The 144,179-nt window shown below is 36.8% G+C and overlaps 3 protein-coding genes across 4 annotated transcripts; 1 reads left to right on the forward strand and 2 right to left on the reverse strand.

Annotated features, from left to right (window-relative positions):
• Positions 1-295: 295 nt before the first annotated feature.
• Phb2 (prohibitin 2) lies at positions 296-8,849 on the reverse strand. The gene is made up of 6 exons (XM_067775900.1): positions 8,696-8,849; positions 8,481-8,628; positions 7,795-8,141; positions 7,416-7,727; positions 1,293-1,392; positions 296-638 (listed from the first exon to the last, which is right to left on the reverse strand). Exons 2-6 carry the CDS (start codon positions 8,611-8,613, stop codon positions 535-537), a joined length of 996 nt encoding a protein of 331 aa, XP_067632001.1. The 5' UTR covers positions 8,614-8,628; positions 8,696-8,849; the 3' UTR covers positions 296-534.
• Positions 8,850-10,819: 1,970 nt separating this feature from the next.
• On the forward strand, positions 10,820-18,205 carry LOC137245363 (zinc finger protein 431-like). Its single transcript, XM_067775903.1, has 3 exons — positions 10,820-11,128; positions 11,222-12,083; positions 14,528-18,205. The coding sequence occupies exons 1-3, from the start codon at positions 11,011-11,013 to the stop codon at positions 15,204-15,206; spliced, it is 1,659 nt and encodes a 552-aa protein (XP_067632004.1). The 5' UTR covers positions 10,820-11,010; the 3' UTR covers positions 15,207-18,205.
• On the reverse strand, positions 17,815-61,445 carry LOC137245361 (spatacsin). 2 transcript variants are annotated; one of them, XM_067775901.1, is made up of 8 exons: positions 59,755-61,441; positions 56,448-57,488; positions 44,722-45,216; positions 41,622-42,828; positions 41,107-41,429; positions 33,896-35,058; positions 24,725-24,886; positions 17,815-20,459 (listed from the first exon to the last, which is right to left on the reverse strand). In XM_067775901.1, the coding sequence occupies exons 1-8, from the start codon at positions 60,829-60,831 to the stop codon at positions 20,240-20,242; spliced, it is 5,688 nt and encodes a 1,895-aa protein (XP_067632002.1). In that variant the 5' UTR covers positions 60,832-61,441; the 3' UTR covers positions 17,815-20,239. The 2 variants fall into 2 exon arrangements, with proteins under 2 accessions (XP_067632002.1, XP_067632003.1); XM_067775902.1 differs by lacking the exons at positions 17,815-20,459; positions 24,725-24,886 and adding an exon at positions 33,585-33,724 and having other exon boundaries at positions 59,755-61,445.
• Positions 61,446-144,179: the final 82,734 nt, after the last annotated feature.

Below are 144,179 nucleotides of genomic sequence, written 5' to 3' on the forward strand. Positions count from 1 at the left end.
CAGCTTCTGCTGAAACTCTCCTATGCTGCTGCAGGGTGTTAGATAACAGCATATTAGCACTAGGTGCTGGAGCAGACACAGCCGGAACCATGTTCTCTCCTTTCCACAAGAGCTGTCTATATATAAAGGAATCTTTTACCAATAAAGGACCGTCGAACCAAGCGCGGCGTTGTTGTCTAGGCAAACTACAAAAGCTATCAGTAAGAACTCCGCTTTTCGTACAATAATGTGTCGTGGAAAAGATTGGCTCATCCCCTTAAAAACTATCATTTTTTTGGTTGTTCGCTTTTTATTTTGCAAATTGTTTTAAGCTTTACAGCTGAGGCACACAAAATTCCTATTTTTTTTAATTTTAAGTTAACCTATTCACTGCTACAACAAAGTGCAGCTATTATAAAAAATTCTTTTAAAAGCATTAAAAGAAAACAACTGTTAAAAAGTATATTCCACTGGTTATTCTGAAATAGTATTAAGGTACGCATAGTCATCAAATTAAATGATCTTTCAGTAGTCTCTTTAGTCCCCGTTTTCATTTTAGAGCAGCCGATCTGCTGTACGCTGCGCAACAATGCCAACAGTTGCGGCCGATTTATCGTATTTCTTGTGCTTATTTGTTCTATCAAACCAACCCGATTCCACTGTAAAAATTGCAAAAAAAATGTTAAAGATTAGCAAAAAAATTTAGACTTTGTACAATGTTTTTTTGCTAATTTTTCACAAATTTTTGCAGCAGTATGGAATGATTGGAACATGCGTGGGATGACATTTTTTCAAACTAAGAATAAAAACGAACGAATTAGTTTTGGAGTTCTTGGTTAGTTAATTCATAGACTCCTTAAGGGTGAAGCTTTAAGAAGGGAAAAAAGATTTCAAAAAGAAAGAAAAAAAAAGCAATAAACATTCCAGTCCTTTTACGTTGAATCGGTGAAAAACTAACAAAATAAATAATATTCAGAAATAAATTTATATATATAACGTAATTTTTCGTATATTTTTTGTTCTGTTCTAAAAATTTAAAGACATACATTTTGGAAAATTTTAAAGCTTATTAACTAATTACGATAAGTTTGAATTTAACTCAAATGTTTCAGAAGTGATAGAATCAACAAATAATAAGCCATATATATCAAAACTATACTTTTAGCAACGTAAAACATATTTGCCAATTTCATTGCAGATAGGAACTAATAATATGTTTCCCAACAAAGTAGCTTTCAACATTTTTTGTTAATTCATAGATGATTTTTTGCTTTCAATTTAATGGTGTTTTATAAAGTTGCAAAATTATTTACTTTTATAAACTTTCTCAGTCATATCGTCGAAACCGGCATCTTGAATGTTCAACATTAAGCTATCTGCCGAGAGGTAGACCTTGTTTTGTGAGTTAGCAATCTGTAAGAGAAAAAATGGTAATTAGCATAATTTAGACAAGACAATATAAAAAGATCAAAAGTTAACCAAACTCGACAACGCCATTTCAAATTCAATGATAATCGAAGGCCGACAACAAATTTTAGTAATCGGGAAAAGGAAAAAATTTATAATAATCACGACTATATACAGAATGTATTCAGAACTAATTTAAATTGATCAGACCACGAAAATTGGCTTAAATTGGAAAAAATTTTAACAAAAAAGACAAAAACCTATATGATATATATATATAAAAATCAAATTCTGTGTGTGTGTGTTCGCTATGGAAACGTATTTCCCACACTTCAATCATCACCAAATTTAGGTTATGGGTTACTTCGATCAAAGGGAAGGTTTTAGGTTAAAAATAATTTCGATATATAAAAGGGGCGTGGCACCTCCCATACAAATGGAATCTTTGGTACTGCATAACTTTGAAGGTATACATGCCAGAACATCGAAATTCAGTAAGGAGTTATATGAGGTCAATCCCTAACACCACCAAGAAAATGCGGAATTGGGAAAAAGGGGGCGTGGCACCACCCATACAAATGGAATCTTTGGTACTGCATAACTTTGAAGGTATACATGCCAGAACATTGAAATTCAGTAAGGAGTTATATGAGGTCAATCCCTAACACCAACAAGAAAATGCGGAATTGGGAAAAAGGGGGCGTGGCACCACCCATACAAATGGAATCTTTGGTACTGCATAACTTTGAAGGTATACATGCCAGAACATTGAAATTCAGTAAGGATTTATATGAGGTCAATCCCTAACACCACCAAGAAAATGCGGAATTGGGAAAAAGGGGGCGTGGCACCACCCATACAAATGGAATCTTTGGTACTGCATAACTTTGAAGGTATACATGCCAGAACATTGAAATTCAGTAAGGAGTTATTTGAGGTCAATCCTTAACACCACCAAGAAAATATGGAATTGGGAAAAAGGGGGCGTGGCACCTCCCATACAAATGGAATATATTATACTACATATATCTGGATGTCGTAATGGTAGGATAATGAAAATTAGTAAGGAGCTATGTGACGGTAAGTCCTAACACCTCCAGTAAAACGTGGAATGGGGGAAAAACTATGGCTGCCGTACAAACTTCAGTTATTTTAACACCTAAAGTTTGACAGCATTGTTGAGTTTGGCTATTATGCCTTTTGGACGTTTAGTAATCTGCCGCAGTTAAAAATATTGTTAGCTTCATCTTCTATAAAAATCAAATTCTGTGTGTGTGCTCCCTATGAAAACGTGTTTGCCATACTTCGATTATCACCAAATTTTGGCTCTAGATTCCTTCGATCAAGCCGAAAGTTTTTCATATTTCACAATTAAGTATTTTAAATTTAAATGTTTTTGTTTTTTGGATATGCGAACGAACTATCTTAGCTCCTGTTAGATCATGTTAACAAAATCAATGATCGCATTCAAAACCATTTTCCTGGTGAAGTGACGAAATATAAATCGATCGACACAGTTACAGAGGAAGATAAAATTGTGAATTATCCAAATGAATTTCTATACTCCTTAGAACCAAAAGGAATGCCTGCGCATATATCAACTTTGAAAATTGGCTCACCAATCATGCTTCTTCGGAATTTAAACCCACCAAAATTGTGCAATGGAACCAGACTATGCGTTTACAAATTAATGCCGAATGTAATCAAAGCAACAATCATCAGCGGTAAAAGCAAATGTGAAGATGTGCTCATACCACGAATCCCAATGATTCCTACATTTGCCATTCAATTTTAAGCGCTTACAGTTTCCTGTACGCCTTGCTTTTGCAATTACAATCAACAAAGCACAAGGACAATCGCTTACTGTTGCAGGCTTAAATTTAGAGAGTCCGTGCTTTTCCCATGGCCAGCTATATGTTGCTTGCTATAGAGTTGGAACACCAAAAAATTTGTTGATATTTGCACCGAACGAATAAACCAAAACTATTGTGTACCCACATGCATTACAATAAGATACAAGAATAAAATGTTTTAACAGAAAATTTCACCAAATATGCGTACAAAATTGAATTCAATTTAGAGAACAATAAATTAAATTATCAACAAACAAAACAGAAAATATAACGCAACATCCATTCGATCTCGGGCGTTGCAACGTACGCCGGGTAAAGCTAGTACTAAATAAAAAAAAATAAATGAAGGCGAGTTACCCTCCGAGGATATTTTAGGCTGAGCTTCTCTTCCAATTTGCGTCGTGCTCCTTTTAAATTGTCCTACAAATTGGCGGCACGGGACCTACATGTTTTATGCCGACTCAGAACCGCATCTGCAAGGCATATAAGTTTTCACTGAGAAGTTTTTCATAGCAGAAATGCACTCGGAGTTCTTGCCAAACGTGGCTCTTCTAATATTCCCACTTGCATGCACTTTAATGGCAAGTGCGCGCAGTCTCTGGATGATTCTGTTGAACTCTTTGCTGAATTCTTTAAATCTAATTTTGAAGGTGATGTTGCTGTTCCGAATCTGCTCTCTGCTGTCAATGAACGATTGGATTTTGGATCGCTCACGATCTCCAATACTGACGTTGGCAATGCTATGTTAACACTAAAGCCCTCACTGAAATGCGACAGTGATGGCGTCTGCGCGTATGTTCTGAAGCACTGCAGTGTATCTTTATGTTCCCCTCTTTGCTACATCTTTAATTTGTCTCTCCCATCTGGCATTTTTATAGATAGATGGAAATGTGCTTCGATAACACCAATTTTCAAAACCGGGAAAAAAACGATGTTTCAAACTATAGGCCTATTGCTAAACTTACTGTTTGTTCGAAACTTTTCGAAAATATAATAAAAGATAAACTATCCTTTATAGTCAAACGCATTGTTGAACCCAATCAACATGGTTTTACTGCCGGACGCTCTACTGTCACTAACTTGGCGTCTTTCTCGGATTTTTGTATATCCGCATTTAAAGATGGATCTCAAATTGATGTTATATACACGGACTTCTCGAAGGCCTTCGACAAGGTCTCTCACCAGATTCTTTTATATAAACTTGAGTGTATTGGCTTTCACTCTGTGTTTTTAAGCTGGTTGAAATCCTACCTGACGAATAGACTCTTGTGTGTTAAGATCGAAAATCTTAAGTCCCACTCATTTGTCGCAACATCTGGAGTGCCTCAGGGAAGTATTCTCGGTCCACTCCTATTTGTGCTTTTCATAAATGATATTGGTTTCTGCTTCAAAAACTCCAGTTTTCTGCTATTTGCTGATGATCTTAAATTTTTCCGTAGAATTAATGCCCCTTCGGATTCCTGCCTTCTGCAAAGTGACCTTAATAATGTGGATGATTGGTGTCGCGCCAATAATCTTTTCTTAAATGTTAAAAAATGCTTCAGTATGTCTTTCTCAAATACCCTGAGTTACTATTCTTCGTTGTACTCTATTTCAGGCATCCAGTTGGCGTCAATTAACGAACATGTTGATCTAGGCGTTGCCTCAAAATTCACATTCACCAATCACACATGTTATGTGCTCCCAATGGCCTACAGGAACCTTGCTTTTCTTCGCAGATATGCAAGGGACTTTAAAGATCCGTATACTAAGAAAGCCCTATATATATCGTTAGTGCGCTCCAAAATTGAATATGCTTCCAATATCTGGAACCCCATCTACAGTAATCATTCGGCCAGAATAGAAAGAGTTCAAAGAAAGTTTGTCCGTTTTGCTTTGAACTCCATACCTTTTTATAACCCGCTGCCTTCTTATTCTTCTCGTTGTCAACTGATCAATCTGCAATCACTTGAAGCGAGGAGAACGGTGCACTTGGTTATGTTTGTGTATGACTTAATTGTGGGCTCTTTGGACTATGCGACTCTTCTTGAGAAAATATCGTTTAATGTGCCGCAAAAGAATTTGCGCGCATTCCTGCCTTTTTACTTGAGTTCTTGTAGAGCAAATTACTTTTATTTTAGCCCAATTTTCCGCGCCTTTACTGAATTAAATAAAATCTCTACTAGACTAAATATTGATTTTTCTGCGTTCAGAGATACATTCAAGGCTTCCTTTGTCTTACTCTTTACATAATGTTGTACCTAATGTATATGTTTAATACCTATATTTATTTTTTTTTTAAATATGTTATTGTATCTAGTCTGTAAGATTCTTGATCATAGACTGAATTAATAAACTATACTAAATCACTGCCGAGGGGCGACCCCTCCTATAAAACTTTCTTCTAATTGAAATAACTTCTTTCTTAAATTTTGATGTGGCTTTGCACGGGGCGTGAAGCCAGAACCTTCGTTGTGGTAGGCGGAGCACGCTACCACCACGGCGGCCGCCGATAAAAATCTTTAAAAATGTATTCCAACTGAATTTGAGAGAGGAACAAATACAATAAGAAACCCGCAAATGTATTTCGGAAATGGAGAAATTTATTTAAGAAAAAGGTAACTATTTTGCGAAAAGGCAAAAAATTTGATAATAGGCAAATGTATTTCAACAGATCAAAAAAGGGAATGAAACATTTTTTGGAAATACATTTGCCCTTTCCCGAATACATTTCACCATTTCTCAAATATATTTGTACTTTTGTTGAATACATTTTTTCATTTCTTAATTACATTGTCTATTTCTCAAATAGAGTTAGCAAAGGTGTAGATTAGTTAAAATCGATGTCTGAATCGCGTCCATGGTTCAATTACCAGAGCTTTGATCTCTAATAATGACAGAGCTTTGGCACTCTCAAATTTAAAAATTAGGACGGGTTGCTTTACGAAGTTCGGAAAACGGGGAATAATTCAATCGCCTTCTCCTGTTTTAGAAAACTACCTTTAGTAGTGCTACTAATTTTGTAAATGCTAACAGGTTTTGGGGAAAATATTAATTTTTTAATAAATATTTTGAAAAATGCTAAAAAGTTATATTGCATTGATCGTTCTTTCAGAATTTGCTTGAAGAACGCTCAGCTTCAGAATTTTATTCAAAATCACACTATCTCAAAATTTGTTTCACGAACTCTTTACCTGGGCATAGTTTCAAAATATTTTGAATTAAGACAGGACGTTTATGAAAAACATTTTAAGATGCGTCGTTATTCAACATAATTCTGATATAGAGCGCTTTTAAGACAAATCCCAAAATGGGGAATTTTCGAAAAACATTTTGAGATAGGGCGATTTTGAGCCGGCAGCCGACATAGGATACTTCAGCCATCGCAATGAACCGAACATATGGAATGAATAAGTTAACACGCCCAATGAGTAAAACATTTTGCTATGGCATTTATAATATTTCTAATGCTATTTTGAATGAGTCGATTTTGTGGTTCAGCTTTTGACGTACAACCATGAATTTAAATTTCGATTTAGGTTTTGTATCTTCCAAGGTTTAGTTTTCATATAAATTTCCTTTCTTCAGCCCCACGCATAGGTCCAGGTTTATTTAATAAAATTACCATAGAATCGAAAAAAAGTAGAAGGAACTATGCAGTTCAGCTCTTATCGGAAAATTGTATTTGAATTGGAGATCGGTTCATATATTTCAGGATCTTCTCTAACAATAAACCTAAAACTTTAAACTACATTTATGCACGCTCATGTCAAGCCATGGTTCAAAGAATGCAACCTATCTGCTCGACAAATTAAAATGCCTTATAGAATAATTGTAGGTTATACCTATGATGCTGCCTATCTCCATAAAATTAAAGTTCGCAATCATAGTACATGCATTTGCGGCCAAACAGATAATTTTTTTCACAAAGTTTTTTTATAATAACTCTACTTTTAAGGAAATATTTCAAAACATTAATATCAGCAAAATAACACAACTATCAGATTTCTTAATTAAAATTGAAGCAAAATTTTTAAATTCAATTCTATTATGATTTGGTGCGGTTTTATACCGTCCACCGCGCTAAATTTTCGTTTTAAGTCAATCGTAATAAAAACACATGCAAAAGCACACGGCAATATTTGTTAAATAAATAAATAAAATACTAGTTATGTATGTAAAAATAAATATACTCACAGTTCTTGCTATGCTTTGAGCGGCACGTATCTTACGCAATTTTAAGTAGGCTGGATTCTGTTTTACAGCAAGACCCAACATTTTAGCTGCTTCAGCCTCACCCTCAGCTTGTACAATTTTCTGTTGTTTCTCTTGCTTGGCACGTTCAACAAAGAAGACAGCGCGCTGTGCCTCCTGCTGTGCCACTTGTTTGGCTTCAACCGCAGCTGTATATTCTTTTCCAAAACTCAGCTCAGTGAGTGAAACATCATCTAAAATTATATTGAAGTCACGTGCGCGCTCTACCAGTTCTCGGCGTATAAGCAGTGAAACCTATTGAAGACAAAGAAAAAGGGTTAAGATAAATTTAAGTTAATAGTTGTGCCTTAATATTCTATACCTGCTGACGTTGTGTGATTAATTGTGATGCGTTGAATTTCGCCACAACACTTTTTAGCACTTCGTTGCAAATTGATGGCAATACTTTTTCATCATAGTCGACACCTAGTTGGCGATGTAAGACTGGTAAACGCATGGAGTCAGGGCGAGATAGCACACGTAACGAAATATTGATCATCTGTAAATCCTTTGAACCTGTTGGAGACGATATTTTGCGGGGACGAGAGCGAATATCATATACGATTGGATATTGGAACCACGGAATGCGGAAATGTAAACCTTCTGAATAGATATCGTTTTGTATACCACCAAGGCGGCTAAATATGATGGCACGATGTCCGCCATCAACTGAAAATGTAACATGTATTGAAGATTTCATACAATAATACAGCACTGTAAATGTTGTAAATAAACGTTTGGTTATGTAACTAGTGATGAGCCCCAGCCGAAGCAAAACCAATCCTTAGATTTGTTTCATTAATAAGAAATGTGTTATTTGTAACGTTAGATGTCAGTACATATTCAAAAATCATGACCTTTTTATTGAACTGCAATTGTGTAGCAATGTTATGAAATTTATTGGTGTAGCCGGGCAGAACTAACATACAATGGCCGACGACATTGAGGTTATGTCATTAACATGTTTTCTTTTGCTTATCAATTTTTCATATTATTGCAATATTTTACCTGTATATAGTGATTGACTAACTCCATAAACAGCAGCACCAACCGCTGCCAACAGCTTAATACCTACGCCTAGTCCTGGTGGTCCACCTTTTCCAAATTTACCAGCCAAATCATTTAGTTTGCTCTGTGCCATTGTCGAAGTCGATTGCTAAGAAAGATAAAACAAATACGTTATAAATGTTTGAAACTCAATTATTTATATAACTTGTCCTTACAATTAAATGCAATCAAAATGAATGTATAAGATTTTATTGGAAAAATCTGACTGCAAAATATTTTACACCGGGTCTGTTGGTTTTATTTCGCTTAGTGATAAACCAACGTGTAGATTGAACCAACGAGTGGTACCCAAGGTTGTATTTAGCAAAATTTTTTTGTAAGAAAAAATTCGGAGTTTCACCCCGTGATGAATAATTTCAGGCAAACAGCAGCGCGCAATCAAAGTTGCCATGACATTGTGGGAATATCAGAAGCAATTTTATGCAAGGTTGTGTTGTATATATTTTACCTACTATATTTATGGATATGCAACGGCAAAGCACTGTAAATACGCAACATTAATATCCAGAGAATATTTTTTCCACACGAAATTATAAATCAGTAGCTGTCAATACAAAACAATATATGAAAAGAAAAAATATGGGTGCATGCACTTATGTACGCGTCAGGCATTTGACAGATAAGATATCACCCTTAGTTTCATTCACAATGATACTGAGTATGCATAAAAGGCTGATTAAACTTCCTTAACCCTAACGCCATAGTCGTAACCATACCCATATCCATATCCATCTCCAATGTGATCGGTTAATGGTGCCTTAACCTAAGAATCGTGATAATTTCGTAAAAATGAAGAAAACTCAAAAAATTACAGACATATTCCAAAAAAAAAATAACTCGCTTAGTCATAACGTATCCAAAACAATGAACAAAATCTACAAAAGTTATTAAATTCACTAACTCATCTATTTGTAGATTATGGATATGGCGAGAAACCAAGAACCAAATGGTTGGCTATGATATGGTTATGGCATTAGCGTTATGGTATGGCACCATTAATCGATTACATTGATTTCCATAAGGTAGGTTCGATCAGCTGTTTTATCTGGTTATGGTTTTATGGTTACAAGTCACCATTAATTCGCCCTTTAATAAACATTAACTGTACTTTCGGAAGGTGGGCTACTTTTGCTTGTTGCATCCCTACAAGAACACTGACTATCATATGACTATCATCTGATTGTCAGCAATGTCAACCTAACGATCAGCGCCTCATACAAACTTTCTATCACAAACTTAAGGGGACTTGCGCAAATGTGATGTAAACAACTGTGTACGTGTGAGTTTTTGTCTCCTTCTTATACACCAACATCGCCTACTGATTAAGTATATAGCCGTACTGCTCACTCTCATTTCTTTTCCTGGATCAGTGCTGACACTCTAACTATCAAAAAGTGTCATAAATGATAGTTTACTATAGATATCAGGTTTGACTGTTATACTATCATAAATGACCATTGTTATATTCCGCAAAAAATGAAACAATGATTTTTGCTTTTTATTTACTTTATTTCATTACGTTTTTAATGTTGTACGTGATAAAAGCATACGTGTTTCTTATTTGTTTAAAATAAATAGTTTTATACGAATTCGAGTTCAAAATGTTCAATTTAAATTCAGAAAATAACAAAACAACAGAAGAGCGCTTTCCTCATGCGGAAACACATTTAAAAATGAATCAACACTAACCACTATTATTTTTCGCGTATCAATTTTTTGAGTGCGCCCCATACATTCCGCCAGCTTTTGGTATTTTTTAATATTATTTTCGATTTTTTTTTCTTTTAGCATGGAGCTTTGAAATGCTCTCTTTTTCATTTTTTAAACTTATTTTTTATATGGTTTTCGTCGGTTGAAAATGGCGGAATTTAAAAAATAACAAAACAACCGTGATAATCATTTGAATGTCATATGACAGTCAGTAGTGACAACATGATTAAATCGGATAATCTGTTCTCGCATACATAAAATTCCGTTGAGAATTATGTATCTGTCTCACATGCATTATGGTATCTGCTGTATGTTCTTTCTGTACCAGGTGTCCGAAGCCTTCCCAGTTTCAGTCCTTTTTCATGATTATAGGCTGACGTTGGGAACATGCGGACATGCGTGAGCGAACAAAGGAACATACATAAATTTGAGTATCAATGTTTACGTCATCGCAGGATCAGCATTGTCAATTACAAGTGTGAGTGTATTAGTAAAACTATCAGCGTTTCTTGTAGGGATGTTGAATACATAAACTGTTGAATACAAGAATATGGCAGCCTGCTTAAATAACAAGCAACTCTGTTCTTTTCGGAATTGGCAAAGATTTATGTTTTTTATAATCAAAATTATTGTGATGTTTCTATTTTCTTGCAAAAGGATTTTTGCAAAGAGTTTGGTATATATTGAAGCTATCACCAATAAATTTTAGAGCCGATAATAGTGTTTAACTAGTTTTATTGCCACATTGCTTGTATACAAAATGGAAAATATGCATTCAACAACGCCTGTGTCTAGCGAACCGGACACAAATGGCGGAGCTGCTACTGATACGACGTTTAGATTTTATTCATTTTTGCCATGCACTCAACCAAAAAAATGTGAGTAAAATATATTTTTCTTCCAAAATACAAATTTAGCATAATATAACAATGTTTTTACCCATATATGCTCGCATGAAATTATAAATGTAGCGTCATGGAATCCCAGTCCTAAAACAAGTGGTTATTGTACAGATACCAGCGGCGTACTCGTTATCAATGACAGCGATGATGAAGGCTCATCTACTATATCGGCGGCGTCGGAACCACAATTTGAGTTTCTTTGTGAAATTGATGTTGATAAAAATGTGGCGTTACCACGACCCATAGAACTTAAGGTTGAATTAAAAAAAGAACCTTCAGACGATCCGATTGGGGTACAACAAATTGACAAAGAATTAGCCCAAAAACAACAAGAATCTATTCACACTGCAGCGACAGCAGATTATAGCGATTGTGAGGATGAACTATTGGCACTTTGCAAAATAGAACCAGTTTGTGATCTTAGCGAAGTGATACCACGTAACTCTTCAGAACAAGAAAATAATCATTATATATATTTTACATGCCCACAATGTGGTGAACGTTACGATTCACATCCATTATGGCGCCGGCACATTGTTTCCATACATCAATTAGGCGATCAAACAAATTGGAATTTTAAACGACGTATTAATAATGAATTTGAATGCTTTACTTGCCATAAAACGTTTACTCGCTGTACGTTGAAAACATTACAACAGCATCACTTTACACATTTGCCACATAAAGTCTACCACTGTAAATTGTGTCCATACGAAGAACATAGCATGTTCTTAATGATATCGCACATAATGTTGCACAAGGAAAGAGATGCTAGTATTCATGGTAATCAAAAAAAGGATGAAAATGCAATAACAGCACGTGAAATTGCATTGTGGGAGCATGAGAGTCGTGCATTAATGGCATATATTTGCCCAGCATGCGGTCTAACGTTCGATTCGGAAGATGCTTGGCAGGCGCATATTAATTTTAGGTAAGCTGTTATTTACATGCACATTATATTGTCGACATATTTTATATTATTGCATAATATTTAAATGGTATTATGAGTTGTGTGCAGATATTTGCACTGTTTTTGTCGAATCAACCCCCTAAACTGGCGGCTAGACTATGGTGCTTGCTTTACACTGCGAATGTAGTCGGTCTCACTTTATGTTAACAGTGACTTAAACGTACACATACATATGTTCCAGGTAGAAAAGGGCGATAATTATGGAACTTGGGGGTGGGGAGGGAGGTATGGCCTGAAGGTTTAATGTGGCCACATAAATCGTTCCCGAGATAGTCGGGCTGGCACCTTATTGGTGCTCTGTTACCGGAGCGTACCGGATCTATATCCGGCAAAGGACCATCACATCGATAACACTCCCCAAAGCCTTCGGGGAGCAACCTTATCGCTACAACGACAACGACATGTATAACTTTTGATGTATTATGGAGAACCAAAATTGGATATATAAATGCCACAGATTGATAAAGATAATGAGATGAGTTGATAAGCGCAATACAAAGCTTTATAGCTTCAGAAATTCTGCAACCCAATTTCAACCTCACCTACGCGAGGGGAATGTATCATACACATATTTAGCAGACGAGGCTTTGGCGATGGCAAATTCTTCAAGGAACTAGGGGGTGGAATGACCTAGAAGGTTTAATGTGGTTGTTGTTGTTGTTGTTGTAGCGATTAGTTACTCCCCGAAGGTTTTGGGGAGTGTTATCGATGTGATGGTCCTTTGTCGGATACAGATCCGATACGCTCCGGTAACACACCACCATTAAGGTGCTGGCCCGACCATCTCGGGAACGATTTATATGGCCACATTAAACCTTCAGGCCATCCCTCCCTCCCCACCCCCAAGTTCCATGAGGAGCTTGGGGTCGCCAGAGCCTCGTCTGTTAGTGAAACGGGATTCGCCGCTCGAAGGTGAGGTTGACAATTGGGTTGAAGAAGCTATATATTGCGCTACACAACCCCTTGAATCCCCCCCCCCCCCCCCCCCCCCCCCCCTTGAATGTGGTCATATAAATCGTTCCCGAAATGGTTGGGCTAGTACCCTGTTGTTGTTGTTGTTGTAGCTAGTACCCTAGTGGTGCTTTCTTACCGGAACGTACCGAATCTATATCCGGCAAACGACCATCAACATCGATACACTCCCCAAAGTCTTTAAGGAGTGGCTTTACCATTAATATATCAACAAGAACAAAACCAGAAAAGATGGGATTTCGGGAAGGAAGGAAAGAAAGAGTAAGATAAAGAGACAAAGAAATAAGTAAAAGATAATTAGGAAGAGAGATTCAGTATATTGAACCTGACATTGTCACCAATCACATCGTCGACGACCTTATTTAAAGATTGGTCATTGCAAATGACCATATTGGACATCCACGTGGATGACATTACACTACCGACTGTCTGACACCCAAAAATACTGGGTGTGACGTTCGGGCAGGATCTACATTTTGGCGATCATACCAAAATCCAGAACTGTAATAAAATCCCCAAATCTCTTGGCTGTAGCACTTGAGGTAAAGACGCTCATTACTACTTACAAAGCAATTGGTCGTCCGTATGCATGCTACGCATCTCCGATATGGTTGCCAAACCTAAAAGTTACTCACTGGAAGAAAATACAAGCCTGCCGAAACAATGCACTCAAAACCGCTACGGGCTGTCTTCTTATGTCCCCAAAACACCACTACACAGTGAGGCGAGAGTACTCCCCATTAGGGCGAGAAATGATATGCTGAGCAAACAGTTTCTGTTAAATACCCAGAAACCTGGGCATCCCAACAGACATACGGTTGAAAGGCCCAGCCTTCCAGGAGCTTAAGAAGTCATCTCCGCAATCATTATAAGGTAATACGGCACCTGAAAACACAGCCGTATGTAGAAGAAAAACACAAACATGTCCTCAGTGATATCCACAAAAAGTCGTCCGACTTCAATGCCAGGAATTGTCCGGCAAACCCCATTCTTAAAGATTAAAACCCTGAACTCTCAGAAGAGGAGCGCATTCTCCCCAAGGAGACGCGCGTCAATCTAGCTCGACTTCGATCTGGATGCTGTAACAGGTTAAACTCTTACCTATCCAGAATTAACGCTGGCAAGCATAATGTATTTCCTGCTTGCAACGTGTCCCCCCATGACACCAACCATCTTTTTAATTGTAATGTGGAACCGATTCCTCTAACACCCCTCTCCACTTTGGTTACCCCTGTTGAAACTGCAAGTTTCCTACGACACCCATTAGAGGATATTGATGACAATTTCTGAGTGGTCGCACATATTGGTTGTGGCGAAGCACTGATAAAACAACAAAAAAAAAGGGGAGATTCACAACTCCCTATCCACATACACCACATACACCACATTCGCATAAACAAATACTTACCTATTATCTCCTTTTAAATTTATAGCCACAACTTTTTGGAGAAGACAGCAGAAAATCGTTATGGTGATCATTTCAAATGTTCGGAATGTGCTGTAGAAATATTCTCTCAACATATTACCGATCTACAACAACATCTTTTTACACATTTGCCATATAAATCCTACTTGAAATGCAAAATATGTAGTTTCAACATTTCACGACGAAATTTTATGTTATCGCATATATTAAATTTACATAGAAATCAATTAAGTGCTGGATCAATGCAAAAATGTGATAGCATATTAACAAAAGCCACATCGACAACAGCCGCACCGCCAACAGCAACAACTGGAGCATCACCTGCGCCTGTAACAACAACAACACGATCACCAAGAGATGAGAGATTAAATACTAATAATATGCGATTATCGTCGTCAATTGATATGATGGAAAGAGGAGGAGGAGATGAAGGGGTAGGAAGAGACGATGAACAAGTGGTACATTCAGAGGCACTATTACAACGAATTTCGATTGCAAGAAATAATTTTATATCCGAGCGACGTACACCATCGCCGCCATATATGAATAACAACAATTCATTGAATCTTAGTAAACGCAAAGGATCATTCTCATGTGAGAAATGTAATAAACGTTATATGTATAGCAAAAGTTTTAGCAAACATATACGTGTATGTAACTTCAGTTATAATAATACAACGATTTAAGTAATGCAATAACAATTATCATGCCGTTACACACACATACCGAAAAGGCGTTTAAACACATTTTAAAAATAAATATAGAATCAACCAACATTTCAATACAAATTTGTTTAAAAATATTTTGGCGCTACTATTCTTATCGTGCTTATTTTTTTAATTAAATTTTTGTTGAAGGAATGTAATCTGGAACTGAATTTAAGTACATATTTGATGAAAAAACCATTACGTTGTTATTAAGACCTCTACAAAGAGAAGGTATGATAAGCAATTTGATATTTGGTAGTTTGCATAGCTTTAAAATCGAGTTCTCTAGATCTAACTTGATAACCCATATGTACAATAGCTCAAACTCCGAAAACCCTTTTAAATAGCAAATTCTTAAATAGCTAAGATTTTAATTATCGCTTCTTTAGGATAAAATGATTCATTATTTTAGAGTTTCCGTGCTCTATAGTTTCACATTTTCTGTGATCGAAAGTCATTTATGGAGTCACATTATAAAACCCGTTACAATCGTTTTAAACATTTTTCTGTAGTTTGATTTAAAAAATGATTTTCGATTGCAGAATCTGAAAAATAGAACGTGGTCAAAAAACTACTAACCATCAGTAATTGTTATTTTGATACGTAAATTGTATTTATTTTATTTCATGTCGACAAAAAAACAACTTTTTCCTTAATGAAAAATAATGTAATAAAAAATGTAAACGTGAGAAAAAGAACCACATATTTTAATTAAGTTTGAAACGAAATTTCGCGTTCCTCGTGTATGAGTTATTTTGCTCTTGGAAATAAAAGGAATGGAGTGCTTAGAACATAGCACTTGTCAAGCTGTTATCGAAACCGGGCCGGAATCGTGTTTTATGATCTGTGATAGAATACGTTTTTTAAATCACAATAGCTCTGAAATGGTGAATCGGTTTAATGAAATATGTCGAACCTGTTGTAGGTATCCCCGAAGAGTTTGACTCTTTCTTATTTATAAAGAAGGTGGTTTTTAATCGGTGATCGTGACAGTTATTAGAAATTCATTATCATACTCCTTTCATTATATCTTTAATATCTTTCTTGCCGTCTAATACCTGTATAGTTTTCGAACTAGTTTAAAGAACCGCTTCACTTTAATTATTTTTCGTTTACGCCTTAGAGTTTTGAATGTGCCTAATTTCGCCTTTTTACTTATATGATTTTTCTTTTTTAATAATTGAGCAAATAATTGCAATGATAGTTAAACATATAAAAACTTTACGAGGGTTACATAAAAGGGCTGTTCTAAATAGTTGACCATTACTGTAAATGTATTGAAACGTCGTAAATTTTGTGCGTATTCGCTTCATAGGCATAAAGACATAGATAACAAATTTAAATAAAAATAATATTACTATAAACATAAGTTTAAGCGATAATACATACATATATGTATATGAATATTGCATTATATGACTATGACGCCGTCCTAATAAAGAATGTGCTATTATTATTTTTAATTGCAAATAGACAAACTTGTAATGGTATTAAATTCACACTTTTGCAGTATCTACATATAACAAATCCTAATGAAAAATGTGGGTATCTATAAAATGACAGTATCTACATTTTTTGTATGAAATCAAGTGAAATTACAACATGTGCCCTAATCAAAAACACCGTATCTACGTAGATACGACTTTTTCAAAAGTATTCCCAGCTTTTTTTTTTGGCGACTACTTTCTTTTCATAGAAAGCCGTATCTACAAAAATTTACATACACAATAGTAGATACTGCTCCTGAATAAATTTTATAACAAATCTTGCGTTAAGCGAGAACAGCATCTACAGTTTCGCGTATAAGGATGGGTATCGATTAGGGCTGGGACTATCCGCATATTCGAATATCCGGATATCCATACGGATATCCGTTGGCACGGATAAAATCCGGACGGCATGGATATCCGGTTAATATTCGTTTATGAAACTATCCGGATATCCGGATTTATAAAGATCCGGTTAATAACAGTATTTTTGGATATCCAGTGAAAGCAACAAATTGATGTACCATATATGTTTATTTAACATTAATAACAATAAATTCGTGGGGCATTTAAATCAAAAAACGTTGGCGGTAACAGTTTTTCAAAAAAAAAAATATTTTTTGGGTTTTGGGGAGTGTTTTGGTCGAAAAATTGACCCTTTCTCCATTTTTTTCGCAAGCTCGAAAATTATTTTTTTGGGTATGCGTGGTGGAACTTTTTTTCCTGAGCCCAAATCCTATCGAAAAATCGATGGCGCGATATCGGTTAATAAATTGACGCAGTCTAACCCACATCCTTTATTAGGACGGTAGTATGTATGTTCGTATTTACATTCCATTTTCTACATTTAAAATCATATAACTGTTTTATTATATAAAACTTAGAAATTATATTGAAATTATATTTACATATATACATAATTGCTTTAAGTTACATTCTTATTCATTTACGTTATTGTTCTAACAGAAATAAGCTAAGCAAAACGATGTTTACAATAATCACACAAATTCTATTGTTTTTCTATTATACTGCGCAACAATCGAAATCAGCCGGACTTTGTTAATTTTAGTTTATATGAACTTCTAGTCTTTTTTCGCAGCTTATTTTGGTAAAAAACTAGCAAAGACATTGAAATAACAATAACGATATAAAACAAACGAGCGACTGTTCTGGTAAAATATAAAAAATTAATTTAAAAAGCTGTACTAATTGTCGCACAATACTAATCTAGAGTATTGATAATTGATAAAGTTCGTGCTAATTTCTCTTTTTGCGCAATGTTATTATTATGTATTCTAAATTTTTAAAGCATTTTATTATTCATATCCTAATATTTTTGTTCATCTTGCGCAAACATACATACATGCATAAGCTCTGAACACTAGTTAAGTCGAGTTAAGTACAAAAACTGGAAATTTTTTTAAAAATACTTATAAAACAACAACGATTTACGGAATAAAACGCAAGTTACTTGAATTTACAAGTGGAAAATTAATTTATATTTTATTCTTATGTACAATGTATTAAATATATAATATTTATGTATGTATGTAATACAATACATTTGTTCATTTGTATGCAATTATACTACAAATTTCATAAATATCTAAATGTAGTATGTTTATTTGTATATGATAATAAAATAATTGTATCACTATGAATATGTATGATTAAAAAAGAAATGAAAACTAAAATAAAAATAAAAATAAAATAAATATATGTATATGTGACCCGGCCTATGAAAATGTGGCTTATGACTCAAAAAAGAAATTGCGAGAAACAGCTGTTAAAGATAAACAATGTATTCTTCAGTTACTTCTTTTGCATTAGTAGTTTTTCTTTTGCAGTCATGCCACCAAAAAAGGCAAAAGAGCATAAATGAGATAAGTTCGTGTGTGTATATAAAGAGCGATGTTTTTTTCAATGCAAAGCATAAACCAGTTTCTGACCGAAAAAAAATCGTGTGAGTGCCACTGATGACATGATACGAAACTTTTATTCTCTCTCAATTCGTTTCCAGGAATGGGTCTTGAAGTTCATTCGATTGTAAACAAAAGTTCGTTCGTTTCCAAGAATGGGTCTTGAACATCATATGGCTATAGAGTTGCCTAAGCTACCCAAAAAAAAAACTCCAAGAAATCCGTTCGGTTTCATTATTTTCAAAAAATCAGCAAGTAAGGTGATAAAAACTTATTAAAATTTATAAAAAAGGCAAAGTTTTGTAGAAATATTTTGTGGTAGATAAGTGAAAAAATATGAAATAATATATTTCGATTGCGCTGCTTTGCTTTGTTGCGCTGGCACCGCCATAAGATAACAATGAACGGCTAGCCCCTTTTTCACTTTGATGCGACCAAAATGTTTATTTACATACATATGTATATCCACATACAATAAAAAACACAAAAAATTTATAAGAAATTACGAAATTAGATCACTTGGTGAAGTATCTGCGTTGTGGTCCGCAAAAGGCTGTTAATTATACATGTTGCGTTAACCTATACGTATACCTACAATTTATCTCAGCTGTCAAAAGTGGAATGTTGCAACGCTCCACAAAAACCTGGCCTTTATGCATCCATTTACATCAATGCGAAGACTAAGAAGCTGACTTTTTCTCCAATCGAAAGCTGCTATCAAAACCCGTTTCGTGTGCAGCCCTTCGATGAAAGGTGTTGTCACTGATAAATTTTCCACGGGGAAAAATAGTTATTTTTTCTTCGGATTTGTAATCCTGACAAGAATTCGAGTTTTTTGATATCCCATTTGACAATCTTGAGTAAGTTTTCAGTGAAAATTATAAATTAAACCTTTACCATGTAAAATACCCCAAAGTTATTCTGAAATGCCCAAATTTGATTTTGAGTATGATGGTATCTATGGCCAATATTATAAAAAATGCACATTTTCACGCGCTCTCGGAGAGCGAGAAGTTTCATATCATGTCATCTGTGGTGAGTAAAAAAAAAAAAAAAAAAAGCACTGTGGTGAGTGCTCAGATTTAAAAGCAATGGTGAACGAGTAGGACGTGTGTCGCTTGTGAATAATGTCTGTCGAAGAAGAATTTAGCGAGGTTTTTCAAACATATTTCTGTGAAAACGAAGACAATGATGATGATTCTTTCGATGATGTTGGTATCAATTACGAGGACGAACTACAAACATTGTTTCAAGCTGAAGGTCAAATGGAAGTGGATGAAAATATCATCTCCAGAACACTTCTAAGCAAGTTAGGACTTTCTAGTTCTCACCACGTTAAAGAGAGTCTCAAAAACTATCGAAACCATAAAAAGGGGAAACTTTTTTTTATTGAGTCATAAGCCACCTTTTTATAGGCCGAGTCACATATAATGAATCACACTAAAAAAATTTGAGTAATTTAAAAAGCAACCGCCAATAAGTTCGCCAATCGAACAATAGTATTACAGTACATAATTATATGATTAAATTTAATAAAAATTAAATAACAAATAGTTATAATATACATACGGAATATATGTATATATATTTGGTTCTTGTCAAAATGTCACATATCGCGTAAATTCTGATTCTCATTACGTCCGAAATTTGTATCGCGCAAATAATATGCCGTATGTTCATTTATCAATGACATTATAATCGGTTTAAGGCTGAGTAATGACGCTAATTTATACTTCAGCGTAACAGATTTGACTAATTTAACCAATTGTGCCAAATGCTCTTCCATTTGTTGTGTTATACGATGATGTTGCGCATACAATTGAAAGCTAACAAAGACAAAGAGAAATTTTCGAGATAATAGAGTAAAGAAATGAATATACGAGAAAAGTAAATCGATAACAAACAATTTTTGATACAATTAAAAAGAAAAAAATAGAACAATTCTCTCAGCATATGAAATGTAGTGAACGTAAAAAATATTCCACGTTCCCCAATTAGAGTACGCACCACTTACACAAGTAATATCCTTTCGCACTGAGCTGGCATTTAGAAACTTTATAATTTTTTAACATGCACGCAACCATATTAATACATTTGTAAAACATTTTCTACTCTACGCTTTCGAGGCTGAGAAAATTGCAATATTATGTAGAATTTGTTTACAAAAGCTTGAGGTAACATCGTGGGGTGACAGTTAAAACTCCGATTAGCGGTGAATAAATTCAACACATCTTAGCGTTGTCGTCTGGCCAGACGAAATTTTATACTTTGAACTTTATCCACAAATATTGGAATTTTTATTTAAATTTTGAAGAAAACTCGTCGCACACTGTGAGAAGTTTGAATTTGTATTGATAAATTCATCATACAAAAAATGGAGGTAGTTCCATTTAGTTGAGGTTAGCCACTTGACTTTTACGGGGACAATGACAATTTCACCAAAAACAAGTTACCAGATTGAAAAATATTACGAATTTTTCTAATTTTGATGGATTTCATATTAACGAATACGACTAAATTACTTTCATAGTTATTTTAAATAAAACAGAAAAAATATGCACCATGCCTTGGAAATATCTTAATACGAAATTCCAGCCTAGAAAAGAAGGCTTTTAATAAGTTTTTCGAGCTCCCGAAAATTGTTTTGATGGAAGAAACATGGATCGAAGTATGCAAAGCAAGGGAATATAACCTAAGTGTCCGTACGTTTGCTCAGAACATTTTGACAAAACATACACGTGTGTCAACTGCTTGTTCAAAGGAGGTCGTTAGAAACCCACACCGCAATTTCTTGATAAATTAGCTACAAGTCTACATTTTTTTTCTTTATTGAAAAATTCAAGTGTTGCGCTTTAGGAGGGAATTGTTAAACCATTTATAGGGGGAACATTAACCTGCAGGTTAGCCACTGGTTATGAGAGTGTTTTTGCCCGTTGTACCAGGGGTCACCTTGGGGCAGCCCGGCCTATACACATTCTGTGCCCTTTTAGTACTGACATATATGTGCAGACTTTGGAGGTACACGTTTTTTCAACATGACCTGAGAAATATCCACTTTAGGGGCATGATAATAGGGCCAAGCTAGAACAACAGGATTTTTCGTGTATTTTTTTTTCTGTCGGGGTCAAACTGCCATGAAGATATGAATCATTAACCAATGTATGAGTCATTATCCACTATTTTTTAATAAAATTTCATGTTTTACTGTATTCTCAATCGATATATATGCACATAAATCGTGCTAAAGCTTATTATTATTGTCTCAGATGACCACTGCGTTTTCATCCTAAAGGAAATTTCCATCTCGAAAACCACAATTTCGCCTTAAACAGTAACGGTATGGTAACGCTTCTGGCAAAACAACAAACATTATGAAACTTCAAAAATCCCCAAATACGTCAAAAAAATTTTGAGTGGAACTACTTTTTTTTGTATCATGGATAAATTTTGAAATGAATTCCATCTATGAGGTTTTATAGGCTTAAAAATATGTTCGTCTAGCCAGACGACAACGCTAAAATGTGACATAATCAACTTTGGTACAAAAAAAAACAGAAAAATAAATAGAAAAGAATATCGATTTCGGAATTATTATACAGACCGCCTCTAAACTTAAAAAGTCACTAAAGTTTTTCATGATCGGCTGAGTACCAGTAAAGTTATTCACGAAAATAAAGCCCTCTCGTCTGGCCAGACGACACAATCTATCGGAGGGTTAAGTATATTCAGAATGCATTTGAGGTATTACGGATTAAACATTTTTTTACAATTAATTACATTTGTTGAGCTGAAAGGCCGCGGTATTGAATAAAACTTCCCTTTGGTTTGTTTTATATTCATAAATTTAAATTTTGGTCGATATTTCGACTTTCTGAAGTCATCATCAGGGCTGAAGACAAAACAATAACAATAGTTAATTACACAGAACATACATATGAACACATGAATAACGAAATATGACTTACACATATGGACATGTATGATCGACTGATTGGGAATATAGTCGATCATACATGTCCATATGTGTAAGTCATATTTTGTTTTTCATGTGAATATAAAACAAACCAAAAGGAAGTTTGATTCAATACCGCGGCCTTTCGGCTCAACAAATCTAGTTAATTGCAACATTAAGGCTATTAAATTTTATAAAAAAAAAAAAATTTTTTACAAACTTGTAGTTTCAATAAAGTTTTCTTTCAATTTGTGCCCTTTTAACTTATTTTTTTTTTTTATAAGAGCGATGAAAAATAATAATTTTTTATGCAGCAAAGAGGGTTTTCCAATAAATTTACTTAACGAGTTTTACCTGTCACCTTATTGAACAACACACTATTGTCCCTGATTAAGTGTATCTAAGTGCTCATACCAGAATGTTATTGGAGGAAAACATATATGTGACCCGGTCTATGAAAAGGTGGCTTATGACTAAAAAAAAACCGCTGTTGACAGCTGTTTCTCACAAGAAAACAGCTGTTAACAGCTGTTTCTCGCAATTTCTTTTTTGAGTCATAAGCCACCTTTTCATAGCCCGGGTCACATATATTCATAACGAAAGTTGGCAAGCGTAGAAAGAAAAGTGCGAAAATTTAGTTAAAGCCACTAAAAGCGCAGTCGAAAGAGCATGTTCGAGCTGCCAAATAATAACAGCAGTAATGCTAAAGTACTAGTTAATGATGGAATGTTGCTGATTCTCAAGGTGATAATGTGCTGCAATAGCGCAGTGAAAATGTGTATGTTGCGTTTGATTTGCTAATGATGAGCAATAGACTGACAACATTTCGTTCAACGAATGCGCGACGTGGCCACAGCCGCTCAAAATTGGCCGCCAAACGTGATTCTCTGACATTTAAAGTAATACTGCAGCAAGAACTGCGGCTCGAACACATCTACTCTTATGCCACTATTTGCTCTGACAGATGGATGCAATGTACGGTTTAGAAACTGTCTTACCATAAAGATACTGTGTAGAATAAAGCGACGCGATAAATTAAGAAATTGGTCCCTGTCGTAGATTTCAGCCCAATGTTGGGCGCTACTATTATCAATGAAAGCAAAACATACAACCACTTGGAAACATTTTAGCCCGTTGCGGCGACACATGCGTCAAACCATATGACTTTCTAGAAGCCCTTAACTAAACTTTTGCCACGAATGTAAATATTATGAAAAATGTGGCAAGACCGGAAACACCGGTACCTGGCTGATTAAAAGCAGCGGGATTCCCATGCGAAATTCAGGAGTTTCATTAATAAAAGTACAAACAAGATACTCCTAAAGAGTTTGGTCAAGGCTTAGCCTTCTTGGCTGTTCCAGAACCGAAGAAAATGTAGAAAACAGGTAGTATTCCACTAAATTATTTTTCAAACATACATCCGGATCCGGGTATGCTGGATGGCCAACAAGAAAACTACAAATGTCAAAGTGCCACAACTAGCTTGTCTCCTGACAAGAAATGATATAAAATCGTTTTAAAATAATTTTTTCTAATACAAAGCCATACATTCACAACGGGCCTACTCTTACTGGTCTATGTGACTGTATATATCTAAACTTTCACAATTCCAACACTTAACCCTTAGTTTTAGATTAAGTTAGTTTTGGTGCCAGTATTACATATCAAATTTCTTAATTAACACATTTTAGAAAAGCTATCGATGTTTTCGAAAACACGAAACACTTTTTTTTTGTTAGTGCAGGGAAAGAGGTTCCCGATTCCTCTAGTCCATTACTTTCTCAAATTTGTAGCTGGGGGTCGAATCGTCACATACGAAACTGGATAGTCAACAATACGAAAGAAAGTTAGGCGATACATCTGTATCATAGTATTGGTTAAATGGGATTTTAACATATGATAGCAAAGAAATCATATTTATTTAATATTAATAATGGTTTTTAAGAACAAAAATAGGTAGTATTGTATTTTTAAGTTATAGTAGATGCGAACAAGTCACATTGTTAAAGAAATGTCAACACATTATCATCATCTGAAATACGGAGAAAAATCTATTCGTGTATTACGAATCGACCCTTTATAACAATTAACGTGCCAATTAAAAGAGAAGACAAATCTTACTATTAAAATACTACTTACCCCTTAACTGTATTATCAATAATATTATCGGTGATTTGTAAATGCTGTAAATATTCCTGCAGGTAATTTGCATGTTCGAGTATAATGTAGTGCGAGAGCAGCACTTCAGACCAATTTATGTCGTAGCCATAAGCACGACTCATAATAAGCGATTGTGGTACACTGGGAAATAAACAAATATGATATATATATGAAAAATCATAATTGAATGTAGATACTAATTTTCAAAGTGGAAGAAAAGGAAACTAACAAAAAAATATCCTCTTGTTTAATATGTATGTCTTGTCAATCTAATGTCACTTTTAAATATAAGGATTTCGTATATATATTTTTTTTAATTTTAAGGATTTATTATAATAAATAAGCTGAATAATAAAAACATCTCTAGATAAAAAAAAACCATTTAGTTAAATAACAAGAATGATTTATTTGAAAGCTGCATTTAAGTTCCAGCCATAAGTTGTAATCGAGATCATATTGTAACGAATTTAGGGAAACTCCGCTTATTTTACACCTTCTACTAACGTTCGTATCGCTAAACTGTTGAATAAATAACTTCAACATTAAATAATGCTAAATGGTCTTTATTAGACTACTTTGAAAGTACTTCACAATAACTCTTACTTCGCAACCAATAGCGTGCTTATCAAACTGAGTGCTGACTACTCAGCTTTCGCTGCTTTTATACTCTGTGCCCAAATGTCTAGACGTTTCTTCTGCTAGACTTTCTACTTGGTTACCAACTATACGCGTCGCGTGTGTATCTGTAGTTTATAGCCTCTCGCATAACCATATGCGCGTGTACATATATGTATGTGAGTACTACTTCAACTGATGACTGTGTGTGAGTTATCTCTTCGTTGCCTTGTATGTATGTGGGTAAATGATGATTAAGGTCAAACGTAGGCAGATTTGTAAATGCAAGTGTAGGTAAGTGAGTGCGCATTGATCGCGCGAACTAATTGGTTTTCGTGTTAGTCACTTGTTATAGCTCCGACCAGGGGCGTAGCTACGAGGGGGGTGGTTTAAACCCGCCCCCCTTGCTTGAGGATCATTTGATTTTTTTTGATCGATACAATTCAAATATTTGATGTTTTTATGTCTATGTTAATAAATTTCTTTATAATATCGCTACGTATTTACTTTGTTGGTGATATTATATTTTTAATATGCAAGGATATGTATGTACGAAGTGAACACTTATATATTTTAGTCATATTCTGTTTCATATTAATTCTGCAATTTATTAAATATACAAATGTACATGTTAACTTTTACTATAATTTCATAAAGAAGTTTCCTTGTAAATTTGCCTAACGACCAGCTACATACATATCAGAGAACAGCATACATCGAACAGAACAACGTTCGATTACATTCGGCAACATGATCGTGTTCAATGATCCAATTTGCTTAAACGAACATAATCGATATTTGCCGTCTTTCAGTGAGTTTTACAGCTCCGGCTCACGCTCAATTCTCACGGGAATGCTCTGGATCATTGAGAGACTTGAGAAGCAGATGTCGTAAAATTTTCGCACACGTGAAATGTGATAGGCAGATGTCGCCGCTGTTTTTCATTTAACTCATACGGCGAAAGGCTGAGCAGCGACATTTATTTCTAAAAAAGGTAGGTATATTAAAGGCCGCGTTGCCAACCTAAAAAGAAGTAATTAACAAATTATCTGGCTCACAAATTGAACCAGACTTCTATTTGGATTTATCTGGCTCAAATCGTTGTTGTTGCATTTACATGCAAAATTATTTATCTGGCTCAGGATTTTGCCACCGGATGATAGCTATTGATTTAAAATCAACCAACTTATTGCATGCGTGAATATAATCAATTCAGGCGTTTGCTCGTTTGCCTCAACAGCGATTACATTCATCGGAGTGAAAAGGCAAATATTTTTAACATTTAAATAATGTTAAATTTACAGCATTTTTTTGAAGTACACATTTCCTATTTTGAAATATAATGCAAATTTGACATTATTTTCCATGTGGAAAACACATTATTATAATGTAATATCTACATTTTTTTTTATGTCAAAAACACATTTCAAAAATGTAAAATTAAAATTATTTGATAAATGAAAAAATAATGTGTTTTCACATTTTAAAATGTAAAAAACATATTCGTGTTTTTTCCGTGTATATATGACTTTTAAATAAAATTTTTTTCTATTCGATCAGTTTCTTTCTTTTGAATTTTATATACGTATACGTTAGATCTCATGAATAGGCTCAAAAAGCATGAATACTACTTATTCCTGAAGGAGGTACTTCGGTTTTTTTTTATCACTTTATCTATGATTAATATTACAGGAATGCGATTCTGTGGCTTTTCCTAATGTTCACATGTTGTTAAAAATCTTGTATACGCTTCCAGTAACAACGGCAAGGAACGAGAGATATTTTTCAACTCTTAGGCTGATTAAAAACTATTTGAGCAACACGATGAGTGAAAATCGATTGAATGGCTGTGCATCACTAAACATCCACCGTGATCAAGTTGTTACCGTTGATGAAGTTTTAGATGAAATGGCAAAGAAAAGACAACGCATGCGCTTTAGTCTTTAATGTAACCTTTTTTATATCATATTCTAAATACACGTACTTTAATGTTAAAGCTAAAGACAACATTTTTTTTATTTATTTAACTGAAAAAAAAAATTTTTTTTTTTGAAGCATAAGCAGTGTTTCATATAGATGAGTTTAACACAAGCTTATGCATTACGAGTAGATTGCACGTATTTTTACGGAGAACGGTAGAATTAGCGACACTGGCGCCATTTGATATTGAAAAGTACCCATCTCCCAAATTTTGTTCCAAGCAAATCATAAGAAGAAGAATTTGACATTTTCTTTGGCTATGGGCATTGTACAGGTCTACAAGTACGATATGTAGCAGCACGCACATACACAGCCACGCTCACCTGATAAAATGCTTGTTCTTGTTCGTTTTTTTTGTGGATGCTATTTGGCACTGTTGTACTTCTTAGGACAAAAAAAGTTTAGTAGCTGCTATCGAAAACTGCTTAAATTTTTTCTTTTCTTATATTACAAAGAAATATACTTATTTACTTCCAAACGAGCACTTAATTACATCTCTCTTTAATAACCATATATTTTGGACAATTTTAATTAACAAATTGTGATACTTTATTACCGGGGACGATTGCTAAAACACAACCAAAACCGGTGGGGGAGTTATTAATAGACGCGTTTTGGCCTCGCTTCCAATAATTCGAATACTTTTTCTCTTCGGACTATTGACAACAGGACAAAACGCGTCTATTCATTTTTCTTTCCGTTTTTTGGACGGGTTATTGCAGTCGACCTCGGTTTCAAACTGTTTTTCGCGGAGAACTTTTGAACGGGTAGAAAAACTTAACTCACGTGTTTGTATTCTTAATTCTGAAATAACTACGCGTCCTCAGATACCCCAATTGAAGACTTTTTTATATTTTCTGAAGGACCCACATGGGTGCACTTAAAATTTCCTACTAAATTCGTTCAAAAAAATTTACCATCACAGCAACCCATATCTGATATTCCGATCCCTTTCTTGCTTCCCTGTGTCGCTTTCGACGAAGCAACCCCGGTAATTTTGACACTTCGTTCAGTGTCAAAACTCATGTTCCACGCAGGTTCCACGCTAGTTTGACACTGACCGAAGTGTCAAACTGCCGTGTGTTAGAAAGGGAAAGAAATTGTTTCCCTCTCATACATATCATACTTGTAAACCTGAACAATGGCTATGGGTGTTGGCACACTTTGTAAGTGAAATTATTTTTCCCACTGGTTGGTAAAATTTCTATCATTTTTAACAATTGAAAACTCCAATATAACAATCGAATACGACATAAAATATTTTGACGTATATTAGTGACACTAAGTGATACTCACATCCCTAGTCTGATGCTAAGTAAACGAAGGCACAACAACAATAAAGCAGACACTCACTTGTATCTACATAAACGAATCAATCATTATGTCTACACATATGTACGTACACGCAGCGGAGAAGCAACGCACAACCACATGCATATATCTGAAATACTCCCGAAAGTATGCAATGAGAGAATCTATAAAATCGTGCATCTGTAGTTACAGCTGAGAAATTTGATAGCTGATGGCCAACTAGTAGATTCTGGAAATGGAAGCGCCTAGAAGATGCGAACGAGGAAATCAGAGAGTATAAAAGGCAGCAACAGTAGAGGCTCGATAATCAGTTGGATTTAAGACGCTATCTACCGAGCAATAGCAGTATTATTTTGAAAATCATTTGTAGTGTTATTGTAAAAAACTTTAATAAAGGTCATTTTGCATTATTGAATAGTGGAGTTATTTATTCAACACTTAATAATTCGAACTTAGCAGAAGGTTGCAAATAAGAGGATTTGCAGTAAATTCGTTACAATATGTTAGCAAGTATTTTTGTTGTATAGGGAGAATGTTTGCGACAGTGCTTCGCGAAATTTTGTATGTGAATGGGCAAGGCGTAATAAACTTCAATTGCCAAGTCTGAAGTGCCTTCATATTTACAAACGCAACATCTTGGTTGATTGTGGCGATGTAATTGGAATGCAAAAACTTGTGTTAAACGCATCTATATGAAAAATGTCATTGTACCGCGGCCTTTAGAAAGCAACTAACAAAGACTTCTATTTTTTTTTGATGTGCAATATACAAAGCGAGCAATTTTTTATGCTAACCAAAAAAATTATACGTACATTCATGCATATTTTTAACATTCGCTGCGCAAACATGCGATAGCAACGCACGATGTTGCTACGCCACTTGTTCCATATCACAGGTTTACAAGTATGATATGTATGAGAAGGAAACACTTCCTTTCTCTTTCTAACACACTGCCATTTGACACTTCAGTCAGTGTCAAACTATTGTGGAACTCAGTGGAACCTGCGTGGAACATGCGTTTGACACTGAACGAAGTGTCAAAATTACTGGGGTTGCTGTCGTGGAAAGCGACGCAGGGGGAAAAAAGCAGCGCAATATCAGATATGGGATGCTGTGATGGTAAATTTTGTTGAACGAATTTAGTGTGAAAATGTAGTGCACCTATATGGGTCCTACAGAAATTTATACAAAAGTCTTGAATTGGGGTATCTGAGGACGCGTAGTTATTCCAGTATTAAGAATACAAACACGGGTGCTAAGTTTTTCTACCCGTTCAAAGGTTCTCCGCGAAAAACAGTTTCAAACCGAGGTCGACTGAAATAATCCGTCCAAAAATGTGGAAAGAGAAATGAAAAAGACCCGTTTCGTCTGTTACCAATAGTCCAAAGGCGAAAAAGTATTCGAATTATTGGAAACGAGGCAAAAACGCGTCTATTAATACCTCCCCCGACGGTTTTGGTCGTGTTTTAGCAATCGTGCCCGGTAATAAAGTATCACAATTTGTTAATTAAAATAGTCCAAAACGTATGGATTTTAAAGAGAGATGTAATTAAGTGCTCGTTTGAAAGTAAATAAGGATATTTCTTTGTAATTTTACAATAAAAATTTTACGCAGTTTTCGTTAGCAACTACTACACTTTTTTTGGACCTAAGAAGTACAACATGGCCAAATAGCATCCACAAAAAAAACGAACAAGAACAAGCATTTTATCAGGTGAACGTGGCTGTGTATGTGCATGCTGCTACATATCCTACTTGTAGGCCTTTACAATGACTTGTTCAGCGACGACTAAATCATTCGGTAAGCAAAGAGCGCAACCTGACTGTGTGAAGAGCGTTATAGCTCCGACACATAAGCAGTTTTTCATATAGATGAGTTTAACACAAGCTTATGCATTATGAGTAGATTGCACGTATTTTTATGGACAACGGTAGAATGAGCGACACTGGCGCCATCTGATATTGAAAAGTAGCCAACTCCCCAATTTTTTTCCAAGCAAATCATAAGAAGAAGAATTTGACATTTGCTTTGGCTAAGGGTGTTGGCACCCTTTGCAAGTGAAATTATTTTTCCCACTGGATGGTACATTTTCTAACATTTTTCGCAATTAAAAACTGCAATATAACAATCGATTACGACACAAAATATGTTAGCAAGTATTTTTGTTGTATAGGGAGAATGTTTATAACAGTGCTTTGCGAAATTTTGTATGTGAATGGGCTAGGCGTAATAAACTTCAATTGCCACGTCTCAAGTTCCTTCATATTTACAAACGCAACATCTTGGTTGATTGTGGCGATGTTATTGGAATGCATAAGCATGAGTTAAACGCATCTATATGAAAAATATCATTTTGTCACCTTGATTGTGGCGATGTTATTGGAATGCATAAGCTTGTGTTAAACGCATCTATATGAAAAATGTTATTGTGTCACCGCCTTAACTTGTTTGTCTGATCAATTGATCTAGGAAACGCTGATGTCTGATTAAAGCTGTAGTTATTGGTGCCTTAAGCTGGAGACATTGGTGCTTTATCGGTAACCGTATCGGTAACCTTTTAACAGCTGATTCGACCAACCTTATGAAAATCAATGCAATCGATTATTGGTGCCGCTAAGGTCGTAACCGTATCGTAGCCAACCAATTGGGTTTTGGTTTACCGTCGTAACGATAAACAGCTGATTACGTTAGGGATACGGATACAGCGATATGACATACGGCACCAATGACTCCAGCTTTACGTCGTATCGCTGTAGTCGTATCTCTAACGTAATCAGCTGTTTATCGTTACGACGGTTAACCAAAAACCAATTGGTTGGCTACGATACGGTTACAACCTTATCGGCACCAATAATCGATTGCATTGATTCCCATAAGGTTGGTCGAATCAGCTGTTATAAGGTTACCTATACGGTTACCGATAAAGCAGCAACGTCTGCAGCTTAAGGTGTTTATGTAGCTTGCTTTAATGTTTTTGTTGTTGTGCATTTACTTAGTACCAGCTTAGAGATGGTAATATTCGTCACATTATAATGGGAGAAAAGAAAAGTTTTACTGTAAAGTGTCAGTCGGGTCTACGATCAGCTATGGAATCGTAACATACGATCACGGATCAAAAACTTTTTTCATTCAAGCGAAAAAATTAGGCTATCGAACTATTTAAAAAACGAATAGTATATTATGGATCTAGTGAGTACGCGTTGTCCCTAGTTCACATATTTCATTAATCCCATACACCGTTTAGGAGCAATTGTGATTTAAAAAACGGCATTCGATCGCGGATCGTATGTTACGATTCGGCCCCAGGATATAACTTTTAAACACTTTCTATGATCGGTACAAGAAGAACGACTGAGGTTTCAAAATGGAAGAATCAACAGATCCGCAGTGAGATTTTCCATTGTAGCCTTAACTTGCTATTGCACATTTCAATAACGATTATCTACCTCATTCTCGTGTTTCGGTTGTAAAATCATTAAAGCTTTTAATTTTGAAGCACAATCAATTTCCCAACATTTATGGTAATCAGAGTCACTTTTTATACTGAGCGTGCTTTGCACACAGAGTATATTAACTTTGATTGGATAACGGTTGGTTGTACAGGTATAAAGAAATCGAGATAGATATAGACTTCCATATATCAAAATCATCAGTATCGAAAAAAATGTGATTGAGCCATGTCCGTCCGTCCGTACGTTAACACGATAACTTGAGTAAATATTGAGATATATTCACCAAATTTGGTACACGAGCTTATCTATAACCAGAATAGATTAGTATTGAAAATGAGCGAAATCGGATGATAACCACGCCCACTTTATATATATATATAACATTTTGGAAAACAGAAGAAACTTGATTATTTAGTAAATAATACACCTAGAAGGTTGAAATTTGACATGTGGACTGATTATGAGACTCTTGATAAAAATTTTAAAAAGTTTTTAAAAATGGGCGTGCCACCGCCCATTTGTGATAAAATAAATTTTACAAATATTGATCATAAATCAAAAATCGTTAAACCTATCGTAACCAAATTCGGCAGAGAGGTTGCCTTTACTATAAGGAATGCTTTGAGGAAAAATTAACGAAATCGGTTAAGGACCACGCCCACTTTTATATTAAATATTTTTAAAAGGGTCGTGGACGAATAAAATAAGCTATATCTTTGCAAAAAGAGCTTTATATCAAAGGTATTTCATTTCCCAAGTGTATTTATAAAAATAAATAGGAAAAACTTCAAATTTTAAAAAATGGGCGTGGCGCCGCCCCTTTTATGACTAAGCAATTTTCTATGTTCCGGGAGCCATAATTCGAAGAAAAATTAACGGATCGTAATAAGTCCACAAATTTCGTAAGTACACAAAAGTCGTAATGAGTACACAAATTTTTTCTATAGCAGGAAATATTTCTAGGAAAAATGGACGGGATCGGTTAAAGACCACGGCAACTTAGATATAAAACATGTTTAAAAGGTTCGTGGACTAGAATAATAACCTATAACTTAGCAAAAAATAGTTTTGAATCAATGATATTTCACTTACGAAGTTTTATTGTAAGAGAAAATGGGGAGACATTTTTTTTAAACGGGCGGTGCCACGTGTTATGTAGAAAAGTAATTTATCTGAAATGAAATGTACAATTGAAGCCCACGCTGAGTATATAATGTTCGGTTACACCCGAACTTAGACACCTTTACTTGTTAATTTTAAAAATTGTTAAATTAACCACATTACCAAATAAGACTGATAGCATCCTTATATTTTTCAATGTTTTATTATTGAAAATTTATAAAAACTTACAAATTTTTTTAAGTTTTTCTTCTTTTCGTGATTATTTAAATTTTCAGTTCTTTGAGTTGTTCAAGAATTCAATTTGTGTTGTTATGTCTCAGTCAGTTTTTAAGTTTTTCAGTGAAATAAACAAAAGCAACATTCCGTTCTAGTCAGTTCGTCGGAGTGGTCGTGCAGTGTCATCCTCGGCTCAACTGCAATTTGTCGGGCTTTTTTGGTTGAGATGAAAATTTATATAGGCCTCATTAATAAAAGTGCAAATATTGAATAACGGAGATACTGTGAAAAAAAAGAAAAGGCTAAGTAATTTTGTTTAAAGTCATATTTTTGATTTCCATGCAAAGCAAAAAGAAAAAATTGACAATGTGCTAAAATGTCTTAACTTTACTACTTGGTGAATTACCCAGGTCAAATTAGAAGCGACTGTGAGCCACCTTAGTACTTACTCACCTCAGTTCGGCATTGATAAGTTCACGAAATTCCTCACAAGTCTGCACGTTTACCACACAAACACATAAATATGGATCAATATTACGATCCAAGGCTTTGCTGGCCAAATCAATCTGCATGGCTACCATTTCAGCCAGCGATGCAACACGTTGAGCTAAGAGTAATTTGTTATCGAGTAAATAATTTTCGGTGGCATGTGTATAATATTCCATTGCCTGCTGCAATAAAGTGATTAATTCTGGCGTACAACGAAGTTTTGGAATGAATATTTTTGTAGAATTAGCGCTCGTCAAATTTGCCATGGAAAATTGTTCAGGCAATTGTTGGTTGCCAACCGCCGCCAAATTGAGTACTTTTGCTATCACTGCTTGAGCGTCTTGTTCCCACATTTCGGCTAATTCTTGGTACATAAGAAAATGCAATGCGGTCAATTTTAAATATTCTCTACCATTATTAGGGCAATATTCGCGTAAATATGTAATTATGGCCTGCCGCAGACCAATTGTCTTTTCTTCATCGAATTGGCCGAGTAAGGATTCAAATTGTTCATTCTTCAACAACGAATCGAAACAATAGAACATTTCACGAAACCTTCCAATACCACTGAGCATGCGTACAATTAGAGACCAAGATTTAGCTTGCGTCAAAACAGAATTTAAAGCTTTGGCGCGATTCAATACATTTGCTATTCCTTCCATCGAGCATTCGTGCACATAACATTGATGAGCTTTTATCAGTAATTCAACATAAATTATGTTTTGTTTTTTATGTGATAATACTTGCGCCGGCGGTAACAATGAACCTGAGTTGGAGGCAGTGGTTATGGGTGGAATGGATGTTGACATTTGGTTACCAGTATTAGCCGGTAATCCATAACGCCTTATAATTTCAGCGAGACGCTCAAATACGGTATTACGTTCGAATGGTTTGTTGTCCTGATATTTGCGATAAGATTTTAGGGCATCACAATACTCCAATAAGCAATTGCCTAGTTTTGTTGTATTCGGCACCAGTTCCAAAAACAAATGTAAATCACGATCAATGTTATAGCCCCAGACTTGTGCATTTTTTATAGCGTTTTTCGATTGCTGATCAGCGGTAAATATATAAAAACGTGGACGTACAATGGCAGTTGTCAGTTCTAATGCCAAGAGTTCCGCGATCTGGAGTAAAAAAAGGGAACTTGATTAGATAATTTGTTTTATAAAGGAACAACTGTTACACTGGATCACAAATTGCAATTTTTTTTTCTGCACCAGAGACGCTATTATGAAATTCCTATGTAAAATCACCCCCTGATTCCGAAAATCAAGGTTATTTTTAATTATATGGTACCGTTTTTAAGATATTTACGAATTACCGTTTTTCAAAAAAAAAAAAAATAATAATAAATAAAAAAATTGGGTCCACCATCTAATCATATATATCTCAAGAACTAATTGAGGAATTCCAAAATGGGTTGAAACTTTTAAAACACTTTTTGCTAGGCCCTGCAGATTCAAAGATAACGAACAATCATTACGGCTTTTTTCAATTTTTTTTGAACTACACGCCTCTCGTATGCAACAATTTAAATTTGTTTCATCCGATGTTAAGAACTTAACATATTATAGAGCTCGTCACGAACAACTTTCCAAGTACAATACGAAGGAGGCCAGTGTTTGTTACTGCAAATACATTGCTGGTCTATTCAAACAGTTTCGTGAACCATATGATTCAAAAGAGTGGCGATTGTTCATAGACGGCAATAAATTAAGTTTAAAGACCGTATTATTGCATATTGGCAACCAAAAGCCATCTATCCCGATCGCGCATGCAGTAAATACGAAGGAAACGTATGAGATAATGCAAAAATTGCTCAAATTAATCAAATACGAAGAATATGATTTGAAGATATGTGCCGATCTTAAAGTCGTTGGAATGCTATGTGGTCTGCAAAGTGGATACACAAAATACTGTTGCTTTCTATGCAAATGGGATAGCCGAACTCGTCAAGACCACTACATAATAAAGGATTGGCCAGAACGAATCGAGTTTCAAGTTGGGGTGGATAACATAAAACACTCCCCACTTATAAAGAAGGAAAAAATAATTCTACCAAGGCTTTGGACAAGGAAGGCGAAGCTTTTCATCATTTGAAGACAATCTTTCCAGAGATTTCAGCAGCAAAAATAAAGGAAGAGATTTTTGTGGAACGCAAATAAGGAAAATGATGACCAATAACCATTTCAAAGAACTATTGTCACCAGTGGAGGCAGCAGCGTCGGATTCTTTTGAAAAGGTCCTTACTTCTTTTTCAGGCAAACACAAAAGTCCTAACTACGGGATGATAGTGAACGACTTAATCAAAAGCTATGCGGAAATGGGTAAATAGAAAAACATATTTAAGACCGTTTTCTCAGTTAACTTTAAAACCTATCTGCCCGATAAACAAAAAATGTGTATGAAAATTTTTAAATTTACATGAGAATATATAGCCCTAAATCTGAATTCATCGTCCAGTTCCGAACAAACAAGAACGAGAAAATTGTAAACAAAAAATTTGTTCTGAATTGAAAGATAAATCCACCCTAAGAAAATTATATACTGATGTGTCACTTACGTATTTATCTAATATACTTTTTTATTTTCTTTTAGGAGTAAATATTTCTTTAAAAATTTATTTTCTACAGCCCCATTTAAATTTTTTCCCGCAAAATCTTGGCGACGAAAGTGACGAGCATGGCGAAAGGTTTCACCAGCAAATGAAAATGATTGAAAGTCGAAATCAAGGATTCTGGGATGTCGCTATGATGGGTGACTACTGTTGGTTTCTCATAAGAGAAACTGATCCTAATCTAAATAAGCGTCAAAACAAGACACAACTTTTTCAATTATAAAATAAGATCATAGAGTTAAGACAGAATCATAAGTACATATGCTATTATTTGTAGGGTACTTAAGTTTTACTATATGGATATATTTATTTGAATGCTTATAACTTTTGATTTTGTTGAATAAAACATTTTTATACTCAGTTGAGCAGAGCTCATAGAGTATATTAACTGTGATTGGAAAACGGTTGGTTGTACAGCTATGAAGGAATCGAGATAGATATAGACTTCCATATATCAAAATCATCAGTATCGAAAAAAAATGTCCATCCGTCCGTCCGTCCGTCCGTTAACACGATAACTTGAGTAAATTTTGAGGTATCTTGATGAAATTTGGTATGTAGGTTCCCGGGCACTCATCTCAGATCGCTATTTTAAATGAACGATATCGGACTATAACCACGCCCACTTTTTCGATATCGAAAATTTCGAAAAATCGAAAAAGTGCGATAATTCATTACCAAAGGCGGATAAAGCGATGAAACTTGGTAGGTGAGTTCAACTCAAATTTGGACAATGGGCGTGGCACCGCCCACTTTTAAAAGAAGGTAATTTAGAAGTTTTGCAAGCTGAAATTTGGCAGTCCGTTGAAGATATCATGATGAAATTTGGCAGGAACGCTACTACTATTACTATATGTATGCTATAAAAATTGGCAAAATCGGGCAACGACCACGCCCACTTTTAAAAAAATTTTTTTTTTAAAGTCAAATTAAAAAAAGAAGTTAACATCTTTACAGTATATAAGTAAATTATGTCAACCTTCAACTCCAGTAATGATATGGTGAAACAAAATACAAAAATAAAAGAAAATTTCAAAATGGGCGTGGCTTCGCCCTTTTTGATTTAATTTGTCTAGGATACTTTTCTTGCCATAAGTCGAACAAAAATTTACCAATCCTTGTGAAATTCGGTAGGGGCTTAGATCCTAGGACGATAACTGTTTTCTTTGAAAAAGAGCGAAACCGGTTGAACACACGCCCAGTTTTTATACACAGCCGACCGTATGTCCTTCCGCTCGGCCGTTAACACGATAACTTGAACAAAAATCGATATATCTTTACTAAACTCAGTTCATGTAATTATCTGAACTCACTTTGTATTGGTATGAAAAATGGCCGAAATCCGACTATGACCACGCCCACTTTTTCGATATCGAAAATTGCGAAAAATTTAAAAAAATACCATAATTGTATACCAAATACGAAAAAAGGGATGAAACATGGTAATTGGATTGGTTTATTGACGCAAAATATAACTTTTGAAAAAAACTTTGTAAAATGGGTGTGACACCTACCATATTAAGTAGAAGAAAATGAAAAAGTTCTGCAGGGCGATATCAAAAGTCCTTGGAATGATGATGGTCTGGGTCACCCTGGTGCACATTTTGGTCGATATCTCGAAAACGCCTTCACATATACAACTACCACCACTACCTTTTAAAACCCTCATTAATACCTTTAATTTGATACCCATATCGTACAAACACATTATAGTCACCCCTGGTCCACCTTTATGGCGATATCTCGAAAAGGCGTGCACCCATAGAACTAAGGCCCACTCCCTTTTAAAATACTCATTAACACCTTTCATTTGATACCCATATCGTACAAAAAAATTCTACAATCACCCCTGGTCCACCTTTATGGCGATATCTCGAAAAGGCGTCAACCTTTAGAACTAAGGACCACGCCCTTTTAAAAAACTCATTAACACCTTTCATTTGATACCCATATCGTACAAACAAATTCTAGAGTCACCCCTGGCTCACCTTTATGGCGATATCTCGAAAACGCGTCCACCTATAGAACTAAGGCCCCCTCCTTTTTAAAATACTCATTAACACCTTTCATTTGATACCCATATCGTACAAACAAATTCTAGAGTCAGCCCTGGTCCACCTTTATGGCGATATCCCTAAATGGCGTCCACCTATAGAACTATGGCTCACTCCCTCTTAAAATACTCTTTAATACCTTCCATTTGATACACATGTCATACAAACACATTCCAGGGTTACCCTAGGTTCATTTTCCTACATGGTGATTTTCCCTTATCTTGTCTCCATAGCTCTCAACTGAGTATCTAATGTTCGGTTACACCCGAACTTAGCCTTCCTTACTTGTTTTGTAATAAAACAGAGCTTATACTATGTTCAAACAGAAAAATAAATTGAGGCAATTTCAATTTAAATTGAGTGGTGTTCATACAACTCAATTTAGCTTGCACAATAGTAATTTGATAGCCGGTTGGCTCATCTCTACAGCAACAACATACCTTTGTTCAGAATGCCAAAATGTGCGTGTTGGAATTAGGCGAATGGAATGGAATGGAAAACATACAACTTTGAAATTTTTGTGTGTTGTAAGAAAATGTATTCAATATTTTGGTTTTATTTTGAGTTTGCCATCCTCTTTTGACAATTCCTACTCCGGTGAAATGAAAAAATTAATATCAGCTGATGAGATGAGCCAACCATATAGTTGAGCCATGCGCAACTGACGTTTAAATCTACTAAATAAACACACTTTGCAAGGTTGTATTTGCAGTTTGAAACAATTTATTACGCATTTTTTTTTTTAATTGGCAATTTGTTATTACAATTTATTACATGATATATTGCAAAATAAATTGCCCAAATGGTATAAATTGCTAATTTGGTGTGTTTCGGAATCAGGGGGTGATTTTACATAGGATTTTCATAATGGCGTCTCTGGTGCACTTTGGCTGTAAACCAGTGTTATTAGTCAAATGAGTACTATTTGGGATTATTCCGTAAATTTCCAACAGTAGTGGTATAGTCACCAGGACTTCTTATGAAATAAGAATTCATGTACCAGCCTTACGGAAAAGGAATTCTTCTTATATGTGAACGTTTCACTAATGATCGACGAACCTGTAGCCGATCTTACTTAAAATAGGTGCAGATGTTTAGTTTTCACCCCATATATTGCTACTCAAAAACTATGATCTTCCCCTAGACTCCTAAGGGGGTCAATGCCGTACGTTTATTTTCGGAGGTGATTCTACACCGCAATTCTCTGCGCACCTCTGTCAAAACCATGCGATCACAATTCTGAGTGGTCTTGTCTACAGTCCTGGATACTTTCACAGCAAAGTCAAGAGAAAGCTGGGTCATGATAAGTAATTAAATGGGGTTACATCTAAATCCTTTACGACTAAATCCTCCGCGACCTTATTTACAACATGGACGTCCCAAATGTCGACCATTTTGAACATCCACATCGATGGCACTACGCTACCGACTGCCTACTCCCCAAAATCTTGGGTGTGACGTTTGATCAGGATCTACATTTTGGTGAGCATGCAGCCGCAATTGTACCGAGAAATACAAAGAAATGCTCATTACCACATACAAAGCAATTGGCCAGCCGATTGCATGCTACGCGTCCCCTATATGGTCGCCAAGCCTAAAAACTACTCACTGGAAGAAGCTACAGGCCTGCCAAAATACTGCTCTCAGAACCGCCACGGGCTGTCTTCTTATGTCCCCAGAACACCACCTACATAATGAGGCGCGAATATTCCCCATCAGGGAGAGAAATTATATGCTAACCAAACAGTTCCTGTTGAATACCCAGAAACCTGGGCATCCCAACAGACATCTGATTGATGAGCCACCACCGCCCAGGGGCTTAAGGAGTAATCTCCGTAAGCATTATGAGGAAATACGGCACCTGAGAATTCAGCCGTATGAAGCCAAAAACACAAGCAGGTCCTCAGCGAACTCCACAAACAGGCGTTGGACCTTTATGCCAGGAATTGCCCGGTGAATCCAGTATTCAAAGAACAGTACCCAAAACTAGCGAAAGAGGAACGCATACTCCCCAGGGAAACACGAGTCACTCTAGCTCAACTTCGATCTGGATACTGTAACAGGTTAAACTCTTACCTATCCAGAATCAACCCCGACATACAAAATGTATGCCCCGCTTGCAATGTGCCCCACATGACACCAACCATCTCTTTAATTGTAATGTGGAATCAACGGCTCTAACACCCCTCTCATTATGGTCCACCCCCGTTGAAACTGCAAGTTTCCTTGGACTCCCGTTAGAGGATAGTGATGACAATTTGTGACCGGTCGCACCTATTGGGTGGGGCGAAGCACTGCTACAACAACAACAAAAACATGATAACAAATTTTTTTTTATAATAAAGGGCGAGAGAGGGAAGGGAGAATTGCGCTGAAAAGAGCGGTAATTGGAGGAGTGAGGCAGGGTAGAGAAGAGATAGAGTGATGGCGGCGAGGTTAACGGCGATAACCGTGCTGTTATCTTAAGGGAAATCGTTCTAGTTAATTTTTGAAGATTTTACCTCCTGCTGTGTCATATGCGTCGAAGTGAGTATGTCGCTGACTACCAATAAACGGCGCAAACATCCATCCTCAGCAACACTTTGCAGTAAAACTGTTGAATCTTTGGTACGCAATACATCTAAATACTCCTTGTCCAAGTACATTGCGGCACGATAAGCCATTACAATGCGACGACCAATATTAATACCATACGTTAGCTTCGACGCAATACCTTGTATAGTTTCCAAAGTTTCACGTTTCTCTTTTGAAGGAATCTCTTCAAATTCACAAGTCGAGCAGCTATCTGAGAGATCGCTGCTTAATTTTGTTGGTGATTGTTGACCTGAAAGAAATCAAATTTATAGTAAACTACATCAACGAGATTGTTATGGTACATCATTCCGTGAGGGGAGGGAATTAAGCCTATATTTAGACATTTTGACACATTATATTTCTAGGTCTCAATTCAATATGCAGCATAAAAGGGTTTCTTAACAACCGCTATATTTTATAAGATAATTGTTTTACCACATACCATCTCTTGCCAACAAGCCACTATCCAATGTACGTTTATTGAATTTGGCAAATGAACTTATCTCAATATCGCGCAGCATTTGCCTCTCCTCCGGTGACATACTGAATATTGTCGTTACACCTTCGGCAAGCGCCATGCAAAAGACCACAAAACGTAAATCGATTGGACGGCATTCGAAAAGCTCTTGCAAACGCAACGCCTCTACAACGTCACCCTTTTCAAGTAGCAAATTGAGCAGATCCTCAAGTCGTGCTTCTATTTGACGCGTGAAAGGTTGCTTCAAACTTACATTAAGATCTTCAATGCCGGCAAGTTCCTTCAGTTCAAGAAATGATTTATACAGCACACAACGCTCATTCAGCATTATCTGTTCATAATACTCAGAATGGTAAATACCCATTTCCGATGCTAAATTATCATCTAATTGTAAATAACAAATAATCATTTCATATTCAATTTGATCACGATCGAATGACTCATTAGGAAAGAGATGATGTTGTTTGATAACTGTAAGTGCACGTTTTAGCAATTGATATTTGCGTGCGCATGAGTCTAAAAATCGTCCAGCTGCATAGAGATAAAAGTTTACGAGCAGTTCGGGTGGCAAAGAATGTTCTGAAATTTCATCTTCATACGACTGAAAAGTGACATCCGTATATGGCCCATCCTCGCCCACTGCTAATTCAGTTTCCTCCAGTTTGCTTACCCATTTCGAATAGACAATATCACTGATAGGCTGTTCTAGTAGATTTGCCAAACGCACAGCAACATCAAATTCACGATTTTCACGCAATGCATCCAATATTTGTTCATAAATTTGTTTATCATCATTGTCTACAAGTTTTTCGAAATCTATGGCATATGATTGAGCCCAGCCGGGGCGTGTCTGCAGCGTCTCAAAAACTTTATGAAGCAGACAAAAGTTCATTACACCACTTATGTCACTCATGTCCGAACGACACAGGCAACCTATGAACTTTTGTTGCTCTAGCGTGGAATCAAAATTATTCTGCAAATGTATTAGAAGCAAACGAATGCTATGTTGCATAAACTCATTGCGCGCCAGTGAAGTACAGAAAGGCATCTCTACAGAATCGTTACTCCACGCAAGTAGGAAGAGGCGCAAAGAATGTACATCCTCGTCGTCGAATAGACGTTTTTGTTGAGTGCGTTGCAGGAAGTGATATAAATGTGTGCAGGCATTGTCCTGTGGGCGTTAAAATCATGAAAGAATAGTAAGTAAAGTTAAGTTGGCTTAAAGCATTATTTGTGGAGCAATAACTTCACATTCATTATTGCACTGATTACTTAACCCAGATATGCCGAGCGTACTACATCTAGTACACATGTTATTTTCAAAATATTTCGTAAACAGTAATTTAAACTAAGTAACCAATTTTTAATATCAAAAATGCGAGTTTTGTGAAATTGTCCAAAGTGTGAAGATGTCGCGTAATCCGTAAGAAAAAAATATTAAAGCCCATTTTGTTTTGTTCTGTTTTTTGTATATTTTTATTAAAAATAGTTGTAGAAATTGAGATACACTAGTAGTGGAGGTATAAAACCCAACTATATGTGATTTTTGTTGATTTATTTACTGGCGTACTACATGTAGTAAGCTCGGCACTAGAATACAAAAAAAAAAAATTAAAAAAAAAAAAATTTCTTTTTTCAGTTTTTAACTTCAAATGAAATAATAAGTACTAGACTGGGTTAGTTCCCATACAAAAAAAAAGTTGCTAATGTTCGCCCCCAAATTTAAAGATTATGTTGAGAGGGTTTTGGATAAAAAAATTTTCTTTTTTGATCATTCGAAATGCAGCCGAAATAGTGAACCCAATTATTTCAGCAGACCTCCTGCCATCCACTTTCGGCCAGAAAGATCTTGCTACCCTGCAAGACGTAGTGTCCGCCCAACGTTTGCTGAGCTGACTCGAGGCCCAGCTATGGAAGAGCAATCCACAGGTGGCTAGCGGAATCCCGAAATCTCTACAGCCATCTTCATCCGGTTCAGTTGTGCCGATTCGGGCTAAGAGATCCGCTTGACAGTTACCCGGAATATCACTATGGCCCGGGACCCAGATAATCTTAATTGTAAAATAATTCGATGCAATCGCAAGTGAAGTCAGGCACTTCCAGACCACCCTCGATCGCACTGTAGTTGAGCTCAAGGCCTTTATAGCCGCTTGGCTATCAGAGTAGATGTTAAATTCCCTAACCGCAGTAGCATTTCATCCACCGCATCCTTAATCGCAGCAACTTCCGCTTGGAATACACTGCAGTGATCAGCCAACTTAAACTTGCGGCTTACATTTAGCTCTTGACAAAAGACCCCCCCCCCCTCCCGCCAACCTTCCCGTCGAACTTCGACCCATCCGTGAACAAGTTAGCCGGTCCCATGCCCCAGATGATTTCTCTTCGCCACTCCTCCCTCGGGGGAATGACTGGGGTGAAGGTTGCATAGGGAGCGGTCATCGGCATGCAATAGTCCGTCCTGTCCGGGATAAAGTCGAAACTAGTAAGAAGGCTAGAGTCTACGAAATCAGAAAGCATATAACCCATATGACGAAGCCTGACCAACGACCGGGCCGCGGCTGTCTTTCCCGCAATATCTACTGGATGTATATTCAGCATGACATTGAGTGCCAAGGCAGGTGTTGTTCTCAGAGCGCCACTGATACCAATCAGCGCCGTCCGTTGCACTGGCACTAATATTTTGGGGGTGCTCGCCGTGTCCAGTGATTTCCACCAGACCAGCACCCCATAGAGCAGAACCGGTTTGACCACCATCTCATAAAGCCAGTGTACTACTCCTGGCGAGAGCCCCCATCTCTTTCCGATAGCCCCCTGCAGCAGTACAAGGCAACCGCGGCCTTCCTTGCCCTATCTTCCACATTGGGCCTCCAGGACAGCTTCTTGTCCAGAACAATCCCCAAATATTTAACCCTGTCAGTAAGTACCAACGGTACCCCTCCAATCTTAATCTTGATTTTTGTAATATTTTATATTAAAAGAACGGTATTAAAAAAAAATTGAGGAAATTTCTTCACCAGGAGGTTCGTCGGTATATCTGGGTTAATTATAATAATAGTGCACCTACCTTAAAGAAAATACGAAAACTTCGGAGCAACAACGTCACATCACCTTGACGCACTACAGTCTCCGCCAACAACCATGTAACTTTACGTATATCCAGAGTCGTAAGTTTGAGTACTATAGACCATTGATTTGCGGCCACAGCCAACCATACTAACCACTGCCAATCGGAATTCGTTGGATTGACAGTAGCAGCTAATATAGCTAAAATTGGTAAACGATATTTCACACTGTTCTTGAGTAAATTCCATGACGTTGCATGCATATGCTGATCTTGCATAAGCTCGATAAATTTATTTGCACTGTTTATACGATCCCCATTAGACGATGGACTACTACATAATAGAACAAGAGCAAAAATATCTAAGCGTCCGCAAGCGTCCGGTAGAAAATGTAAACGTTGTTGACTGGGAGCTGTGCGAAAGACTGCATTATTTGGATCATTACAATTAGCCGAACTAATGGATGAGGTAATTGTTTCAACCGAGGTTGTCGTTGGCTGCAAGAAGACGAGAATTTTTAGTAATTTATTAAATAATGTAACGAATTTGCTGCAAATCCTCTTATTTGCCCTTTTGCTAGGTTCGTATCGCTAAACTGTTGAATAAATAACTCCAATATTGAATAATGGAAAAATGGCCTTTATTAAAATAATTCACAATAACAATCAAACTGTGCAACGAATAGCTTAATAACCAAACTGATAGCTTAAATGAAACTGACTTTCAAAATAATACTGCTATTGCTCGCTAGATATCGTCTTAGTCGTAACTGCTTGATAACTCAAATCAAACTGAATTCCAGCGCCTCTACATCTGCGGCCTTTTATACTCTCTGGTTTTCTCGTTCGCATCTTCTAGAATCTACTAGCATTGTCCATGAGCTCTCAAACTTCTCAGCTATAACTAAAATTGCACGATTTTATAGCTTCTCTCATACCCCATGCTTGTATGTGTGAGCGACACTTCCACAATTATAATTGCCTACATTTAGGAGCATCTCAAATAAGATGTCTGCATATGGTTGTGCCTTGCTTCTCAGCTGCGTGTACCTACATATGTGTGGACATAATGATTGAATTATTGATGTGAATGTTTGTAGTTTACAGTCTCTCGCGCTCACATAGGCGTATAAGTAAATGCATCTGTGTGTGACATCTCTCGGCTGCCTTATATATGTGTATACATGATTTGATTATTGACGTAAATATCGCTTAGCATGGCCTTAGCATCGCCTTAGTGATGGTATAGCTTAGTGATGCTAATATCCGTGACAATAAGTATAAATGAATCTTATTAATAAAATAATGTGAAATTTTGGTTGTTTGAAAGTCCAGACATTTGTCTTTGTGGCACAATCTTGCCAGAACTGCTGGATGATTTTACATGAAATTTGGCACGAAGCCAGCCAATAGTGCTGAACGATTCCTACGCTCCAGGTATAGGCTGGATGTACTATGTTTTTTTTTTTTGAGGTCCTACGCCCACTAGGAGCAGTCATTTACAAATATCTTTTTTTTAATGGCCATAACTACAAGTATGTCGACTTAGATGTTGTTGTTGTAGCAGTGATGTCGACTTAGATCAATGATATTGATCACATAAGGACCATTTGGATCGGGTTCTAAGGAATTCCAGAAAAGTTGGCTGTGCTACCCCATCCCCCTGTGGAATTTTTTTTTTAAATGGCTAAAAACTATATGACTAAGACCACCAGTGCTGCTCAAAATTTTTTATATGGAAGTGCGAATCACAATGCATGTACAAAATTGTATGTGCACTGAAACTTTTTTCGTATTTAAAAAAATATACATATTTATAAAATTATAATTGTTTGAGGTCGTAAAAAGTTGAATATTTGGTTTAATGTTACAAAATATTTGCTTAAAATATTACGTCAATAGTTATATCACCAACATACAAGAACCAATAAATTTAATTCTGAAAGTAGCGAGAAATTACATTGACCTCTAGCCTCAAGTTTTGTGGGAGCATATTCTACATACATACATACATCTTCGGAATTTGGGTTTCAATAATCATACTAAAAGTGAATGTAGAAATTTCCGCGAATGTTGCATTGGAAATAAAATTTAAAAACTTTTGAAATGCTTAATTAGAGGGCTCCGTGTGATTTGTTTTAAATTTTGGGTTCAAATTTACATATATATATTAGCAACAGAGATTACTGAGGTGCTGAAATACCATTTGAATTTAATAAAATGTTTAACAAGTAAATAATAAGCATGGTTACTTTACGGTTCCTCCCACTTCCAGTCAAAAAATGTCTCATAAACAAGAAAAATAATATACCGCATTGAAATAAAAAGTCACAGAAAGTACCCCGTAAGGAGAATATCTAGTTCAAAATATGTGCATTTCTACTGCATTCTGAACCACTAATAGTTCGCCATCTATCTCGTTTAGATCTTTTCAACTGGCGAATTTAACATGGCGATGTTCTAGGCGGTGGAAATTGTACCCGTTGCTTTATCTTTTCACTAGTTCCTAACTATATTAAAATTTCTGACTTCCCTTGAGGGTAATTAACTAATATCATATGAAGTTAGAATAGGCTCCTCTTGTTTTGGTACAGTTTTGCTTACATTCTTTGGTCATATGCCCCATATATTTCAGCTCCGCGTAAAATTATCTATTTTAGTTTTATTTATGAATCAATTTTGATTACAAATTTTTTCAGTGCTATAATGTTTTTTAATAATTTTTAGTTGTCAAATTGTTAGCATAAATTTTTTTATCATACACAAGTACACGAGCTTCATACGGGAGAGATTTTCTTGGCACTTTCATAAGAAATTCAAGCATTTTCGTATGATTCGTAATTATGTATAATATGTGAGGGCATATGGGAGTGCTCTGAAAATTTTTTTTATATTCAAAGTGTGAATTTTAATCTGTACCTATGATTCAGGGCAAGGCAAAAACAAATGTGCTACAAGTGTATAGGGGTTGATCAGCTCTGAAGACCACAATTATAATTTTAAAATCGTTTTCGGGATGATCTTAGGACTGTTTCGGGACTGTTTTCGGATCATTTTGGAATCGTCTAGGGTTCACTTCGGGATCGTTTCATGGCACTTCCCGGAATGTCTTCGGGATAGTTTTAATGCCATTTCGGGATCACTTCAGTACTGCCGCACTTATCTGCCATAGACAGTAAGAATACCAAATTAGGGCAATTACCCACCCTGTCAGCGCAAGATAGGGCTGAAAATGGCGTTTTTACAATTTTGAAATGCTTCTCTTTATGAATCGAACACATATCGTCCCGTTTTTTCGTCAATGAAGTATCTACAATTGAAAAGGTGTTTGGAAATCAAAGAAAACTAGCTTAACAACCTACGGTTTGCATAGAGGAAATGTAGATATGTGGTAAATGAAGGAGCTTAAACAATGACGGTAGTATTTTTTGACAAACTGACCACCGCCTCGTGTTTGTCGATGTCTTATAAATATTTTCATATAGAAACCCGACTTTCTCAAAAAGTGTAGTGACAATATTTAGTTTGACTTTTTGCCTTTGTCTTGCAAAAGAACACGAAAAAAGGAGAGGAATACATATGCGTCTATTTTAGTTGAAGTGAAATCACAAATAATTTTGGTCGGATAAACTTGAGACCACTTTGGGACTATGTCCTAACGATTTCGACACCATTTTTATACTCAGCTGAGCAGAGCTCACAGAGTATATTAATTTTGTTCGCATAACGGTACCCGGCACGGCATAAACTAATCGAGATATATATAGACTTCTATATATCAAAATGATCGGGGCGAAAAAAGAAATTCATTTAGCCATGTCCGTCCGTTCATCTGTCCGTTAACACTATAACTTGAGTAAATTTTGAGGTATCTTAATGAAATTTGGTATGTAAGTTCCTGGGCACTCCTCTCAGATCGCTATTTAAAATGAACGAAATCGAACTATAAACACGTCCACTTTTTCGATATCGAAAATTTCGAAAAACCGAAAAAGTGCGATAATTCATTACCAAAGTCGGATAAAGCAATGAAACTTGGTAGGTGACAGAGAATAGAAAATTTGTAAAATTTTGGACAATAGGCGTGGCATCGCCCACATTTGAAAGAAGGTAATTTAAAAGTTTTGCAAGCTGTATTTTGGCAGTCGTTGAAGACATCATTATGAAATTTGGCAGGAACGTTACTCCTATTATATGTGTTCTTAATAAAAATTAGCAAACAAATTTTTAAGTCAAATTTTAACAACAAATTTAATATCTTTACAGTATATAAGTAAATTATGTGAACATTTAACTCCAGTAATGATATGGTGGAACAAAATACAAAACTAAAACAAACATTCAAAATGGGCGTGGCTACGCCCTTTTTCATTTAATTTGTCTAGAATACTTTTAATGCCATATGTGGAAGAAAAATTTACACATCTTTGTGAAACTTGGTAAGGGCATAGCTTCTATGACGATAACTGTTTTCTGTGAAAATGGGCGAAATCGCTTAAAGCCACGCCCAGTTTTTATATACAGTCGACCGTCTGTCCTTCCGCTCGGCCGTTAACACGATAACTTGAGCAAAAATCGATATATCTCTACTAAACTTAGTTCACGTTGTAAAACTTGACCAATATATTTACTTGTTTTAGCGAAGATGCAATTGAGTTAATAAAACACACTTTTCGTCGTCCACAATCAATCTATATTTCACAACCGGAAGTCGACCATCTTCTTCTTCTTCTCTTTTTGTATTCTCCTTTTACAGAGTTGCTTTAATCTTAAATATCGTACATTTCTTAATATAATACCTAATCTAATACAATTCGCTATTTGTGTTCAGAGTTACAGCTCGACCAATCTGAGACTGTAATCGACCACGATGCAGTATAACTTAATTTCTAACAAATATTATTCTGTTTCCTCCACATCTCTATCAGGTGTTTGAGTGCACCATGATCGAGTGTGCTTTTGGAATCAGCTACAATTTGGTGAACTTTAAAAATATTTAATTTGTTTTTATGTCTCAAATCCAAAAATTTCCTACATTTATGTCTTAACCCTCGTCAACTTAATATTAAACGTAGTAAGAAAATCACGGCCCAAAATAACTGGAACGACCATGTCATTATCTCGTATGATATTCAATTCAATTTGACTTCTTTGTTTATCAAGGTTTACACAACAAATATGCCTTTAAATTTTGTGGAATATCTTGCGACTTGATTTTCCAGCAGTTGCTTTGGACAGGGGCTGAAACTGTTATTCCTTTTAATATAATTCCTTGCAAACCTATTAATTTTGGACTTTAAATATATGTATTTGGATCAAGATAAAAATTATTTTCGGATTTTTATTTTTTGAGTCCGATTGAACTAGTTAAACTCGGACTTTTAAAAATAAATTTGTTTTATTTCGGGTAAGCCATTTCTTTGTTATCAAGCGGGACTTTTATTTTGGCCTTAAAAAATAAAAGACCGGATTTAACTTTTATTTCCCGACTTTTATTTTTAAAACTCCGAGTTTAACTAGTTCTATCGGACTCAAAAAATAAAAATACAGATTTTCCTTTTATATGTGGGACTTTTATGGAAAAAGTTCGAAAAATAAAAAGGATGCAGGATTCGACAAGATATTGCTATAGGGATACCTGGGAACTTAAACATTTTCACCTAGGACAATTTTTTTGACCAGGACTTTTTCGACTCCGAAAGAAAAAATATTTTCCGTCCCTGGTTTTGGAACATATGTTTCCCGAATAAAACTAACCGGACTACCGGTATCAGCCAGAGAAAAAAAATTATCGGACATAAACTTGTTATCTATCCTGAAGGTGATACTAAATTTAATGCCTTTATTGCATCGCTACATCATCATTATCACCATCATTATCATTATCATCATCGTCGCCGTTATCTTCATTGTCATGGTCGTTATCATCATCATCACTATCTTCCTCACCATCACCATCTTCGTCGTTTTCACCATTAACATTATTTTTTTGCTGTTTTTGCTTTTGTAATTGCAACAGCTGTTTGGCCATCGCCTGCATCGAAAGAACATAGCAGTGCAGGAATTCCCTCTTTTTATTCCTTTTATGGTTACGTTTATTTACGGCTGAAGCAGCAGCATTAAAAACGGCGGCGGAACTTGTATGAGTGGCAACCGAAACATTTAATTCTGTGAAATCATCGGCAGATATATTAATAAAGTTAGCTAGAACGGCAGTGTCGGCAGTAGAGGCAACATGAACGGCAGTGGAGGCGGCAGAATAAATGACTGCGTGGCAGCATGAGCAGCAGGAGTGATAACCGAAACATTTAATTCTTTGAAATCATCAGCGGCGGTATTAACAAAGGTAGCCAGAACGGCAGCGTCGGCAGTAGAGGCAACATGAACGGCAGGGGCGGCGGCAGCAGAAATGACTGCGGCGGCAGTATGAGCAGCAGGAACGGCAGTGGAGGTTACCTTGTTGGATGCAGCAGAAAAACTGTCAATAGAATTGCCTGCACCTCCTATATTCGAATTATTGTCGTCTTTTATGCCCAATATATTCATCATTAGGCGGCGTACTTGTGCTGTTATGGCAGTAGTAGGGAACTCCACGTTGTTTTCCATTAAAATTTTGATTATATGTTCTATGGCATCGGCCATTGCAAAATAACAATAGTAGTTTGTTCGCTGGGTTCTTACACACCTAAGATGTAAAACTTGACCAATATATTTACTTATTTTAGCGGAGATGCAATTGAGTTAATAAAACACACTATTCGTCGTCCAAACTCAATCTATATTTCACAACCGGAAGTCGACCATCTTCTTCTTCTCTTTTTGTATTCTCCTTTTACAGAGTTGCCTTAATCTTCAATATCGTACATTTCTTGATCTAGTACCTAATGTAATACAATTCGCTATTTGTTCAGAGTTACTATCTTACAACGTACTTATCTGAACTCACTTTATCTTGGAATTAAAAATAGGCGAAATCCGACTATGACCACGCCCACTTTTTCGATATCAAAAATTTCGAAAAATGAAAAAAAATTACATAATTGTATACCAAAAACGAAAAAAGGGTTCAAACATGGTGATTGGATTCGTTTTTTGACGCAAAATACAACTTTAGAAAAAATTTTGTAAAATAGGTGTGACACCTACCATATTAAGTAGAAGAAAATGAAAAAGTTCTGCAGGGTGAAATCAAAAGCCCTTGGAATCATGGCAGGAATACTGTTCGTGGTATTACATATATATGTAAATAAATTAACCGCACATAGATAGATAGATAGATAGATTGATACCCATGTCATACAAACACATTCCAGGGTTACCCTAGGTTCATTTTCCTACATGGTGATTTTCCCGTATTTGATAAAGGATGAAGGAATATCGTTCCAAAAAACGTCACCCTTGGTCTACAATTTGGTCGATACTTCCCAAACGTATGTTTTTTTTTTTTTATGTGATATGGGATTAAAAACCGCTTATAACCCATCTACGAAACCAACGCAGCTAAGCTCTCAGCTGGGTATGTAATGTTCGGTTACACCAGAACTTAGCCTTCCTTACTTGTTGAATTAATTGTTGGTGCCGATAAAGCAGTGCTTCGCGTCATCCAATAGGTGCGACTACTCATAAATTTTCATCAATATGCTCTAACGGGAGTACAAGGAAATTTGCAGTTATAACAGGGGTGGACCAAAAAGATATGGGTGTTCGAGGTGTTGATTCCACATTGCAATTTAATATATGGTTGGTGTCATGTGGATACACGTTACAAGCAGGACATATATTACGCATGTCGGGGTTGATTCTGGATGGGTAAGAGTATAGTCGATACAGCATCCAGCCCCCAGCGGGTAAGGGGTTCAGAATATACCCGCGGTAGATATGCCTGTCATAAGAGGCGACTAAAATACCAGATTCAAGGGGTGTGTAGCGCAACCCTTCAGATTGCCAACGCAATATATAGCTTCTCCAAAACCAATTGTCAACCTCACCTATCCGCGGCGAATCCTGTTTCACTAACAGACGAGGCTCTGGCGACCCCAAGCTCCTCATGGAACTTGGGGGTGGGGAGGGAGGGGATGGCCTGAAGGTTTAATGCGGCCACATAAATCGCTCCCGAGATGGTCGGGATAGCACCTTAATGGTGCTGTGGTACCAGAGCGTACTGGATCTGTATCCGGCAAAGGACCATCACATCGATAACACTCCCCAAAGCCTTCGGGGAGCAACCTTATCGCTACAACAACAACAACAACATACAGCATCCAGATCAAAGTTAAGCTAGAGTGACGCGCCTCTCCCTATGTAAATGGTGTTCTGCGACCCGTTGCAGTCCTGGCATCGGTGTTTTGATAGGCCTTTAGTTTCCTCCAGTGAGTAACCCTTAGGCTCGGCGACCATATCGGGAACGCGTAGCATGCGAGCGGCCAGTCAATAGATTTGTAAATGGTAATGAGCATATCTTTATCTTTACCCCAAACTCTGTGGATTTTGGGGTCAATTGCGGATGCATGCTCGCCAAATGTAGATACTGATCGAACGCGACAGCCAATATTTTTTGATGTAAGACAGTTGATAGCGTAATGCCATCAACGTGGATGTCCAATATGCTCGACATTTCTTTTGTGTATGTTGTGAATAAGGTTGCCAATGATTTGGCCGCTCACAATGTCAGGTTTAGTAAAGCGAAGAAACTAGAGAGATAGTCTTTTATTTTATTACATAGCTCATCAATGGTGGGCCAGGATGTGTAGCCATTATAGTGCAGTTATCGGCGTAGGATATACTGGTTACTCTTTCTGGGGCAAAGGAGCTTCGATACATAGAAGTTGAACAAAAGCGGGGAGAGGACACCACCCTGTAGCAGTTCTTGTTTAATTCACGTTCCTGAATTGCATCGATGTCTTCCGGTCGTGCAGATAATTTGCAGTCCGCCTTTCGAGACTAAGGGGAAGAAAACCCCTTCCAACTCTTGCAGTAACGTAGTTGACTGTGTAGAAAGCTTTTGATAAGTCCATCCCGTACTGTTATGTGGTTGGGGTGTTGTTTCAATCCGAAATGTATCTGTATGTTGATGGCGTTTAGCGCGGTGGGAGTGCTACGTAGTTTTCGGAAGCCATGGTTATGATTGGCGAGGCGCAGGTTTGCGGAGAAATAGGGTAGCAGAATTGCTTCCAGTGTTGTTGTCGTTGTTTAGCAGCGTTGTTTCCAGTGTCTTGGCTACTAGCGATAGGACGGATATCGGCCGATATAATTCCCTACGTTAGCTGGTTTTGCAGGCTTCAGGAGAGCTACCACCCTCGCCATATGCCATTTTCCGGGAAGACGAAGGTGGACAAGGACATGTTTGAAGACATGTGCTAGATATTTAAGTCCCTCATTGCCAAGGTTTTTAAGCATCGGCATGGCTATACCGTCTGGGTCTACTTCTGAGAACGAAAATCAACACTGATGATGGCGCAACGCCGCATCCGATAACACTTTAAGCTCAATATATAGTTTCTCCAAACCAAATTGTCAACCTCACCTATCCGTGGCGAATCATGTTTCAGACAGCATGGAGTACTTAGGCTATACCTACACATGTGTAATTAATGAAAGTTTCCAATTTGGTGTATTTCCAGACTGCTGGAAGACCTCAGTAATTGTACCTGTGGAAAAAGTAAAGTGAACAATTAAACCAGAGGAGATACGACCTATAAATACCTTACCTAGCGATGAGAAAATAATAGAAACTGTAGTTAAGAACCAATTGCTGGATTACTTAAATAAATACGAAATTATTATAAAGGAGCAGTCGGGGTTTAGATCAAAACACTCGTGTGAAACTGCACTTAACCTGGTAATTGCAGAATGGAAAGAAAGTAGAACGAAGAAACAATTTACAATTTCAGTTTTCCTCGACCTAAAAAGAGCTTTCGAAACAGTAGACAGAGATATTCTTATAAGAAAACTGTATAAAATTGGCATTAGAAACATAGCGCTTAACTGGTTCAAAAGTTACTTTAGTGGAAGAAAGCAGAAAACTGTAATAAGAAATAAGATTTCCCCCGAAGTGGACATTGAAATAGGATTGCCACAGGGATCGGTGCTTGCAGCAATTCTTTTTATAATTTACATAAATGATATTAAAAACTGTATCAAATACTGCAAAATAAGATTATTCGCTGATGATGCACTTTTGACTATAAGCGGTAACACAATTGATGAGGCAGCCTCAAAAATACAATCGGACCTACAGGCAATATATAAGTGGTTGTGCCAAAATATGCCTAAAATAAACATAGAAAAGGCAAAATGGATGATAATGGGGTCTAGAGTGACTCAAGATGATGTGTCGCTAAAAATAGCAAATACCCCTATAGTAAGAGTAACCCGAATAAAATACCTGGGAATAATTATAGATGACAAATTAAAATTTGATGAACATCTAAAATACATCGAAGGGAAATTTTCCAAAAAAATAGGGTTCATGTTTCGATCATGCAGGCATATTAGTATACAATACTGGTCTATAGATCCATTATCGAGCCGCATTTCATTTACTGTCCTACAATCCTATTCACATTAGCTGATTCGAAAAAATCCAGGCTACAAATTAAGCAAAACAAAATTATGCGTTTCATATTAAGAAACCGGTATGATACCCCAATTAAAGATTTACTAGACAGCTTAAACTGGCTTAGTGTAAAACAGAACATCACTTACTACACATTGAAGTTTATACACAACATAAAGTTGGGAAACCTGCCGAATTACCTAAGTGAACGTGTCAGACTAAACAGACACAATAACAACTTTTACTTGCCGGTAGTGAGATCCGAATTCGATAAAAAAAAAAAAGTATATACTACGAAGGAATTAGAGAATATAATGATCTGCCAATTGATATTAAAAACTGTAATAATACCAAAAAATTCAGAGTTATTATACAGCTACTGTAAAGCGCTACCTGTAAAGTAGTTAAATTTTTTTTAGTAAATAATTTTATAGATTATTATATAATTGAAGTCAAAGAAATTCAATGAATTGAAAGAAATATGTAAACATTAAAAATACTTTGTACCTTATTAAATTATATAGATCTTCAAGATCGTAAATAAATAAATAACCCCGAACTCCTCATGGATCTAGGGGGTAGGATGGCGGGATGGCCTAGAAGGTTGCATGTGGTCATAAAAAATCGTTCCCGGGATGGTGGGGCTTGGTACCGAAACGTACCGGATCTAGATCCGGCAAAGGACCATCAACTCGATAACACTCCACAAGGCATTCGGGGGGTGTCCTTATCGCTACAACAACAACAACATAACACTTTAAGGCGATTGATATTTTGTCGTTGTGCTTAGTCAGGTATAATAGGGACTTAACGGTAGACCACAGCTTTCCTACACTGGCAGAGAGGTTACAATTCTTTAAATGTTCCTCCTATTTCGCCAGCTTGTGTTTGTCCACAATCTGCTTGATGCGAAGCTGCGAATTCATTTCTTATATATCTTTGGATTACATCGCCACTTGCTGCGGAACTCTGGTTAGTTTCGGGATTATATCAGTTTATTTTTGGGACCACTGCAGGTACTTTCAGGATTATTTCATAACTACGTGCGCATTATTTTGGGAGTAGCTTTAGGGATTGTTTACGGGACCATTTTAAGATTGCATTAAAGTATATGTCGTTAGCTTATATCAGAGTCTGAAAATTGCATGTCTGTCAAAAAACTTTCAATACTTACATTTATGTCGGCCTTGCGCACGGGCTTCTTGTGTTGTCTCGAAAAGCTTGCATGCCTCTTTGTCTGTGCTGGTGGATCATAAAGAAATGCGCGGAGCATATGCTCACCCATAAGACGAGTTTCAAAATGATCTAACAGCATTTCCAATTGTGCTAGTGGTACATCAAAATATTGCAATAAGACCAACAATCTCCACCAATCATCATCACGTGCATAGTGTTGTAGTATTTGCAAGGGCCAATGACCGCGTTGTTCGCTACAGGTAACTATACGTATTAGAGCATGATAATTGGCTAACGGAAATTCTGTAGGCTTTTCTTTAATAAGCTGCAAGAGTAGACTTTCTATACGCATTGACAACATTGAATAACTTTTCGTTGATGAGTGAATCTCTTCACTACTCTCCTCTAGTAATCGACACAATTTCAAATAATTACGTAAATATTGTGAATCATAGCCAAGCATTTCGATGAAAGCAACACAGTGTGTGACCAACTCGGCATCGTAGGCGTATTGTAAAGCCATTTCGGTGACAGCTTCGCAAGCGCTGAACAGATGTCCTTTAGTTAATTGACCATATTGTTGCAAATGATCCATGACAAGGTAGTAGATAGCATAGCAGCTACGTTGTTGCTTTAAATAATGCAGAAAATTTAGTTTATATTTGCGCGCGTATTTCGCGCATAACTTTTCATTCGAGAATGATGCTATACTTTCTGAGGGAAAGTCTTTAGCAATTTCTTTCAAATTAATATGTTTAAATTTACGTAGGAAATCATAAGGTGTTGGCATATATTTATCATGTCCATTGTTGCAATTATCACCACCAGAGGAAAGACTGGAATCGCTATTGTGGAGCGGATTTCTGATGGCCAAAGTTTTTAAATATGGAATGTTTTGTAATGCAGTTGTATGTAAATAGCAATTCAATGTTGATATGCTCGGCTCATTGCTAAGGAATTCGAAGAGCGTAACTAAAGGTTGTGTGCTATTAAAATCAACGCCATGATGCTCCAAATAGACCTTAGTCGCTTGGGAGACCTAAATGCAAGATTGAAAAATAAGTATTTAAAAAAATATATAAATATGTGTGTATCGTTGTTGATGCAGTATTTTGCTTTGCTTAACCGACACGTGCATTGACTTATGGAACGTAACCGAGTTAACAGATTATACGGAAATAATGAACTGAGTCATTCCGTTCATTAGTTATTAAAAATAAAGATATGATGGGCCAGGAACCTCTTCTCTGAGAAACCGGTCAGGTACATTGCTCCATCGACACACAACAGATATTCCAACCCAGCGGGTCAGGGGGTTAGAATATACCCGCGGTAGGTATGCCTGTCGTAAGAGGCGACTAAAATACCGGATTGGCCTGAAGGTTTAATGTGGCCATATAAATCGTTCCCGAGATGGTCGGGCCAGCACCTTAATGATGCTGTGTTACCGGAGCGTACCGGATCTGTAAACGGCAAAGGACCATCACATCGATCACTCCCTAAACCTTCGGGGAGCAACCGTATCGCTACAACAACAACAACAACAACAACAGATATTCAACACACAACAACATCAGATATTCAGAGTGCTGGCAATTGCGAAGAGGTAGTGCTATCTATGCCGTTGTCTGGGATGTACGAATGTCATAGTCAAAACACTGCGACCAAACCAACTTATACGAGGTGAAAAGTCACCCCCAGCGGGTAAGGGGGTCAGAATATACCCGCGGTAGGTATGCCTGTCGTAAGAGGCGACTAAAATACCAGATTCAAGGGGTGTGTAGCGCAACCCTTCAGGTTGCCAGCGCAATATATAGCTTCTCCAAACCCAATTGTCAACCTCACCTATCCGGGGCGAATCCTGTTTCACTAACAGACGAGGCTCTGGCGACCTCAAGCTCCTCATGGAACTTGGGGGTGGGGAGGGAGGGGATGGCCTGAAGGTTTAATGTGGCCACATAAATCATTCCCGAGATGGTCGGGCTAGCACTTTAATGGTGCTGTGGTACCGGAGCGTACCGGATCTGTATCCGGCAAAGGACCATCACACCGATAACACTCCCCAAAGCCTTCGGGGAGCAATCTTATCGCTACAACAACAACAACAACAACAGGTGAAAAGTCAGATAGCCCCATGATAGTGGCTACTACTTTCATGTCTGCACTGGAATTGCTCGTACTGTAATTTTTCAAAAAAAGAATTCAGCCATTCAAATAAAAGAAAAAGGCGGACCACGACCACATTTTGTTTTTCTAATTTTCTGAACGCGTTAACAAAAAAAAAAATTTAATTTCGAAATGTAGAATTTCGAACTTCGAAAGCCGATATCTATTTTGGAGGTTAACTTCGAAAAACGGAGATAGTACTTTGTCTACATAAGCCTCAATCTCTACAAAAAAGTGGGTTTGATCCAATACCTAGCCTGCTGTTGCCCGGTGAAATTGCTGGATCCTAATTTGAAAAATAAACCTTGCGGATACGAAACCTATAACGCTCAGTTGAATGATGTAGGACACTGAAGCTATTTCTCACTTTAAACTATTATAAAGAAAATATACCATCCACATAACGTCTATAATTAAAACAGATGACGTGCATGGGGATGCAATCTCGAGACGCTGCGATGGACTTACACTATCTTAGTAAGGCATGAGCTCTTGCATAGACAGAGGGCATGGACATCAAGAGCAGTGACGCTGACAGTCCCCAAAGTACAACGGCTGGCATGTGTTTGCTTCATGTCAGTCAGGCTAGTACCGGAACGAACTGGTTTCATATCATATACATCGTATCAACTCTCAGATACGTTTTCAAAATAAGACTACAACCTTTTGCGAAGAAAAGGCAGGTGGTTGATAGAAGTAAAAAAAAAAAAACAAAAATGAAACAAAACCAACATTACACACTACAAGTATTACGAACCCCCGGTGGGTTATGGGCAGGTATGTCTGCCGTAAGGGGTTACTGAAATACCCAAATGGTTCGAGGGATTGTGCAGCGTTACCCTTTCAAGCGGTCTCAAACCAATTGCCAACCTCACCTACCCGTGGCGAATCCTGTTTCTTTAACAGCCGAAGCTCGAACTAATGGAAATAGCGGGTGGGGGCGAGATGGCCTAGACAGTTCAACGTCGTTCGAGAGATGGTCGGGCTTGTACCTTAATGGTGCTTGTTATCGAAACGTACCCGATCTTTATCCAGCAAAAGACTATCAACATCGACAACATTCCCCAAAACCTTCGAGGACTGTTCCTATCGCTGTAACAACAACAACAAGTATAAAGCAAATATTTGCAACAACTCACCCTTTCAAAACCCTCCAGTTCTTCCAATTTATTTTCTTTTAACGATACCAAAAATTTCAAAAACTCCTCATCATCTGCATATTTTCCATGCAATTCTTCGAGCTCGCGCGTTTTTACGAAATCACGCAACATCAGCATATGCAGTCCGCGATTCAACAGAAAATTTCCTAATGGTAACTTTTCGAGCAAGTCACGATTATGTTCCAAACTTTCAGTAGTACAAAGTCGTCTTATCACTACAGCTACATCGTTCCTTTCATCTGCAAAAAAGTAGCCCGCTGCGGCAAAACTATTTCTTAGCGTTTCACTTGGCAATTGCACCGTTTTTAATGCGTATTCATACATTTCAGGTTCAAGCTTCCAACTACAAAACAGTAACTCTAATTCATTAAATTTCTCCTGTGGCTGTGCCTGCCTTTGGGAGGCCAAGGTGCACCAACGCACCAAATATTGCAGCTCTGCATTTTCAACTAAATAATTCCACATACTGTATTTGTTTAAGCGTTGCATCAATAATGGATTTCTATTTACAAAATATAACTCCGCCAATAAGCGATTCATGTATGCGTCATCACAGTGCACCAAGGTTTCCATGTTAACGCGCCGCAGTTGTGCCTTGCATTTCGCGAATAGTTCACCGGAATTTTGTAGCTGCTGTAGCAAATCCCAGTAAAATTGCAGTTGCACAATATCTTCGTCATAATTTTTAGGATCCTTTTTTTGTAGATGCTCCAACAAAAGCTCGCGTAGCTCTTCATCTTTACATTCGCATGCAAATTGATAGTAGAAAGTTTTTACATCGCGTTTTACATTGATCAGCACCATTTCTGCTTTGCAAACAAGTCGTTCGGTTAGCAAACGCTGCACATATGTTTGTACCACATCTTGAAAGAAGAGTTTGTATTCGGATACGGGCAATTTTCGCTTACGTGCCCAATACTCAATACAAAGTTCAATCTGCTCACCTTTGGTGGCCACTTCTTTGATCAGCGCTACTTCACTGATGCCTGTCCAAGATTTGAAAATTTTATCACGCTTCACCATGTCACCCATGTTGTCGACGTTCGACATCGACATAAATTAAATACTTGGTTGGTCCGTCAAATAAAGAATAAATATTACATTCTCGGTCGTCCACTGAATTGGTTTCCTTTGTTGTGTGTCGTTGGATGCGAACCCTTTGTTGTTTTAACTTTCTGGAACTCAAAATACTGATAAGCATCTATTTTTTGCTTATTTTTTCTCGGCTGCAACCATTATTTGACGTTTTTCATTATAATAATAACATATGCAATCAAATTGCGGAGCAACGAAAAAATGTAAACTGTAATTTGTTGTTATCAGCAATGCACCCAAATGGCAGGGCTGCGCGGCTGATGCAAAATCGACGACGTCCATAAAACAACAATTCGTCCAGCTGCCACTTTCCGACGAAACGATAATTTGAAAATATCTGGAGAATTGACTTTTAAAAGTTATAATGCAATAAATTTATTTTACTACTAACATCTAGTTCGTATATCACAAACAAGCCAACCTAATAAAACCGCACTGCGTTTTTTTAGCGCACGCAAACAACCGGCGTTTTTTGCCCAAATAAGCATGCGTTGCGACAATGTAAAGCATGTGTGCAAACGTCAAATCTAAATGTCACGCAGAACAAAAATTGGAAATCGAGTTAGGTTTTCACGCAGCAAATTCAATTTGAGTTGCTCTCATACAAGTTGTATTTGTATGAGACATTTTTGACAGCAAATGACTTGCGTGCGTTTATATTAGGTTGGCTTGAAATAGAGTTGGGTCGTTTCGTTCTGGACTTGTTCAATTGACCGGGTCTTTCAAATTTGTGTCTGTACTTTTTCAATTTCCTGGATCTTCCGAAATTTGTAACTTTTTTTGAAGTTAATTATACATATATATATATTAACTTATTTATTCATTACTCATTTAAATATACCTATACAAAGCATGGCTGCATACACACCCCCCTCTATACTTGTTGGTTTTTTTCGCGGGTGCGAGCGGCAGTGATCAAATTTGCTTGAAATAAAAAGAACAGATGAACAAAAAGGACAACTTGTTCGTTCATCAGAAAAAGAACAAAAGATTCGAATCTCTGAAATGAACGAAAAAGCACAACTCTAATCACAAACATATACTGATTTCCCCAGCGTTTATTTCCTTCAAAGCGGCGGTGGATTTTGAGATCATCAGTTGTCAAGTAACAGCTGATCAGAACGAACGTGTTCCAATGGTACATGAACCAGATACGGATAGAGATTTAAGGGCCAATTAATGGTGGCTTATACCTATAAAACCATAACCAGATAAAACAGCTGATCGAACCTACCTTGTGGAAATCAATGTAATCGATTAATTGTGCCATATCATAACGCTAACGCCATAACCATATCACAGCCAACCAATCGGTTTTTGGTTTCTCGCCATATCCATAACCTAAAAATAATTGAGTTGGTGAATTTAAAACTTTTGTAGATTTTATTCATTATTTTGGATACGTTATGACTAATAAACTTATTTTTTGTGGAATATGTTTGTAATTTTTTGCATTTTCTTCATTTTTATGAAATTTTCATGATTTTTAGCTTAAGGTACCATTAATCGATCACATTGGAGATGGTTATGGTTGCGACTATGGTGTTAGGATTAAGGAAGTTTAATTAGCCTTTTAACATGCAAATGCAACAACAATGTTATCTATATGGCTCATATGGATCATATTGTTGTTGCATTTGTATGTTACATCTCTATCCGTATCTGGTTCATGTACCATTGGAACACGAGGATTGTGTACCCATCCATCACCACCACATATCACCCAAGAAGATTGCGCATTGCGCATTTAAACATTGGATGAGCTGTTTTTTATGACGTATGAATTGACTCTTTCCTTTAGCTCTTTTTTCTCGCTCTTTTTTTTATTCGCGCAAGAGTCAACTGTGACTTAGATGCGCAGAACGAAGCAATTTTCAAATCGTGAATGCGCAATCTATGTAGGTGATTTGGACAAATCACACACAGAAGATTGCGCATTCACGAGTTCAAAATTGCTTCGTTCTGCGCATCTACGTCACATTTGACTGCTTGAGCGAATGCAAGAAAGAGAGAAAAACAAGAGCTAAAGGAAAATGACGAAAAATTGCCCATAAAAAACAGCAGATCTTTTGTTTACATGCGCAATGCGCAATCTTGTGTGTGTGATTTGTGACCATCCATGGCTCAATTATATGGCTGGCTCATCTCATCAGCTGATTTTATTCTTTTCATTTCTCTGGTATAGAGATTGTCGGAAGGAGATGGAAAACGCAAAATGTAACCAACACATTGACAATTATTTACGGCCGTGGTGGTCAGTTTATTATAAAAAATAGTTTCACATCACTTTAAGTTTTTTTTTTTTTAGTAAATGCATCTAATTTAGCGCATTATTTTCCCAAAACACACAAGAATTGCAAAGTTGTATGTTTTCCGTCCACTCCATTCGCTTAACACCAATACGCAGATTTTGACAATCTGAACAAAGGCTGTTGTTGTTGTTGTTGTTGTATTAACGACAAATCTCTCAAAAGGTTTAAGGGAGCGTTATCGATGTTGATGGTTCTTTGCCGGATATAGATCCGGTACGTTCCGGTAACAAAGCACCATTAAGGTAATAGCCCGACATCTCGGAAACGATTAATATGATCACATCAAACCTTCCAGGCCATACCACTCGCCCACCCTCTGGATCCATGAGAAAATTTGGGTCGCAAATCCTCGGCTGCTAAAGAAACAGGATTCGCACGGGTAGGTGTGGTTGACACTTCGGTTGGTGAAGCTATAAACTGCGCTGACAACCTCTTAAAACCCCTTGAAATAATTTGGTATTTTAGTCGCCTCCTACGACAGGCGTAGTAAGCCGCCTAACCCGCTGGGGATATGTCTACAATTGCCATTTGATATGTCTTCTTTTCTTCTTGTAGCAGTGCTTCGGTCCATCCGATAGATTTGGTCACTCATAAAGTTATCGATATCCTCTAACGGCAGTCCAGGGGAAATTGAAGTTGTTAGACGAAAGACACATAGGTGTTAGAGGCGTTGGTTCCATATTGCAATTAAAAATATGGTCAGTGTCATGTCGATGCACAGTACATGCAGGATATACATTAAGTATGTCGGGGTCCTGGACCAGTAATGGTTTTATCTATTGCAGTATTTAGATTGAAGTTGTGCCATGGCATGCCAGAGTGACGCATCTACTAAAAAGTCTGATTTCCCCAACTGCGTGTATCGGGTTGTTGTTGTAGTAGCAGTGCTTCACCCCATCCAATAGGTGTGACCGATCACAAATTGTCATCAATATCCTCTAACGGGGGTCAGAGGAACCTTGATGTTTCAACAGGGGCGGACCATAATGAGAGGGGTGTTAGAGGCGTTGGTTCCACATTACAATTGAAGAGATGGTTGGCGTCGTACACATTGCAAGCAGGGCATACATTTTTTATGTCGGGGGTTGATTCTGGATAGGTAAGAGTTTAACCTGTTACAGTATACAGATCGAAGTTGAGCTAGAGTGGCTCGCATTTCCCTTGGGAGTGTGCGTTACTCTTCTGCAAGTTTAGGGTATTGTTCTTTGAGTACAGGATTCACCGGGCAATTCCTGATATATGGGGTCCGACGGCTGTTTGTGGAGTTCACTGAGGACCTGCTTGTGTTTTTGGCTTCATACGGCTGTGTTCTCGGGTGCCGTATTTCCTCATAATACTTAGGGAGATGACTCCTTAAGCCCCTGGGCGGTGTTGGCTCATAAATCAGATGTCTGTTGGGATGCCCAGGTTTCTGGGTATTCTGAGGACAGTATTTTGGCAGGCCTGTAGCTTCTTCCAGTAGTAGTCCTTAGGCTTGGCGACCATATCGGGGACGCATAGCATGCAATCGGCCGGTCAATTGCTCCGTAGGTGGTAATGAGCGTATCGCGCAATGGACTATATTGCATGTTTCGGGTATTGGACTCTGAGAACGGGTGTTCGCTGGGAATTTATCAGCATAAGACTTTGTTCTTTAGTCAGCGTTTCGTTTTTCACCTCTATATAGGGAATATTTTCGTCTGACCTCACTGTGTAAATTGTGTTCTGGTGACATAAGAAGTCATCTCGTGGCAGTGCTGAGTTGATGTTTTGAAAGGCCTGCACTTTCTTTCGGTGTGTTTCTTTTAAGCTTAGCGACCACTTCAGAGAGAGGTAGCATACCAGCGGCTGTCCAATTGCTTTATTGGTTGCTATAAGCTTTTCTTTGTCTTTGCCCCAAGTACTGCCAGCGACGGAATTGAGGATTTGCAAGATTTTTCCAGTGATAGTGCCAATTTTCGGGAGGTGAAAAAGCTGGAAGATCTAGGGAGATAGCTACAGCAAAGCTTATCAATGGAATGGCCAGGGCCTCTGGATTTTTATGTTACATTCATGAACTTGACCAATGTCTGCAAACTACATAGACAATTTGCGGTCTACCTTTTAAGACAAAGTGGAAAGGTGGACTCTTCCAAGTCTTGCAGTAGCGAGCTGTGATTGACATTGTCAAAGGCTTTTAATAAGTCCATGTAGCGCTACGATGTTCTGTGGTAGGGGTTTGGGTTAAATCCGCATTTACCCGTTTGTGTTTATTTAAAAGATGTCTGATGCGCAGGTTGATGTCCCTGGTTTTCGGGTCGCCAAAGACTTGCTGTCTTTCAAGGTCCCGCTCTCTTGCGTAAAGCACGTTCCTCTCGATGGACTAATGTCGTGATGGGGAGGGCAGTAAAAATATTTTCTGTGTATACCGCATATTCGCTCCATTTTTTTTTGTGGGACAAAGTGGAAAGGTGGACTCTTCCAAGTCTTGCAGTAGCGTGCTGTGATTGACTGTTTCAAAGGCTATCAATAAGTCTATGTAGGGCTACGATGTTCTGTGGTAGGGGTTTGGGTTAAATCCGCAATTTACTTGTGTGTTGTTGTGGTTTGCCGCGTTGGCGATGCTATGTTTATGCTTATTTGCGCGTCTGTTGGTTTGCCTTCTGGATTTGTTATATTGCTCTCGTGCGATTCTTCACATCGATTGATGATATTGACCATAGCTTCATTAAGATATTCCTTCCATTCACCCGTTTGTGTTTATCCACAAGATATCCCTGATTTTCGGGTCGCCAGGGACTTGCTGGACTGATGTCGTGATAGGGAGGGCAGTAAAAATATTTTCTGTGTATACTGTATATTCTCTCCATTTTTTAAGCTGATGGAAGTGATGGGTGTTATTATTGTTATTATTATAATTATTAAGCCTCGATGCACTGAGACCTTTATATAGATCAAAAGTCATCAGCTTGTGAAATAATTATTCGCGCTCTCTTCACATACATTTTTATTCTCTTTCCCCTTCAGCTCATAAGACCGACAGATTTGTGTATCCGATAGATTATTTTACAGTATTCCTTGTAGTACCCAGGAGAGTTCGTAGGTCCTTTCATTATTGAGTTTGGTTGATATTATCGTTGCTGGGAGTAAACAAAATTTGACATGTCTTTCCCCTGGGCATTCACTCCGGTATTGTCTGAACTGGTTTGTTTCCCCGTTACGTTACTTATGGTCTTCTAGAAACAGAAAGGCTTTCGACCATAGATTGTTGCTATAGCACGCTGCTTGGTGAGGTTATCTACCTGCTCATTACCTTTTGCTCCCTGATGCCAATCCTAAAAAAACCTTATTTTTGGTTCGCAGATCATTTTGTCCTCCAGCGCATTCATCCACTATCTTAGAAGGAGTCGTATAAGACTAAAAGGCACGCAGTGAACATTCTCTACCTCAAACTTTAATGGCATGGATTTCTGTCTGAAAAACAGTGAGGTAGCATCCCATTGGCATCGATTTCTTTAAGTTCGGCCCAAAGATACCAGCTCCCGTTTTTCCGTCATCAAATTTTGATCCACTCGTGAACCAGACTTCTAAGTCAGGGTCTGTCCACTATAGACACCTCGAAATTGCATATATTCTCAAATTTTAAATCAACATTTTAAAATAAAAATCAAATAGAAAACAAGTAAGGAAGGTTAAGTTCGGGTGTAACCGAACATTACATACTCAGTTGAGAGCTATGGTGACAACATAAGGGAAAATAACCATGTAGGAAAATGAACCGAGGGAAACCCTGGAATGTGTTTGTATGACATGTGTATCAAATGAAAGGCATTAAAGAGTATTTTATGAGGGAGTGGGCCATAGTTCTATAGGTGAACGCCATTTAGGGATATCGCCATAAAGATGGACCAGGGGTGACTCTAGAATGCGTTTGTACGATATGGGTATCAAATGAAAGATGTTAATGAGCATTTTAAAAGGGAGTAATCCTTAGTTCCATAGGTGGACGCCATTTCGAGATATCGCCATAAAGGTGGACCAGGGGTGACTCTAGACTTTGTTTGTACGATATGGGTATCAAATGAAAGGTGTTAATGAGTATTTTTAAAAGGGAGTGGGCCTTCGTTTTATAGGTGTTCGCCTTTTCGAGATATCGCCATAAAGGTGGACCAGGGGTGACTTTAGAATTTGTTTGTATGATATGGGTATCAAATGAAAGGTGTTAATGATTATTTTAAAAGGGCGTGGGGCTTAGTTCTATAGGTGGACCCCTTTTCGAGATATCGCCATAAAGGTGGACCAGGGGTGACTATAGAATTCGTTTGTGCAATATGGGTATCAAACGAAAGGAGTTAATGAGTATTTTAAGAGGGAGTGGGCCTTAGTTCTATAGGTGGACGCCGTTTCGAGATATCGCCATAAAGGTGGGCCAGGGGTGACTTTAGAATTCGTTTGTGCAATATGGGTATCAAACGAAAGGAGTTAATGAGTATTTTAAGATGGAGTGGGCCTTAGTTCTATAGGTGGACGCATTTTCGAGGTATCGCAATAAAGGTGGACCAGGGGTGACTTTAGAATTCGTTTGTGCAATATGGGTATCAAACGAAAGGAGTTAATGAGTATTTTAAGAGGGAGTGGGCCTTAGTTCTATAGGTGGACGCCTTTTCGAGATATCGCCATAAAGGTGGGCCAGGGGTGACTTTAGAATTCGTTTGTGCAATATGGGTATCAAACGAAAGGAGTTAATGAGTATTTTAAGATGGAGTGGGCCTTAGTTCTATAGGTGGACGCATTTTCGAGGTATCGCAATAAAGGTGGACCAGGGGTGACTCTAGACTTTGTTTGTACGATATGGGTATCAAATGAAAGGTGTTAATGAGTATTTTTAAAAGGGAGTGGGCCTTCGTTTTATAGGTGTTCGCCTTTTCGAGATATCGCCATAAAGGTGGACCAGGGGTGACTTTAGAATTTGTTTGTATGATATGGGTATCAAATGAAAGGTGTTAATGATTATTTTAAAAGGGCGTGGGGCTTAGTTCTATAGGTGGACCCCTTTTCGAGATATCGCCATAAAGGTGGACCAGGGGTGACTATAGAATTCGTTTGTGCAATATGGGTATCAAACGAAAGGAGTTAATGAGTATTTTAAGAGGGAGTGGGCCTTAGTTCTATAGGTGGACGCCGTTTCGAGATATCGCCATAAAGGTGGGCCAGGGGTGACTTTAGAATTCGTTTGTGCAATATGGGTATCAAACGAAAGGAGTTAATGAGTATTTTAAGAGGGAGTGGGCCTTCGTTTTATAGGTGTTCGCCTTTTCGAGATATCGCCATAAAGGTGGACCAGGGGTGACTTTAGAATTCGTTTGTGCAATATGGGTATCAAACGAAAGGAGTTAATGAGTATTTTAAGAGGGAGTGAGCCTTAGTTCTATAGGTGGACGCCGTTTCGAGATATCGCCATAAAGGTGGACCAGGGGTGACTTTAGAATTCGTTTGTGCAATATGGGTATCAAACGAAAGGAGTTAATGAGTATTTTAAGAGGGAGTGGGCCTTAGTTCTATAGGTGGACGCCTTTTCGAGATATCGCCATAAAGATGGACCAGGTGTGACTCTAGAATGCGTTTGTACGATATGGGTATCAAATGAAAGGTGTTAATGAGTATTTTAAAAGGGAGTAATACTTAGTTCCATAGGTGGACGCCGTTTCGAGATATCGCCATAAAGGTGGGCCAGGGGTGACTCCAGAATTCGTTTGTGCAATATGGGTATCAAACGAAAGGAGTTAATGAGTATTTTAAGAGGGAGTGGGCCTTTCTGGACCAGGGGTGACTCTAGACTTTGTTTGTACGATATGGGTATCAACTGAAAGGTGTTAATGAGTATTTTTAAAAGGGGTGGGCCTTCGTTCTATACGTGTTCGCCTTTTCGAAATATCGCCATAAAGGTGGACCAGGGGTGACTATAGAATGAGTTTGTACGATATGGGTATCAAATTAAAGGTATTAATGAGAGTTTTAAAAGGGAGTGGTGGTAGTTGTATATGTGAAGGCGTTTTCCAGATATCGACCAAAATGTGGACCAGGGTGACCCAGAACATCATCTGTTGGATACCGCTAATTTATTTATATATGTAATACCTGCCAAGATTTTAAGGGTTTTTTATTTCGCCCTGCAGAACTTTTTCATTTTCTTCTACTTAATATGGTAAGTGTCACAACCATTTTATAAAGTTTTTTCTAAAGTTATATTTCGCGTCAATAAAACAATCCAATTACCTTAACATATTTCATCCCTTTTTTCGTATTTGGTATAGAATTATGGCATTTTTTTCATTTTTCGTAATTTTCGATATCGAAAAAGTGGGCGTGGTCATAGTGGGATTTCGTTCATTTTTCATGCCAAGATAAAGTGAGTTCAGATAAGTACGTGAACTGAGTTTAGTAAAGATATATCGATTTTTGCTCAAGTTATCGTGTTAACGGCCATGCGGAAGGACAGACGGACGACTGTGTATAAAAACTGAGCGTGACATCAACCGATTTCGCCCATTTTCACAGAAAACAGTTAAAGCCATAAAATCTATGCCCCTACCAAATTTCAAAAGGATTGGTTAATTTTTGTTCGACTTATGGCGTTAAAAGTATCCTAGACAAATTAAATGAAAAAGGGCGGAGCCACGCCCATTTTTAAATTTTCTTTTATTTTTGTATTTTGTTGCACCATATCATTACTGGAGTTGAATCTTGACATAATTTACTTATATACTGTAAAGATATTAAATTTTTTGTTAAAATTTTACTTTAAAAATTTTTTTTTTAAAAGTGGGCGTGGTCCTTCTCCGATTTTGCTAATTTTTATTAAGCGTGCATATAGTAATATGAGTAACGTTCCTGCCAAATTTCATCATGATATCTTCAACGACTGCCAAATTACAGCTTGCAAAATTTTAAATTACCTTCTTTTAAAAGTGGGCGGTGCCACGCCCATTGTCCAAAATTTTACTTATTTTCTATTTTGCGTCATAAGTTCAACTCACCTACCAAGTTTCGTCGCTTTGTCCGTCTTTTGTAATGAATTATCGCACTTTTTCGGTTTTTCGAAATTTTCGATATCGAAATAGTGGGCGTGGTTATTGTCCGATATCGTTCATTTTAAAAAGCGATCTGAGATGAGTGCTCAGGAACCTACATACCAAATTTCATCAAGATACCTCAAAATTTACTCAAGTTATCGTGTTAACGGACGGACGGACGGACGGACGGACATGGCTCAATCAAATTTTTTTTCGATCCTGATTATTTTGATATATGGAAGTCTATATCTATCTCGATTCCTTTATATATGTACAACCAACCGTTATCCAATCAAACTTAATATACTCTGTGAGCTCTGCTCAACTGAGTATAATAATGCTCTGCTTGATGTTCGAATACAGTAAAGTAATGATTGAAAACAAAAATGCCCTTTTTTATATTCAGCTGAGCAGAGCTCACAGAGTATATTAATTTTGTTCGCATAACGGTACCCCGAAACGGCATAAACTAATCGAGATAGATATAGACTTCTATATATAAAAATGATCTGGGCGAAAAAAGAAATTCATTTAGCCATGTCCGTCCGTTCGTCTGTCCGTTAACACGATAACTTGAGTAAATTTGAGTATCTTAATTAAATTTGGTATGTAAGTTCCTGGGCACTCCTCTCAGATCGCTATTTAAAATGAACGAAATCGAACTATAAACACGCCCAGCTTTTCGATATCGAAAATTTCGAAAAACCGAAAAAGTGCGATAATTCATTACCAAAGACGGATAAAGCGATGAAACTTGGTAGGTGGGTTGACTTTATGACGCATAATAGAAAATTAGTAAAATTTTGGGCAATGGGCTTGGCACCACCCACTTTTAAAAGAAGGTAATTTGGCTGCTGAGTATGTAATGTTCGGTTACACCAGAACTTAGCCTTCCTTACTTGTTTATATAAATAATAAATACAAGGCGGGATAACCTTCGAAGATATCTTAGACCGAGCTTCTATTCCACTTTGCGACATGCTCCTTTAAATTTTCCTACAAAATGGCGGGACGGGTCCTGGATGTTTTACGCTGACACCGAAGGGCAGCAGCAAGCAGATAAATTTTCACTGAGAAGCTTTTCTAGGCGAAAATACACTCGAAGTGCTTGATAAACCATTGCCGAGGAGTGCCGCCGCTTAGAAAAACTGTTTTATAACTTTTGCTTAATTGTTTTTGGACCAACTAAATAAAACAGGAAGATAACTTGGTAGTGGGGGCTGTATAAGACCACAAAATCGATGGACGCTGTTCATCAACCAACTGCTTAGGCGGTTCGATTTGGGACCGGTCCAAGATGACGTTGTAGTTGTTATAATCGCAAAGAACTTTCCAACAAGAAGCTCTTTTGATGGGATAAACATACCAGGGAATCTAATATCGCGTTGACCGTCAACGTGGTCTTATTTGCTAGGAGGTATAAGGTCCCGAATTAGTCTGCCCTAAGCTAGGAGGACAAGACAAATGTGGTCTTGTATACTAGGAAGTGTAAGGCCCTGCAGAAGATATTTGTACGAAATATCCAGGAACTATTCTAGCAGGGACCCCTTTTAACAGTTTTTTTCTTGAGTGAAAAAGTCATTGTCAAACAATCTTTCTAGGTAAAAGTCATGGGGATCCCCATGACCTTCTCATAAATAATCTTGCATTTTTTTAATTTTCTGACTTTTATTGTTGGCCGATTTATTTTAAATATGCGCCCATCTCTAGGAAATGAAGTCCTTTAGTGCGCAGGGATCAACTTCGCTGCAGTAAATATGTTTTACATCTATCTGCTAAATGTCATTACCCTAGCTTTATTATCTTCAAATAAATAGATACCACGCCTCCTATATATCTATAGGTGTGAATAGTGATAGAACTTTAAAAAAAAAAGTATCATATAAAATACTCTGATCAAAGTATCGATGCAAGTACTCATACTCAGTAAAAAGTAACGATTATACTCGATTAAAGTGAATACTTCGGAAGTTTTATCAAAAGTAAAAAGACTTTTTTTAAATGAGATCTTATGTTTTGAATTTAGTAGAAAACTAGTTGGGAAGTTAAAGTTTGGACGAAACCGAACAATGTATACCTAATTGTATGCTCTTACATATTATTTAAGAAAACGCGTTTTTGATCGACTGATGAAATTTAAAAAAAGTTTTTTAAGTCGGAAAAAAGTTTTCTTAAAAGGGGTCGCCGGGGTCGTCGGGGTATTTCTCCCATGAAAGCTTCCCAGTGAAAATTCATCTGCCTTGCAGATGCCCTTAGGAACCGGCATGAAATATGCAGGCCCTGTCCCCTCAATTTATAAGGAAAATAAAAAAAAGCACGACGCAAATTGGAAGAGATGTTCGGTCTAGATCTCATCGGAGGTAAATCGCGTCAAGTATTTTTTTTATTGGCACTAAACAATTTTTGGAGAAATTAACTAAATAGAAGGGGATCATAACGATTTTCCTTTTTTATAAACTTTTGTATTCTGTACTACCATATCTCTACTGGGGTGGTTTTCCGTAATTCGAATTCGATTAAGAATGACTATAAAATAATCGTTTTCGCTTTCCGTAACACAAATTGTCGACGCGTCGTATCGAACGTTCGATACAAATTGTTCGATACCAAATTAGGTGTCGAATTGCCTTTTGGAAAGTTATAATTTTATGCTTTCGTGATTATTTAGGGAATGATTTTTTCTTCACAGATTAAGGAACCGCTATTTATAAAAGAAAATATTTTGATAGCTCCAAAAACTTTCTAAACACCTTTTGAAATCTGCAAACGAAAGAGATCATACGGGAACTAAAATGGCATCATCGAGCGTTCGATATCGACTTGAAGTATCGAATCAACGAGTGTCGACTATCGAATTACGGAAAGCCGCCCCTGGAGTATTGCTACGTACCAAATATATATATAGATTGGAACTTTCTTTAAGATTAAAACTGTAAGCCCCTTTTAAGTAGGCATGGTCCTTATCCGCTTTTGATAACTGCATCCACTAAAGTTGCACAGAAGAACGAAAAAGCTTTATTGCATGGCAAGTTTAAATGTTTAAATGTATTGAAATTTCATTATTTTGTTGGGGCTAGTGATTCTGGACAATAAACACGTACTTTCCTTTTACCACCATATGCAGAAATCGTGTCCCATTCAAACATATTCAAAAAGTCGGTTTAAATGGAGTGCGGAGCTTTTACCGCATCGTCGACGATCTCATTTTATACCCAAGTTATGGTGGCGGGCAAATTTGGCAAGCAGTCCGAGTGTATTTCTGCCATGAAAAACTTCTCAGTGAAAACTTATATGCCTTGCAGATGCCGTTCGAAGTCGGCATAAAACAAGTAGGTCGCCAATTTGTAGAAAAAATTAAAAAGGAGCACGACGCAAATTGGAAGAGAAGCTCGGCCTAAAATCTCTTCGGAGATTATCGCGCCTTACATTTATTTATTTATTTATGGTGTTAATAGGATGAACTTTGTTGATCTTAAACATTGTAGACCATCAGCACTTGGTAAAGTATCGGGGAAAAGTATCGAGGTAAAGTATCGATACTTTACTCAGTACTCGTATGGTTCTAGCACTAGGCGTGAAACCAAGCCATGGCTGGAAGTAGCAAGTAGCAAACTTCCTTGAAAGCTTCTAGTATTTGCCAAGAGAGTAAATAGAGTAATTTTATATCAGATTTTCTGGTATCGGTGAGGTTTTTCAGTTTGGTCGTTGAGCAAACTTCTGGACTCGTTCAGGGTGTAGTGCAATAACGCTCGGAGCAATAACTTCCTTTTTTTCAAAATGGAAATAGCGCCTGTTAACAAAAGGAAATGATAATTTTTTGGGATAAAGGTGGACCAGGAGTAACTCTAGAATGTGTTTGTACGATATGGGTATCAAATGAAAGAAGTTAATGAGTTTTTTAAAAGGGAGTGGGCCTTAGTTATATAGGTGGACACCTTTTCGAGATATCGCCATAAAGGTGGACCAGGGGTGACTCTATAATGTGTTTGTACGATATGGGTATCAAATGTAAGGTATTAATGAGGGTTTTAAAAGGGAGTGTCCCCTAGGTTTATATGTGAATACGTTTTCGAGATATCGACCAAAATGTGGACCAGGGTGAACCCGAACATCATCTGTCGTGTACCGCTAATTTATTTATATATGTAATACCACGAACAGTATTCCTGCCAAGATTCCAAGGGCTTTTGATTTCGCCCTGCATATCTTTTTCATTTTCTTCTACTTAATATTGTAGGTGTCAAGCCCATTTTACAAAGTTTTTTCTAAAGTTATATTTTGCGTCAATAAACCAATCCAATTACCATGTTTCATCCCTTTTTTCATATTTGGTATAGAATTATGGCATTTTTTTAATTTCTCGTAATTTTCGATATCGAAAATGTGGGCGTGGTCATAGTCGGATTTCTGCCGTTTTTTATACCAAGATAAAGTGAGTTCAGATAAGTACGTGAACTGAGTTTAGTAAAGATATATCGATTTTTGCTCAAGTTATCGTGTTAACGGCCAAGCGGAAAGACAGACGGTCTGCTGTGTATAAAAACTGGGCGTGGCTTCAACCGATTTCGCCCATTTTCACAGAAAACAGTTATCGTCATATGGCTATGGGCTATGCCCTCACCAAATTACAGAAGGATTGGTACATTTTTGTGCGACTTATGGCATTAAAAGTATTCTAGACAAATTAAATCAAAAAGGGCGGAGCCATTCCAATTTTGAAATTTTCTTTTATTTTTGTATTTTGTTGCATTACTGGAGTTGAATGTTGACAGAATTTACTTATATACTGTAAAGATATTAAATTTTTTGTTAAAATTTTACTTAAAAAATTTTTTTTTAAAGTGGGCGTGGTCCTTCTCTGATTTTGCTAATTTTTATTAAGCGTACATATAGTAATAGGAGTAACGTTCCTGCCAAATTTCATCATGATATCTTCAACGACTGCCCAATTACAGCTTGCAACACTTTTAAATTACCTTCTTTTAAAAGTGGGCGGTGCCACGCCCATTGTCCAAAATTTTACTAATTTTCTATTCTTCGTCATAAGTTCAACTCACCTACCAAGTTTCATCGCTTTATCTGTCTTTGGTAATGAATTATTGCACTTTTTCGGCTTTTCGAAATTTTCGATATCGAAAAAGTGGGCGTGGTTATAGTCCGATATCGTTCATTTTAAATAGCGATCTGAGACGTGTGCTCAGGAACTTACATACCAAATTTCATCAAGATACCTCAAAATTTACTCAAGTTATCGTGTTAATGGACGGACGGACGGACATGGCTCAATCAAATTTTTTTTCGATCCTGATGATTTTGATATATGGAAGTCTATATCTATCTCGATTCCTTTATTCCTGTACAACCAACCGTTATCCAGTCAAACTTAATATACTCTGTGAGCTCTGCTCAACTGAGTATAAAAATGAAATGATGTTCGTTGCTGTCCATGTTTTGTGGCCGATACGGGACCAATTTTATTCGTTCTTTTTTATACTCAGTTGAGCAGAGCTCACAGAGTATATTAAGTTTGATTGGATAACGGTTGGTTGTACATATATAAAGGAATCGAGATAGATATAGACTTCCATATATCAAAATAATCAGGATCGAAAAAAAATTTGATTGAGCCATGTCCGTCCGTCCGTCCGTCCGTTAACACGATAACTTGAGTAAATTTTGAGGTATCTTGATGAAATTTGGTATGTAGGTTCCCGAGCACTCATCTCAGATCGCTATTTAAAATGAACGATATCGGACTATAACCACGCCCACTTTTTCGATATCGAAAATTTCGAAAAACCGAAAAAGTGCGATAATTCATTACAAAAGACCGATAAAGCGACGAAACTTGGTAGATGAGTTGAACTTATGACGCAGAATAGAAAATTAGTAAAATTTTGGACAATGGGCGTGGCACCGCCCACTTTTAAAAGAAGGTAATTTAAAACTTTTGCAAGATGTAATTTGGCAGTCGTTGAAGATATCATGATGAAATTTGTCAGGAACGTTACTACTATTACTATATGTACGCTTAATAAAAATTAGCAAAATCGGGGAAGGACCACGCCCACTTTAAAAAAAAAATTTTTTTTTAAGTAAAATTTTTACAAAAAATTTAATATCTTTACAGTATATAAGTAAATTCTGTCAACATTCAACTCCAGTAATGATATGGTGCACCAAAATACAAAAATAAAAGAAAATTTCAAAATGGGCGTGGCTCCGCCCTTTTTCATTTAATTTATCTAGGATACTTTTAACGCCATAAGTCGAACAAAAATTAACCAATCCTTTTGAAATTTGGTAGGGGAGTAGATTTTACGACATTAACTGTTTTCTGTGAAAATGGGCGAAATCGGTTGATGCCACGCCCAGTTTTTATACACAGTCGTCCGTCCGTCCGTCCGTCTGCCCGTTAACACGATAACTTGAGTAAATTTTGAGGTATCTTCATGAAATTTGGTATATATGTTCCTGGGCACTCATCTCAGATCGCTATTTAAAATGAACGATATCGGACAATAACCACGCCCAATTTTTCGATATCGAAAATTTCGAAAATCAAAAAAGTGCGATAATTCATTACCAAATACGCATTAAGCGATGAAACTTGGTAGGTAAGTTGAGCTTATGACGCAGAATAGGAAACTAGTAAAATTTGGCCATTGGGCGTGGCACCGCCCACTTTTAAATGAAGGTAATTTAGAAGTTTTGCAAACTGTAATTTGGCAGTCGTTAAAGATATCATGATGAAATTTGGCAGGAACATTACCTTTATTACTTTATGTCTGCTTAATAAAAATTAGCAAAATCGCAGTACGACCACGCCCACTTTTAAAAAAATTTTTTTTTTAAATTCAAATTTTAAAAGAAGAGTTAATACCTTTACAGCATATAAGTAAATTATGCCAACATTCAACTCCAGTAATGATGTGGTGCAACAAATTACAAAAATAAAAGAAAATTTCAAAATGGGCGTGGCTCCGCCCTTTTTCATTTAATTTGTCTAGGATGCTTTTAATGCCATAAGTCGAACAAAAATTAACCAATCCTTGTGAAGTTTGGTAGAGGCTTGGCTCCTAGGACGATAACTGTTTTCTGTGAAAAAGAGCGAAATCGGTTGAAGCCACGCCCAGTGTTTATACACAGTCCACCGTCTGTCCTTCCGCTCGGCCGTTAACACAATAACTTGAGCAACAGTCGATATATCTTTACCAAACTTAGCACACGTACTTATCTGAACTCACTTTATCTCGGTATAAAAAATGGCCGAAATCCGACCATAACCACGCCCACTTTATCGATATCGAAAATTACGAAAAATAAAAAAATGCCATAATTCTATACCAAATACGAAAAAAGGGATGAAACATTGTAACTGGATTGGTTTATTGACGCAAAATATAACTTTGGAAAAAACTTTGTAAAATGGATGTGACACCTACCATATTAAGTAGAAGAAAATGAAAAAGTTCTACAAGGTGAAATCAACAGCCCTTAGAATCTTGGCAGGAATACTGTTAGTGGTATTCCATATATAAATAAATTAGCAGTACCCGACAGATGATTTTCTGGATCATCTGGTCCACATTTTGGTCGATATCCCGAGAACGCCTTCACATATACATCTAAGGGCCACTCGCTTTTAAAACCCTCATTAATACCTTTAATTTGATATCCATATCGTACAAACACATTCTAGAGTCACCCCTGGCCCACCCTAATGGCGATATCTCGAAAAGGCGTCCACCTATAGACCTAATGCCCACTCTCTATTGAAATGCTCAGTAACACCTTTCGTTTGATACCCATATCGTACAAACATTCTAGAGTCACCCTTGGTCCACCTTTATGGCGATATCTCGAAAAGGCGTCCACCTATAGACCTAATGCCCACTCCCTCTTAAAATGCTCAGTAACACCTTTCGTTAAAAGCGAGCGCGACAAGAGGAGTGTGTGAACGCTATCGTGAGTTGAAAAGGGAAGCGAGACGCCTTTTCAGGAAGAAAAAAGCAGAAGCAGAAAGGCGTGAGTGCGAGGAGCTTGAGCTGCTAGCCACCAGGAATAACGCCCGAAAATTCTACCAAAAAATACGGCGACAGACGGAAGGTTTTAAGACCGGGGCAAACTCCTGTAGGAATGAAAACGGCGACCTTGTAACTGATGTCCAGAGAGTGCTTAGATTATGGAGGGAACACTTCTCTGCTCTCCTAAATGGAGGCAGCAATTCACCGCGCAGAGATTAAGAACCCGATCCCGCAATCGATGATGATGGAATATATGTCCCCCCGCCCGATTATGACGAAGTTAGAATAGAAATAACCAGATTGAAAAACAACAAGGCCGTGGGCGCTGATGGATTGCCTGCGGAGCTATTCAAGTTCGGCGGCGAGGAGTTGGTAAGGCGCATGCAGCAGCTTCTTAGCAAAATATGGGCGGACGAAAGCATGCCCGACGGTTGGAATCTAAGTGTTCTTTGCCCAGTCCACAAGAAGGGGGATACTGCAAAATGCACCAACTATCGTGGAATCAGCCTTCTTAATATCGCATATAAGGTCCTTTCAAGTGTATTGTGCGAAAGATTGAAGCCCACCGTGAACCGGCTGATTGGACCTTATCAGTGCGGCTTCAGACCTGGTAAATCTACCATCGACCAGATTTTCACAATGCGCCAAATCTTGGAAAAAACCCGTGAAAAGAGAATCGACACACATCACCTCTTCGTCGACTTTAAAGCCGCCTTCGACAGCACGAAAAGGAGCTGCCTATATGCCGCTATGTCTGAATTTGGTTTCCCCGCAAAACTTATACGGCTGTGCAAAATGACGTTGAGCAACACCATCAGCTCAGTCAGAATTGGGAAGGACCTCTCCGAGCCGTTCGAAACTAAACGAGGTTCCAGACAGGGTGACCCCCTATCGTGCGATTTCTTTAATTTGATGCTGGAGAAAATTATACTAGCTGCAGAACTTAACCGCACTGGAACAATATACTATAAAAGCGTGCAATTACTGGCATATGCTGATGACATTGATATCATCGGCCTAAACACCCGCGCTGTTAGTTCTGCTTACTCCAAGCTGGAAAAAGAAGCGGTAAAGATGGGTTTGATGGTGAATGAGGACAAAACGAAGTACCTGCTGTCATCGAGCAAAGAGTCAGCGCATATGCGCCTTGGCAACCACGCTACTGTTGGCAGCCATAATTTCGAAATAGTAAAAGACTTCGTTTATTTGGGAACCAGCATCAACATTAGCAACAACATCAGCACTGAAATCCAGCGAAGAATCAATCTTGCCAATAAATGCTACTTTGGACTAGGTAGGCAATTGAAAAGTAAAGTCCTCTCTCGGCGAACGAAAATCATACTCTACAAGTCACTTATCGTACCCGTCCTGCTATATGGGGCAGAAGCATGGACCATGACAACAGCAGATGAAGCGGCTTTGGGAGTGTTCGAGAGAAAAGTTCTTCGAAAGATTTATGGACCTCTACGCGTTGGCGATGGCGAGTACCGAAGAAGATTTAATGATGAGCTGTACGAGCTATACGCAGACATCAACATAGTCCAGCGAATTAAAACGCAGCGGCTGCGCTGGCTAGGCCATGTTATGCGAATGAAAGATGATGCTCCGGCCAAGAAAGTGTTTCTATCGGAACCCGCCTATGGAAGCAGAGGTAGAGGGCGGCCCCCACTCCGTTGGAAGGACCAGGTGGAAAACGATTTAAACTCCCTTGGTGTGACCAATTGGCGCCGGTTGGCGGAACGAAGGAGCGACTGGCGCGCCTTGTTGGACGGCCATAACCGTTTAGACGGTTAAGCGCCAATTAAGTAAGTAAGTAAGTAACACCTTTCGTTTGATACCCATATCGTACAAACACATTCTAGAGTCACCCCTGCCCACCCTAATGACGATATCTCGAAAAGGCGTCCACCTATAGACCTCATGCCCACTCCCTCTTAAAATGCTCAGTAACACCTTTCGTTTGATATGGCGATATCTCGAAACGGCGTCGACCTATGGAACTAAGGATCACTCCTTTTCAAAATACTCATTAACAGCTTTCATTCGATACCCATATCGTACAAACAAATTCTAGAGTCACCCCTGGTCCACCTTTATGGCGATTTCTCGAAAAGGCGTTCACCTATAGAACTAAAGCCCATTCCCTTTTAAAATACTCATTACCACCTTTCATTTGATACCCATATCGTACAAACACATTCTAGAGTCACCCCTAGTCCACCTTAATGGCGATATCTCGAAAAGGCGTCCACCGATAGACCTAAGGCACACTCCCTCTTAAAATGCTCAGTAACACCTTTCATTTGATACCCATATCGTACAAACAAATTCTAGAGTCAGCCCTGGTCCACCTTTATGGCGATATCCCTAAATGGCGTCCATCAATAGAACTATGGCCTACTCTCTCTTAAAATACTCTTTAATACCTTCCATTTGATACACATGTCATACAACCACATTCCAGGGTTACCCTAGGTCCATTTTCCTACATGGTGATTTCCCTTATTTTGTCTCCATAGCTCTCAACTGAGTATGTAATGTTCGGTTACACCCGAACTTAGCCTTCCTTACTTGTTCATATTATAGGGATCAAATAGGGGAAGGTTTTTAGTAAAAAAAAAATTTGTTTAAACTGCCTAGGGTCTTGAGATATAGGTCAAAACATGGACCCGGATAACCCTACGATGTGTTTGTATAATATGGGTATGGCATGAAAGTTTCTGATGAGTACTTTAATATGGGTTACTTTTCGTACTCCTAGGTGACTAGGGTCTCGAGATGTAGGCCAAAGTGTGGACGCGGGCACCCTAAGAATGTATTTATACAATATGGATATCAAATGAAAGGTGTTGATGAGTGCTTTAGTACATGATAATTTTTCGTACCCCTAGGTGACAGGGTCCCGAGTCCCAAAACGTGGACCGAGATACCCCTAGAATGTGTTTATACAATATGGATATCAAATGAAAGCTGTTGATGAGTTCTTTAGCAGAGGGTAATTGTCATACATCTGGGTGACTAGGGTCTCCAAAACGTGGATCAGATAACCTTAGGATGTGTTTTTACATTATGGGTATCAAATGGAAGCTGTTAATGAGTACTTCAATATGGGTATCAAAAGGAAGCTGTGCTGATGAGTGGTAATTTTTACCTGGGTGACGAGCGCCCTGAAATCATTTCATGTGTACAACATTTTTTTGAATAAATATACGAATTTTTCGATTTGTGTCATGCTGCTAAGTTGCAAATTTTTTCGAAGGAGAGTAAACATAAACACCTAGGTTTGTACACTGTTTATGAGAGATGCTTTAGCACACATACACAAATGTATGTCACATTTCGTTGCTGGCTGAACATTTATACCCATTGTTTACTATATAGTTTGGCAGCTTAAATAGAGCTTATGTTGCGAATAGAGTGGAAGGCAGTGGACTAGGCAGTCGAATGTCATATAATGAAGGAATTGATGTTCGGAGTTTTTTCAAAATTTGCGCGAAATCCTGAATCACAAAAGGGAGTGTAGTTAAGTACGAAAATGAAAATATATAGTTAGGTTTTGCTCCTTTTTTGGCAGGTGATTTTCATTTTAAAAATAAAAAATATATAAACCAATATTCCTTCTATTACTCATTTTATCTATAGAGCTTCACATGCACTTTTTAAAAAACGTGCTTTTTATTTTTACGAACTTATTCCTCAATGAAAATAAATGAAACATGTTTTAATGTAAGCATTAATCATGTTTCTTACTTCTTAAATGTTCTTCTTAAATATTATAAATGTGTTAATAGTAGCAGGACTAAAATAATATTGACAAATCTGATATGTCAAACTAATTTTATATAATAAAAATGATTTCATAAATTGCATGCATTTTATACATATGCATTATATTTTAAATTTTCTCTAACTATTCGTTTTGTGCTGACTAAATTTTGCCTATGCATAACTTTCTTTGGCTATATAAGCTAACAATTCCAGGGGCCGTTTTCACCATCTTCGGTGAACGCTAACAAACACTTTATTTGAAAGATATCGTTCAGTGATTCGTCAAATAAGGGTTAATTTAAAATAACGGACGTTAAAAGTTCCCCTGTCACATGAGGAAAAATGAAATACAACTATTTTTATAACATGAAGATAGATAGAAAATTTATTGGGGATTGCACTGCGGCCGTTGATCTATTGTGCCCTCATTAGATTGCGTCGCGTTCCAGGAGGATATGTTCCACCGTCTCTCCTGATCGATCACGAAATCGACATGAATACAAAATTATGTTTTTTATTTAGTTGAACGGCGATAGAAAATCGGTTTTTTTTCTAAAATGCAAGTAACTTCAAGAAGAACGTAAGTTTTTAATTATTTGTGTGTTGCTTTGACGTTGGCGTTGCGTTGCTTATGCATTGAAGAAATTAAAGCAGGTGTGTTCAAAATCAGATGTAGACGCAACGCAAGTGCCATAACGATGCAAAAGTCACCTTAAGCGTATTTGCTTTAGGTATTATTTATCAATATTAATTAAAAATGTTAGATCTCCTAAAAAGTTGAACTTATGCAAGATATACAAGAGGCGTAGCTTTGTAGACGCCTGCAAAATATGGCATGCAGCTAAAATCTCTCTACACCTCAAGATCGCTTATTCTGTGCCTAATACGCATCTATGAAGCTACGCCTCGTGTCCATCTTCTCTTAGATTATATTTCAAAGACATTCTTTTTGGCGTTAAACTTTGTTCATAATATTCATGTACATATCTACTACTATGGCAGTCGCTTGCATACTACTATTTCATTATTTAAAAAACAAATTAAGTTCGGAAAAATGCAATCTTATCTCGTGCATTCTCAAACACGGTTGCCACACCATGTTGTCATTTGGGACCAAAATTTATCGAAAAAAGGACCAAACCTCAAAAAAAAGGACCAAATTTTAGCTTTATTTTATTGCTAACAAACAATTCGGCAAGTTACTAGAGTATCGTATTTGTTGTAAAAAGCGAAAATTGTAGGATGTTTCAGTGGTGTCCTATATAAAATATTAATAAAGGAGACACTTGGCTTTAGTTCAAACTGCACAAACAAAAATAAAGTGTACGTTTAGGAATCTCATTTTCAAATTTTTAGGATAAGACTATGTCTTTCACTAATCTAACGTTGTGAACCTAGTTTTGCTTGATTGCAATGAAATAAAATGTATAGCGCAGTTAGGTTTTAGTAAGGAACGGTTAAAAAATTAGCGTTGTGGCAAACTCAATAAATCGTAAATGAAACTAAGCAATTGTGTTAATGCTATTTTTATAGATGCTTTCATTTTCATTCACAGTTTAAACTTCATACCAGAGCCTAGATTCAGTAAGTGTGAGTTTTGAACCCAGACTAAAAATGAAGCGTCTTAAAAGTTTCAACTCTATAATAATTGAATACCGATCGAAATATCTAAACGCTAAAACAAATATTTTTCTGATAAGTGCGTTGTTTCATCAAAAATTAATGACAATGTGTTTGTCCGAACATTCAACACTTCATTTTTAATGCCTCGCCTAAATTATCACCCAAGTGAAAATCATTGTTCTGCTACATTGTATTGATAGAGCAATTTTCGTGGTAAGAATTCCATTGGCAATTTTTTTAACAGTGTTTTGAATTTTTGTTTCAGTGAAAAAGAAATAAAAGTACCAAAACCGTGCCGAAAAAGAACCAAAATTGAGAAAAAGGGACCAGCGGACCATATAGGGGAGGAAGGGAATGGACTGAAGTGACAACCGTGTTCTCAAATGCAAGCTTCCACATTAAATACATATACATATAAGTACTTCGACATTACGAAATACATTGTCGCGTTGTGAGGCTAAGTATTTTTGCATAAAAGCTTTTTGTCCACCACAATACCACAGATTGAGTATAAAATTTCACAAAAATAATACATTTTTCGAAAAATCACACAGAATATCCGCAGTAATTGTTTACGAATTTAGAAACAATCAAATACGAACGTGTATGAAATGTAATATCAAAACGTATATGCACATGGTTGTATTTATATGCACGAAAATGCTTTAAAATCGCATGAAATTTTTAAAATAAAGTTCAAAAATAAATGATAAGAACTTTAATATAAATAAAAAATTCTTTTAATAACAAAAAAAAACGCCTTATATATTCTATATTTATATCAATTGGTAAGGATTATCTCACTTTAAAATTTAAGCTAAATAACCTAAAGTTTTTTTTTTGAAACTGAGTCGAGACCTGTGCTTGTGAATGCGCGAATTTCACCGATCAGCTGTTAGTTGCGCTACTTGGTAAAATTTACAATGGTATAAACATAATATGTGGTATAAACATAGTAAATTTTACCAAGTAGCGCAACTAACAGCTGATCGGTGAACATTCGTAGATTCATACGCACAGTCCTCGACACAGTTTCAATAAAAAAACTTTAGATTATTTAACTCAAATTTTAAAGTGAGATAATCCTTACGAATTTATGTATATAGCATATATAAGGCGTTTTTGTTGTTATTAAAACAATATTTTTATTTATATTAAAGCTTTTATAATTTTTTTTAACTTTGAAAAAACTTAGAACACCATTCCTTCATTATATGACATTCGACTGCCTAGTCCACTGCCTTCCACTCTATTCGCAACATAACCTATATTTAAGCTGCCAAACTATATAGTAAACAATGATTTATACTGCTTTGTATTTGTTATACAAACGACGCTTATGTTCCGTTAATTTGTATGCAGTTCAACTGTGAGCAGTGTTCGGACTTCTATCCCTAAATTGGTAGATATACCACCTTTTTTACTCAAATATAAGTTCTACCACGCAAGCTTAAAAAAAGGTGGTAGATTTTTATAGAAGTTTTCTGAAAAAACCTTATTTTTTCCACAATTATTCGGGAAGAAAATCAATGCAATTGAACGGTTTTATAAAACTCAAACTAACGTCTAACTTAGCTCCGATTACCATATTACCTCTTTCCTTTAGTTTTTTAGTACAAAACTGCAACGTACACCTATCTATACATATGAAAAAAATGGTTATTATTCATTAAATCAAGATATTTGAAATATAACCGAAATCTACCACTTTTTCCCCAAATCAAGCAATATGTTTTGGAAAATCTACCACTAATCAAAATTTTCAAGTCCGAACACTGATAACGATACCGATTTCGAAAAAATCTGGAATGGCAAAAGTTCTTAAAGTATGTAAGCTCGTCGTATGGGATGTGTGTACTATGGCACAATGAAATCATTGCAAGCACTTGATAGAACTTTGTAGCCAAACAGTCTTTAGAGGTGCCATGATTTTATTGGCTGGAGATTTCAGGCAAATATTACCTGTGATCCATGGTTCAACTATATGGATGGCTCATCTGTACAAGAACAAAATATGTCTGTTCAAATAGTCAAAATCTGTGTATTGATGTTGGTGCGAATGGTATGTAATGGAAACATAAAACTTGGCAGTTTTTGTATGTGAAAGAAAATGTTTCCAATGTGTTGGTTTCATTTTGATATTGACATCTCCTTTTGACAAACCCATTGACCATGCAATGAAATAAATAAAATCAGCTGATGAGATGAGCCAACCTTATAATTGAACCATGCTGTGATCCCAAAATCCACGGCTGAAATCAATGCATGTTTAAAATCATCGTATTTATGGAGACATGTAAAGACGTTTACACTTACTACAAACGTACGTATTCAAAACGATCCTTCAGCAGCTGAAATTTCGCAGCCATTACTGAAAATCGGTAATGGCCAAATGTCTGTCGATCCAACAGGAATGATTACATTGCCTAACAATTTTTGCACTTTTGCACAGTCTAAAGAGGTAGTGATACAGAGTGTATTTCCAAACATAGTTCAACATTACAAAAATTATGATTGGCTCAGCGAAGGAGCAATTTTAGCTGGGAAAAATAAGGACGTCAATGATATAAATGCGGCTATTCTGGATCAAATACCTGGTGACATAGTTGCATATAATTCAATGGACACTATTACTGATGAAGATGATGTCGTAAATTATCCAACTGAATTCTTAAACTCACTCCGTTTGCCAGGCCTACCACCACATAATTTTCGATTAGAAATTGGAGCACCGATTATTATGCTGCGCAACATTAATGCGCCACGACTTTGCAACGGCACCAGACTCGCTGTGAAGAAACTAATGGGTAACGTTGCCGAAGCAACAATTTCGAAAGGGAAGTACAAAGCAGAAGACGCTTTAATACCCAGAATTCCACTGATTCCGACGGATTTACCATTCGATTTCAAACGTTTGCAGGTCCCTATTCGCCATGCCTTCACTATGCCAATTAATAAGGCGCAAGGACAGTCTCTACAAATGTGCGGTATTAATTTAGAATACCCAATTTTTCTCATGGACAATTGTATGTAGCTTGCTCACGAGTAGGCAAACCATCGTCATTATTCATTTACGCGAAAGACGGAAAACCGAAAAACGTTTTTTACCAAAAAGTGTTACAATAAAGCTCGAATGAAATTGTATCAAAGAATTTGCATTGTTTCGTATTAATTTTATTCTCTTTCAGCAAATCATTGAATTTAGCGCCTAGCGTAGCGGGGTACGCTAGTTTGCTTATAAAATTCGTATTGAATTATTTTTAAAACCTTGCGATTGAATAAATGTTTATGTTTAACTATTCGTATGCATTTACGTTACATCATTATTTTTGAATCAAAATTCAAAAATAACATTCTCTGGATAGACCCGAAAAATCCCGGGATTGCAAAGATTTTCGGGACTCGATGCCTTGTCATACACATATATATATGTATATTTTTACAGTCCACACATAAGGTCAACGTTCAATAAAATATGAAAGGGAAAAACAAAACGTTCGTTTTTTTATTTTCTTATTATGGTATTTTGCTTTTGTCCTGAGTATGTGACACTTTGTAAAGGACGTTTGCCCCGTTGCACGCGGATAGGGTTACATACAAGACAATATCTACTATTAAGTAGCTGAACTGCGCTAAGTGTTTAGCAGAATAACAGTAGTTTGCATTTGCATATCGAAATTTAATATACCTATTTATCCCAAAAAGGGAACGGCTGTTCGAAAAATTTAAGCATACATTGATGTAACTACATATGTACATATGTATGTATGTCTAAAATGAATGTGGACACGTAAATCTGTAAGGACAAACAAAGTTTACGGTAAATAGGTATATAGTTTAATAACAAAAGCACAATATAACAGATGTTTCAAAAATTCCTGAAGAGCATTCACAGTTATTAATGAACATACAAACCAAGAAGCGCAATCAATATGAGGGTGCAGTGCAATAACACCCGGAGAAATAACGCCCTCGGGCTCTATTACATAATTTTTACGGCGTTATCTCCTTTTTGAAAAAGGAATAATTCCCGCGAGCATTTTTCTGCTAAATATTTTATTTCATCATTTTAGTTGGTTTTTTGTTCTACTTAAATATATTTTTTTAGATTTTGTTTCGTATTATTTTCTATTTTACCTTACTATGTTTATATTTTAAATTTAATTGTTTAATATTTTTATTTCATTTTTAATTTTTATATTTTATTCGATTTAACTTTATTTTATTTAATATTAATTTGTTTTATTCTACTCTTATTATACTCAGCGTGCTTTCGCCACAGAATATATTAACTTTGATTAGATAACGGTTGGTTGTACAGGTATAAAGGAATCGAGATAGATATAGACTTCCATATATCAAAATCATCAGTATCGAAAAAAAATTTGATTCAGCTATGTTCGTCTGTCCGTCCGTCTGTAAACACGATAACTTGAGTAAGTTTTGAGGTATCTTGATGAAATTTGGTATGTAGGTTCCTGGGCACTTATCTCAGAGCGCTATTTAAAATGAATGAAATCGGACTATATCCACGCCCACTTTTTCGATATCGAAAATTTCGGAAAACCCAAAAAGTGCGATAATTCATTACCAAAGACGGATAAAGCGATAAAACTTGGTAGGTTGGTTGAACTTATGACACAGAATAGAAAATTAGTAAAATTGTGGACAATGGACGCGGCACCGCCCACTTTTAAAAGAAGGTTTTTTAAAAGGTTTGCAAGCTGTAATTTTGTAGTCGTTGAAGATATCATGGTGAAATTTGGCAGGAACTTTACCCATATTATTGTATGTGCGCTCAATAAAAATTAGCAAAATCGGAAGGCGAACACGCCCACTTTTAAAAAAAAAAATGTAAGTCAAATTTTAACAAAAAATGGAATATCTTTAACGTATATAAGTAAATTATGTCAACATTCAACTCCAGTAATGCAACAAAATACAAAAATAAAAGAAAATTTCAAAATTGGAGTGGCTCCGCCCTTTTTCATTTAATTTGTCTAGAATACTTTTAATGCCATAAGTCGCACAAAAATGTACCAATCCTTCTGTAATTTGGTGAGGGCATAGCCCATAGCCATATGACGATAACTGTTTTCTGTGAAAATGGGCGAAATCGGTTGAAGCCACGCCCAGTTTTTATACACAGCAGACCGTCTGTCTTTCCGCTTGGCCGTTAACACGATAACTTGAGCAAAAATCGATATATATTTACTAAACTCAGTTCACGTACTTATCTGAACTCACTTTATCTTGGTATAAAAAACGGCAGAAATCCGACTATGACCACGCCCACATTTTCGATATCGAAAATTACGAGAAATTAAAAAAATGCCATAATTCTATACCAAATATGAAAAAAGGGATGAAACATGGTAATTGGATTGGTTTATTGACGCAAAATATAACTTTAGAAAAAACTTTGTAAAATGGGCTTGACACCTACAATATTAAGTAGAAGAAAATGAAAAAGATATGCAGGGCGAAATCAAAAGCCCTTGGAATCTTGGCAGGAATACTGTTCGTGGTATTACATATATAAATAAATTAGCGGTACACGACAGATGATGTTCGGGTTCACCCTGGTCCACATTTTGGTCGATATCTCGAAAACGTATTCACATATAAACCTAGGGGACACTCCCTTTTAAAACCCTCATTAATACCTTACATTTGATACCCATATCGTACAAACACATTATAGAGTCACCCCTGGTCCACCTTTATGGCGATATCTCGAAAAGGTGTCCACCTATATAACTAAGGCCCACTCCCTTTAAAAAACTCATTAACTTCTTTCATTTGATACCCATATCGTACAAACACATTCTAGAGTTACTCCTGGTCCACCTTTATCCCAAAAAATTATCATTTCCTTTTGTTAACAGGCGCTATTTCCATTTTGAAAAAAAGGAAGTTATTGCTCCGAGCGTTATTGCACTACACCCTGAACGAGTCCAGAAGTTTGCTCAACGACCAAACTGAAAAACCTCACCGATACCAGAAAATCTGATATAAAATTACTCTATTTACTCTCTTGGCAAATACTAGAAGCTTTCAAGGAAGTTTGCTACTTGCTACTTCCAGCCATGGCTTGGTTTCACACCTAGTGCTAGAACCATACGAGTACTGAGTAAAGTATCGATACTTTACCTCGATACTTTTCCCCGATACTTTACCAAGTGCTGATGGTCTACAATGTTTAAGATCAACAAAGTTCATCCTATTAACACCATAAATAAATAAATAAATGTAAGGCGCGATAATCTCCGAAGAGATTTTAGGCCGAGCTTCTCTTCCAATTTGCGTCGTGCTCCTTTTTAATTTTTTCTACAAATTGGCGACCTACTTGTTTTATGCCGACTTCGAACGGCATCTGCAAGGCATATAAGTTTTCACTGAGAAGTTTTTCATGGCAGAAATACACTCGGACTGCTTGCCAAATTTGCCCGCCACCATAACTTGGGTATAAAATGAGATCGTCGACGATGCGGTAAAAGCTCCGCACTCCATTTAAACCGACTTTTTGAATATGTTTGAATGGGACACGATTTCTGCATATGGTGGTAAAAGGAAAGTACGTGTTTATTGTCCAGAATCACTAGCCCCAACAAAATAATGAAATTTCAATACATTTAAACATTTAAACTTGCCATGCAATAAAGCTTTTTCGTTCTTCTGTGCAACTTTAGTGGATGCAGTTATCAAAAGCGGATAAGGACCATGCCTACTTAAAAGGGGCTTACAGTTTTAATCTTAAAGAAAGTTCCAATCTATATATATATTTGGTACGTAGCAATACTCCAGGGGCGGCTTTCCGTAATTCGATAGTCGACACTCGTTGATTCGATACTTCAAGTCGATATCGAACGCTCGATGATGCCATTTTAGTTCCCGTATGATCTCTTTCGTTTGCAGATTTCAAAAGGTGTTTAGAAAGTTTTTGGAGCTATCAAAATATTTTCTTTTATAAATAGCGGTTCCTTAATCTGTGAAGAAAAAATCATTCCCTAAATAATCACGAAAGCATAAAATTATAACTTTCCAAAAGGCAATTCGACACCTAATTTGGTATCGAACAATTTGTATCGAACGTTCGATACGACGCGTCGACAATTTGTGTTACGGAAAGCGAAAACGATTATTTTATAGTCATTCTTAATCGAATTCGAATTACGGAAAACCACCCCAGTAGAGATATGGTAGTACAGAATACAAAAGTTTATAAAAAAGGAAAATCGTTATGATCCCCTTCTATTTAGTTAATTTCTCCAAAAATTGTTTAGTGCCAATAAAAAAAATACTTGACGCGATTTACCTCCGATGAGATCTAGACCGAACATCTCTTCCAATTTGCGTCGTGCTTTTTTTTATTTTCCTTATAAATTGAGGGGACAGGGCCTGCATATTTCATGCCGGTTCCTAAGGGCATCTGCAAGGCAGATGAATTTTCACTGGGAAGCTTTCATGGGAGAAATACCCCGACGACCCCGGCGACCCCTTTTAAGAAAACTTTTTTCCGACTTAAAAAACTTTTTTTAAATTTCATCAGTCGATCAAAAACGCGTTTTCTTAAATAATATGTAAGAGCATACAATTAGGTATACATTGTTCGGTTTCGTCCAAACTTTAACTTCCCAACTAGTTTTCTACTAAATTCAAAACATAAGATCTCATTTAAAAAAAGTCTTTTTACTTTTGATAAAACTTCCGAAGTATTCACTTTAATAGAGTATAATCGTTACTTTTTACTGAGTATGAGTACTTGCATCGATACTTTGATCAGAGTATTTTATATGATACTTTTTTTTTTAAAGTTCTATCACTATTCACACCTATAGATATATAGGAGGCGTGGTATCTATTTATTTGAAGATAATAAAGCTAGGGTAATGACATTTAGCAGATAGATGTAAAACATATTTACTGCAGCGAAGTTGATCCCTGCGCACTAAAGGACTTCATTTCCTAGAGATGGGCGCATATTTAAAATAAATCGGCCAACAGTAAAAGTCAGAAAATTAAAAAAATGCAAGATTATTTATGAGAAGGTCATGGGGATCCCCATGACTTTTACCTAGAAAGATTGTTTGACAATGACTTTTTCACTCAAGAAAAAAACTGTTAAAAGGGGTCCCTGCTAGAATAGTTCCTGGATATTTCGTACAAATATCTTCTGCAGGGCCTTACACTTCCTAGTATACAAGACCACATTTGTCTTGTCCTCCTAGCTTAGGGCAGACTAATTCGGGACCTTATACCTCCTAGCAAATAAGACCACGTTGACGGTCAACGCGATATTAGATTCCCTGGTATGTTTATCCCATCAAAAGAGCTTCTTGTTGGAAAGTTCTTTGCGATTATAACAACTACAACGTCATCTTGGACCGGTCCCAAATCGAACCGCCTAAGCAGTTGGTTGATGAACAGCGTCCATCGATTTTGTGGTCTTATACAGCCCCCACTACCAAGTTATCTTCCTGTTTTATTTAGTTGGTCCAAAAACAATTAAGCAAAAGTTATAAAACAGTTTTTCTAAGCGGCGGCACTCCTCGGCAATGGTTTAGCAAGCACTTCGAGTGTATTTTCGCCTAGAAAAGCTTCTCAGTGAAAATTTATCTGCTTGCTGCTGCCCTTCGGTGTCAGCGTAAAACATCCAGGACCCGTCCCGCCATTTTGTAGGAAAATTTAAAGGAGCATGTCGCAAAGTGGAATAGAAGCTCGGTCTAAGATATCTTCGAAGGTTATCCCGCCTTGTATTTATTATTTATATAAACAAGTAAGGAAGGCTAAGTTCTGGTGTAACCGAACATTACATACTCAGCAGCCAAATTACCTTCTTTTAAAAGTGGGTGGTGCCAAGCCCATTGCCCAAAATTTTACTAATTTTCTATTATGCGTCATAAAGTCAACCCACCTACCAAGTTTCATCGCTTTATCCGTCTTTGGTAATGAATTATCGCACTTTTTCGGTTTCTCGAAATTTTCGATATCGAAAAGCTGGGCGTGTTTATAGTTCGATTTCGTTCATTTTAAATAGCGATCTGAGAGGAGTGCCCAGGAACTTACATACCAAATTTAATTAAGATACTCAAATTTACTCAATTTATCGTGTTAACGGACAGACGAACGGACGGACATGGCTAAATGAATTTCTTTTTTCGCCCAGATCATTTTTATATATAGAAGTCTATATCTATCTCGATTAGTTTATGCCGTTTCGGGGTACCGTTATGCGAACAAAATTAATATACTCTGTGAGCTCTGCTCAGCTGAATATAAAAAAGGGCATTTTTGTTTTCAATCATTACTTTACTGTATTCGAACATCAAGCAGAGCATTATTATACTCAGTTGAGCAGAGCTCACAGAGTATATTAAGTTTGATTGGATAACGGTTGGTTGTACATATATAAAGGAATCGAGATAGATATAGACTTCCATATATCAAAATAATCAGGATCGAAAAAAAATTTGATTGAGCCATGTCCGTCCGTCCGTCCGTCCGTCCGTTAACACGATAACTTGAGTAAATTTTGAGGTATCTTGATGAAATTTGGTATGTAGGTTCCTGAGCACTCATCTCAGATCGCTTTTTAAAATGAACGATATCGGACAATAACCACGCCCACTATTTCGATATCGAAAATTTCGAAAAACCGAAAAAGTGCGATAATTCATTACAAAAGACGGACAAAGCGACGAAACTTGGTAGGTGAGTTGAACTTATGACGCAAAATAGAAAATAAGTAAAATTTTGGACAATGGGCGTGGCACCGCCCACTTTTAAAAGAAGGTAATTTAAAATTTTGCAAGCTGTAATTTGGCAGTCGTTGAAGATATCATGATGAAATTTGGCAGGAACGTTACTCATATTACTATATGCACGCTTAATAAAAATTAGCAAAATCGGAGAAGGACCACGCCCACTTTTAAAAAAAAATTTTTTTAAAGTAAAATTTTAACAAAAAATTTAATATCTTTACAGTATATAAGTAAATTATGTCAAGATTCAACTCCAGTAATGATATGGTGCAACAAAATACAAAAATAAAAGAAAATTTAAAAATGGGCGTGGCTCCGCCCTTTTTCATTTAATTTGTCTAGGATACTTTTAACGCCATAAGTCGAACAAAAATTAACCAATCCTTTTGAAATTTGGTAGGGGCATAGATTTTATGGCTTTAACTGTTTTCTGTGAAAATGGGCGAAATCGGTTGATGTCACGCCCAGTTTTTATACACAGTCGTCCGTCTGTCCTTCCGCATGGCCGTTAACACGATAACTTGAGCAAAAATCGATATATCTTTACTAAACTCAGTTCACGTACTTATCTGAACTCACTTTATCTTGGCATGAAAAATGAACGAAATCCCACTATGACCACGCCCACTTTTTCGATATCGAAAATTACGAAAAATGAAAAAAATGCCATAATTCTATACAAATACGAAAAAAGGGATGAAATATGTTAAGGTAATTGGATTGTTTTATTGACGCGAAATATAACTTTAGAAAAAACTTTGTAAAATGGTTGTGACACCTACCATATTAAGTAGAAGAAAATGAAAAAGTTCTGCAGGGCGAAATAAAAAACCATTGAAATCTTGGCAGGTATTACATATATAAATAAATTAGCGGTATCCAACAGATGATGTTCTGGGTCACCCTGGGCTACATTTTGGTCGATATCTGGAAAACGCCTTCAAATATACAACTACAAACACTCCCTCTTAAAGCTCTCATTAATACCTTTAATTTTATACCAATATCGTACAAACACATTCTAGAGTCACCCCTGGTCCACCTTAATGGCGATATCTCGAAAAGGCGTCCACCTATAGAAATAAGCCCCCCGCCCTTTTAAAATACTCATTAACACCTTTCATTTGATACCCATATCGTACAAACATATTCTAGAGTCACCCCTGCTCCACCTTTATGGCGATATCTCGAAAAGGCAACCACCTATAGAACGAAGGCCCACTCCCTTTTAAAAATACTCATTAAGACCTTTCATTTGATACCCATATCGTACAAACAAAGTCTAGAGTCACCCCTGGTCCACCTTTATGGCGATATTTCGAAAAGGCGACCACCTATACAACTACCACCACTCCCTTTTAAAACCCTCATTAATACCTTTAATTTGATACCCATATCGTACAAATACATTCTAGAGTCACCCCTGGTCCACCTTTATGGCGATATTTCGAAACGGCGTCCACCTATATAACTAAGGCCCACTCCCTTTTAAAATACTCTTTAATGCCTTTCATTTGATACACATGTTATACAAACACATTCCAGGGTTTCCCTCGGTTCATTTTCCTACATGGTTATTTTCCCTTATGTTGTCACCATAGCTCTCAACTGAGTAAGTAATGTTCGGTTACACCCGAACTTAAGCTTCCTTACTTGTTATATATATAGATAAAAAATTTGTTTCGTTTTAAACAAAACTAAATAATTTATCTTGTACATTTTAAAATAAGTGTTACATATAAAAGTTCAGCCAATTCAAAACACGTTTTTTTACCTTAAAAGTACCCTCATTAATATGAATGCATATGAAGTACCATCTGAAAGGCTAGACTTTACATTGTTGCAAATATAACCGGAAGTAGAGAAATATCTTTCAGACTCCACACTAGCAGAAATTTTTTCTATTTCCTTTGAAATCAGATCATTGAGTTATGCAACGTCTAAAGAAAGTTAGTACAGCTTACCCGAAAAAGAGGATTTCCTTGATATATCACCATCTATGGCTGTTGACTGCAAAATTTTATTTATTCTAATCTAATTAAAAAATGCTTCAATTAAGAAAAAATATAACTAAACAATAAGGCAATTGACAAGGTCTATTGTTGTCTTATGGAGAATTTTTTAATGCATTAATCCTCCGTTGGTGTGGTGGGGTATGACATACCCCAGCACAAGTAGTTTCTTAAATATTTGTATTATTATCAAAACGAGTAATCTGCCGTTAGCAATAGCTTTCATTAAAATTAAAAAACAGGGGATCTCCCACGTTCCATTACCACAGGTACTACTGTTCCATGGAATAACTTTTCAATGGTGGCTGGGTAATTACATACCCCAACACACTACTAAGGAAACTCTTCGTGTAATTATTTTTATTGAACTTTTTTGTTTAAAATAATAATTTTCTTATAACAACGTAGGATTTACGAGAGCCTTGAAATAAAACCGTCTATAATATTATTGTTATCATTATGGACGCTCAAAACCAATAAGTGTAACACCCAAAATCCAACATTCGCTACGTTAAAACTCCATCGCCAAAAACATCTAAAACAATATCCAGAAGCGCAATAAAGATTGCAACATTTAATACTGTAACGAATTTAGTGCAATTCCGCTTATTCCAAATCTTCTGCTAATGTTCGAATCACTAAACTGTTGAATAAATAACTCCAATATTGAATAATGCAAATATGGTCTTTATTAAACTACTTCACAATAACACTTATACTTCGCAACTAATAGCTTGCTTAAACCTGGGTTTCCTCGTTCACCCTTTTCTTCTAAGGTCTAGTAATTTCGTGAACCTGATGTTTGTTTACCAGCTATATACACGTATATTTGCAATTTGTATCCATATGCGTGTGTATATGTGAGCGGCTGATACTGACATGCGCTTGTGAGTATCTCGCTCGGTTCCCCCGCACGTATGTGTACATACAAGTGTAGCAGCTTGCTTTATTGTTGTTGTGGCTTTATTTACTTAGTATCAGATTAGTGATGGGAGTATCACCAAAATATGCGCTACTCAAGTAATTTTCAAACACAACACCATTCAGATGAATTCGAAAAGGAGAATATTTTAAATGACCTGAGTTTGGAATTCTTATTAGAGGTTCGAAAGCACTGGACACGGCGAGCACCTCCAAAATGCTAGCGTCAGTGCAACGGACGGCGCTTATCGGTATCAGTGGCGCTATGAGAACAACACCTACCTTGGCACTGAATATCATGCTGAATATACATCCAGTAGATATTGCGGGAAAGGCAGCCGCGGCCCGGTCTTTGGTCAGGCTTCGTGATATGGGTTATATGCTTTCTAATTTCGGACACTCTAGCATTCTTACTAGTTTCGACTTTATCCCGGACAGGACGGACTATTGCATGCCGGTGGCCGCTCCCTATACAACCTTCACCCCAGTCATTCCCCCGAGGGAGGAGTGGAGAAGAGGAATTATCTGGGGCATGGGACCGGTTAACTTGTTCACGGATGGGTCGAAGTTGGACGGCAAGGTTGGCGGGGGGGGGGGGGCCTTTTGTCAAGAGCTAAATCTAAGCCGCAAGTTTAAGTTGGCTGATCACTGCAGTGTATTCCAAGCGGAAGTTGCTGCGATTAAGGATGCGGTGGATGAAATGCTATCCAGCGCTACTACGGTTAGGGAATTTAACATCTACTCTGATAGCCAAGCGGCTATAAAGGCCTTGAGCTCAACTACAGTGCGATCGAGGGTGGTCTGGGAGTGCCTGACCTCACTTGCGATTGCATCGAATTATTTTACAATTAAGATTATCTGGGTCCCGGGCCATAGTGATATTCCGGGTAACTGTCAAGCGGATCTCTTAGCCCGAATCGGTACAACTGAACCGGATGAAGATGGCTGTAGGGATTTCGGGATTCCGCTAGCCACCTGTTGATTGCTCTTCCATAGCTGGGCCTCGAGTCAGCTCAGCAAACGTTGGGCGGACACTACGTCTTGTAGGATATCAAGATCTTTCTGGCCGAAAGTGGATGGCAGGAGGTCTGCTGAAATAATTGGGTTCACTAAGGCTCACCTATCAATGGTCATTGGGGTTTTGACAGGGCACTGTCCCATGGGTATCCATGCGGTACGTCTCAATATATTGGAAACTCCATCCTGCTGCAGCTGTATGGAGGATGATGAGGTGGAATCACCAAATCACTTTATGCTTGACTGCCCAGCTTTTGCCAGAACTAGGCGAAAGTATTTCGGTCGTGACTCACTTGGATCTCCCGAGGAGCTATCCAAGGTTGAGATCGGGATCATTCGGAACTTTATCGTTGCTACCCAACGATTCTCTAAGTAGTTATATCTACGTCACCGTTAGTTTAGTTTATTATATGTGGTATCACAACGGACCGTCATGTTGTCCAAGTGAGCTTCCTCTATCAGGGAAGCTACCACCCAACCTAACCTAACCTAACCTAGAGGTTCGAAGTGACGGACAGCATAAAAGCCTTGGCAAAGTTGACGTATCCTTATGGAAATCAATGTAATTGGTCAATGGTGCCATACCATACCGCCCTAGCCATAATCATACCATAGCCAACTAATTGGTTTTTGGTTTTTCGCCATATTCCAAGAAAACTGCGAGCTACTGATCGTGTAAATGCAGAACAGCCTCTTCCCAAGCGTCGTCAATATAGGAGGAGTGGTTCGGAATGTTCTAGAAATAAAGAGCGGAAAACGTTTTACTGGTGCAAGATGTGCACTCAACCACTTTGTCTAGAGCATGCGATGATGACATGCAAAAATTGTGCCAATTTCGAGTCGCCATAACTTTTTTCATAATTGATACATTAAAGTGGAGTTTATTTCCTCGTAATAAGTATCATTTTTCATTTTGAAAAGTATACAAAAGAACCTTTTAGTTTTCAAGAAATGTTAACAATACGGGTTTGAACTAATTTTAATTTTACTACTATTTTGTTGTATAAGAATGAAAAATTGCATTGATTTCTTATTGACACATTTGAAAACTAATTAAAGAATGATAAAATACTAGAAAAAAGCAAGGGGTATGTTATACTCCACCATACCACTCAAGCCTATTTCGGTCACCGCACCAAGGCCGGGGTAAAAAGTCCTAACTAATGCAACCGCTAATCATTTTATTGGTACTTACCATTTTTTCGTTGACTTTTCGCATTTTGTTAAGAAAATTTTTAAGAATTAATAACAAAATTTATTTGACAATAACTTAGCACACCTGCTATAAATAGGATGCTGAATTGAATTTTTTTACAATTTTTTTTTTTGCTGACAAAGCATACACAACAGGTTTAAAATCATTGATAGGAGACAAAAAATTTTGTGTAACTATTATGTGGGCAGCTCACAAGGTCTCCTATTCGTCGTATGTGGTATACTATAATCAAATTTTATATTGGATACCATGGAAACAACTCGAATCTTAAAACTACGCACGAATACGAAACTTTTGAGAATTACCGAATTGTTATGGCCTTGAACTCGTTTTGAACTAATGATCATAAAAACACATACTCATTATATTTACGAAGAACTTATTTATAACAATTAACACCTAATTGCCTGAACAATGAATGGGTAAACAAAAGAATATTAGAAAACAAGTTTATTATTTTCGAAGAATCCCTATATTTTTTTCTCTTTCGCCTTATTTTAACAGGCCAATAATAGAATATGGATCGCTAGTCTGGAATCCGCGTTATTAAGTTCATGCACATAGGTTGGAGTCAATTCAAAAACAGTTTTTACTTTTTGCTTTAAGGGATTTTCAATGGGGTTTCCTTGTATAATCTGCTCCTTATACCAATCGGCGAAAACTTATCAATTTTCCTACTCTTGCAAGTTGTAGAGTGATGTTTGGAAATTTTTATGAACAAATTAGTGAACGACTTGGTTTCTAGTCCTTTTTAATGAGCGAAGTTAACTTTAATGGTCCTTCTCGGCCAACTAGGCTTTTTAAGCCCCTTTTTCCGAAACAATGTAGAACTAATTTTGAATTAAATGAGCCCTTCCGTAGTCTGTGTCGGGATTATAACTCACTTGGAATCACTTTCTAGCATTAAACAATCTATTCTTTTCTCTCTTAATAATTAACAAATCACTTATCCTACTAGCCTGATTAATATTCTTTGGAAAAATCTAGCCACGCGATTAACGCTTCCTTTTTCTTCTTCTTAGCGTCACGCAGTACTTCCTGTAGAACGTATGTAATTATGCTCAAAACACCCTTCAAATTCCAAGAACCCTTTTTGGGTGGAGCTTATACGGCAATTGATCATGGCTCACTTTTTTAGCCGGTCAGCTAGTGTCGCGGCAAATAGCTTCGGCACCGTGTCTCCTAAGGATATCGGTCTCTAGTTTGCCACCTCACTCGCTTTGTAAAATTGTATGGTGTGGCTTTCTTTCCACGTCGCCGGAACCGACTACGTTATCAACATTGCGTTGAACCACGCTATCAACACTTGGCTTCCTAAGCCATCAACAAAATCCTTCGGTAATGCATTAATGGGGTACATTTGAAGAACGACCAGGAGTGTATTTTATCACAAAAACCTTAAGGCAATATTTAAAAAATCTTAGTCGTGCCATTGTTTAGATTATTAAAATCTAGTTCAACAAGATATCTTGACTTTTCTATACAATTACGTACCGTCATATATATACCATAAGCAGGCCACGATTTCTAGAAGTGAACTGTGTATGAGAGTTTTAGGAAGTTCTGCTTTAAGTTCGCCAGGATTTAGATCCCAACTAGAACTGGTCGGTAGCACTGACCGATAATTATTCTTACTTCTTCCTTTTATTAACAACAATTCTGGTTGAGTTAGCGAGCTATACAAATTAACAAGCAGCTAACGAAGATTATGGTACTTGGGAAAAAGTAAATAAAGTATAGGTAATGAATTAGGTCTTGAAGGGACATATGTAGCTTCGAAATATTGTTGAAATACAGGCAAAAGTTCTTATAAATTGGGGAGTTCTTATACCAGACAGAACCATATTCCCAGGCATATAAAGGCCTCGTTATAATGAACGCCTTTTTCTTGAATTAAATCGATAAACCTAAAAATTACTGCATACTTCATCTTTTTTATCTGTATGCTAACAATAAAGGCAATCTAATATATAAAATTCTTCTGTCACGGCTTTAGAGGCTGAACTCCTCCGAAACGGCTGAACCGATTCTCATGAAATTTTGTGAGCATATTGGGTATGTCTGAGAATCGGCCAACGCCTACCTTTTTTTTCGCTACGTGCCTAGGGTCTTGAAATCAAAACGTGGACCCTGGTACCCCTAGAATGTGTTTATACAATATGGATATCAAATGAAAGCTGTTGATGAGTGCTATAGTACAGGATAATTTTCATACCCCTGGGTGACTGGGGTCTCGAGATGTAGCCCAAAACGTGGACCCGGGTACCCCTAGAATGTGTTTATACAATATTGATATCAAATTAAAGCTGTTGATGAGTGCTACAGTACAGGATAATTTTCATACCCCTGGGTGACTGGGGTCTGGAGATATAGGCCAAAAGTGGGCCCGTGAACGCCTAGACAATGTTTTTACTTTGTGGGTATCAAATTGAAGCTGTTGATGAGTGCTTTAGTACAGGGTAGTTTCCATACCTATTGGTTACTAGGGTCTCCACATAGATGGCAAAACGTGGATCAGGGTAACACTAGGATGTGATTTTACATTATGGGTTTCAAATTGAAGCTGTTGACGTGTGCTTTAGTACAGGGTAAGTTTTATGCCGCTGGGTGACTAGGGTCTCGAGATGTAGGCCAAAACGTGGACCTACACCTAGAATGTGTTTTTACATTATGGGTATCAAATTGAAGCTGTTGATGTGTGCTATAATACAGAGTAAGTTTTATCCCTGAGTGACAGGGTCTCGAGATATAGCCCGAAACATGGACCCGGATACCCCTAGAATGTGTGTGTATTATGGATATCAAATGAAAGCTGTTGCTGAGAGCTCTAAAGTTCATTGTGATATTCGATTTAGTCGCATCTGGCAAAACTGATAAATATGCATGCGAAGCCGAAATAAAGACAAGAATTAATAATACCCACATACCTATTTACATACGTCCTATTCGATTTGCCTGAAATTACGTATATAAATTTGCCTATATTAGTATTTACGATTCTTTTTTCCGGGAAGTATACCAGAGACGCACTGGTACTGGGATTAGGACTAGGACTCAGTCCCAGTCTTGAGACTCGGAGTGGGGCTGGGACTGGGGTCTGAGAAAGAGATAGAATGAGACGAAGATGGAGATGAAGCGAAAAAGACGAAGGGAGGAGTGAATAAAAAGATTAGGAAAAAGTGTAGAGGGGCAGGGCAGAGTTAGATGGAAAACGCTTATTAAAATGTATGCAGATAGGCCAAATTTAGGGCAGAACAACGTCTGCGGGTCTGCTAGTAGCAAATTAAAAATTATAAGAGAATAAAAAAGAGGCTTCCCACACAGCATTTGGATGATTAATTTATGAATTTTTCTCCATATCAATACAATTTGATTACTCCTTGTGACTAAATATTGAGTTTTCATACTATTGAACAAAACATATAATAAAAAATTATTAATTTTAATGATCAAAACAGGTAATTTTTTTATCACTTTCTGAAATCATTTTTGAATAACTTTGATGATTTAATTTTAAGATTTTATAAAATGAACAAAGAGAATAATAAAATTAGTTTAATTTTGATGATCAATAACTGAGTTTTTCAATCACATTTTAGAATAACTTTTCAATCAAATTTGTTTACCTTCGGTGATCCAAAATTTAAAATTATTTTTCAATCAACTTTCTTAATCTTTTCATACTACCCTTGTCAACTAAATAATGAATGTTTTACTTGTTGAACCTAAACTTTTCATTGAAAAGTTTAATTTTTCTTCATATGCTCACATTTTTTGAATCATAAAATTCAAAAAAATTAGAAAAATACAAAACATATTCAAGACTTAAAGAAATGTAAATGCTGTTCCAAACCTAAGATGTCCCCTAGCAGTTCTCCAGATGCGTCTTACCAGAAAAGGAATACTGTATGGAACCGGTGTACGGAAGTTTTATGGTGTTTGAAACGCTGGTAAGTTAAGCTCGATATGCCTGGACCCGGTTCAACATCCCCCATGCGTTACGATTGTCAAAAACATCACGTTACCATTATTTAAGCTGATGATCATAGATGATGTTGGATGTTGTAGTCGTGTGTGAACAGGTTATTTATTGCCAGTTACCTGCGGTTCAAATAGCTCACATTCGAACTTCCGGATGCTTTCACCCGCTGATGAAATATGATTATTATATAGTATTTAATTATGTATTAAATGAATCATTATCGTATTCACAAATGATTCCAAAAAATCATTTAATATGATTGGAAAATGTTCTTATGTATGATCAAAAAATGATTGTGAAAAGTAATCAAATGTTATTCCAAAACAAGTAAAGCACAATCTTCCAAAAATACCATATACATATGACGAAAAAAAATAAAATGTGTTTAAAACATGAATCATAAATGATTATTCAAGAATAACCACATTTGAGGTACACTTTTCTCCAGACGATACATTGATTTTCGAATAAAAAAATCTTTTAAATTTGAATGTTTTCAATCATCTGGGGGTGAGATATTTGAATATTTTTTGATAAAAATTTTCAAAAATTGGCTGGGTTATAACACTGCAGATCATTACTCAAATACATACACCACACAGATATAGGTAAAAAAAATGTAAAAATGAAAAAATTTTACGCCGGGCTTTTATCTTCCGATTTGCGTCGTGCTCCCTTTAATTTTTCCTACAAATTGGCGGAACGGGACCTACATGTTTTATGCCGACTTCGAAAGGCATCTGAAAGGCAGATGAGTTTTCACTGAGAAGCTTAGAAAAATTATCTCTTAATTGAAAAAACTTGTTTCTAAAATTTCCGGGGCGTGAACCCAGGATCTTCGGTGTGGTAGGCGCAGCACGCTATCAACACACCACGGCGGCCGCCGTATGTAAGTATGTTTGAAAAAATGGGTGCCTACTTTTAATTTTTAAAATACAAAACTCAAATAGTTTTGTTGCGTAAGATTTCTATCTAAAATCTGAATACACAAAAAATCACCAAAAAATATAAAAAACCACAAAGCAACAATAGGAAGTGGAATTGTTAACATCTCCAAATGGTGGCCTGAAGAAATCAAAGTTTCGCTTTTCTTTCTAACATTTACATATGCAAGCCGGTGACAATAACGACGTTGTTAAAAATGTCTCACCACCGGCAAATTACAAGAGACAGGTTGAGTTATTTTTTGTTAACAAAGTAGTTGAGCTGTAGACAATAAATCACTGACCAACAAAGTATGGCAAAGCTTAACAGCGATACTCTTAACTGGTTTTCGAGTACAAAAGACATTTAAAATAATAATAAAAAAAAAAACAATTAAGGAAGTATAAGTTTGGTTACACCGTAAATTGTATACCTACTTAGTTGTGATATACATAAAATATTATTTTAATATGTTGTAGGTATCCATGTCTTCTAACAAACTTGGTCAAGATCCAAAAGTTTAGTTGAATTTACGGTTTTTAGAACTACCAGAGGTATGGGTATACACATACTTATTTTGTTTTGTTGATTTTCCGACAGGGTGGACAAATGATGTATATTGGAACGATTTTCCGTCATCCCTTGTCAAATTTGGTTTCGAGACAAATCGATTTCAGCGTTGTGCCATCATCAGTGTCGATTTTCGTTCGGATCTGTTGTTGTCGTTTGTCCTGTATGTATAGTTCGTAGGTACATGAACAGGTATTGTCAAAATTGATGCTTGTGTATATTTAGATGTGTTCATTTAGAACCGAGGGTGGTTTTTACTGATCGATTTGTGTGGCTAACTGAGCCTGGTAAAAGTCCGTAATTTCAGTCGCTTGACCTTCTTTGTGGGTTTGTTGTTTTGAGGCGTTAATTGTTTTGTGTTTATTTGTTGTTGTGTGTTTGTCTTTGTACCTGTGTGATTACTTGTAAACAAGTTTTAACGGCTCGAATATTTTGTCAGAAATTGTGTTTATCTGTTCGTTGAGACATCGTCCTTTTGCTTGTATGTAAAGAACCCTAACTGTTTTGTGATTCGCGAAGTTAGACTCTAGTATAATGTTTGGATTCCGTGTTTTTTTGTTGTAAACTCTAATGTGTTCTCTGAACTTCGTTCTTATTTGCCGTCCTGTTTGTTCTACGGAACTATGTTCGCGTTCGCAGGTAAGCTCGTATACGCCGTGGCTGCTAAACGGGCCCCTGAGTTAGTGTTAGTTCTTAGTTTTCGCCCTAGATTGTTCGATGTTTTGAACGCTGTGTTAATATTGTATTGTTTAAAGAAGTTTGCCAATTTATATGTTGCTTTTCCAGTATATGTTGCTTTCCATGTGATAGTCGTCCAGGTGTTATTATTTTCCTTTTCATTATTTTTTTGGTTCTCCATGCGTCCTTCTGAGCTTATCTACTAGTGTTTTTTTATATCCGTTGTTTGCAGCAATGTTATATATGATTTCAAACTCTCTCTTATATGCCTCATGTGTAAGAGGTGTTCTTTCAAGTCTATGTACCAAATGCATTAATGCTGCATTTTTATGCTGTTGGGGTATAAACATACTTCTTTTCTCTCATTATAAAGAGTGCCTGGGTAACGGTTCTCCTCTGTATAATTTAAATATGCCCAACAAATTTTGCGTAAATTTCTATCAGCCTATTTCGGCAGTCAGTTCCAGAATGCGCTATCTAAAGGCCGAGTCACAATTATGCGTTAAACGCAATCTTATACATACCAGTAACATCGCCACAATTACGCAAGATGTTGCGTTTATAAATATAAAGGAACTGCAGACTTGGCAATTGAAGTTTATATCGCCTTGCCCATTCACATACAAAATTTTGCGAAGCGCTGTTATAAACGTTCTCACTATACAAGAAAAATGTTTGCTAACAAATTTTGTGTCCTATTCATTTGTTAAATTTGCAGTTTTCAACTGTGAAAAATGTTAGAAAGTAAAGTGGGAAAAATAATTTCAATAAGTCATGCGGGGTTCCAGGGGGGGGGGGGGGGAGGGGCGGGTGCTTTTTTTGTATTGACTGTATTGAAGTATATAATACAAAATCTACATAGTAGTTTCTTATCACACCACGGATTTTTACTCATTTTTAATTTTTCTTGCTGTTTTATATTATTATTATATATATTAAAAAAAGCCCCCCTCCCCCCCCCCTAAACGTAAAAAAGCAAGAAAAATTAAAAATTAATAAAAATCCGTTTTGTGATAAGAAACTACTATGTAGATTTGTATTATATACTTCATTACAGTCAATACAAAAAGAAAGCCCCCCGAACAGCGCATGCAATAAGGTACGCGTAATCTACTCATCATGCATAAGAGTTCGTTTAATGCATATCTATGAAAAACTGCTAATGTGACGGGGCTTGTACGGTGATATTCCACTCATCAGTCGAGATACAAATTTACCAAAAAATATAGCTAAAGTCAAAAATTATTGAACACTTATATATATGTTGATATATGGCGTTTTGGAAACTGCAAATTGGGCGGGATGGGACCTACATGTTTACACCGACTCCATACGACATCTGCAAGGCAGATGAGTTCTCACTATGAAGCTTTTCATAGCAGAAATACATTCAGAGTGTTTGCCGATAGCATATTTTTCTTAGTATTAAACAAATTTTAAATACGTGGCAACGTTTTGGAATCATCTTTAGTAGCTACGCCTAAGCAATAGAGCCTAAAATGTAGTGTTAACGAGATTATATCGGATAAACAAAAGAAATAAATAAAACCGTTTAAAAAGAGCTCAGTAACCCTAGGGGGGCAGCTGAACTTAAAAATATTTTTATTCAAATACGACGTTAAATTCCTCTCGTTTAAGACCCATATTGGCAAAGAAAAATCGGTTGTATGGAATTCAAATTTTGATTAAAATCTAGCGAAAATTTAAGCTTCTAGCTGTTAAAATGAGAAAGATGGCGAAAATTCGCTTATATGAATAATCGATTGTATCGGGGGTCCGATCCGGTTGTTTCCGACAAATGCCTAACCGAACACCAAAATATATCAGCTCACCAGACTTTATCAAGATACATATCGAATATTGAGGGACTACTTTACTAAATCAACTCAATTCATCATTCTGATCATTTCGATATATTTATTCTCCTCTAACGATTAACAATTTTCGATTCCGGACCAAACTTAATATACCATTTCATTTTCATAAAAGTTATATCTTATATATTATTTCTAATTGCTTTTTTTTTTTACACGTCCCTTTTTCGCTCTTATTTGGAATCCAAATCTATAAATAAAGTTGTGGTTGTAAATATGGGGATTCGTGCTATTAGCGAGCTTTGGGCATTATTAGTCATAGTGTTTTTGTTAAGCTATATTTTATTAAAATAATTTGTTAAAAATAAACGATTGCGAGCACACAAAGAAATCTATTTGTACTATGGCACTATTGTGAATATTAGATTAGAACTAACACTGCATTACCGACAGTTGCTAACATTCGCCAGATGACAGCGCAAGCGCATGTAAGTTTATAGATGTTTGATTGATAATCGGCAGTTGCTAATATTCGCCAGATGGCAGCGCAAGCGCATGTAAGTTTATAGATGTTTGATTGATTGCTGTTGATATTTGATATGAGACTTTTATATTTATTGCGCAAGATGCGCACGGGTCCGGCTCGTAAAAACATATTTCAAATTGCAAATATTAAATGAAGTTATTTCAAAAAGTGGGCTTGGATGTCGTGGATGACATTGCTAATTCTCTCCTTGCATCATAATATACTCAACGGCTTTTCTTTCATGACTTTCAATAGTTTTGATTTTTGTTACTTTAAATGTGGGAGGTGTCACGCCCATTTTCCTAAATTTTACAAAGGTGCATCAAATAAAAATACTCTGTGTGCTGTGTAAAACCGAGTATAATGATATTAAAAGTAGTCACAGGAAAAAGCCAAAGTTACATAGTTACAAACATATGTATGTATGTATGTGTGTTGCCCAAAATTATTTCCAGAATGATTTCTAAGAATGCTTCAAATTAGGCCTTAGATTGTTTCACTGATTTGTTTTCTTGCTGCTGTTTTATGTACATGTGTATAATTCAGTTCTATTTGTTGTTATACATATGACATACTTGTTGTTACAACTATTACGAAAAGTCTTACATAGTATTTAGTTACATCTGAGGAAATGTATGGGTCATTATTGAAATGCATGTTAGAGGCAATTCACAGAGCGCAGAAGTTGTTAGGAAGCGGATTTATATGACTTTCATAATTTTCACATGCGAGGTTTTACCATAAAAAATAAAAGTAGAAAAAAGTAAAAAAATATGGTAGCGTATACCTCTTTCTCATCATTAAAGAATAGTTTTTAATTGCATGCAAATAATTATTTACAACAAGTAAGAAAAGCTAAGTTCGGGTATAACCGAACATTACATACTCAGCTGAGAGCTTTGGAGACAAAATAAGGGAAAATAACCATGTAGGAAAATGAACCTAGGGTAACCCAGGAATGTGTTTGTATGACATGGGTATGAAATGGAACGTATTAAAGAGTATTTTAAAAGGCAGTGGGCCTTAGTTCTATAGGTGGACGCCGTTTCGAAATATCGCCATAAAGGTGGAGCAGGGGTGACTATGATTGATTTTTGATTTCGCCCTGCAGAACTTTTTCAATTTCTTCTACTTCATATGGTAGGTGTCACACACATTTTACAAAGTTTTTTCAAAGTTATATTTTGCGTAAAAAAACCAATCCAATTACCATGTTTTTTTCGTATTTGGTATAGAATTATGGGATTTTTTTCATTTTTCGAAATTTTCGATATCGAAAAAGTGGCCGTGGCCATAGTCGGATTTCGCCCATTTTTAATAACAAGTTAGTGCAGATAAGTACGTGAACTAAGTTTAGTAAATATATATCGATTTTTTCTCAAATTATTGTGTTAACAGCCGAGCGGAAGGACAGACGGTCGACTGTCTATAAAAACTGGGCGTGGCCTCAACCGATTTCGCCCATTTTCACAGAAAACAGTTATCGTCACAGAGTCTATGCCCATACCAAATTTAACAAGGATCCGTAAATTTTTGTTCGACTTATGGCATTAAAAGTATTCTAGACAAATTAAATGAAAAAGGGCGGATCCACGCCCATTTTGAAGTTTTCGTTTATTTTTGTATTTTGTTGCACCATATCATTACTGGAGTTGAATGTTGACATAATTTACTTATATACTGTAAAGATATTAAATTTTTGGTTAAAATTTGGCTTAAAAAATTTTTTTTTTTAAAGTGGGCATGTCCGTCTTCCGATGTTGCTAATTTTTACTTACAATACATACAGTAATAGGAGTAACGTTCCTGCCAAATTTCATCATGATATCTTCAACGACTGCCAAATTACCGCTTTGCAAACTTTTTAATTACCTTTTTATACAAGTGGGCGATGCCACGCCCATTGTCCAAAATTTTATTAATTTTTCATTCTGCGTCATAAGGTCAACGCACCTACCAAGTTTCATCGCTTTATCCGTCTTTGGTAATGAATTATCGCACTTTTTCGAAATTTTCTATATCGAAAAAGTGGGCGTGGTTATAGTCCGATTTCATTCATTTTAAATATTGATATGAGATGAGTGCCCAGGAACTTACAAACCAAATTTCATTAAGATACCTCAAAATTTACTCAAGTTATCGTGTTTACGAACGGACGGACGGTCATGGCTAAATGAATTTCTTTTTTCGCCCAGATTATTTTGATATATAGAAGTCTATATCTATCTCGATTAGTTTATGCCGTTACGGATTACCGTTATGCGAACAAAATTTATATACTCTGTGAGCTCTACTCAGCTGAGTATAATAAAGCCCAATTGACCAAGGAACTGGGATAAAAGTGATCGTTTCATCTCAAGGCAAAAAATATATTAAACAAGTAAGGAAGGTTAAGTTCGGGTGTAACCGAACATTACATACTCAGTTGAGATCTATGGTGACAACATAAGGGAAAATAACTATGTAGGAAAATGAACCGAGGGTAACCCTGTGTTTGTATGACATGTGTATCAAATGAAAGGTATTAAAGAGTATTTTATGAGGGAGTGGGCCATAGTTCTATAGGTGGACGCCATTTAGGGATATCGCCATAAAGGTGAATCAGGGTTGACTCTAGAATTTGTTTGTACGATATGGGTATGAAATGAAAGGTGTTAATGAGTATTTTAAAAGGGAGTGGGCCTTAGTTGTATATGTGAAGGCGTTTTCGAGATATGGAACAAAATGTGGACCAGGGTGACCCAGAACATCATCTGTCGGGTACCGCTAATTTATTTATATATGTAATACCACGAACAGTGTTCCTGCCAAGATTCCAAAGGCTTTTGATTTCGCCCTGCAAAACTTTTTCATTTTCTTCTACTTAATATTGTAGGTGTCACACCCATTTTACAAATTTTTTTCTAAAGTTATTTTTGCGTCAATAAACCAATAACATTACCATGTTTCATCCCTTTTTTCGTATTTGGTATAGAATTATGCCATTTTTTTCATTTTTCGTAATTTTTGATATCGAAAAAGTGGGCGTGGTTATAGTCGGATTTCGGCCATTTTTTATACCAATACAAAGTGAGTTCAGATAAGATTTTTGCTCAAGTTATCGTGTTAACGGCCGAGCGGAAGGACAGACCGTCGACTGTGTATGAAAACTGGGTGTGGCTTCAGATTTCGCCCATTTTCACGAAAACAGTTACCGTCATAGAATCTATGCCCCTACTAAATTTCAGAAGGATTGGTCAATTTTTGTTCGACTTATGGCATTAAAAGTATTCTAGACAAACTAAATGAAAAAGGGCGGAGCCACGCCCATTTTGAAATTTTCTTTTATTTTTGTATTTTGTTGCACCATCATTACTGGAGTTGAATGATGACGTAATTTACTTATATACAGTAAAGATATTAAATTTTTTGTTAAAATTTGACTTTAAAAAATTTTTGTTATAAGTGGGCGTGTTCTTCATCCGATTTTTCTAATTTTTATTTAGCGCATATAAAGTAATAGTAGTAACGTTCCTACCAAATTTCATCATGATATCTTCAATGACTGCCAAATTACAGCTTGCAAAACTTTAAATTACCTTCTTTTAAAAGTGGGCGGTTCCACGCCCATTGTCCAAAATTTTACTAATCTTCGATATCGAAAAAGTGGGCGTGGGTATAGTCCGATATCGTTCATTTTAAATAGCGATCTGAGATGAGTGCCCAGGAACCTACATACCAAATTTCATGAAGATATCTCAAAATTTACTCAAGTTATCGTGTTAACGGACAGACGGACGGACCGACGGACATGACTCAATCAAATTTTTTTTCGATACTGATGATTTTGATATATGAAAGTCTATATCTATCTCGATTCCTTTATACCTGTACAACCAACCGTTATCCAATCAAATTTTATATACTCTGTGAGCTCTGCTCAACTGTGTATAAAAACATTTGTCATATGGTGTGAGCAGCATAACTCGAATATTGAATATCTAAACAAAAATAGGACCTGGGCGCCCGAGCTTTGCTCTGCAAATTTCGAATATGCCGCATAACATACTTTGTTCTACATTTCAACGTTAATCTAACTCTACTTTTTTATATGTATATATCGTTAGCTTAATGTGAAATTGTGCTAAGTCACTTTTTATGAATTTTACAGGAGACGAAAAAAATGAATAATTTTTGAAATAACCTTTTTTTTCAAAACTGTGAATGAGGATACCTTAGTTGCAATACTTTTGAGTGTAGAATCTATGAAAAAGATAAATAAAAATCATGTATGCTAAGTCAGCAGCTATTTTATGACTTATTATTAATTTATTTTTAAATTCAAACAATTGTTGTGTTGTGTCTTATTCCATAAAGACAACTGCGACATACTTTATCTACAAACTAAATACTAAATCTCTTAATCGTTGTCAAGAGAGTAAAGACTTGGGTGTAATTTTTGACTCCAAACTATCTTTTTCTAGTCACATTGACTTCGTTGTTTTAAAATTTGTTGGAATGGTTGGGTTCAGTAGACGTAACACCAGTGACTTTAAGGACCCTATGGCGTTGAAACCACTTTATATATCCCTGGCCAGAAGTGGTCTTGAATATTGCTCAATAATATGGAATCCTTTCTATGAATCAAATTCCTATAAAATTGAGGGAGTTCAAAAAATTTTTACACATATGCTTCACTGGCCAGACGGCCTCCCATCACATACCAGCAGGCGCAAATTGCTTGGTCTTCAGGCTTTGCATGACAGAAGAACTTTTATCTCACTCATGCTTGCCTAAATGTAATAAACTTTAGCACGAATTGCTCTGATTTATTTAATTTGTTTATTCCATATATTCCACTGCGTGATATTCGGCATTAAAGATTACACAAGCTGACAGCATCTCAGACCCAGGAACCGGACTATGTATTTTCGAAGGATTTTGATGCGAAAAATCGAAATATGGCCTCAAAATTGCCCTATCAGATCTGGTTTTCAAGATATCCTAACCTAAAGTGCAAAAACCACGGCTTTTGTCCATATTTGAGGTTATATAGCCTTACAGATGTTTTCTTTCACCAAAACTAAAGTATGGCATCTTTGAATACAAGTCTTATTCTTTCAAATGGCGTTGAGTTTGTTCAAATATCATTTTTTTCCCTGAGATATCGTATTTTGAAATTTTGTGGTGTGTTAGGAGTAGTTTCTAGGGGTAGGGGATACGGAAGTTGATGGGTTAACAGTCAAGTTGGTTAGCCCATTTGTCGTGTGAGATATCCAGATAAATAAGACTTATTTTAAATTATATTAAATATGCGAGTAAATGCTGCCCCCAGGGTTAAGTGGGTTAGCCTGCTTGCGGTATGATAGGGGTGGTTTCTAGGGGTTAGGGTTGTGTGTGACTTGGTACCCGAGGGTTAGATAGTGTAGTGGTGTGGTGAGTTAGCAATTTTATGGCGTGAGACAAAATTTTAAGAAAAATAAGACTCAATTCATGAAAAATAGTAATCGACATTATCATGTCTATGTTATCTCAATGAGATTTTCAGGTGTAGGGAAATTTAGAAACATGAAAATTTCAAAATACAATATCTAAGCGAAAGAAAATAATATTTGAGCAAACTCAACGCCATTTGCAAAAAAAGACTTGTGCTTAAAGATGCCGTCCTTTAGTTTTGGTGAAAGAAAACATTTGCAAGGCTACATAACCTTAAATATGGGCAATAACTGTTTTTTTGCACTTTTAGGTTACGATATCTCAAAAACCATAGCTGATAGAGCAAGGCCAGGTTTGGAATCAGCGCATCATAAACCTTCGGAAATACATAGTCTGGTTTCTGGGTCTGAATAATGGTTGTGTTTTGTCGGCCTGTGTTATTTATCGAAATAACTCATAAAATGGATTATGCTATGAATGAACCTATAACTATGACTATATATACATTTACATAGCAAATAGATACAGTAGGGTTATTAATTTTAGTAACAGCTTATATAAGTTTAAGCTTGAATTGTTTTCTATTTTTAATTAGTCTGTAAGAAAGCATGTAGTTATCGACATGTAAAAATTGAAGTAGATAAAAGTCAGCGCAAAGCATATATCAAACACCGAAGGCATGTCTCAATTAGGTGAATCCAATTTGAAGGGGTGGTGTTGGCAACCCCCTCAAGGGGTTGCCAGCGCAATATATATGTAGCTTTTCCAACCCAATTATCAACCTCACCTACCCGTGGCGAATCATGTTTCATTGACAGCCGAGGCTCAGGCGACCCCAAGCTCCTCATGGAACTAGGGGGTGGGGAGGGCGGTATGGCCTAGAATGTTTAATGTGGTCATATAAATCGTTCCCGAGATGGTCGGGCTAGTACCTTAATAGGTACTTACCGGAACGTACCGGATCTATATCCGGCAAAGGACCATCATCGGTAACGCTCCCCAAAGCCTCGGGGAATGTCTTTATCGTTAATACAACAACAACAAAGCATGTACATTTAAACTGAATGAATTAAATAAATAAATAAAATGCGCGCACAAAGAAATTACTAGTAATTCGGATTGATATTATTGACAGGTTGACTTAGCATATTCTTTTTAACAGCTGACGACTTAGCACATTTACACGTCATTGTCCACAGCGCGTAAAAATACATTTTTTCGAAAAAAGTGACTTAGCACATTTTCACATTAAGCTAACGATATATTATATGTTTTCACTTACCAATATTTGATTTCGTTAAAAATAGATTTCAAAAACATATCAAACACTAACCGCAAAATGAACGGGAATGAAAAATTTCAAATGGGTAATTCCAGCCCATAGTATAAGGGATTGTTATGACAATTAGTGAAGTCGAGTACTAAGTTATTTAGGTCGAGTATCTTCATGCGCCGAATTATTAATTTCAAACATATTTTAGTTATACTATACTAATAGTAATCTGTGAGAAGTTGCAATTATTCATTCCATATTTGCCAAAAATATGCATTTAAAAATATATTTTGCTAGAATTTGCCACGGTGCCTTGATATTGCATTTCAATTTTATTAGCGTGTGTGAAATTAAAAAAATTAAGTCGAATCATGTGTAAGATTTTTTTACGAAGATTTTTAACTTTAATGTTCTCCTTTAAAGCCTTAATAGAATATGAGTAAGTAGAGTACTATTTCGTCTAACTACCCCAACCCTAAATGGCAACCCTACTCAAAAATGTCCATATTGTAATGCAGAGTGAAATACCTTTCGTTTGATACCCTTATCGGTGTGTCTCATGCAATTTTTTTTTAATTTCGATTAGGTGCCCACCCCAAATGGCAACCCTATGCCCCTATTGTAATGCGGAGTGAAATACCTTTCGTTTGATACCCATATCAGCATATCTCATGCATTTATTTAATTTAGAATAGGTGGCAACCCAAAATGTCAACCATGCTCAAAAATGTCCCTATTGTAATGCGAAGTGAAATACCTTTCGTTTGATACCCATATCGGCATATCTCATGCAATTTTTTTTAAATTTCGAATGGGTGGCAACCCTGCTCAAAAATGCCCCTATTGTAATGCGGAGTGAAATACCTTTCGTTTGATACCCATATCGGCATATCTCATGCAATTTTTTTTAATTTCGAATAGGTGGCAACCTTGTGAAAACTTCTGAGTGGCAACACCTAGGTAGAAAGCGTTAGAAGGTGCTACATCATTTCTGTGCCAAATTTCATTTAAATCGGTTGAGCCGTTCCCGAGATCGTTCGGCTATAAAAATATACAAGAATTGCTCGTTTAAAGTTATAAGATTCTTGCTAAACTTTGATTTTTAAATTTTGACATAGAAATTGCAAAAGTTGCAAAAATATGAGAATGAGAAGAAAAAACGACTAATAATATCTCCTTTCCTACGAACTTTCCAATCCAAGTAATCTGCGCTCCACTTTTATATTTTTACTTCTCATAAATACTTTTGCAATTTCTATGTCAAATTTTAAAAGTCAAAGTTTAGCAAGAATATGTCTTTATATAAGGAGATATTTTTCGCTAATTTTTGTCCATTTATATAAAGGAAGTGCTTACAAATTTTTATTTTATTTTTTTTTTCTCCTTTTCTTACATTTTTTTCGATGTCTTCCTATCTGTTAAGTTTTACGCTTGTAGCTCAATGAGAACTTACATAAAAATTAATCCCAAAATTCCCTCCGTTTCGTACGATTTTTCTAAATATCTCATCCCGTGCGCCCCTTAGCGAATCTTTTTGTATCGTGTCATCGGGTGTCGTCGACCTCTGAATTAAGTTTGAAATTTCAAGCCTCTAGCTCATAGAGAAGTTACTTAAAAGCTTTGAAAAAGGTTTGAAAATTTTCAAATTTTCTTCTAATTATTTCGATCCGTGCGCCACCTAACGCATTTTTTTCCTTTTGTTGCATTGTCACGGTGTTCTAACCTATGCGTTTCACGTTTGTATCTCAATGAGAAGTTACTTAAAAATGGATTGCAGGATTTCTATGAAAAGCGGACAAACATTCAACCGACCTAATATAATGGAAGTAAAAAGTGGGCTTGATTATCATCCGATTTCGCTCATTTTCAATAACAATCTATTCTGGGTCCAGATAAGCTCGTGTACCAAATTTGGCGAAGATGTCTCAATATTTACTCAAGTTATCATCTTAACGGACAGAAGGACGGACGGACATGGCTCAATCAAATTTTTTTTCGATACTGATGATTTTGATATATGGAAGTCTATATCTATCTCGATTCCTTTATATCTGCACAACCAACCGTTATCCAATCAAAGTTATAATACCCTGTGTACAAGTACAGCGGGTATAACAAAAACATTTTCTTTTGAAAAAGAATAAGTAAATACTTTGCCAAAGGCGCGCCAATTTCATTTCGCTGGAAAATGCTTAATTATCTTTAATTTGTTATTTTGGTAGAACAAAAACTGTTTGTTCATCTGCGTTTGAAATTTTAGCAGATACTTTGAAAACCTTCCTCAAGCTATATATTTGTTTATATAAAGCCAACAAGAGCTTTCTTCCTTTAATTTATAACTAACAATTGGCGGTAAAAGTCTAGAATGAATTCAAGCAATTATTTCACGCTCCTTTTTGCTGTTCTTAGCTGTGTTTTAAGTTATGCGAACTCGCGATTTCGCATTGTTAATGGCGTAATGTCGAGGATAGAGGCTAGCCCATATTTAGTAACAATATATGATGACGGAAAACATGAATGCGCTGGTGCATTAGTGAGTTTGGAGATTGTGATTACAGCTGCGCACTGCCTGAAAGACAAAAAAGAAAAATTACTTATGGTTACAGCTGGTGTAACCAATAGAGAACTCGAAACTGGACAATCCCGCCCAGTGAAGAAGAAATTTATTCCACCTGGTTATAGAATCAAATCACAAAATATGGATGTGGGTGCTATTAAAGTGAGTGAACCCTTCGACAAGTGTTCTAAAGTGGACATAATTCCACTTTGCAGTACTGAATTAACACCAAACACACGAATACAAATTAGTGGATGGGGTTCAATAAGTGCAGACACTAAGGATCATGTACCTGTACTCCGAACTGCTTTCGTGCCCATAGTAGCGAAGGAAGATTGTATTAATATCTATATGGAGTTCTTCTTCCCTTTAAAAGAAACAATGATTTGTGCTGGACTTGATGGAAGTGATGCATGTTATGGTGATTCTGGAGCACCAGGCGTTGTGAGAGGAGAACTTTGTGCTGTGGTATCATTTGGGAACGGTTGTGGAAGCCCGAAATATCCGGGTGTATATACAGATATAACTAATGAAAAAGTTCTAAAGTTTATAAACAAGGTGATGAATTGTTAATGTGCTATTATAAATCGACTGCTAAGTGAAATATCATCCCATCTTCACCACCTCACGTCAAAGCATATTGAGTTTATGCTCAGGTAGGGCGTAATCGAAATGGCAACTGAGATAGGGTAATATTCCACTCAACAATCGTAATGACAATATTCATTTTTGTATTATCTATTAATAAATACTTATTTGTGGTTGCGATTTAATTTTTGGTTACGTGCAATACATTTGTGACGCATACAAATATGTTAGGTTGTGGGAGAATCTTAATCCAGACTTTAGAGTTCCCACATGTATGAATAGATCATGAGAACTAAAGAAAATTGAGGAATAAGTACTTTAAACCCATAAACAAATGAGCCAAGATCCTGCATTCCGTAATTGTTGTATTTGTAATTTAATTTGAGAAAAAAGTTTGATGACGTAGCGCTTTTGAAATTTTTCGATTTATTACATTTCTCTCATATTTCGCTACCAGTGTTCGGAGTATTTAAAACTATTACCTGAGTAAACGACTATGCCGGAGTAAAAACTAAAATTTCGGAGTATAATTTTTCTTCCTTTTTGAAAGCGGCCTAGCAACTAATATCAAATTGATTTGGTGGCTTGGCAAACCCTTCAATTGTGTTTTGCCATTAAATGTTTCTCTGCAAAAAAATTATCTTCCTTATCAGATGCACATGGAATCGGATTGTGAAGGATTTCGTCTGTTTGGGAAGCAGCATTAAAAGCAAAAACAATTTCGGCCTAGAAAGCAAACGAAGAATAACTCTTGCCGACAAGTGCTTCTTTAGGCAATTGAAAAGTAAAAACTTCTCTCGTCGAACAAAATTCTCTCTTTAGAAGTCACTCATCATACCTGTCCTGATGTATGGCTCGGAATCAGGGAAGGTGTCGAAAGTAAATGAATTGGCTCTTGGAGTATTCGAAAGAAAAGTTCCCCGGAAGATTTATAGCCCTATCCGTGATGTCGACGGCGGGTATCGAAGGAGGTATAATGATGAGCTTTTGGCAGATATTACGATAGTGCAGCGAATAAAAACAGAAAGCTTCGCTAGTTATGTCACGTTATGCGGATGAACGAATACGCTCCGGCAGTTTGTAAACAGAGGAAAGTGAAGGCCTTTACTGAGTTGGGAGAGACAGTTGGAGGAAGATTTGACCTCACTTGGTGCTCCCCATTGGCGACTGTTGTCTCAAAATAGGGTTAGCTGACGTCACTGACTCAATGTACTTCATTTTTATATAAAACTTCAAGAAGTGCTGTATGTTGAATTTTGGCGGGATTTACAGATCGCGCCCAGACAAATTTTTTTACATTTTACATTCTACTCCATCTATTCTCATTCGGTACGAAAAAAGTACAAAAACTGTGAGTAAATGTGAACAAACATGTCTGGAGATATGAACAATGTATTCACGTCATTTCATCCAATCGTCACTTTTCATAAATATACAATGAAAACTTCAACCAAAAGATATTAGGTAGTAATACTATTAAGTTTTCAACAGACCCAAATAAACTTTAGAGATAAAAAATGTAGTAGAAGGTAAGAGCGGAGTAAAAACTCCGATTGGATTAAAGCCTGAACACTGCGTCAGCAATGAAACATGTTGTCAAAGGCGTGACGTCACGCCGAGAAAACTTATTTCACAGCTAACTATAATTTTTCTCTCTCTCATTTTTTAATGCGAGATCTGTTTATTGGTTCATGCTTTAAACCCCTGGAAAATTTACAACCTTAATATATATGTATTGCCTTTGTATGTGTGCAGGGCCGTACCGGAGGTCGTGGGGCCCTTGTGCAAAATTCCCAAGAGGTCCTTTTTCTAAAAAAGAAAGTGTTATACGACACAAAAGGTTTTGCTTGTAGGATATTTGTATATTATGTTGCATACATTGTTTCTTTTCATAATTTTTTACAGCCAAATTGTCGTACTACTTGTGTCGCTAATTACAAGGGATTGGCGTTACAAAAAAATAAGCTGTCAAAAGGTCAAGTTCTTTTGATTGAAGAGCTTTAGATGCAACATTTACTTTTTTTAGGATTGTGTATTGGATTGTCAGAAGCAATACGAAATGAAACTTTTCTAATTTTTTTGGAGTGCTGCAGCTTCATTTTTTTCATCGGATTTTTTGCTTGTAAGAACGATACGTGACAAATTCTTGAGAATGTGCCCCAAACTAACTTTAAGAGCGTACACAGCGTCATATCGACCATCCCAGCGAGTAGGATTCAAAGTTTTGAGGGTAATTCGATCATTTTTGGAATATTCATCATCACGAGAGAACTGTAGATTTTTCCACCGAACGATACTTTTTCCAAAAAAAATTATAAACATCTTGAACTACCTCAAAAAAAAACGGCAAATTTCGGGATTTTGTTTGGCAGCATCATTCAGAACTAAATTCAAGTTATACGTAGCACAATGAACAAAATACGCATAAGGAGCTTTTAGTAGCTCATTCGGCACATTGGAAACGTCGATTTTCGCTCAGCCACTGTTCAAAATCCAAGGCGAAGCCGAGAATTTTTAGTGCATGGTCTAAATCGACGTTTAGTATGTGTAGAATACGGTATTTTACTCAATTTCTATCCTAGACGTTCATCCCGATATCTGCTGGATTAGAATTTGAATAAAATAATAATAAAATGAAAAAAAAAAAAAAAAATATAAAAATTTTCCAATAATTTAGTGTTTTTATTTGTTGTTTTTCGGCCTTCAATATTTAAATTATTAAATTTTTCGAGCTCAAGGCCACGCATAAATAAAAACCAAATATTTTATATCTTTCAATAAATATACTTGTTTAATGTTAATCGATATTTCGACCTCAATCTGAGATCATCCTCAGGACTGAAAAGATTACAAACAATAAAAACATCAAAAAGTGCATTTTACGTACATCCTTATAACACAACTTACACTCTTGGCTGTGCCTGATCGACTAATTTTAAAAGATTACATATTAAACGAATATAAACAATATAATGTAAACAAATAAATACCGTAAATATAAACAAATTTTGACAAAAACAACCATGTACAAATTTCTCCAACTGTACGTGGCGCTCAGCATACATATATATGTACATATATCAGCTACAGGTAAACTGTTGTTGTCTAACATTATAATACGAATATTGGTGGGACATTAAACTAACAAATTACTCTCAAAGCGCTTTTTTTGTTTCTGCTTATTAGCTGCCTATAGGCCGAAGCACAATTTTCCGTGTCTGTTTTAAAATTTATCCGTTTTTCGCTCTCTATATTGATAATATGAAGCATTTCAAGTATGTATCTCTTGTTATATTGCTTCTCTTGTTGCAAAATTCTCACATTGTCTAAATCTGGACAATGTCCCGTAGCGCTACAATGATGTGTTAAGGCTGTTTTGTTATCGTTCAAATTATTTCTGTTTTTTATATTCGACTTGTGTCCGGAAATCCTTGTCTTAAGCTTAGATTTAGTTGTCCCCACATATACTTTATTGCATAAGTGGGACCCGTCACCATTGCAATTAATTTGGTATATTACGTTGGATTTCTCGTATTTTTCAATCCTGCTTTTCATGTTGCTGTATATTTGTCGTAGAGTGTTGTCGTACGTGAAAGCTATTTGGAACTTGTCCCGGTCATATATATTTGAGTTCTTCAGTCTGTTGGACAAGCCTGGAATGTATGTGGCTGTCTTGAATATTTTCTTGGCATCCTGTCTGATCTCAGTAGTATTCTGTCTAGCGTAAAAAGCTCGTATGTAGCTATTGATTAAAGATAGAGGAAAATCGTTGTCTGTTAATATTTCCTTGATCAGGGCAACATTTTCTTCATGGTAACATGCGTCGCTAATAGATAGAACTTTTCTGACAAAGTTCTTTGCCGTGTTTACTATGATTCTTCTTTCATGCTTGGAATAAAAGTTTATTAATCTCCCAGACGCAGTGGGTTTTTTGTACCATTTGAATGTAAGTTTATTATTATGTCTTATTACCATCGTATCTAAGAATGGTAATTTTCCGTCAACTTCTATCTCTGACGTGAAATTTATAGACTTCATGTAGCTGTTTAGAGTGGCCACCGTTTCTTGGACTTTATCTGTTTTGACGATAGCAAATATATCATCCACATATTTTGTTAGCAAACGTGGTTTATGTGGAAAATCTTCCATGAATTTGTTCAGCAATTCCTCCATTACAATATCTGCAATGACTGGCGATGCTGGGGATCCCATAGGCATTCCATAGCGCTGTTCATATATTTTGTCTCTAAATTTAAAATACCTGTTGTCCTTTATGCAGAATCGTACTACCCCAAGAAATAAGTCCTTCGTTAACGAAGTGTGGCTTTTTATCAAATCCCACTTATTCTCAATAATTTTCATCGCATGGTCTACTGGAACGCTAGGGAAAAGAGATACCACATCAAAAGAAACTAGACTTTCATCGTCATATATATATGTCTTTTTTATTTTGTCTTTAAACTCGATTGAGTCTTTTACGTTGAAAATGGAAGATTTTGTTATGTTCTTAAGTATGTTAGTGAGGTATTTACACATACTATATGATGGCGAATTTACTGACGAACATATTGGTCTCAATGGAATTCCTTCCTTGTGGATCTTCGGTAGACCATAGAGTCTCGGCGCATTAGCTGTTTTGCTTAGCAGACGGTATTTTTCACTCAGACTAATCATTTTGTTTTTAAACATCTTTTCGACAAATTCATTATTCTTTTCTTGGAGTTTGTTGGTGGGATCTCTTTTCAGAACTCTGTATGACGTGATGTCATTAACTATTTTCCCTAACTTCGTTTCATATTCAGATTTTTCCAAAACCACTGTAACATTACCTTTATCTGCACTGAGGACCAGTAGGTGTTTATTGTTACTGAGGAACTCTTTTGCTGAATGTAGGGTGTCTAAAACAAAATTATCTCTCGTATTATAATTTGGTCTTTTCAGGTGATCCCGTATTAATGTGGTTAAATTATTTCTTTCTGTCTCTTGTCTTTCTCTGTCTACGATGGTTTGTATACAGTCCTCTCCGTCTGCTATTATCTTAAAAAGTGGAAAATTTTTCGTTTTTGTTGGCAAAGCATATTTTGGACCTAACGAGAGAAGCCACTGAGTGTCAGCTGGTATATTTGTTGATGTTGTGTTACAAAACCACTGGGGAATGTGTTTGATGTTTAGTAGTTGTTTTTGTTCGTCTTTAAGTCTATAAAATTTGTCCGTTTATGTTTTCTTGATTTTTGTTCAAAGTTTGTTAGTTAGCAGAGTTTCACTCTCGAAAAATACGACGGAATCTTCCTCATTTAATTGTTGTTTTAAATTTGTTGTTAGTTTATTTACCTCCTTTTCCTTTTTCTTCCGAAGCTCGTGCTTGATTTTGATAATTATATTTAATAATTTCTTTTGGACTGTTACCAAATATGATGACGCTGCTTTGTTGATCTTTCATGAAATTTTCTCGTTATTGATGTTGCATTCAAGGGTGTATACAATGTTTTTGGTGGCATTTTTGATGAAATTTGGTATTATGCCGCTCTTCCTGCATCTTCCCAAAAACTTTATCGACTCCGTCAGCCCAATCAGTTGTTGTGTGTTATATTGATAACGTTTTGTGCACCTCCTGGTCTTCATGTCATACCTGTTCTTGATGTTTTTGTAGACTCCAATTGCATTGTTGTCATTTCGGTGTACTCTCCGATCCATAATTTTTATTTGTTGGTTTTCGGCCTTCAATATTTAAATTATTAAATTTTTCGAGCTCAAGGCCACGCATAAATAAAAACCAAATATTTTATATCTTTCAATAAATATACTTGTTTAATGTTAATCGATATTTCGACCTCAATCTGAGATCATCCTCAGGACTGAAAAGATTACAAACAATAAAAACATCAAAAAGTGCATTTTACGTACATCCTTATAACACAACTTACACTCTTGGCTGTGCCTGATCGACTAATTTTAAAAGATTACATATTAAACGAATATAAACAATATAATGTAAACAAATAAATACCGTAAATATAAACAAATTCTAGTTTCTTTTGATGTGGTATCTCTTTTCCCTAGCGTTCCAGTAGACCATGCGATGAAAATTATTGAGAATAAGTGGGATTTGATAAAAAGCCACACTTCGTTAACGAAGGACTTATTTCTTGGGGTAGTACGATTCTGCATAAAGGACAACAGGTATTTTAAATTTAGAGACAAAATATATGAACAGCGCTATGGAATGCCTATGGGATCCCCAGCATCGCCAGTCATTGCAGATATTGTAATGGAGGAATTGCTGAACAAATTCATGGAAGATTTTCCACATAAACCACGTTTGCTAACAAAATATGTGGATGATATATTTGCTATCGTCAAAACAGATAAAGTCCAAGAAACGGTGGCCACTCTAAACAGCTACATGAAGTCTATAAATTTCACGTCAGAGATAGAAGTTGACGGAAAATTACCATTCTTAGATACGATGGTAATAAGGCATAACAATAAACTTACATTCAAATGGTACAAAAAACCCACTGCGTCTGGGAGATTAATAAACTTTTATTCCAAGCATGAAAGAAGAATCATAGTAAACACGGCAAAGAACTTTGTCAGAAAAGTTCTATCTATTAGCGACGCATGTTACCATGAAGAAAATGTTGCCCTGATCAAGGAAATATTAACAGACAACGATTTTCCTCTATCTTTAATCAATAGCTACATACGAGCTTTTTACGCTAGACAGAATACTACTGAGATCAGACAGGATGCCAAGAAAATATTCAAGACAGCCACATACATTCCAGGCTTGTCCAACAGACTGAAGAACTCAAATATATATGACCGGGACAAGTTCCAAATAGCTTTCACGTACGACAACACTCTACGACAAATATACAGCAACATGAAAAGCAGGATTGAAAAATACGAGAAATCCAACGTAATATACCAAATTAATTGCAATGGTGACGGGTCCCACTTATGCAATAAAGTATATGTGGGGACAACTAAATCTAAGCTTAAGACAAGGATTTCCGGACACAAGTCGAATATAAAAAACAGAAATAATTTGAACGATAACAAAACAGCCTTAACACATCATTGTAGCGCTACGGGACATTGTCCAGATTTAGACAATGTGAGAATTTTGCAACAAGAGAAGCAATATAACAAGAGATACATACTTGAAATGCTTCATATTATCAATATAGAGAGCGAAAAACGGATAAATTTTAAAACAGACACGGAAAATTGTGCTTCGGCCTATAGGCAGCTAATAAGCAGAAACAAAAAAGCGCTTTGAGAGTAATTTGTTAGTTTAATGTCCCACCAATATTCGTATTATAATGTTAGACAACAACAGTTTACCTGTAGCTGATATATGTACATATATATGTATGCTGAGCGCCACGTACAGTTGGAGAAATTTGTACATGGTTGTTTTTGTCAAAATTTGTTTATATTTACGGTATTTATTTGTTTACATTATATTGTTTATATTCGTTTAATATGTAATCTTTTAAAATTAGTCGATCAGGCACAGCCAAGAGTGTAAGTTGTGTTATAAGGATGTACGTAAAATGCACTTTTTGATGTTTTTATTGTTTGTAATCTTTTCAGTCCTGAGGATGATCTCAGATTGAGGTCGAAATATCGATTAACATTAAACAAGTATATTTATTGAAAGATATAAAATATTTGGTTTTTATTTATGCGTGGCCTTGAGCTCGAAAAATTTAATAATAATTTAGTGTATAAATTTTTCGATGAAACTTTTGCGACTCGGGGGTTTGGGGGCCACTCGGAGCTGGGCCATTGTGCACCGCACCGCTTGTACCAGTCTCGGTACGGCCCGGTATGTGTGTTTGTGACTGAACTCCTCTTAAACGACCGGTGCGAGATTGGTGATATTTTGTGTCTGTTCAAGGGGGATTAAACATGCTTTAGATTAACAACTTCGTTCGTTTCCGTTCTTATCTTTCCAGTAAGTGAACCTGAGGCCGACCTATTCTAAAAAAATAACCAATTATCTGATTTCCTTTAAATTTTGCTAGGGGGTTCCTCTTTGATCAGCTGAATATTCGGAAAACTGACAAATTCCTCTCTTTACTGGCAGGGTAGTAACAACGCAGGAAGGAACACTCTTGGGCATTACAGGTGAAGCAGGCAGCCGATATTTGGTATAGAGATTACATATGTAAGAAAATTGAGTTGGGATATAATGGAAATGGGGCTTGTAGTCAGAGCTAGGTAGTAATAATTACTTTATCACTCATTCCCTTTTACAAGTAATTGAGGTAAGTAATCAATTCCATTCCTCCACAGCCTATTTTCGCTTTTATTTCACCACTAGACCACTTGCTCTCTCCTCACCAATATATCAGGACGGGTTAGACGTGCTGCTTAAAGTATTTTTTCCGGAATGAAGAACATAAAATAGCAGGAGAAGTCATCTTATCTAAACTTAGCTTGGAGACGAATAGCTCTGAAAAATGTCTTTCAAGTTAAGTTCTCTGACGGTGACCGAAATAAAAAAAATCAATTAGAAAATGTTCGCCCTTCCATCCAGCTTATCACGGTGCCCCATTTGGACTCTTAGTTTTACTAATCAGCTGGTATCTTTCAATTCGCCATGCCCTGATCCGGAGAAAGCTACAGGGCGTACAACTAGGACTAAAACGGCGTTAGTTCAATAAAGAAGTTCGAAGGATAAGGGGGCTTCTTCCAAATCTACGTCTGCCCCACCTGAGTTGACAGTTTCTAAAATAATTCCGCACCTACTTCAACAGCAGTTGTTGCAACCCATCCCCATGACCAATTCTTGGAACAAAATAATAACGAAAAAGCTGCTCCCAGTGTCTTTGCAGTAGGTTCTCCCAATATATCGGCGTTAACATGGCGTTTCCATAACAATCCTTGAGTCGACGACATGAAGCATTATAAAACGTGCGCGACTGAAGCATAGTGAGTTAAAGGATACATTTAAGGACTGAATCATCATCCGCATACGCCGTGAGCTTGAATTATCCTCTGTCGAATTGCCTAAGTAATTGGTTGTTGACCTGCGTCCTCAGCTTAAGTGATAATACCCACCCTGTGGCGTTCCTCTGTTAACAGATTTTATGTCTCGCATAGACCACATTGCAATGTGATCATTCTGCAGCTTTACGCGGAGCCGATCAATTTATTTAGGCTGGATGTACTCGGATCGGATTGCCAATAACGAGATCCGCCACTACGCCTATGTCCTCGTCAGTTGTCGGTAATTTCAGGTTCTCGAGGTCCTTTTCTACGTCCACTGCTTTTAGCGTATTAGGGTTATTGTCCTTAGGACCCCATGTCCTTGAAAGTCTGGAGCATCATTCTGCAGCCATTCCAAAGTGGCAGGTCATCAGTTCAACCCCATTGTTCCATTGAATTTCTACACTCCTATCAAAGCCGCCTAGTAATCATTAAACTTTAACTTTAAACTTCAAATCCCTAACAAATTAAGGTCTCACTTATACTTAATACAAGATGTTGATTACGTTAGGCCACTTAGGTTGTTGTTGTTGATGTAGCGATAAGGTTGCTCCCCGACGGCTTTGGGTGGTGTTATCGATGTGATGGTCCTTTGCCCGATACAGATCCGGCGCGCTCCGGTAACACAGCACCATTAATGTGCTAGCCCGTCCATCTCGGGAACGATTTATATGGCCACATTAAACCTTCAGGCCATTCCTCCCTCCCCATAGCTCCTCATGGAACTTGGGGTCGCCAGAGCCTCGTCTGTTAGTGAAACAAGATTCGCCGCGGATAGTTGAGGTTGACAATTGGGTTTGGAGAAGCTATATATTGCGCTGGCAATCTGAATGGTTGCGCTAAACAGCCCCTTAAATCTGGTATTTTAGTCGCGTCTTATGACAGGCATACCTACCGCAGGTATAACTCCCTAACCCGCTGGGGGCCCACTTAGCTTCGAGCAGTGTTCCAACTCTGATTTTATGGTAGTATATATTAGACCATGTGCTCAGTTTGAAAACAAATAAAACTTAATTAGAGGGTACGTGTACTTTTCCACATTTAATCATTAAATATACGTTCATGGTATCAAACTATTAGTTCAGCTGTAAATACATATATACACATTAGCGTGGTTCAAAAATCCAATAATATTTCATATAACAAAAGAATAATCTATGCAAGATCTCAGCACTGTAGAAAATATGGAAGGCAGTGCTTAGTGATGTTTAGCTTTCATAAATTTCTGTAAAACAGAGAACTTTTTCCATGAATCCTTCTTTGACTTGCAGATTTCCTCCAGGATGGCTCAAATCTTCACTTCACCATAGCGGATTTGTTTTTCCCTTGAATCTTCTCAGAAGACAAACTCTGTTGTACGCAGTTGTCAGCGCTTTTGATAAAAGATTGTTGAACTCCTCCAGCCTCTCTAGGATGGCAACCTCTTGAGGTTGGCCCAGTCTTCCTGCGACATATTTCTGGAATTTATCGCAGTCTGTCGTGGTAGCGTTTATTAAGGTTTCCCCCCTCTCTAAACGCTTTAGGGAGACGCTAAAGCTGATATATGCATGATCTGAAAAGGATGGTTTTCCAACGACTTTCAATTTATAACCTAATACATCATGATCAGACCACAATGTGATATGAAGCACATTACTGAACGTTGGCCCAACATATGAAGAAACGTTACGCCTGTAAGCCACCTGTAGACTACTCTGTATAATATAGTCCCCTCGCTACATGCTGCGATGCACATTCGCATTTGCGCCCATGACAAGGTGGCCTCTGCACCGTTCTTGATAAACAACCCTTTGGAACTCTACTGGCGGGCTGCAATGGCCCATAACGAGAACCGCCACTACGTATATGTCCTCGTCAGTTGTCGCTAATTTCAGGTTCTCGAGGTCCTTTTCTACGTCCACTGCTTTTAGCGTATTAGGGTTATTGTCCTTAGGACTCTCCTTTCTAAGAACATTTTCCCTAGCTATGAGTGTAACGCATCCTACGATTCCTTATTAATATGAAGAATGTAGTTCTGGTCCCTCCGTTTAGCTTCGAGCAGTGTTCCAACTCTGGTTTTATTGCAGTATACAATAGATCATGTGATCAGTTTGGAAACAAATAGAGTGGGGGACGTGTACTTTTTCGTATTTAATCATTAAATACACGATCATGGTATCAACGCAATAGCTCAACTGAGAATACATATATACACATTAGGGTGGTTCAAAAATGTAAAGGTTTTTAGAGACCTAAGGACCCCCCAATAATGTTACATATAACAAAAGAATAATCTATGCAATCTTGGCGGCCACCGTGGTGTGATGGTAGCCTGCTCCGCCTGCCACACCGTATGCCCTGGGTTCGCACCCCGGGCAAAGCAACATCAAAATTTTAGAAATAAGGTTTTTCAATTACAAGAAAATTTTTCTAAGCGGGGTCGCCCATCGGCAGTGTTCTGCAAGCGCTCCAGGTGTATTTCTGCCATGAAAAGCTCTCAGTGAAAACTCATCTGCCTTGCGGATGCCGTTCGGAGTCGACATAAAACATGTAGGTCCCGTCCGGCCAATTTGTAGGGAAAATAAAGAGGAGCACGGCGCAAATTGGAAGAGAAGCTCGGCCTTAGATCTCTTCGGAGGTTATCGCGCCTTACATTTATTTATTTTTATTAATCTATGCAAAATCTCAGCACTGTAGAAAATATGGAAGGCAGTGCTCAGTGAGGTTTAGTTTTCATAAATTTCTGTAAAACCTAATTTTAGAAAGATTTTGTTAGTTTCTGTTTGATAATTCTGAAGTTTAACATTTTAAAAAACTGTTATAAAGCCTCAAATATAAAGTTTGAAGCAAGGCGCATGTTCCGTCTAAATATACGAAGGGTTGGAATGAAAAACTATAATATAAAAAGCGCATTCACAGTGGCTACTTTTAAAGAAAAATAAAGCCGAATTGACCAAAGAACTGAGATAAAAATTATCGTTTCATCTCAAGCCAAAAAATATATTAAAAAGCAAAAAAGAGAACTGGAAAAATTTGCAAAATCCACGCCTTCCTGTAATTATCCACCCAATGCTGATTTAGATGATAGTTCAAGTGCCAAAAAGCAAGAATGAAGATGTTTCAGCACTAAAGGCTTAGAGCAGCCTTTTGTGACATGAATTTGGCAGGGGCTTTATACTGGAATAAAGTTTCCCATCGTGAGGCTGTAAGGCTTATTATTCCTACTGCCGCCACACCTGACCATGATCGGGCATCATTGCCGCTTGGAAGAAGTTAAATGACAAGGTAACGAGAAGCAGCAAGGCACATTTTCGCCAAAGATGATGTCTTATTTAGAAGATATCAAAGAACAAATTTTCGTTAATCGAGACAGCGAAATCTTGGCTGATATTTTAAGTTCACAAAATGTATATAGGCTACCAGCACTAGTTTCCTTATCTGATGGAAATGAGAAATTGCTGGGGTGCCAAACACTGGGTAGTGCAACAATTTAGGAAACTGCAGATGCAGTACTTAAAACTCTTATGACATGGTTCGCGAAGTAGTTGGTACGGGCTATGATATCACAGCCTAAAATAATGGTATCAAGGGTGGTGAATGCATTTTCATGCAAAAGCAGCTGCAGAATAAACTTCTACGGTTGCCGTGTGTCCATCACATAATGGCAATAGTATCACATTATGTTCGGGGTCTTCAAGTTCACCTTTAACTCCCATATTTAAAAGGTAAAAGAATCTTAAAAAAAGTTATTCGATCATACCACACACCACAGTTTTTTCTCCTGAGAAGCTGAGTTAAGAAATAATGCAGGATTCCATTGCACATCATCTTTGTAAGATGTGCTGGGTTCCATACCGGCAAAGCTATTATTCTTTTTTTCTTCCAAATTCCATTCTTTATTTTAAATAAACCAGGGCACTAATTTAATGTATGTCCGTAAAGAGAAAATTTCTCTAGAAGTCGCGTTGACCGTAAACAAAAAGAAAAATAAAATCCGAATACGCAAACAAAACTAAAATTTTCAAACGAAGTTTCGAGATTGGAGCAGATCATTTGGAGCTGGAGAAGGGTATTGCAAGTTGCCCAGAGGATCCGCATCCAGCAGCTGGGTGGCAATGGGAATTGGATTCCTGATTTTTTTTTACTTTTCTGGTGTCTTAGATTGTTTTTGATTTGATTTTCATACTAGTAACAAAATATACAAAATAGACATAGATAGCAAATATAAGACAGAATTTTGCGAAGAAGCATCGAGAGAAAAATAGAAAGAAAATTATTAGTGTGCATATCTTGGTCAAAAAAATTAACTTGGAAGGAAATAGTAATAAGGAAAGAAAAAGGAAAGTAAGGAAATTTTTTTTTCTCGAAAATATCTAATGTCCAAAAGAAAAAAAAAAATATATATATTTAACTCTCATAGTATACATATGTATGTATAATAAGCTTAGAGAGACGGTACAGTTAGGCTCAAGCTGAACTTCAAGTCGAGCTCAGTAGAAACTGAAAAATTTAGTATGTTCGGTAATCTATAAACGTCACTATATGTATGTGGAAAGGAAAAGGAAAAATTTAGCAGGAAACCAAACTTTGAAAAAAAAAACTTTCTATTAAGCAAAAATGCGGTCAATTAAAACTAAAGTTTAGATTAATTAAGTATTAAAAAAATCAAGTAAATTACCTAAATAGTGTGAAATATGAAAGAAGAAAACCCCTTACAAAGGGCATAAGTTGTATACACGTGTGGATATATGTAGCTATCAGAGCGCTGATACTACCCTATAAACATATAAACAGATATATACGTATATATGATGCGAACAAAAAAAGGTATTGCAAAAAGAAGAAAAACCAATTTTTTTTGAAAAGTTTTAATATTTTTAAAATTTTCACTAGAAAATGAATACGGTTTAAAGAAAAAAAAGTTATCATAAAGAAAAGAGAGTTTTTTTGGTTTTTCCATAATTATATATGCAAGTCGTTAGATGCATTTATATACATATATACATACAACCATGTATATAATTTCTAAAGCCGTTCATCGATGCTGCAACGAGGGAAGCGCTTCGGAACCAGTATATAACACCGTGAGTATTTGAAAATTATATAAAACATTTTTGCTATTCAAAGAAATATTTTTTCTGATAAAATTTGGTATCAAAACAAGTATAGTAGAAATCAGTAGCGTTTAAACAACTTTTATTACAAGAAAATACTTGGTTATATATATATATATATATATATATATATATGTTGCCTACATACATATATGTTTGCAGTTTTTTTTCATGCTTACATACTTGGTTAATTAAAAGAAAAAATTTGGTTGTAAAATATTGCCACTATAAAAAAATTAATTTTTTTCCAGCACCCTAATATACATAATTTTCTGTACGCGCATGAACATACACATGTGCATAGTTACATAAGAAAGTGTCTTTCTTTTTTTTTTTTTTTTTTGTGATTTAAGTTACTTCATTGCGTGTATATAAAATACCGGATGAAGATCGAATAAAATTCGAATTATTTGGCCAGCTCGAAAGCTAAAACGCCAACGCCAATTCTTCAGTTTAATTTTGTGATGTTATTATATATCTCGATTTAATGGTTTACTCCAAGTATGCTAACTTTTTAGTTTTAAGTTCAATTTTTTGTCAATTCGCTTCCCTCACTGTCCGCCATTTTGTTGTCAACCGCATGAATCGCGTCCCTTTATAGCACGCGGTTGAGCTGTGGGGAAACGAACTTGACGCGACGACGTTTAAACACGAAGTCGTGTGTCTTTCTTTTGACCGCCGCTCTGAATAGCATAAGCTAGCGTAAATTGAAGGGGAGAGCCGTTCATTTTGGCAATATGCAGTTTGCTTCCTCTCTCTAATTCCGAAAATTAATTTTATAACTTTTGTTTGTTTTGATTTGAAGTTTCTACTTCTTTCATATTAAGGTAATCATATGTACAGTTAGAAGTCAAGTATTATAACAAAAACATAGGCATGTAGATATAAGGGCAATCACACTTTTTGAATATATGTACGTTATCTGTGGAAATAAACGAATTTTTGTATTGATCAGAGGAAAATGATCGTTTAAGTTCTTTTCTATCTCTGTCTGAACCCGAAGGTGACGTAAGTTGTAGGAAGGCGGGGCTTTCACCCATTTTTAAAATTTCCCCACAGAAATGAAAGCCATGGATAGGGAGGGCAACGGGGCAGTTTCACCATCTAAAGCTGCCAGGATTCTAAATGGTAAGGATCTGTAGTGTGGCTAATCACTCAACGTGATTTTGTTGTTGTTATCTTTTTTTTTATGTAGCTTATTTTTTTGGTAATTGAATTAGTCAGTCCGCTAGTGTGCACAATTTTTTTTGTATGGCCTACTTGTGTAGACTCACTAGTGTTACCCTTCTTTCTTGAATCCCACGGCCATGGCTGAAACTCCGGGCTGGACAACGAGCAAGGTGCACACGATGGGGTAACACGGAGAAGGTGGATGTATGTAGAGGAGCTTTCCAAGCTGCACAGGAGGGATCCATTATAAAAATGGCGTCAAGTGTGGGGCCCACTAAACGTGGGAGCTCCGAAGTTTTTCTTGATATTTATGGCAAATTTTTTTAAAAATTCACTTATACCATTTTTCACGGAATGCCTTTGTGTTTAGTGCATTTACAATTGCCCGTGAAAATATATTGATGCTCGTTATACCTTCAGGTAATTACGATTTGCCTTATTGTATATTGGAATGCAGTTAAAATACAAACTTATTGTGCTTTTTACTGACCGATACAATTCAGGTGAAAGGTTCATTACTTTTAAACTTCGAAACAAAGTTCGATGTGTCCGATTTGTTGGGAGTCATATCTGAGAATAATACGGAATATGACCTTACCTTTACAATATTTATGCCTTCTTACAACTTTACGAAACCTTTGGACAGAAGAGAAATATCTTGTTATATCTTTTGTGAAGTGTAAACTAAAACAAAAATTATAAAAACAAATAAAATAATATAAATAATTTTTTTTGTAAAGCTAGTGAAGATAGAAATCGTCAATATGTCTGTACGGTACAGCAACGAAAACTTGCCTAGAAATTCCGGTCAGTTTTGTATACTCTGTCAGGAATATATTGAAAAACTACGAAACTTTGCAAACCACTTGTAGTCACTTATTTCACCGTGCGTGTCTACTAAATTGGCTTAAAAATAACCAAACTTGCCCACAGTGCAGAGCGACTTGCTTCTCTAAGCAATGTACAAACCCGAATACCTCCGTAATGGGTACCCGATCGAAAACTACGTCTCAAAGCGGAATGTCTACTAATGCAACCCAGGCAAGTGTACCACAAACTGGTGGTCATCAACAACAACAACAACAGCAAAAAGAGATGCAACCTCCGCAACAGCAAACATCTTCGGAACACAATACCGGTAATCCCTCAGCGACTGCAAATGCAGCAACTGCAAATGCAGCCCCAGCAAACACTGACGTTAATGAAAGCCGCATTCGAAGCATAGTTACCGCTGTCGTATCTGCTAGGCAAGCTTCAGCATTAGAAGAGTTCGAAAGTAGGGTATCTCAACTTATTGAAGATAGGATTCAAAGCTCGTTAGCGAATGTTCTTAGTAGGTTTCATATAGATAACCCAAACAACAATGAGGCTAGCATTCCGCCTCAGTAACCCGATAATGTCAATTGGCCGCAGGATAGACCCAGTTTCTTAAATGGGCCCCTCTTACTTCCTAGGAACGATCATTTCAGACTAAGTGATATGTCTAGTGTGACTCACGCTGGAAAAATATCCCAACTTATTTCCAGCTGGGACATCAAATTTGACGGATCAAAAAAATTGACCGTAGAAAACTTTATTTACAGGATAGAATCTCAAGTTGTAGACGCTCTAGCGGGAAATTTTAACGTATTGTATGTACATGCACAGATTCTCTTTACGAAGGAAGCGAAGGACTGGTATTGGCGCTATCGCAGATCAGTCCAACGTGTTACTTGGCCAGGCTTATGTGAGGCCCCAAGATTAAATTTCGAGGAACATAGAACCGATACTAATATCAAGGAAGCGATGAGAGCTAGGAGACAAGGTAATACAGAAAGTTTTGACGAATACAAAACCGCGGTATTAAAGATAGGTGAAAGCCTAAAGAACCCAATTAGTGAACTGGAATTGGTAGAGATGTTACAAAGAGGACTGCGTCCTATAGTCAGGCAACAGCTTTTGTATGTGACTGTTAACTCAGTTGCACAACTACGAATGCTGTGCTTAAAAGGAGAAACGCTTTTGCAGGAAATTTTCAAAAATAATTCATCTAATCAAACCCCAACTATTTCTAAACCAAATTTTAGCAAAAAACAAGTAAGCGAAGTAAAATTCGAAGAAGACTTGGATGGCAGTGATGCGATACCTCCTGCTGCAGATGCTAACGAATTGGCAGCTGTAAGAAAAACAGATTCCAAAATCATATGTTGGAATTGTAAGCAAGAAGGCCACAGGTATTTCGACTGCGTCGCAGCATGTACCATATTTTGCTACGGCTGTGGACTTGTTGGAGTTTATAAACCAAATTGTAAAGCTTGTAGTCCGAAAAACTCGAATGTGAGCGAATGCTCCATGACGAACCTTCGCAAGGACATATAAAAATTTATCTGGATGAAGATAATAAAAATAGGGAGAAACTAAACGTGAATGGAAAAGAGTCTACCCAAAAGGTATTTAAAATAATACCACATAATGAACGTATTAGAATTTATAAAGAAAAACGCAATGAGATTTTAGGCAGTAAGGATAGGAGTGATACAAAACGATTGCTTTGCGTATGAGTGATTTTTGGCGGAAAGTTGAAACCAATCGTAAAAATGTTAGTAACCTCGTCTATTCAATTGCTAACAAAGAAAATGATCTTAGGCCATATGCAGAAGTAGTTATTGAAGGTAGGAGACTCCTGGGATTGTTAGACAGTGGAACGCAGGTGTCTTGTTTAGGTAATAACTTAGCTAAAGAAATCTGTGATCAGCACAAATTGTCTACACACGCTGCTACGATAAGTACGGCAGATGGTCGAAATCAATTAGTATATGGCACGATTTTACTTCCGGTAACGTTCAAAGGTCAAACAAAAAGCATTAAATTTTATGTTGTGCGAAGCATAGCCCAAGATTTAATACTTGGTGTTGATTTTTGGAAAGAATTTAGCATATCACCACACCTTATCGCGCAAATAGAAGTAGATGATAAAACAGAAGAGCCTGAAAATACCAATAAACACTATCTCACCGAACAGCAAGCCATAAAGTTGAAAAATGTTATAAATACCTTTCCTTCTTACGAAAAGGAGGGGCTAGGGAAAACTTCTCTAACCGAGCACGTAATAGGAATTGAAGCAAACGTTAAACCAACGAAACAAAGGTACTTTCCTATATCCCCAGCCATAGAAAAACTGGTACATAAAGAGATCGATGAGATGCTAAAGCTAGGGGTAAATGAAGAAGCACCAAATAGTCCTTGGGCAAGTCCCATAGTGTTAGTACGAAAGCCAACGAAAGTTAGATTGTGTCTCGATGCTAGAAAAGTAAACAGCGTAACAGTAAAAGATGCATACCCTTTACCGCATATCGACGGAATATTAAGTCGATTGCCGAAAGCTGAGTTCATATCTTCACTGGATTTGAGACGAGCTTTCTGGAAAATACCCTTGTCGGAAAAAACTCGTGATTTGACATGCTTTACTGTTCCGAATAGACCATTATACAGATACCGCGTGATGCCATTTGGCCTGTGTAATGCACCACAAGCCCTTTGTCGTCTAATGGATCACGTGATACCAGCAAACCTGAAAGATGAAGTTTTTCCTTTTTCCTTATTATTTCAAACAGCTTTGAAAAACATATATCTGTATTATCTGAAGTTGCATATCAACTTCGAAGGGCTGGCCTCACTATAAATGTAAAGAAAAGTAAATTTTGTATTCGCGAAGTAAAATACCTAGGTTTTGTTGTGGGAAATGGTACTCTTTGTACTGACCCAGAAAAGGTTTCATCCATGATAAATTTCCCAGCGCCAAAGACGGTGAGACAGCTAAGAAGATTCCTTGGTATGGTAGGATGGTATCGGCGATTCGTAGACAATTTTGCATCGCTAACTACGCCACTAACAAGCCTTCTTAAAAAAGGCCGTGGATTCCACTGGAATGAAGAAGCGCAAGCAGCTTTTGAAAAACTAAAGAAAAAGCTTGTAAGTGCACCAGTTTTAGTCAATCCGGATTACCAAAAGCCCTTTTTAATTCAATGTGATGCCAGTAATCAAGGTGTAGGTGCTGTACTGGCCCAATTGAATGACCAAGGGGAAGAAATGCCTATTTCGTATTTTTCAAAAAAACTAAATAAAGCCCAGTCGAATTATAGTGTAACAGAGCTTGAGTGCTTAGCTGCAATATTGGCAATTAAGAAATTTCGTCCTTACGTTGAGGGTCAAGAATTCACCGTGATCACTGATCACGCAAGTCTTAAATGGCTCATGCAACAGACCAACCTTAGCGGCAGATTGGCGAGGTGGTCGTTAAAATTACAGGGTCACAAATTTCAAATTGTACACAGACGCGGAACCCAAAACATTGTTCCGGACTGCTTATCGAGGCAGAACTTTGAAGAAATCTCTGAGGTCAGTTGTTATCCCATTATTGATATGGAGTCAGATGAGTTCGAGTCCGAGGATTATCAGAAACTAAGAGCTTATGTAAAAGAAAACCAATCTCGCCTACCTGATGTGCAAATTAGGGAAGGAAAAATATACAAAAGAACTGAACACCCAGATGGAAATGAAGAACGGGAAAAGTTCAACTGGAAATTGTGTGTACCAAAACTATTGACGGTTAAGACCATTGAAAGTGCTCATAATCCCCCAAACAAATCTCACGGTGGTATTGCAAAAACTCTAGCTAGATTACAACTAAATTTGTATTGGCCAGACATGATAATAGATGTTAAAAGATTTATAGCCAATTGCTCTATTTGTCAGCAAACGAAATCACCTAATGCTATTCTTCGCCCACCGATGACAGACACATTTAAGGTTCAGCGTCCATTTGAGCAATTATATATAGATTTGTTAGGTCCATATCCCAGATTGAAGGAAGGTAATATTGGCATGTTGATCGTGGTTGATCATATGACAAAATTCCCCTTATTAAAGCTTCTAAGAAAACTGAATTATACGGCACTAATAAAGTATTTATGGGAAAACGTATTTACGATATTTGGTACGCCAGAAGTGACTATAAGCGATAATGGGAAGCAATTTAAATGCACGCAGTTTAATAATTTTCTGGGAGAAAGAAGTATAAAACATGTTTATACAGCCGTATATAGTCCTCAGGCTATAATGCCAGCGAAAGAGTAAATCGCTCCATAATAACTGCCATTCGTACCTATGTCTCAAAGGAGCAAACGAACTGGGATAGATATATACCGAAAATTTCGGAATCATTGTGAAGCTCGTACCACCAGACAATTGGTTTTAGCTCATACTATTCGCTTTTTGGACAGCAAATGATCACCAATGCAAAAGATTATTCTCTTATTAGGAAGTTAATGACATGTGAGGGTGAACTAATTAATATAAATGAAAAATTAAAGCTTATTAGGGATTCTATCGCCCATAACATTACAAAAGCTTATGAAAATTCAGCAAAAAGGTATAACTTGCGTAGTACGTCCACTACTTTTAACATTGGAGATGAAGTTTACCGAAGGAATTTCGTCCTCAGCGATTCTTCGAAAAAGTTCTGTTCAAAATTTGCATCAAAGTTTATTAAAAGCAAAGTGGTAGGTATGAAAGGAAAGAATATCTACCAACTAGAAGATCTAGACACAAAAAGAAGAGAGTTTTACCACAAGAAAAATATAATGAAAAGAGTTTCCTAATTTTAACCCTCTTCAAAACATTGCCACTGTGCAGCAATGTTTGTTTTGTACTGGGTTCCATACCGGCAAAGCTATCATTCTTTTTTTCTTCCAAATTCCATTCTTTATTTTAAATAAACCAAGACACTAATTTAATGTATGTCCGTTCCCTATTGCAAATAAATTAATTCACTAACTTAAATACAAATAACTTCATTGTGAATAGTATCAATCATTGATTGTCAATATCCCATTACTGAAATTTACGAAGTGTCAAAAATGAGTAGAATGCAAGAAAGAAAATTAATAGAACGGGAAAAAGGTATCCGTTTCCGGTCAAAGCAAGCCTATATATACAGGTTTTTCAGCTGAAAACAGTCTCTTTTTCCTGTTCAACAGCCAGCGGTAAGATCGTAAAAGTGGCCTCGAGTATTGAGTTTATTAATTCATTTTATAAGTCGGTACGGATTTTGCAAAAGTAGTATATACAGTTTTTAAATTCGCTTTAATGTAAAGAGAAAAGTTCTCTAGAAGTCGCGTTGACCGTAAACAAAAAGAAAAATAAAATCCGAATACGCAAACAAAACTAAAATTTTCAAACAAAGTTTCGAGATTGGAGCAGAACATCATTTGGAGCTGGAGAAGGGTATTGCAAGTTTCCCAGAGGATCCGCATCCAGCAGCTGGGTGGCAATGGGAATTGGATTCCTGAATTTTTTTTTACTTTTCTGGTGTCTTAGATTGTTTTTGATTTGATTTTCATACTAGTAACAAAATATACAAAATAGACATAGATAGCAAATATAAGACAGAATTTTGCGAAGAAGCATCGAGAGAAAAATAGAAAGAAAATTATTAGTGTGCATATCTTGGTCAAAAAAATTAACTTGGAAGGAAATAGTAATAAAGAAAGAAAAAGGAAAGTAAGGAAATTTTTTTTTCTCGAAAATATCTAATGTTCAAAAGAAAAAAAATATATATTTAACTCTCATAGTATACATATGTATGTATAATAAGCTTAGAGAGACGGTACAGTTAGGCTCAAGCTGAACTTCAAGTCGAGCTCAGCAGAAACTGAAAAATTTAGTATGTTCGGTAATCTATAAACGTCACTATATGTGGAAAGGAAAAGGAAAAATTTAGCTGGAAACCAAACTTTGAAAAAAAAACTTTGTATTAAGCAAAAATGCGGTCAATTAAAACTAAAGTTTAGATTAATTAGGTATTAAAAAAATCAAGTAAATTACCTAAATAGTGTGAAATATGAAAGAAGAAAACCCCTTACAAAGTGCATAAGTTGTATACACGTGTGGATATATGTAGCTATCAGAGCGCTGATACTACCCTATAAACATATAAACAGATATATACATATATATGATGCGAACAAAAAAAGGTATTGCAAAAAGAAGAAAAACCAATTTTTTTTGAAAAGTTTTAATATTTTTAAAATATTCACTAGAAAAAGAATGCGGTTTAAAGAAAAAAAAAAGTTATCCTAAAGAAAAGAGAGTTGTTTTTGGTTTTTCCATAATTATATATGCATGTCGTTAGATGCATTTATATACATATATACATACAACCATGTATATAATTTCTAAAGCCGTTTATCGATGCTGCAACGAGGGAAGCGCTTCGGAACCAGTATATAACACCGTGAGTATTTGAAAATTATATAAAACATTTTTGCTATTTAAAGAAATATTTTTTCTGATAAAATTTGGTATCAAAACAAGTATAGTAGAAATCAGTAGCGTTTAAACAACTTTTATTACAAGAAAATACTTGATTATATATATATATATATATATATATATATATGTTGCCTACATACATATATGTTTGCAGTTTTTTTTCATGCTTACATACTTGGTTAATTAAAAGAAAAAATTTGGTTGTAAAATATTGCCACGATAAAAAAATTAATTTTTTTCCAGCACGTAAGTTGTAGGAAGGCGGGGCTTTCACCCATTTTAAAAATTTCCCCACAGAAATGAAAGCCATGGATAGGGAGGGCAACGGGGCAGTTTCACCATCTAAAGCTGCCAGGATTGTAAATGGTAAGGATCTGTAGTGTGGCTAATCACTCAACGTGATTTTGTTGTTGTTATCTTTTTTTTTATGTAGTTCATTTTTTTGGTAATTGAATTAGTCAGTCCGCTAGTGTGCACAATTTTTTTTGTATGGCCTACTTGTGTAGACTCACTAATGTTACCCTTCTTTCTTGAATCCCACGGCAATGGCTGAAACTCCGGGCTGGACAACGAGCAAGGTGCACACGATGGGGTAACACTGGGAAGGTGGATGTCTGTAGAGGAGCTTTCCAAGCTGCACAGGAGGGATCCGTTACAAAGAAAGAACAGTCTCGAGATGACTACCTCCAACTTATTGAACTGACGATGTTGGTGTTGGGGCAACCATAATAAAAAGTTCACTGGAGAGCAGCTGGGCCTATACATCACGCTCGCAGGATGGCTCAGCATATAAATTGTTTCTTTTCCATAGTCAAGGACCTTGCCTTGGGACAGGTTTATCCATTTTGGAGAACTTTTATACGTAAAAAGCTGTGTAAAGAATCCAATCAGCCGTAATGCAGCTCTCAATGGCCTAGTTTTTTGAAAATAGATTGGAAAACGAAATTGATGAAGAGATAACTAAAATAGCAAAAAAGCATTGCAGTAACATTTATGGTATCTATCCAACGAACTGCTCGGATTATCACCTTTATTCCAAGAAAGCGAACTACGAAAACAAAGTGAACCCTGTGAATAAGATGCCCGTCCCTGCATCGCTAAGGATGGTTGAGGTAATTCCAATTGATGAATGTAAATTGGCAGACTTTGCTAATACTGGAACAATGCTGTTGTTTATTAAATTAAACATTAAGCAAAGTTTTACAAACAAACACCCAAGTTAATGGGAGCAGGAGCCAGAGTTAAAAAAGAGGCGAAAAATATAGTTAATTAATTAAAGCGATCAATAACAAAGAGTTGTTAAACTCATGCAAGATCTTAACAAAGTCATAATAAATGATGAGGAGAAAAAAGGTTGTTACTGCAGATTGTAGAGGCTAATCGAAAGCAAGTTCCGACTGAACCAACAAAAAAGGGCAGTTTTTGAAATCATAAAGTAATAGCAGAGAAAGGATTACCTATATCACAATACCCGCAGTTACTCTACCAATGATGAGATCCCGAACGGATCCCGAAAATCATTCAGAAGTGATCCCTAAAGGGTCTTAAAATGATCCCGAAATAGTACCGAAAGTACCCTGACGGCATCCACTGATCCCGAAAACCATCCAGAAATGATCCCGGAAGGGTTCCGAAATGATCCCAATGGGACGGATCCCGAAAACCATACAGAAATTAGGTGAAGCTAATAATAAAAGTGTGTTAATAAGGCATCAGGCGCAGAAAAAAGAGCAACAAACAAACTACAGGTGAAGCTAATAAAAGCGTGTTAGTAAAAGCAATTGAAGGAGGGAAGATGGCGGAAGGAGAGCACCACTGATCGTTTTTCCAAAATTGCTTGGATCTCGATCTGTATACCAAAAATTATGTGATACCGAAACATATTTATTTATGAGAAAAATTATTTTGAGTTATAACAATTTATAGATTTTGCACCAGAAGTAGTGAAGGAGGGAGGGAGGTGATCACGGCTCACTTTGTAAGCCCTCGATTTATTTGACCAATTGAGTTTGTAATATTGGTGAGGGTCAGTATACATAAATTTATAATGTATAAAAATTAATAAAAAGTAATTGTTCCATTTTCGAAAAATGTTAAGCTAGTAGACTATTGTCTATCTGTTTCCCAAATTTCATCAAAATCTGTGTATCCGTTCTGGCGTGATTTAGTCACAAAGACAAACGTCTGGACATCAAAAAGTCCAAACATCGAAACTTTCATATTTATAAATTTAATAAGATAAGATTGTTCCAGAGCGGTTAAGTTCTGCAGCTAGTATAATATCCAGCGTCAAACTAAAAAAATTGCATGATAGGGGGTCACACTGTCTGAAACCTCGTTTAGTCGGAACTCGGAGAGGGCCTTCCCAATTCTGACTGAGCTGATGGTTTTGATCAACGTCATTTTGCACAGCCGTATAAGTTTTGCGGGGAAGCAAAATTCAGACATCGCGGCATATATACAGCTCCTTTTCGTGCTGTAGAAGGCGGCTTCAAAATAGACGAAGAGGTGACGTGTGTTGAGTCTCTTTTCGTGCCATTGTTCGTTTTGATAGTGTTTTTCAGTTTGGACGTTGAATAAACTTCAAGTAATACTACGGACTTACTCAGTCTATGTGAGGTCATCGTGGACCGGCCAGTCAATCCTAACCTAAACTTAATTGAGCACTGTTTTCCATATGTTCTACAGTACTGAGCTTTTGCATAGGAACATAATTGCAGAGTCCCTAGGTCTCTAAAGAACGGTAGATTTTTTAACCACCCTATTATGTATGTGCATTTTCACAGCTGAATTTGTTATTGATATCGTGTATTTAATGATTAAATGCGTAAATACACATATTCCACTTATTAAGTTCTATTTGCTCCCAAACTAATTATGTGATCTATTGTATACTGCCATAAAACCAGAGTTGGAACACTGTGTTAACTATAAGTGAGAGGTTAATTTGTTATGGATTTAAGGGTCTGTGCGTCTTTCACATATAAATAAAAAATTTAATGATTACTAGATGACCTTTATAGGAGTTTCGAAACTACTACGCCACTTTGGAATTCCTGCAGGTAGTTGCTCCAGACCTTCAAAACATGAAGGCGGAAAAATACTTCAACGATGCGACGAGTCGTAAAAGTAACAATAAGACGCTACCAGCAGAGAAGGTCATGACGGCTCTCCATAGCCTGAAATCAACGACAAAATCCACTGCGTGAGCGCAGTGGCGGAAATATGTACGAAAAAACAGCTCAATCGCGCTGCGAGTCTTATAGATAAAGTGGTCACGAAGGATCTGAGGAGAGCTTATTTGATGTCGCTCTGATACAGGAGCCATGGTCTTCATTCTGAGGACAGGTTTCTGTACTCAGCGCGCGGGTGCTATATTTACTATGCAAAGACTGAAATCAGGTTTATAGCTGCAGTCTGGTGATAAAACACCATGAGAAAGACTGGGGCAACCAAAAGAGGTTATCGTCGTATAGAGGCTAGAGGAGTGCAGCAACCTGTTATCAAAACCGCTAACAGCTGCGTACAACATAACTTGTCTTCTGAGAAGAGTCAAGGAAAATCAAAGGCGCCATGGTGAAGTAAAGAAATGGCTCGGGGCAACTAATGGGCGATTTTCCACTGCTTCTCATCCGCATTTCTCTGCGCACCCTTTCGGCACGCGTCAATCGCGTCATCACAAGAAAAGACATTTTACTCACCGCAGTCTAATATTGTATGTCTGTGCACATTAGGGAAACTGAACTCCTAATGGAAGGCTTCTCTTCAAAAACTTGTGAGGTGGGTTTTGTCGAAGGCTGAGGTAAGCTCAGCCGCTCCAGGGTCAGGCGAAGGTCCCACTAACCTCTACCAATTAATAACACAATTAGTTGTTGTTTTGTTCCGAACACGCACACACACACGATGCGGCTTTTGCCTTTCGATGCCGGCAGCCTTTGATCCCAGAGAGAGAGAGAGAGAGAGAGAGGGGTAGAGAGAGGCGCCACGGATAATAGCGCAGGAGCGGCGGAAAGATGACAGTACGGGTTGCAGTTTTCAGGAAACGGTGGTGATAATCAAGTATCTTACCCCAGAGAAAGCTTACGGATTGGTTCGGGGGGATTACGGTGGTGCTTCTATGGCTAATGATTGCACGGAGGGCGCAGTTTCACGTGGATTGGTTCCGGCGGATTACGGTGGTGCTCCTACGGTTAATGATTGACAGCGGCGGGCAAGGAGGGCGCAGTTTCACCTAGGTGAAGTATAGATAAAGGTTCTATTAATACTACCCAACGTCTAGATGTGTGTGTATACATGTGAGCTGGGTAGACTCAGTACCCCTCTCAGGGAGCCTCGGACGAGAGTCCTAGCGACCATGAGCGGGGTAGTGGAGTCCACCGTTGCATTCGGCTCGGCACCCCAATCAGGAGGCGGGGGAGGGAATGCTCCTCGGCCACCCTGAGTTGACTGTCCGCGCCTCATGCCATCCCCCACTTGTTGCTGGGTAGACCCAGTACTCCTCTCAGGGAGCCTCGGACAGGAGTCCTAGCGACCGTGAGGGGTGTAGTAGGGTCCACCGTTGCGTATGGTTCGGCACCTCACCTAGGGAGCGGGGGAGCGGGATGATCCTCGGCAACCCTGGGTGAACTGTCCGCGCCAAGCGCCACCCGTATTTGTTGCTGGTAGACCCAGTACACCTCTCAGGGAGCCTCGGACAAGAGTCCTAGGGACCGTG

This window comes from Eurosta solidaginis, chromosome 3 (genome assembly GCF_040869045.1).
Source record: "Eurosta solidaginis isolate ZX-2024a chromosome 3, ASM4086904v1, whole genome shotgun sequence".
NCBI lineage: Eukaryota > Metazoa > Arthropoda > Insecta > Diptera > Tephritidae > Eurosta > Eurosta solidaginis.

Coding starts and splice junctions, on each gene's coding strand:
- LOC137245363 (XM_067775903.1), top strand. CDS start 11,011: ATGGAAAATATGCATTCAACAACGCCTGTGTCTAGCGAACCGGACACA. Junction 11,129..11,221: donor ATGCACTCAACCAAAAAAAT/GTGAGTAAAATA, acceptor TTATAAATGTAG/CGTCATGGAATCCCAGTCCT. Junction 12,084..14,527: donor CAGGCGCATATTAATTTTAG/GTAAGCTGTTAT, acceptor TTAAATTTATAG/CCACAACTTTTTGGAGAAGA.
- Phb2 (XM_067775900.1), bottom strand. CDS start 8,613: ATGGCACAGAGCAAACTAAATGATTTGGCTGGTAAATTTGGAAAAGGT. Junction 7,728..7,794: donor TAATCACACAACGTCAGCAG/GTATAGAATATT, acceptor TGTCTTCAATAG/GTTTCACTGCTTATACGCCG. Junction 639..1,292: donor GACTGAGAAAGTTTATAAAA/GTAAATAATTTT, acceptor CAATTTTTACAG/TGGAATCGGGTTGGTTTGAT.
- LOC137245361 (XM_067775901.1), bottom strand. CDS start 60,831: ATGTCGATGTCGAACGTCGACAACATGGGTGACATGGTGAAGCGTGAT. Junction 45,217..56,447: donor TGCGCAAGGCCGACATAAAT/GTAAGTATTGAA, acceptor GTCTTCTTGCAG/CCAACGACAACCTCGGTTGA. Junction 35,059..41,106: donor CGCATATGACACAGCAGGAG/GTAAAATCTTCA, acceptor TTTTTACTCCAG/ATCGCGGAACTCTTGGCATT.